General features: G+C 49.8%; 2 protein-coding genes across 2 annotated transcripts; one reads left to right on the top strand and one right to left on the bottom strand.

Moving 5' to 3' along the window:
* Positions 1-1,028: 1,028 nt before the first annotated feature.
* LOC142906524 (uncharacterized) lies at positions 1,029-33,445 on the bottom strand. Its single transcript, XM_076054528.1, has 7 exons — positions 33,115-33,445; positions 23,539-23,646; positions 19,990-20,126; positions 19,072-19,129; positions 8,657-8,832; positions 7,266-7,449; positions 1,029-1,366 (listed from the first exon to the last, which is right to left on the bottom strand). The coding sequence occupies exons 1-7, from the start codon at positions 33,146-33,148 to the stop codon at positions 1,029-1,031; spliced, it is 1,035 nt and encodes a 344-aa protein (XP_075910643.1). The 5' UTR covers positions 33,149-33,445.
* A 7,260-nt stretch (positions 33,446-40,705) lies between these two features.
* LOC116957904 (sialate O-acetylesterase-like) lies at positions 40,706-109,609 on the top strand. Its single transcript, XM_076054428.1, has 11 exons — positions 40,706-40,803; positions 48,612-48,721; positions 52,030-52,215; positions 54,381-54,574; positions 56,482-56,620; positions 57,562-57,820; positions 64,733-64,851; positions 71,041-71,174; positions 72,087-72,241; positions 108,039-108,279; positions 109,260-109,609. Exons 2-11 carry the CDS (start codon positions 48,637-48,639, stop codon positions 109,554-109,556), a joined length of 1,809 nt encoding a protein of 602 aa, XP_075910543.1. The 5' UTR covers positions 40,706-40,803; positions 48,612-48,636; the 3' UTR covers positions 109,557-109,609.
* The last annotated feature ends 12,287 nt before the right edge of the window (positions 109,610-121,896 follow it).

Here is a 121,896-nt window from a genome sequence, read left to right as displayed (position 1 = left end):
TTTTATTGTTTTACAATAATTTTATTGTTTTATATTTTTATTATTTTATTGTTTCCCTTCTACGTGGTGACTTTACCGAAAGAACCAAGAATATGCATGAAGAACTTCAAGTGTTCTGGCCAATCAGCCTCCTCTCTCTCTCTCTCATCTCCTTCTGAAGGCTACTCGCAAACCTCTTGAGAACTGTATCTTGAGAACTACATCTTGAGAACTACGTCTTGAGAACTGCATCTATTGGGGCCTCGCGAGCCGTCACCTGGCCACGGTGTCTAGGGGATGTTAACTACCTCGCTTGGTACGCAGGAGGTCGACTGGAATGACGCGGTGTCTAGGGGATGTTAACTACCTCGTCTGGTACGCAGGTGGTCGACTGGAATGACGCGGTGTCTAGGGGATGTTAACCACCTCGCCTGGTACGCAGGAGGTCGACTGGAATGACGCGGTGTCTAGGGGTTGTTAACTACCTCGCCTGGTACGAAGGAGGTCGACTGGAATGACGCGGTGTCTAGGGGATATTAACCACCTCGCCTGGTACGCAGGAGGTCGACTGGAATGGCGCGGTGTCTAGGGGTTGTTAACTACCTCGCCTGGTACGCAGGAGGTCGACTGGAATGACGCGGTGTCTAGGGGATGTTAACCACCTCGCCTGGTACGCAGGAGGTCGACTGGAATGACGCGGTGTCTAGGGGTTGTTAACTACCTCGCCTGGTACGCAGGTGGTCGACTGGAATGACGCGGTGTCTAGGGGTTGTTAACTACCTCGCCTGGTACGCAGGTGGTCGACTGGAATGACGCGGTGTCTAGGGGATGTTAACTACCTCGCCTGGTACGCAGGTGGTCGACTGGAATGACGCGGTGTCTAGGGGATGTTAACTACCTCGCCTGGTACGCAGGAGGTCGACTGGAATGACGCGGTGTCTAGGGGTTGTTAACTACCTCGCCTGGTACGCAGGAGGTCGACTGGAATGACGCGGTGTCTAGGGGTTGTTAACTACCTCGCCTGGTACGCAGGAGGTCGTGGATTCGATTTATTCGTCTTTGCCTGCATGGATCTCTATGGAGGGGGGGGTCGAGAGGGGGGGGGCGGGGCTTGGGGGGGGGGCTTGGGGGGGGGGGGCTTGGGGGTCCTGCGCTAAGAGATATCCGCCGGTCCCATAACACAGCGCTGTGGGACCGCTGAATTCGTAGCCGGTCTCGCGGCGTCTAAGGCACGCGGCGCGAGCCGGTACGGCGGCAAACACGAGGATTACGACCGCGGCGATGGCGGCGATCCACCACGGGGGTGTGGAGGTCGTGGGCGGCCGGTCCGACGGGCGCGTGGCGGGAGGGAGAGACGCGGCGGCAGTCGTCGCGGGGACGGCCCCCACTGTCAACGGGGGAATCGCACGGCGGGGCGTCAACAACTTGACGGCGACGGGAAGACGGCCGACTTACGAGCACTCAAAAACAAAGACCCGCCACCCCGTACGACCTCAAGGAGGAGCTCAACGATGGGACTTTGTCCAAGGATTTGTGGTGATGTCACCACGGCAATTGTGCCAGGTTTGGTGCACGTTGAGGCCACGTGAAGTGTCGAACGCCCGCTGGCAGGAGGTCACGGCGTAGACCCGGCAGGTGCCACGGGTCGACTGACTGAGATGACTGGTTGATGCACCACCTGTGCCCCCTACTGTGCCAACCTGCTGTGCTTTAGCCACCCGGCGCTCCGCTCGTTGTTGTGAGCGTCGCTCCTCCGCCCTCCGTTGTTGTTGGAGGGCGACTGCCTCCAACTGCCCAGTAGCATCCTTCACGAGCCTCCTCCTCCACAGAGGCCGATCTTGACACCACTGGTACCGGTCATCGGCAAATCCACTCAGCTCCAGGTCCTCCTGTACCACGTCACTCCATCTCTTCTCTAGCCCGTGCCGCGCCCGTTTAGCCCCCTCGATCTGGCCGAACAAAAGCTGTTTAGGCATGCGGTGGCTGGGCATGCGGGCTACATGACCCAGCCAACGCAGCCTTGCCTGCCGGAGGAGCTCACCGATGGTACTTTGTCCACATCTTTCGAGGATTTGTGAGCTCCTCACACAATCCAGTCTGGTTAAACCCAGGATGGATCGTAGGCAGGCCAGCCTAAATGTTTCCAATTGGCGAAGATGTTCCATTAGCGGGGTCCACGTTTCGCAAGCGTAGAGAAGGGAGGGAGTGACCGTGGCCGAGAAGACTTGAAGCTTCGTGCGGAGCGACAGACCAGGTAGCTTCCACACAGCGTTACGCATCCGATGAAATAATGCCGCTCGACTGATTCTGAGTGAGACCTCTGCTGTCAAACCAGAGCCGGTCATGAGCACACTGCCCAGGTATGGGAAACTCTCCACTCTCCCCACAACTGCCCCATCACCGATTGGGAGTTGTGGGGGCGGAGTGCCCGATGGTACAAAATACCCAGCCAGGTGCTTCGTTTTGGTGGGGCTGATGGTAGGGCCCCACCTCTTAGTGGCACGCTCCAGTTTCAGCAGCAGCGCCTCCAACTCCTCCACTGAGTGAGCGGCAATTACCAAATAATCGGAATACATAATGTGGTTGACCAATAGGGAGCCATCCCTTGACCGCACCCGGGCATCGATCAGCCTCAAAGGCTTCACGATCTACGTGGTCGAAAAATATGTTAAATAATGTGGGAGCTAGAGGACATCCCTGTCGCACCCCAAGGTGAATAGGGAATGGCTCCGACTCCCGGCCACGTAGTTTTACCCGGTCCTTAATGATCGTGAGCCGTGGGTCAGGGACTCTGAAAGCACGAAGAACAACCCAGAGCCCAGGCCTACTGATGGTATCATAGCCCTTGACCAGGTCAATAAAGCAGAGATGTTGGAATTCCCTACACCTCTGCTATAGCAAACGGACAGAAAATATGGCGTCTGTGCAGGAAACCATATTGAGGCTCCGCAAGCGTCTCCTCAGCGTGCCTGGCAAGGCAATGTTGAATAATCCTTGCCAGGACCTTTCCCGGCACACTGAGGAGTGAGATGCCCCTGGAGTTGTTACAGTCTGTGCGGTCCCCCTTCTTAAAGAGGGGGACCACAAGGGCATCCTTCCAATCCTGCAGAACCTATCCATTGGTCCAGACTGTTGTCATGATGTCATGTAGGGCAGTCTGTGCACAAACGCCACCCTCCCTCAGCATTTCGCTTGGGAGATCATCTCTGCCCGGTGCCTTTCCTGGTCTCAGGCTCTGGATCGCCTTCAGTACTTCCTCAACAGATGGCACCACAGCCAGCCACTCACAGGGGGTGACTTCTTTTTACAATATTTGAGGCACCGCAGCCTCAGCAGGGTCATCTCCACTTTGTCCCACGATGTTTTTCATGTCGAGGGATTTCCCCTCCCCCAGGACTTCACAGAAATGCTTAGCAAATCTGCAAACCTGTTCCATGGGGTCGGAGATTGGATCACCGTTTTTTCCCCGAATTATGGTAATAGGTGTGGTGCTGCAGGTTACTGTTTTGATGGAGTTAAATAGGGATTTGTGATCGCGGGCCATTGAGGCAGACTCCATCTCCTCAGCAACCCGCGACCACTACCCACCATCCTTGCAGCGCCTCAGGGCTCTCCGAACCTCCGAGCGAAGGCTGCAGTAAGCCTCCTCATTCTCTGACGTGGGATTCTGTAGCCGATGAGAGTGGGCCTGTCGCTTTTTCTCAGCCATCCTCAACACCTCCTCTGCCAGTCAGGGTCTCTGGGGAGGTCTGGACCGCGTACCCAAAGCAGCCATTGCAACTGCATGAGCCACAGTCCTAAACCTCGCCCATTTACCCTCGACATCTGGAGGAGTGGGGGACGATGCCAACCCCAGCCGCAAGCGATGATGAAATTCTCACTTGCAACTTTCATCAGCTAGCTGAGACCAGGCCACCTTAGGTTTGGATGGGGTCCTGGGTGTACACCCACCACCGGAGTGGAAGAATGGCAGGCGCATCTTACAGATGACAAGTCGATGGTCAGAGGGCAGATCAGCTCCACAGTAGGTCCTGGTGTCAAGGACATGGGCTCGCATCCGCTGGTCCGTCACTACGTAGTCCAGCAGATGTTCTTGCTTGGACCCGGCATGCATCCATGATGTTGTGTGGATGCGCCGATGCCGGAACAGCGTGTTAGTAATTACAAGCCCATGGGCTGCACAAAAATCTAGCAGCCTCCTACCGTTGTTATTGAGCTGATCTGGCCCATGCCCTCCAATCACTCCAGACCAGGTGCCAGCATCATGACCAACTCGGGCATTGAAGTCACCCAACAAGATGACTCTATCCCGAGGGGCCACTTTAGCTAGCATCTGTGACAGGAGGTCATAGAAGGCATCTGACTCATCGGCCTTGCCTGCATCCCTCCACGGATGTTCGTCTTCGGTGGGGGCATAAGTAACCACGACCACCACTCCTCGCCTCTGATTGATGGGAAGGCGAGCCCAAAGTAGCCTGGGGCTTACAGCTTCCCACACCTCACCGCCACGCTACACCACACACACTACACCACACACACTACACCACACTACACCACACTACACCACACCACACCACACACACTACACCACACACACTACACCACACACACCACACACCCCACACACCACACCACACACACTACACTACACACCACACACTACACCACACACTACACCACACACACTACACCACACACACTACACCACACACACTACACCACACACACCACACACTACACCACACACACTACACCACACACACTACACCACACACCACACACACACCACACTACACACTACACCACACACACTACACCACACACACCACACACACTACACCACACACACTACACTACACCACACACACTACACCACACACACCACACACACTACACTACACACTACACCACACACACTACACCACACACACTACACTACACCACACACACTACACCACACACCACACCACCCCACACCACACACTACACCACACACACTACACCACACACCACACCACACACACTACACCACACACACTACACTACACACTACACCACACACACCACACTACACACACTACACCACACACTACAGCACACACACTACACCACACACCACACACACTACACCACACACACCACACTACACCACACACACTACACCACACACTACACCACACACCACACACACTACACCACACACACACTACACCACACACACTACACCACACACACTACACCACACACCACACCACACACACTACACCACACACACTACACCACACACACTACACCACACACACTACACCACACACACTACACCACACTACACCACACACACTACACCACACACACTACACACTACACACCACACACACTACACACTACACACCACACACACTACACCACACACACCACACACACTACACCACACACACACTACACCACACACACTACACCACACACTACACCACACACACTACACACTACACACACCACACACACTACACTACACCACACACCACACACACTACACCACACACACACTACACCACACACACTACACCACACACACTACACCACACACCACACCACACACACTACACCACACACACTACACCACACACACTACACCACACACACTACACCACACACACTACACCACACTACACCACACACACTACACCACACACACTACACACTACACACCACACACACTACACACTACACACCACACACACTACACCACACACACCACACACACTACACCACACACACACTACACCACACACACTACACCACACACTACACCACACACACTACACACTACACACACCACACACACTACACTACACCACACACACCACACACTACACTACACCACACACACTACACTACACCACACACTACACACCCCACACACACTACACTACACACCACACACTACACTACACCACACACACTACACCACACACACTACACTACACCACACACACTACACTACACCACACACTACACACCCCACACACACTACACCACACACTACACACCCCACACACACTACACACCACACACACTACACCACACACTACACCACACACACTACACCACACACACTACCCCACACACACTACACCACACACACTACCCCACACACACTACACCACACACACTACACCACACACACCACACTACACACTACACCACACACACCACACACACTACACCACACCACACCACACTACACACACCACACCACACACACTACACCACACACACTACACACTACACTACACCACACACACACTATACACACCACACCACACACACCACACACTACACCACACACACCACACACCCCACACACACCACACACACTACACTACACCACACACCACACACACTACACCACACACACTACACCACACCACACTACACCACACACACTACACTACACCACACACACTACACCACACACACTACACCACACACACCACACACACTACACCACACACACCACACACACACCACACCACACACACTACACACACTACACCACACACTACACCACACACACTACACCACACACACCACACACCCCACACACACCACACACACTACACTACACACACACTACACCACACACACCACACACCCCACACACACCACACACACTACACTACACCACACACCACACACACTACACCACACACACTACACCACACCACACTACACCACACACACTACACCACACACACACACTACACTACACACCACACACACACACTACACTACACACCACACCACACACACTACACCACACACACTACACCACACACACTACACACCACACACACCACACTACACCACACACCACACCACACCACCTACACCACACCACACACACCACACCACACACACCACACACTACACCACACACTACACCACACCACACACACCACACACACCACACACACTACACCACACACACACCACACCACACACACCACACACACTACACCACACACACTACACCACACACACCACACTACACCACACACACTACACCACACACCACACACACCACACACACCACACACACCACACACACACTACACCACACACTACACCACACACTACACCACACACACTACACCACACACTACACCACACACACCACACACACTACACCACACACTACACCACACACACCACACACTACACCACACACACTACACACCACACCACACCCCACACTACACCACACCACACACCACACCACGCACCGCTGAAGCGGTACTCTCCCTCGCAGTCCCCGTCGGCGTCACAGCACTGCAAGACGTACGTCCCGGCGCCCGCCTCCGGGAAGAACACCTCGCCGCACGGCGGGGACCAATCAGCGACGCGCAGGACGGGGAGGGCGCGAGCCTCGCCGTCGCACTCCGTCCGGCCCGTTGTGAAGCACTTCGCCTGCGGTGGGGCACAGCAGGCGGTGACTAAACGACGGCTAGAGGGCGACCGGAGGTCGACTGGAGGTCGACTAGAGGATGACTAAAGGATGGCTAGAGGACGGCTAAAGGATGACTAAAGGATGACTAAAGGACGGCTAGAGAATGACTAGAGGACGGCTAGAGGACGACTAGAGGACGGCTAGAGAATGACTAGAGGATGACTAGAGAATGACTAGAGGACGGCTAGAGAATGACTAAAGGACGGCTAGAGGACGGCTAGAGGATGACTAAAGGACGGCTAAAGGATGACTAAAGGACGGCTAGAGGATGACGAAAGGACGGCTAAAGGATGACTAAAGGACGGCTAGAGGATGACGAAAGGACGGCTAAAGGATGACTAAAGGACGGCTAGAGAATGACTAAAGGACGGCTAGAGAATGACTAAAGGACGGCTAGAGAATGACTAAAGGACGGCTAGAGAATGACTAAAGGACGACTAGAGAATGACTAAAGGACGACTAGAGGATGACTAAAGGACGGCTAGAGAATGACTAAAGGACGGCTAGAGAATGACTAAAGGACGACTAAAGGACGGCTAGAGAATGACTAAAGGACGGCTAGAGAATGACTAAAGGACGACTAAAGGACGGCTAGAGAATGACTAAAGGACGACTAAAGGATGACTAAAGGATGACTAAAGGACGGCTAAAGGACGACTGGAGGTCGACTAGAGGACGACTAAAGGTCGACTAGAGAATGACTAAAGGACGGCTAGAGAATGACTAAAGGACGGCTAGAGAATGACTAAAGGACGGCTAGAGGACGACTAAAGGACGGCTAGAGAATGACTAAAGGACGACTAAAGGACGACTAAAGGACGGCTAGAGGACGGCTAAAGGACGGCTAGAGGACGGCTAGAGGACGACTAAAGGACGACTAAAGGACGGTGTTGTAGGAGTAAACATTTATTACAAAGTCTATCTAATTAACTAGAAACGTGTTGTCTATATTTATTGTAGTGCTTATTCAATGTGGCACTGTACTCTGATGTTGTAGGAGTAAACATTTATTACAAAGTCTATCTAATTAACTAGAAACGTGTCGCCCGTATTGTAGTGCGTATTTAATGTGGCACTGCATTTCTGATGTTGTAGGAGTAAACATTTATCACAAAGTCTATCTAATTAACTAGAAACGTGTCGCCCGTATTCACTCATTCCACTTGCCAGGAGCGAGCCGTTCCTGAGCAGGCGAACTTCCACGGTGCCGCTGGTGCCGCCGATTCTGAACGGCACGGTGACGTTCACACCTCCCAGGATCACCGGGGCGGTGTTGTCGTTGTTGGTGTCGTTGTTGTTATCGTTGTTGTTGTCGTTGGCAGCGGCAGAAGCCGGAGCCACGACTGGGAAATTACCGGAAGGTTTTAGCATCAGCAGCGTTATCATCATCATCATCAGCAGCAGCAGCAGGGTTATTACCATCATCAGCAGCATCATCATCATCAGCAACAGGATTATTACCGTCATCATCAGCATCATCATCATCAGCAGCAGCAGCAGGATTATTACCATCATCAGCAGCATCATCATCATCAGCAGCAGGATTATTACCATCATCAGCAGCATCAGCAGCAGCAGGATTATTACCATCATCAGCAGCAGCATCATCATCAGCAGCAGGATTATTACCATCATCATCAGCATCATCAGCAGCAGCAGGATTATTACCATCATCATCATCAGCAGCAGCAGCAGGATTATTACCATCATCAGCATCATCAGCAGCGTTATCATCAGCATCATCATCAGCCATGATCGATGAGTGCCTATAAGTGAGTGATATTTTGTATGTGTCTCTGTGTCTCTGTGTGTGTCTCTGTGTGAGTCTCTGTGTGAGCCTCTGTGTGTCTGTGTGAGTCTCTGTGTCTCTGTGTGAGTTCTCTGTGTGTCTGTGTCTCTGTGTGTGTCTCTGTGTGAGTCTCTGTGTGAGTCTCTGTGTCTCTGTGTGAGTCTCTGTGTCTCTGTGTGAGTCTCTGTGTCTCTGTGTGAGTCTCCGTGTCTCTGTGCGTGTCTCTGTGTGTGTCTCTGTGTGAGTCTCTGTGTGAGTCTCTGTGTCTCTGTGTGTGTCTCTGTGTCTCTGTGTGTGTCTCTGTGTGAGTCTCTGTGTGAGTCTCTGTGTGAGTCTCTGTGTGAGTCTCTGTGTGTCTGTGTGAGCCTCTTTGTGTCTGTGTGAGTCTCTGTGTCTCTGTGTGAGTTATCTGTGTGTCTGTGTCTCTGTGTGTGTCTCTGTGTGAGTCTCTGTGTCTCTGTGTGAGTCTCTGTGTCTCTGTGTGAGTCTCTGTGTGTCTCTGTGTGTGTCTCTGTGTCTCAGTGTGTGTCTCTGTGTCTCTGTGTGTGTCTCTGTGTGAGTCTCTGTGTGTCTGTGTGAGTCTCTGTGTCTCTGTGTGTCTCTGTGCGAGTCTCTGTGTGAGTTTGTGTCTCTGTGTGTGTCTCTGTGTGAGTCTCTGTGTGTCTCTGTGTGTGTCTCTGTGTGAGTCTCTGTGTGTCTCTGTGTGAGTCTCTGTGTCTCTGTGCGAGTCTCTGTGTCTCTGTGTGTGTCTCTGTGTCTCTGTGTGAGTCTCTGTGTCTCTGTGTGAGTCTCTGTGTGTCTGTGTGAGTCTCTGTGTGTCTGTGTGTGTCTCTGTGTGTGTCTCTGTGTGACTCTCTGTGTATCTGTGTGACTATCTGTGTATCTGTGTGAGTCTCTGTGTCTCTGTGTGAGTCTCTGTATCTCTGTGTGAGTCTCTGTGTCTCTGTGTGTGTCTCTGTGTGAGTCTCTGTGTCTCTGTGTGAGTCTCTGTGTCTCTGTGTGAGTCTCTGTGTGTCTCTGTGTGAGTCTCTGTGCGAGTCTCTGTGTGAGTCTCTGTGTGTGTCTCTGTGTGAGTCTCTGTGTGAGTCTCTGTGTGAGTCTCTGTGTGAGTCTCTGTGTCTCTGTGTGAGTCTCTGTGTGTCTGTGTGAGCCTCTGTGTGTCTGTGTGAGTCTCTGTGTCTCTGTGTGAGTTATCTGTGTGTCTGTGTCTCTGTGTGTGTCTCTGTGTGAGTCTCTGTGTCTCTGTGTGAGTCTCTGTGTCTCTGTGTGAGTCTCTGTGTGTGTCTCTGTGTCTCAGTGTGTGTCTCTGTGTCTCTGTGTGTGTCTCTGTGTGAGTCTCTGTGTGTCTGTGTGAGTCTCTGTGTGTCTGTGTGAGTCTCTGTGTGAGTTTGTGTCTCTGTGTGTGTCTCTGTGTGAGTCTCTGTGTGAGTCTCTGTGTGTGTCTCTGTGTGAGTCTCTGTGTGTCTCTGTGTGAGTCTCTGTGTCTCTGTGCGAGTCTCTGTGTCTCTGTGTGTGTCTCTGTGTCTCTGTGTGAGTCTCTGTGTCTCTGTGTGAGTCTCTGTGTGTCTGTGTGAGTCTCTGTGTGTCTGTGTGTGTGTCTCTGTGTGACTCTGTGTATCTGTGTGACTATCTGTGTATCTGTGTGAGTCTCTGTGTCTCTGTGTGAGTCTCTGTATCTCTGTGTGAGTCTCTGTGTCTCTGTGTGTGTCTCTGTGTGAGTCTGTGTCTCTGTGTGAGTCTCTGTGTCTCTGTGTGAGTCTCTGTGTGTCTCTGTGTGAGTCTCTGTGCGAGTCTCTGTGCAAGCCTCTGTGCAAGCCTCTGTGCGAGTCTCTGTGTGAGTCTCTGTGTGAGTCTCTGTGTGTGTCTCTGTGTGAGTCTCTGTGTGAGTCTCTGTGTGAGTCTCTGTGTCTCTGTGTGAGTCTCTGTGTGTCTCTGTGTGAGTCTCTGTGCGAGTCTCTGTGCGAGTCTCTGTGCGAGTCTCTGTGTGTGTCTCTGTGTGAGTCTCTGTGTGAGTCTCTGTGTGAGTCTCTGTGTGAGTCTCTGTGTCTCTGTGTGAGTCTCTGTGTGTCTGTGTGAGCCTCTGTGTGTCTGTGTGAGTCTCTGTGTCTCTGTGTGAGTTATCTGTGTGTCTGTGTCTCTGTGTGTGTCTCTGTGTGAGTCTCTGTGTCTCTGTGTGAGTCTCTGTGTCTCTGTGTGAGTCTCTGTGTGTGTCTCTGTGTCTCAGTGTGTGTCTCTGTGTCTCTGTGTGTGTCTCTGTGTGAGTCTCTGTGTGTCTGTGTGAGTCTCTGTGTGTCTGTGTGAGTCTCTGTGTGAGTTTGTGTCTCTGTGTGTGTCTCTGTGTGAGTCTCTGTGTGAGTCTCTGTGTGTGTCTCTGTGTGAGTCTCTGTGTGTCTCTGTGTGAGTCTCTGTGTCTCTGTGCGAGTCTCTGTGTCTCTGTGTGTGTCTCTGTGTCTCTGTGTGAGTCTCTGTGTCTCTGTGTGAGTCTCTGTGTGTCTGTGTGAGTCTCTGTGTGTCTGTGTGTGTGTCTCTGTGTGACTCTGTGTATCTGTGTGACTATCTGTGTATCTGTGTGAGTCTCTGTGTCTCTGTGTGAGTCTCTGTATCTCTGTGTGAGTCTCTGTGTCTCTGTGTGTGTCTCTGTGTGAGTCTGTGTCTCTGTGTGAGTCTCTGTGTCTCTGTGTGAGTCTCTGTGTGTCTCTGTGTGAGTCTCTGTGCGAGTCTCTGTGCAAGCCTCTGTGCGAGTCTCTGTGTGAGTCTCTGTGTGAGTCTCTGTGTGTGTCTCTGTGTGAGTCTCTGTGTGAGTCTCTGTGTGAGTCTCTGTGTCTCTGTGTGAGTCTCTGTGTGTCTGTGTGAGCCTCTGTGTGTCTGTGTGAGTCTCTGTGTCTCTGTGTGAGTTATCTGTGTGTCTGTGTCTCTGTGTGTGTCTCTGTGTGAGTCTCTGTGTCTCTGTGTGAGTCTCTGTGTCTCTGTGTGAGTCTCTGTGTGTGTCTCTGTGTCTCAGTGTGTGTCTCTGTGTCTCTGTGTGTGTCTCTGTGTGAGTCTCTGTGTGTCTGTGTGAGTCTCTGTGTGTCTGTGTGAGTCTCTGTGTCTCTGTGTGAGTCTCTGTATCTCTGTGTGAGTCTCTGTGTCTCTGTGTGTGTCTCTGTGTGAGTCTGTGTCTCTGTGCGAGTCTCTGTGTCTCTGTGTGAGTCTCTGTGTGTCTCTGTGCGAGTCTCTGTGTGAGTTTGTGTCTCTGTGTGTGTCTCTGTGTGAGTCTCTGTGTGAGTCTCTGTGTGTGTCTCTGTGTGAGTCTCTGTGTGTCTCTGTGTGAGTCTCTGTGTCTCTGTGCGAGTCTCTGTGTCTCTGTGTGAGTCTCTGTGTGTCTGTGTGAGTCTCTGTGTGTCTGTGTGTGTGTCTCTGTGTGACTCTGTGTATCTGTGTGACTATCTGTGTATCTGTGTGAGTCTCTGTGTCTCTGTGTGAGTCTCTGTATCTCTGTGTGAGTCTCTGTGTCTCTGTGTGTGTCTCTGTGTGAGTCTCTGTGTCTCTGTGTGAGTCTCTGTGTCTCTGTGTGAGTCTCTGTGTGTCTCTGTGCGAGTCTCTGTGCAAGTCTCTGTGCGAGTCTCTGTGTGAGTCTCTGTGTGCGTCTCTGTGTGTGTCTCTGTGTGAGTCTCTGTGTGAGACTCTGTGTGAGTCTCTGTGTATCTGTGTGTGTCTGTGTGAGTCTCTGTGTCTCTGTGTGGTGAGTCTGTGGGTCTCTGTGTGTCTCTCTGTGTGAGTCTCTGTGTGTCTCTGTGTGTCTCTGTGTGTCTCTGTGTGTGTCTGTGTGTGTCTCTGTGTCTCTCTGTGTGTCTCTATGTGTGTCTCTGTGTGTCTCTGTGTGAGTCTCTGTGTCTCTGTGTGAGTCTCTGTGTGACTCTCTGTGTCTCTGTGTGACTCTCTGTGTCTCTGTGAGTCTCTGTGTCTCTGTGTGAGTCTCTGTGTGAGTCTCTGTATGTGTCTCTGTATGCGTCTCTGTATGCATCTCTGTGTGTGTCTCTGTGTGTGTCTCTGTGTGTGTCTCTGTCTCTCTGTGTGTGTCTCTGTGTGTCTCTCTGTGTGAGTCTCTGTGTGTCTCTGTGTGTCTCTGTGTGTCTCTGTGTGAGTCTCTGTGTCAGTCTCTGTGTGGCTCTCTGTGTCTCTGTGTGACTCTCTGTGTCTCTGTGTGAGTCTCTGTGTCTCTGTGTGAGTCTCTGTGTCTCTGTGTGAGTCTATGTGTCTCTGTGTGTGTCTCTGTGTGTGTCTCTGTGTGAGTCTCTGTGTGAGTCTCTGTGTGTCTCTGTGTGAGTCTCTGTGTGTCTCTGTGTGAGTCTCTGTGTGAGTCTCTGTGTGAGTCTCTGTGTGAGTCTCTGTGTGAGTCTCTGTGTCTCTGTGTGAGTCTCTGTGTGAGTCTCTGTGTGAGTCTCTGTGTCTCTGTGTGAGTCTCTGTGTGAGTCTGTGTGTCTCTGTGTGTGTCTCTGTGTGTCTCTGTGTGAGTCTCTGTGTGCGTCTCTGTGTGCGTCTCTGTGTGCGTCTCTGTGTAAGTCTCTGTGTGAGTCTCTGTGTGTCTCTCTGTGTGTGTCTCTGTGTGTCTCTGTGTGTCTCTCTGTGTGTCTCTCTGTGTGTCTCTCTGTGTGAGTCTCTGTGTGTCTCTGTGTCTCTCTGTGTCTCTGTGAGTCTATGTGTGTCTCTGTGTGAGTCTCTGTGTGTCTCTCTGTGTCTCTGTGTGTCTCTGTGTGTCTCTCTGTGTGTCTCTGTGTGTCTCTCTGTGTCTCTGTGTCTGTCTCTATGTGTCTCTGTGTGAGTCTCTGTGTGTGTCTCTGTTTGAGTCTCTGTGTGTCTCTGTGTCTCTGTGTGAGTCTCTGTGTCTCTGTGTGAGTCTCTGTGTCTCTGTGTGAGTCTCTGTGTCTCTGTGTGTCTCTGTGTGAGTCTGTGTGTCTCTGTGTAAGTCTCTGTGTGAGTCTCTGTGTGTCTCTCTGTGTGTCTCTCTGTGTGTCTGTGTGTCTCTCTGTGTGAGTCTCTGTGTGTCTGTGCGTGTCTCTGTGTCTCTCTGTGTGTCTCTGTGAGTCTCTGTGTGTCTCTGTGTGAGTCTCTGTGTGTGTCTCTCTGTGTCTCTGTGTGTCTCTGTGTGTCTCTTTGTGTGTCTCTCTGTGTCTGTGTCTCTGTGTGTCTCTGTGTGTCTCTGTGTCTGTCTCTGTATGTCTCTGTGTGAGTCTCTGTGTCTCTGTGTGTGTCTCTGTTTGAGTCTCCGTGTGTCTCTGTGTCTCTCTGTGTGAGTCTCTGTGTGTCTGTGCGTGTCTCTGTGTCTCTCTGTGTGTCTCTGTGAGTCTCTGTGTGTCTCTGTGTGAGTCTCTGTGTGTGTCTCTCTGTGTCTCTGTGTGTCTCTTTGTGTGTCTCTCTGTGTCTGTGTCTCTGTGTGTCTCTGTGTGTCTCTGTGTCTGTCTCTGTGTGTCTCTGTGTGAGTCTCTGTGTCTCTGTGTGAGTCTCTGTGTCTCTGTGTGTGTCTCTGTTTGAGTCTCCGTGTGTCTCTGTGTCTCTGTGTGAGTCTCTGTGTGTGTCTCTGTGTGTGTCTCTGTCTCTGTGTGTCTCTGTGTGTCTCTGTGTGTCTCTGTGAGTCTCTGTGTCTCTGTGTGAGTCTCTGTGTGTCTTTGTGTGAGTCTCTGTGTCTCTGTGAGTCACTCTGTGTCTCTGTGTGAGTCTCTGTGTGTCTCTTTGTGTGACTCTCTGTGTCTCTGTGTGTCTCTGTGTGTCTCTCTGTGTCTCTGTGTGTCTCTGTGTGTCTCTGTGTGTCTCTGTGTGTCTCTGTGTCTGTCTCTGTGTGTCTCTGTGCGAGTCTCTGTGTCTCTGTGTGTGTCTCTGTTTGAGTCTCTGTATGTCTCTGTGTCTCTGTGTGAGTCTCTGTGTGTGTCTCTGTGTGTGTCTCTGTTTGAGTCTCCGTGTGTCTCTGTGTCTCTGTGTGAGTCTCTGTGTGTGTCTCTGTGTGTGTCTCTGTCTCTGTGTGTCTCTGTGTGTCTCTGTGTGTCTCTGTGAGTCTCTGTGTCTCTGTGTGAGTCTCTGTGTGTCTTTGTGTGAGTCTCTGTGTCTCTGTGAGTCACTCTGTGTCTCTGTGTGAGTCTCTGTGTGTCTCTTTGTGTGACTCTCTGTGTCTCTGTGTGTCTCTGTGTGTCTCTGTGTGTCTCTGTGTGTCTCTGTGTCTGTCTCTGTGTGTCTCTGTGCGAGTCTCTGTGTCTCTGTGTGTGTCTCTGTTTGAGTCTCTGTATGTCTCTGTGTCTCTGTGTGAGTCTCTGTGTGTGTCTCTGTGTGTGTCTCTGTGTGTGTCTCTGTTTGAGTCTCCGTGTGTCTCTGTGTCTCTGTGTGAGTCTCTGTGTGTGTCTCTGTGTGTGTCTCTGTCTCTGTGTGTCTCTGTGTGTCTCTGTGTGTCTCTGTGAGTCTCTGTGTCTCTGTGTGAGTCTCTGTGTGTCTTTGTGTGAGTCTCTGTGTCTCTGTGAGTCACTCTGTGTCTCTGTGTGAGTCTCTGTGTGTCTCTTTGTGTGACTCTCTGTGTCTCTGTGTGTCTCTGTGTGTCTCTGTGTGTCTCTGTGTGTCTCTGTGTCTGTCTCTGTGTGTCTCTGTGCGAGTCTCTGTGTCTCTGTGTGTGTCTCTGTTTGAGTCTCTGTATGTCTCTGTGTCTCTGTGTGAGTCTCTGTGTGTGTCTCTGTGTGTGTCTCTGTGTGTGTCTGTGTGTGTGTCTCTGTGTCTCTGTGTGTCTCTGTGTGTCTCTGTGTGTCTCTGTGTGAGTCTCTGTGTGAGTCTCTGTGTGAGTCTCTGTGTCTCTGTGTGTGTCTCTGTTTGAGTCTCTGTGTGTCTCTGTGTCTCTGTGTGAGTCTCTGTGTGTGTCTCTGTGTGTGTATCTGTGTCTGTGTGTGTCTCTGTGTGTCTCTGTGTGTGTCTGTGTCTCAGTGTGTGTCTCTGTGTCTCTGTGTGTGTCTCTGTGGGAGTCTCTGTGTCTCTGTGTGAGTCTCTGAGTCTCTGTGTCTCTGTGTGAGTCTCTGTGTCTCTGTGTGAGTCTCTGTGTGTCTCTGTGTGTGTCTCTGTGTCTCAGTGTGTGTCTCTGTGTCTCTGTGTGTGTCTCTGTGTGAGTCTCTGTGTCTCTGTGTGAGTCTCTGTGTCTCTGTGTGAGTCTCTGTGTGTCTCTGTGTGTGTCTCTGTGTCTCAGTGTGTCTCTGTGTCTCTGTGTGTGTCTCTGTGTGAGTCTCTGTGTGTCTGTGTGAGTCTCTGTGTCTCTGTGTGTCTCTGTGCGAGTCTCTGTGTGAGTTTGTGTCTCTGTGTGTGTCTCTGTGTGAGTCTCTGTGTGAGTCTCTGTGTGTGTCTCTGTGTGAGTCTCTGTGTGAGTCTCTGTGTGAGTCTCTGTGTGAGTCTCTGTGTGAGTCTCTGTGTCTCTGTGCGAGTCTCTGTGTCTCTGTGTGTGTCTCTGTGTCTCTGTGTGAGTTTCTGTGTCTCTGTGTGAGTCTCTGTGTGTCTGTGTGAGTCTCTGTGTGTCTGTGTGTGTCTCTGTGTGTGTCTCTGTGTGACTCTCTGTGTATCTGTGTGACTATCTGTGTATCTGTGTGAGTCTCTGTGTCTCTTTGTGAGTCTCTGTATCTCTGTGTGAGTCTCTGTGTGTGTCTCTGTGTGAGTCTCTGTGTCTCTGTGTGAGTCTCTGTGTCTCTGTGTGAGTCTCTGTGTCTCTGTGTGAGTCTCTGTGTGTCTCTGTGTGAGTCTCTGTGTCTCTGTGTGTGTCTCTGTGTGAGTCTCTGTGTCTCTGTGTAAGTCTCTGTGTGAGTCTCTGTGCGAGTCTCTGTGTGAGCCTCTGTGTGAGTCTCTGTGTGAGTCTCTGTGTCTCTGTGTGTCTCTGTGTGTGTCTCTGTGTGAGTCTCTGTGTGAGTCTCTGTGTGTCTCTCTGTGTGTGTCTCTGTGTGTCTCTCTGTGTGTCTCTCTGTGTGTCTGTGTCTCTCTGTGTGAGTCTCTGTGTGTCTGTGCGTGTCTCTGTGTCTCTCTGTGAGTCTCTGTGTGTCTCTATGTGAGTCTCTGTGTGTCTCTGTGTGTCTCTTTGTGTCTCTCTGTGTCTCTTTGTGTGTCTCTCTGTGTCTCTGTGTGTCTCTGTGTGTCTCTGGGTGTCTCTGTGTGTCTCTGTGTCTGTCTCTGTGTGTCTCTGTGTGAGTCTCTGTGTCTCTGTGTGTGTCTCTGTTTGAGTCTCTGTGTCTGTGTGTGTCTCTGTGTGTCTCTGTGAGTCTCTGTGTCTCTGTGTCTCTATGTGTGAGTCTCTGTGTGTCTCTGTGTGTGTCTCTGTGAGTCACTCTGTGTCTCTGTGTGAGTCTCTGTGTGTCTCTTTGTGTGTCTCTCTGTGTCTCTGTGTGTCTCTTTGTGTGTCTCTGTGTGTCTCTGTGTGTCTCTGTGTGTCTCTGTGTGTCTCTGTGTGTCTCTCTGTGTCTCTCTGTGTCTCTCTGTGTCTCTGTGTCTGTCTCTGTGTGTCTCTGTGCGAGTCTCTGTGTCTCTGTGTGTGTCTCTGTTTGAGTCTCTGTGTGTCTCTGTGTCTCTGTATGAGTCTCTGTGTGTCTCTGTGTGTGTCTCTGTGTCTGTGTGTGTCTCTGTGTGTCTCTCTGTGTCTCTCTGTGTCTCTGTGTGTCTCTTTGTGTGTCTCTGTGTGTCTCTCTGTGTCTGTCTCTGTGTGTCTCTGTGTGTCTCTGTGTGAGTCTCTGTGTGTGTCTCTGTGTGTGTCTCTGTGTGTGTCTCTGTGTGTCTCTGTGTGTCTCTGTGTGTGTCGCTGTGTGTCTCTGTGAGTCTCTGTGTCTCTGTGTCTCTATGTGTGAGTCTCTGTGTGTCTCTGTGTGAGTCTCTGTGTCTCTGTGAGTCACTCTGTGTCTCTGTGTGAGTCTCTGTGTCTCTGTGAGTCACTCTGTGTCTCTCTGTGTGAGTCTCTGTGTCTCTCTGTGTGTCTCTGTGTGAGTCTCTGTGTATCTCTGTGTCTCTGTGTGAGTCTCTGTGTCTCTGTCTCTCTGTGTGAGTCTCTGTGTGTCTCTCTGTCTCTCTGTGTGAGTCTCTGTGTCTCTGTGAGTCACTCTGTGTCTCTGTGTGAGTCTCTGTGTCTCTGTGAGTCACTCTGTGTCTCTCTGTGTGTGTCTCTGTGTCTCTCTGTGTGAGTCTCTGTGTGTGTCTCTGTGTGTGTCTCTATGTGTCTCTGTGTGTGTCTCTGTGTGTCTCTCTGTGTCTCTGTGTCTCTATGTGTGAGTCTCTGTGTGTCTCTGTGTGAGTCTCTTGTGTCTCTGTGAGTCACTCTGTGTCTCTCTGTGTGAGTCTCTGTGTCTCTCTGTGTGAGTCTCTGTGTGTCTCTGTGTGTATCTCTGTGTCTCTCTGTGTGAGTCTGTGTGTGTCTCTGTGTGTCTCTGTGTGTGTCTGTGTCTCTGTGTGTCTCTCTGTGTGTGTCTCTGTGTGTGTGTCTTTGTGTGTCTCTCTGTGTGAGTCTCTGTGTCTCTTTGTGTGTCTCTGTGTGTCTCTCTGTGTCTCTCTCTCTGTGTCTCTCTGTGTCTCTGTGTGTCTCTGTGTGTGTCTGTGTGTGTCTCTCTGTGTGTGTCTGTGTGTGTCTCTGTGTGTCTCTCTGTGTGTGTCTCTGTGTCTCTCTCTCTGTGTCTGTGTGTGTCTCTGTGTGTCTGTGTGTGTCTGTGTGTGTCTCTGTGTGTGTGTCTCTGTGTGTGTGTCTCTGTGTGTGTCTCTGTGTGAGTCTCTGTGTGAGTCTCTGTGTGAGTCTCTGTGTGTGTCTCTGTGCAGGTGTTGGACCGACTCATGAGGAAGACGATGGCCGTGACGATGCAGGCGACTGCTCCTCTCTTGTTGGTGATCTGAAACGCGAAGATGGCGAGAGGCATGAAGGGAATCACCCTCACCCGTGTGTGGACTAATCTCCATCTGTTCCATCTCACTCCCTGCTACACCGTGTGTGGACTAATCTCCATCTGTTCCTTCTCACTCCCTGCTACACCGTGTGTGGACTAATCTCCATCTGTTCCATCTCACTCCCTTCTAGACCCGTGGGTGGACTAATATCCATCTGTTCCATCTCACTCCCTTCTACACCCGTGTGTGGACTAATCTCCATCTGTTCCTTTTCACTCCCTTCTAGACCCGTGTGTGGACTAATCTCCATCTGTTCCATCTCGCTCCCTTCTAGAGACCCGTGTGTGGACTAATCTCCATCTGTTCCATCTCACTCCCTTCTATACCCGTGTGTGGACTAATCTCCATCTGTTCCATCTCGCTCCCTTCTAGACCGTGTGTGCACTAATCTCCATCTGTTCCATCTCGCTCCCTTCTAGACCCGTGTGTGGACTAATCTCCATCTGTTCCATCTCGCTCCCTTCTAGACCGTGTGTGCACTAATCTCCATCTGTTCCATCTCGCTCCCTTCTAGACCCGTGTGTGCACTAATCTCCATCTGTTCCATCTCGCTCCCTTCTAGACCCGTGTGTGGACTAATCTCCATCTGTTCCATCTCGCTCCCTTCTAGACCCGTGTGTGGACTAATCTCCATCTGTTCCATCTCGCTCCCTTCTACCCCGTGTGTGGACTAATCTCCATCTGTTCCATCTCGCTCCCTGCTACACCGTGTGTGGACTAATCTCCATCTGTTCCATCTCGCTCCCTTCTACCACGTGTGTGGACTGAGCGATCGCTTTCAAACAACAAACACCACCACGGTCACCTTGTGCCGACGTCTGGCGGTGGGACTGGCGGTGGGTCTGGCGGTGGGACTGGCGGTGGGACTGGCGCCTGGTGCGGAGAGCTCCCTGGCACGGTGCCAGTCGCTGTGCGCGGCGACGGCGTAGAGCGGCTTGGGAGCTTGCGGGGTGAGTGGGGGCGGGGGTGGGTGGGTGAGTGGGTGGATGAGTGGTTGGATGGGTGAGTGGGTGGATGGGTGAGTGGGTGGATGGGTGAGTGGGTGGATGGGTGAGTGGGTGGATGGGTGAGTGGGTGGGTGAGTGGGTAGGTGAGTGGATGGGTTAGTGGATGGGTGAGTGGGTGGGTGAGTGGGTGGGTGAGTGGGTGGGTGAGTGGGTGAGTGGGTGGGTGGGTGGATGGGTGAGTGGGTGGATGGGTGAGTGAGTGGGTGGGTGAGTGGGTGGGTGGGTGGATGGGTGAGTGGGTGGGTGTATGGGTGAGTGGGTGGGTGTATGGGTGAGTGGGTGGATGGGTGAGTGGGTGGATGGGTGAGTGGGTGGGTGAGTGAGTGGGTGAGTGGGTGGATGGGTGGATGGGTGAGTGGGTGGGTGGGTGTATGGGTGAGTGGGTGGATGGGTGAGTGGGTGGATGGGTGAGTGGGTGGATGGGTGAGTGGGTGGATGGGTGAGTGGGTGGATGGGTGAGTGGGTGGATGGGTGAGTGGGTGGGTGAGTGGGTAGGTGGGTGGGTGGATGGGTTAGTGGATGGGTGAGTGGGTGGGTGAGTGGGTGGGTGAATGAGTGGGTGAGTGGGTGGGTGGATGGGTGAGTGGGTGGGTGGGTGAGTGGGTGGGTGGGTGAGTGGGTGGGTGGGTGGATGGGTGAGTGGGTGGATGGGTGAGTGAGTGGGTGGGTGGGTGGATGGGTGAGTGGGTGGATGGGTGAGTGGGTGGGTGAGTGGGTGAGTGAGTGAGTGAGTGGGTGAGTGGGTAGGTGGGAGGGGAGATGATGGAGAGACACGACAAGATACGATGGAGCGAGTTTGTAACACGTGTGTAACACGTGTGTAACGCGTGTGTAACACGTGTGTGTAACATGTGTGTAACGTGTGTAACACGTGTGTAACGCGTGTGTAACACGTGTGTGTAACATGTGTGTAACGTGTGTAACGTGTGTAACACGTGTGTAACGTGGTGGGTAATTGTGGTGCGTGATAATCCGCCACCACTGCGGTTGAACGTGAAACCTCCAGTCAGTGGCACAACAGCGGCACAACAGCGGGTCGCGTTTCTGCATGGGGGATTGCGCAACAACCTCGGTCCCTCCGGAAGGTTCCAGAGAGTGGGCGTGCCCAGGGGCGGGGCGACGCCCCCACAGCGGCCAGGGCACGCTGTCATCCCCGGAGGCCGAGCCCCCTAAGGTTGTGTTGCCCCCTTTTCGTGTTGGGGACGAAGCGTTTGAACAAACACGCACAGGAGACTCCGCCACCGCACAACCCACTGCACGTGTTTGTGTGCGTGAGCGCCATCAGGTGGGGAGGGGTAGTGGAGCGGTGGTTAGCGCCGAGGTTCCATTCCCGACCAACAGCGGTGACGATTCAATGGGCCGGGCCCTTGGTCCGCCTCCCCTAGGTCGACTCGGCCTCAAACGAGTGGCTGCTGTAGCAGTGCGTAGTGAACGTCGCCACTGGGGGGGAGACAAAGGCGGGCGGGAGTGGTGCTGGTAACCACCCACCCCCTCGTGTGCCACAGTGCCGGTAGCCTTCATAGCTGCTGCTGCTGCTCGCTAACAGCACTTGCCCCTACAGTCTGCTAGAGGCTACCTGGGGGATCTTTGTCTTTGTGTGTTCATAGCTGCTGATGCTCGCTAACAGCACTTGCCCCTACAGCCTGCTAGAGGCTACCTGGGGGATCTTTGTCTTTGTGTGTTCATAGCTGCTGCTGCTCGCTAACAGCACTTGCCCCTACAGTCTGCTAGAGGCTACCTGGGGGATCTTTGTGTGTTCATAGCTGCTACTCGCTAACAGCACTTGCCCCTACAATCTGTTAGAGGCTACCTGGGGGATTTTTGCCTTTGTGTGTTCATAGCTGCTACTCGCTAACAGCACTTGCCCCTACAGCCTGCTAGAGGCTACCTGGGGGATCTTTGTCTTTGTGTGTTCATAGCTGCTACTCGCTAACAGCACTTGCCCCTACAGCCTGCTAGAGGCTACCTGGGGGATCTTTGTCTTTGTGTGTTCATAGCTGCTACTCGCTAACAGCACTTGCCCCTACAGCCTGCTAGAGGCTACCTGGGGGATCTTTGTCTTTGTGTGTTCATAGCTCCTGCTACTCGCTAACAGCACTTGCCCCTACAGCATGTTAGAGGCTACCTGGGGGATCTTTGTCTTTGTGTGTTCATAGCTGCTGCTACTCGCTAACAGCACTTGCCCCTACAGCATGTTAGAGGCTACCTGGGGGATCTTTGTCTTTGTGTTCATAGCTGCTGCTCGCTAACAGCACTTGCCCCTACAGCCTGCTAGAGGCTACCTGGGGGATCTTTGTCTTTTTGCGTCATCAGCCACGCGACGCTGCTGTGCATGCGTTGGGGAACTTCTTTCGCACCGTGCACATAGCCAACCGTGCTGATCAGAGGTGCGGGGGAAGGACCAAAAACTAAACACAACTAACGGATCAGTCGAGCGGCAATATCTTTTCATCGGCTGCGTAACGCTGTCTGGAAGCTACCTGGTCTGTCGCTCCGCACTAAGCTTCGGGTCTTCTCGGCCACGGTCATTCCCTCCCTTCTCTTTTCATCGGTTGCGTAACGCTGTCTGGAAGCTACCTGGTCTGTCGCTCCGCACTAAGTTTCAGGTCTTCTCGGCCACGGTCATTCCCTCCCTTCTCTACGCTTGCGAAACGTGGACCCCCCTAATGGAACATCTTCGCCGGTTAGAAACATTTAGGCTGGCCTGTCTACGATCCATCCTGGGTTTAACCAGACTGGATTGTGTGAGGAGCTCACAAATCCTTGAAAGATCTGGGCAAGGTCCCATCGGTGAGCTCCTCCGGCAGGCAAGGCTGCGATGGCTGGGTCATGTAGCCCGCATGCCCAGCCACCGCATGCCGGAACAGCTTTTGTTCGGCCGGATAGAGGGAGCTAAACGGGCGCAGCACGGGCTAGAGAAGAGATGGAGTGATGTGGTACAGGAGGACGTGGAGCTGAGTGGACTTGCCGATGACTGGTACCAGCGGTGTCAAGATCGGCCTCTGTGGAGGGCGGAGGAGCGACGCTCACAACAACGAGCGGAGCGCCGGGTGGCTAAAGCACAGCAGGTTGGCACAGTAGGGGGCACAGGTGGTGCATCAGCCAGTCATCTCAGTCAGTCGACCCGTGGCACCTGCTGGGTCTGCCCCGTCACCTCCTGCCAGCGGGCATCCGACACTTCACGTGGCCTCAAGGTGCACATAGCCTGGCACAAGCGTCGTGGTGACGTCACCGCCACTTAGTGGCGAATGGCGGTTGTTTTTGTTGTTGTTGTTGCTGTTGTGCGTTAGCGTGCGTGTGTGTGCGCAGAATGAATCTGCAGGCAGTCAAGCGGCTGGGGCTCGTACCGAAAACACAGCAATCATCTCCAGAAACGATGGTTATCAGACATTGCCTCTGCTGCGCTGCATCCTGGACCCACGATCCAGCGTCGTTCTGGGACTTCCTCGCCGGTTCTGCAACCCCCACACGCACGTGGATAAAGGTCCCCCACCGTTAAGCCTTTAAAGCGGCTCTGTGATATCTGCTTCTGTGGAACGTTCTGAGTGGACCACAACACACACACACACCACATACACACACCACACACACAACGACAACACACACACAACGACAACACACACACACAACGACAACACTGAACACACACACAACACACACACAACACACACACAACACCACACACCACACCACCACACACACAACACACACACAACGACAACACTGAACACAACACACACAAACAACACACACACACACAACACACACACAACACACACACAAACAACACACACACAACACACACACAACACACACACAACACCACACACCACACCACACACACCACACACACACCACCACACACACAACACACACACAACGACAACACTGAACACAACACACACAAACAACACACACACACAACACACACACAACACACACACAAACAACACACACACAACACACACACAACGACAACACTGAACACAACACACACAAACAACACACACACAACACACACACAAACAACACACACACACAACACACACACCACACACACATACAACACACACACACAACACACACACCACACACACCACACACAACACACACACAACACCACACACCACACCACACACACCACACACACACCACCACACACACAACACACACACAACGACAACACTGAACACAACACACACAAACAACACACACACACAACACACACACAACACACACACAAACAACACACACACACAACACACACACAACGACAACACTGAACACAACACACACAAACAACACACACACAACACACACACAAACAACACACACAACACACACACCACACACACATACAACACACACACACAACACACACACCACACACACCACACACAACACACACACACCACACGACACACACACACCACACACACCACACACCACACACACAACACACACACAACACACCCCAACACACACACACAAGGAACACAACGACAACACTGAACACAACACACACACACACACCACACACACACCACACACACACAACACACACACAACGACAACAGTGAACACAACACACACACCACACACACCACACACAACTCACACACACCACACACACACAACACACACACAACGACAACAGTGAACACAACACACACAACACACACAACACACACCCACCACACACACAACACACACACCACACGCACACAACACACACAACACTGAACACAACACTGAACACCACACACAACACACACTCAACACTGAACACAACACACACTCAACACTGAACACAACACACACACACACCACACAACACACACACAACGACAACAGTGAACACAACACACACCACACACACACCACACACACAACACACACACAACACACACCACACACACAACACACACACAACACACACCACACACACAACACACACACCACACACACACACAACGACAACACTGAACACCACACACACAACACACACTCAACACTGAACACAACACACACACAACACACACACACCACACACACAGCACTGAACACAACACACACACACACCACACACACAACACACACACAACACACACAACACACACAACACACACACCACACACACACAATACACACACAACACACACACACACCACACATACACAACACACACAAAACACACACAACACACACAAAACACACACAACACACACAACACACACAACACACACACAAACACCACACACACAAAACACACACAACACACAAAACACACAAAACACACACACACACCACACACAACACACACACAACACTAAACACAACACTTGAACCGATGAAACGGGCAAGTTCCAAAGGGGGGCAGGGGAGGGGGGCACAATCCATGACACCGATCCACGTGAACTTGATGCTCACCGGAACCGGCCGTCTGCACCACGCCCCACCGTTAGCTTGTAAAGGAATCAGACAGAGCGTGCCGCTGGGTTAAAGTTGCTTTGTTTGACCGGGTCAAGGATGAGAACTCGCCCTGAGGCACAGGGCGAGTGCCCCGGTAGACCCGCACATAGACTCACACACAGAGACCCATAGACTCACCACACAGAGACCCACATAGACTCACACAGAGACCCACAGAGAGACACACAGAGACCCATAGACTCACACAGAGCCTCATAGACTCACCACACAGAGACCCACAGACTCACCACACAGAGACCCATAGACTCACCACACAGAGACCCATAGACTCACACAGAGACCCATAGACTCACACAGAGACTCATAGACTCACACAGAGACCCATAGACTCACACACAGAGACCCATAGACTCACACAGAGACCCATAGACAGACACACAGAGACACACCTAGACTCACACAGAGACTCATAGACTCACACAGAGACCCATAGACTCACACAGAGACTAATAGACTCGCACAGAGACTCATGGACTCACACAGAGACCCACAGACTCACCACACAGAGACCCATAGACTCACACAGAGACCCATAGACTCACACAGAGACCCATAGACTCACCACACAGAGACCCATAGACTCACACAGAGACCCACAGAGAGACACACAGAGACACACAGACTCACACAGAGACCCATAGACTCATAAAGACGCATAGACTCACACAGAGACCCATAGACTCACACAAAGACACACATAGACTCACACAGAGACCCACAGAGACACACACAGAGACCCACAGAGAGACACACAAAGACACACATAGACTCACGCAGAGACCCACAGAGACACACACAGAGACCCACAGAGAGACACACAAAGACACACATAGACTCACCACACAGAGACCCATAGACTCACACAGAGACCCATTGACACACACAGAGACACACATAGACTCACACAGAGACCCATAGACACACACAGAGACCCATAGACTCACACAGAGACCCAGAGACTCACAGAGAGACCCATAGACTCACACAGAGACCCACAGACTCACACAGAGACCCACAGACTCACACAGAAACCCATAGACTCACACAGAGACCCACAGGCTCACACAGAGACCCATAGACACACACAGAGACCCATAGACTCACACAGAGACCCAGAGACTCACACAGAGACCCAGAGACTCACACAGAGACCCACAGACTCACACAGAGACCCACAGACTCACACAGAAACCCATAGACTCACACAGAGACCCATAGACTCACACAGAGACCCATAGACTCACACAGAGACCCATAGACTCACACAGAGACCCATAGACTCACCACACAGAGACCCATAGACTCACACAGAGACCCACAGAGAGACACACAGAGACACACAGACTCACACAGAGACCCATAGACTCACACAGAGACCCATAGGCTCACACAGAGACCCATAGACTCACACAGAGACCCATAGACTCACACAGAGACCCATAGACTCACACAGAGACCCACAGACTCACACAGAGACCCACAGACTCACACAGAAACCCACAGACTCACACAGAGTCCAATAGACTCACAAAGAGACCCATAGACTCACACAGAGACTCAGACTCACACAGAGACCCATAGACTCACACAGAGACCCACAGACTCACACAGAGACCCATAGACACACATAGAGACCCATAGACTCACACAGAGACCCACAGACTCACACAGTGACCCACAGACTCACACAGAGACCCATAGACTCACACAGAGACCCATAGACTCACACAGAGACCCATAGGCTCACACAGAGACCCATAGACTCACACAGAGACCCATAGACTCACACAGAGATCCATAGACTCACACAGAGACCCACAGACACACACAGAGACCCATAGACTCACACAGAGACCCACAGACTCACACAGAGACCCATAGACACACACAGAGACCCATAGACTCACACAGAGGCCTACAGACTCACACAGAGACCCATAGACCCACACAGAGACCCACAGACTCACACAGAGACCCATAGACTCACACAGAGACCCATAGGCTCACACAGAGACCCACAGACTCACACAGAGACCCATAGACTCACAGAGACCCATAGACTCACACAGAGACCCATAGACTCACACAGAGACCCACACTCACACAGAGACCCACAGACTCACACAGAAACCCACAGACTCACACAGAGACCCATAGACTCACACAGAGACCCATAGACTCACACAGAGACTCATAGACTCACACAGAGACCCATAGACTCACACAGAGACCCATAGACTCACACAGAGACCCATAGACTCACACAGAGACCCACAGACTCACACAGAGACCCATAGACACACACAGAGACCCACAGACTCACACAGAGACCCACAGACTCACACAGAGACCCACAGACTCACACAGAGACCCACAGACTCACGCAGAGACCCACAGACTCACACAGAGACCCACAGACTCACACAGAGACCCACAGACTCACACAGAGACCCCACAGACTCACACAGAGACCCATAGACTCACACAGAGACCCATAGACTCACACAGAGACCCATAGACTCACACAGAGACCCACAGACTCACACAGAGACCCACAGACTCACACAGAAACCCACAGACTCACACAGAGACCCATAGACTCACACAGAGACCCATAGACTCACACAGAGACTCATAGACTCACACAGAGACCCATAGACTCACACAGAGACCCATAGACTCACACAGAGACCCATAGACTCACACAGAGACCCACAGACTCACAAAGAGACCCATAGACACACACAGAGACCCACAGACTCACACAGAGACCCACAGACTCACACAGAGACCCATAGACTCACACAGAGGCCTACAGACTCACACAGAGACCCATAGACCCACACAGAGACCCATAGACTCACACAGAGACCCATAGGCTCACACAGAGACCCACAGACTCACACAGAGACCCATAGACTCACACAGAGACCCATAGACTCACACAGAGACCCATAGACTCACACAGAGACCCACACTCACACAGAGACCCACAGACTCACACAGAAACCCACAGACTCACACAGAGACCCATAGACTCACACAGAGACCCATAGACTCACACAGAGACTCATAGACTCACACAGAGACCCATAGACTCACACAGAGACCCATAGACTCACACAGAGACCCATAGACTCACACAGAGACCCACAGACTCACACAGAGACCCATAGACACACACAGAGACCCACAGACTCACACAGAGACCCATAGGCTCACACAGAGACCCACAGACTCACACAGAGACCCATAGACTCACAGAGACCCATAGACTCACACAGAGACCCATAGACTCACACAGAGACCCACACTCACACAGAGACCCACAGACTCACACAGAAACCCACAGACTCACACAGAGACCCATAGACTCACACAGAGACCCATAGACTCACACAGAGACTCATAGACTCACACAGAGACCCATAGACTCACACAGAGACCCATAGACTCACACAGAGACCCATAGACTCACACAGAGACCCACAGACTCACACAGAGACCCATAGACACACACAGAGACCCACAGACTCACACAGAGACCCACAGACTCACACAGAGACCCACAGACTCACACAGAGACCCACAGACTCACACAGAGACCCACAGACTCACACAGAGACCCACAGACTCACGCAGAGACCCACAGACTCACACAGAGACCCACAGACTCACACAGAGACCCACAGACTCACACAGAGACCCCACAGACTCACACAGAGACCCATAGACTCATAAAGACGCATAGACTCACACAGAGACCCATAGACTCACACAAAGACACACATAGACTCACACAGAGACCCACAGAGACACACACCGAGACCCACAGAGAGACACACAAAGACACACATAGACTCACGCAGAGACCCACAGAGACACACACAGAGACCCACAGAGAGACACACAAAGACACACATAGACTCACCACACAGAGACCCATAGACTCACACAGAGACCCATTGACACACACAGAGACACACATAGACTCACACAGAGACCCATAGACACACACAGAGACCCATAGACTCACACAGAGACCCAGAGACTCACAGAGAGACCCATTGACTCACACAGAGACCCACAGACTCACACAGAGACCCACAGACTCACACAGAAACCCATAGACTCACACAGAGACCCACAGGCTCACACAGAGACCCATAGACACACACAGAGACCCATAGACTCACACAGAGACCCACAGACTCACACAGAGACCCACAGACTCACACAGAAACCCATAGACTCACACAGAGACCCATAGACTCACACAGAGACCCATAGACTCACACAGAGACTCATAGACTCACACAGAGACCCATAGACTCACACAGAGACTCAGACTCACACAGAGACCCATAGACTCACACAGAGACCCATAGACACACACAGAGACCCATAGACTCACACAGAGACCCATAGACTCACACAGAGACCCAGAGACTAACACAGAGACCCACAGACTCACACAGAGACCCACAGACTCACACAGAAACCCATAGACTCACACAGAGACCCATAGACTAACACAGAGACCCATAGACTCACACAGAGACTCATAGACTCACACAGAGACCCATAGACTCACACAGAGACTCAGACTCACACAGAGACCCATAGACTCACACAGAGACCCATAGACACACACAGAGACCCATAGACTCACACAGAGACCCATAGACTCACACAGAGACCCATAGACTCACACAGAGACTCATAGACTCACACAGAGACCCATAGACTCACACAGAGACCCATAGACACACACAGAGACCCATAGACTCACACAGAGACCCATAGGCTCACACAGAGACCCATAGACTCACACAGAGACCCATAGACTCACACAGAGACCCATAGACTCACACAGAGACCCACAGACTCACACAGAGACCCACAGACTCACACAGAAACCCACAGACTCACACAGAGACCCATAGACTCACAAAGAGACCCATAGACTCACACAGAGACTCAGACTCACACAGAGACCCATAGACTCACACAGAGACCCACAGACTCACACAGAGACCCACAGACTCACACAGAGACCCATAGACTCACACAGAGACCCACAGACTCACACAGAGACCCATAGACACACACAGAGACCCATAGACTCACACAGAGACCCACAGACTCACACAGTGACCCACAGACTCACACAGAGACCCATAGACTCACACAGAGACCCATAGACTCACACAGAGACCCATAGGCTCACACAGAGACCCATAGACTCACACAGAGACCCATAGACTCACACAGAGATCCATAGACTCACACAGAGACCCACAGACACACACAGAGACCCATAGACTCACACAGAGACCCACAGACTCACACAGAGACCCATAGACACACACAGAGACCCATAGACTCGCACAGAGGCCTACAGACTCACACAGAGACCCATAGGCTCACACAGAGACCCACAGACTCACACAGAGACCCATAGACTCACACAGAGACCCATAGACTCACACAGAGACCCATAGACTCACACAGAGACCCACAGACTCACACAGAGACCCACAGACTCACACAGAAACCCACAGACTCACACAGAGACCCATAGACTCACACAGAGACCCATAGGCTCACACAGAGACTCATAGACTCACACAGAGACCCATAGACTCACACAGAGACCCATAGACTCACACAGAGACCCATAGACTCACACAGAGACCCACAGACTCACACAGAGACCCATAGACACACACAGAGACCCACAGACTCACACAGAGACCCATAGACTCACACAGAGACCCATAGACACACACAGAGACCCATAGACTCACACAGAGACCCACAGACTCACACAGAGACCCACAGACTCACACAGAGACCCACAGACTCACACAGAGACCCACAGACTCACACAGAGACCCACAGACTCACGCAGAGACCCACAGACTCACACAGAGACCCACAGACTCACACAGAGACCCACAGACTCACACAGAGACCCCACAGACTCACACAGAGACCCACAGACTCACACAGAGACCCCACAGACTCACACAGAGACCCACAGACTCACACAGAGACCCCACAGACTCACACAGAGACCCACAGACTCACACAGAGACCCACAGACTCACCACACAGAGACCCACAGACTCACACAGAGACCCATAGACTCACACAGAGACCCATAGACTCACACAGAGAGACCCATAGACTCATATAGAGACCCATAGACTCGCACAGAGACTCATAGACTCACACAGAGACCTACAGACTCACACAGAGACCCACAGACTCACCACACAGAGCCTGGATCAACGATTGTGCGATTGCGTGCCATGATGCAATAAAAATAGCCGGTACGGAAAGTAAATAATAAAATAAATATTAAGATTTCATTTTCTCTCTCTCTCACTATTCTGCGCCACAAATGTCATTTCTGTACGATTCCAATCATTTGTTTTTTTATAAATATAAATCGCCAAATTTGCGGAGCGCCGCTGCAAACGCGGGAAGAGACGAGAGGTGAGGCAGCGACGAGCTCTGCCTCCCCTGTGATTGCGCAACCCCTCAGTAACCGGGTGGAGCGCGGGCAATAAGCGCGTGCCTGTTACTATCTCAGTACGTCACCAATGTAATGTTTGTAGACGCCTTCATTTCATGTCCTCGCCTTCCATACTCCCGGTAACTTATTTCACGCACGTGTATAAAGATAGTTAGGCTCGCTGGTCTCGTCATAAAACTGCAATGAAGAAGCACCAGGGGAGGCAGCTATCACGTCTGCCTCACTGAGGGGGGGCGTGTCAGACACGCCTCCCTCAGTGAAGACACGCCCCCTCAGTGAAAACACGCCCCCCCTCAGTGAAGACACGCCCCCTTTAGTGAGGCAGCTATCACGTCTGCCTCACTGAGGGGGGCGTGTCAGACACGCCTCCCTCAGTGAAGACACGCCTCTCTCAGTTTTTGCCTGTGTGTGTGTCTGTGTGTGACTGTATGTGTGACTGTGTGTGTGTGTCTGGGTGTGTGTATGTGACTGTGTCTGTGTGTGTGTCTGTGTGTGTGTCTGTGTGTGTGAGTGTGTCTGTGTGTGTGTGTCTGTGTGTGTCTATGTGTCTCCGTGTGTGTGTGTCACTGTGTGTGTGTGTGTGACTGTGTGTGTGTGACTGTGTATGTCTGTGTGTGTGACTGTGTGTGTGTGTCACTGTGTGTGTGTGTGACTGTGTGTGTGTGTCACTGTGTGTGTCTGTGTGTGTGACTGTGTGTGTCTGTGTGTGTGACTGTGTGTGTCTGTGTGACTGTGTGTGTGTGTGACTGTGTGTGTGTGAGTGTGACTGTGTGTGTGTGAGTGTGACTGTGTGTGTGTGACTGTGTGTGTGACTGTGTGTGTGTGAGTGTGACTGTGTGTGTGTGAGTGTGACTGTGTGTGTGTGTGACTGTGTGTGGAGGTTCACCCTCGAGAAGGCCGCAGAGTTCCGTCCTCGCCATTGCGAACCCGGCCCCTTCCGCTCTGACGCCCAATGCAAAAAATGGCGCCTCGATCGACTCAGATTAATACTTACTTATTATTATATATTTATTATTTACTTATTATATACTTATTATTAATATTTACTTAGTACTTACCGATTGTAAATATTAACTTATTATTTAATTATTATCTCTCTAACCTCCACCCCCGGCGGCGACTTTTATTTATTTGATTTTGTTGTCTACAGGCGTAAAAAAACAAAAGCGATGGAGGAACTTCCTGGCCGAGAGGTCACGTGGGGCAGAAGTGCCGGGTTGAGGCTCCTCCCTCTTTCACTACGTCACAGCCGGGATTTCGGGGGTGGGGGGTGGGGTGACATCGCGTGAATGTGCGAATGTTGTGTCGTCGTTATAATGCGCCACCACCCGACACGGCCAACCAGTAAGGGTTGTCACGTGAACAGAACGTGGCCAATTCGTCACTAGTACAGCACGAGTGTGTAGTGTATAGTGTAGTGTATAGTGTAGTGTATAGTGTAGTGTATAGTGTAGTAGTAGTGTATAGTAGTGTATAGTGTAGTGTATAGTGTAATGTAGTGTATAGTGTAGTGTAGTATGTAGCGTAGTGTATAGTGTAGTGTATAGTGTAGTATATAGTAGTGTATAGTGTAGTGTATAGTGTAGTGTATAGTGTAGTGTATAGTGTAGTGTAGTATGTAGCGTAGTGTATAGTGTAGTTTATAGTGTAGTATATAGTAGTGTATAGTGTAGTGTATAGTAGTGTATAGTGTAGTGTATAGTAGTGTATAGTATAGTGTAGTGTATAGTGTAGTGTAGTATGTAGCGTAGTGTATAGTGTAGTTTATAGTGTAGTATATAGTAGTGTATAGTGTAGTGTATAGTGTAGTGTATAGTGTAGTGTATAGTATAGTGTAGTGTATAGTGTAGTAGTAGTGTATAGTAGTGTATAGTGTAGTGTATAGTGTAATGTAGTGTATAGTGTAGTGTAGTATGTAGCGTAGTGTATAGTGTAGTGTATAGTGTAGTATATAGTAGTGTATAGTGTAGTGTATAGTAGTGTATAGTAGTGTATAGTGTAGTGTATAGTGTAGTGTAGTATGTAGCGTAGTGTATAGTGTAGTTTATAGTGTAGTATATAGTAGTGTATAGTGTAGTGTATAGTGTAGTGTATAGTGTAGTGTATAGTATAGTGTATAGTATAGTGTAGTGTATAGTGTAGTGTATAGTGTAGTGTATAGTGTAGTGTATTCTGTAGTGTAGTGTATTGTGTAGTGTATAGTGTAGTGTATAGTAGTTTATAGTGTAGTGTGTAGTGTAGTGTGTAGTGTATAGTGTAGTGTATAGTGAAGTGTATTAGTGTAATAAACGCTTTCAAACGTCGTTCTTGACTGGCGTCTTTTATTGCACCAGATCTTATTTATTCACGATGTACTTACAAAAAAATCCGCAGACTACCTGCTGGATCTCCTCTTTGTTTCAAAGAACAAATTTGACCTCAGGTCTTCGCTCATTTACCAGCTTCACATTCCCTATTGCCGTACAAAAACTGGAGGAAGGGCCTTTGCTATGGGATGCTTTTGCCAATAAACTGCAACTTGAATCGCTACCAATGAGATCTTCTCTCAAAACTGCTCTAGAGGAGTTGTAGATCCCTAGCTGTCACTGCTATTCATTGGCGTAAAATAAAATAAAATGTTTCGCTCCGGATGACGCTGCAAAGTATTATCTGTATTTTGATTTAGCGTGCTGATCTTAAAGGTGCATTGAACAATGTGATACTCCGACCGATGCTTCTGTTGTTGTGGAGTAACTCATGCAGCCAGCTGTGGCTCTAGGGCAGTGGTTCTTAACCTGGGTTCGATCGAACCCCAGGGGTTCGGTGAGTCGATCTCAGGGGTTCGGCAGAGCCCCCGCCACGGAGGTCCGGACACACTTGAATTATTGTGTAAATTTGTGATGACACACACGGCCCGCTTGGCCATCACTGGCTGCAGATGATCATGCTACACTGCTTGGCCAATCAGCGCTGCGGGGAATTTAGTGCGTACTCAGTAGTCAACGTGTGACTGTTGTTGTCGTACGTCGTGTGATTTCTTTAATATTTTATCCATACTAACTATGTCGGGCAAAAGAAGAAAGTGGTCGGACGAATATGTACAACATGGATTCTCATGTATCACGGAACGTGATGGGAGTGAGCGTCCTATCTGCATGATTTGCAACGCCAAGTTGAGCAACTCTAGTCTTGCACCGGCAAAACTAAAGGAACACTTCTTGAAGCTGCATGGAGATGGGGAATACAAGAACACAACACTTGCTGAATTCAGGGTGAAGAGAGCCAGATTCGATGAAAGGGCCACTCTGCCTGCTCTTGGATTTGTACCTGTTAACAAACCGATCCTGACAGCATCGTACGAAGTTGCTTACCTGATCGCAAAGCAGGGCAAGCCACACACCATTGGTGAAACACTTGTGAAACCAGCTGCATTAAAGATGGCGAATCTGATACTCGGAACAGCGGCCGAAGGTAAATTATCCCAAATTCCCCTTTCAAATGACACCGTCAGTGACAGAATAGAAGACATGAGTAAAGACATCTTGGCTCAAGTAGTCGCGGATCTGATTTCAAGCCCGGCAAAATTCAGCCTTCAACTCGACGAAACCACAGACGTTTCTGATCTAAGCCAGCTTGCTGTTTTTGTACGCTATGTGAAAGACGACATGATAAAAGAAGAGTTTTTATTTTGTAAGCCTCTTACAACAACAACGAAGGCAGCCGATGTGAAGAAGCTTGTGGATGACTTCTTCAGAGACAACAATCTTTCATGGGATATGGTTTCTGCAGTTTGTACGGACGGAGCTCCAGTCATGCTGGGAAGAAAGTCTGGTTTTGGTGCGCTAGTAAAGGCCGATGCACCACACATCATTGTGACGCATTGTATTCTGCACAGGCATGCGTTGGCAACAAAAACCTTACCTCCAAAAATGGCAGAAGTATTAAAAACTGTGGTGGAATGTGTGAACTATGTGCGAAAAAGTGCTCTGAGGCACCGCATCTTCAGTGAGCTGTGTAAAGAAATGGGCTCAATTTGAGGTACTTCTGCTCCATTCTAATATTCGGTGGTTATCCCGGGGACAGGTGCTGAATCGTGTTTTTGCCATGCGTGTGGAATTAGCCCTGTTTTTGCAAGAGCACCAACACTGCCATGCAGATTGCTTCAAAAATCCTGAGTTCATTCTCATTTTAGCGTACATGGCCGATATATTCGCAGCTCTCAATCATCTCAATCAGCAGATGCAGGGTGGTGGAGTCAATATCATGGAAGCGGAAGAACACCTGAAGGCTTTTCAAAAAAAGCTACCGTTATGGAAACGACGAACAGAGAACAATAACTTCGCAAACTTCCCGCTTCTGGACGACTGTGCAAGTAAGATCGAAGATGTGTCTGGAATCGGAGATATTTCTGTATCCACGGAACTGAAGCAAACAATTGCCACGCACTTAGATGAGCTTGCAAAGTCTCTCGACGGATATTTCCCTACAAGAGAGTCATATCCAGCATGGGTGAGACAGCCGTTCACGTTTGCTGTTGAAACAGCAGATGTCAATGATGAATTCCTCGACGAAATCATTGCAATTCAGCAGAGCCAGGTTCAACAGCAACTCTTCAGAACAACAACGCTCTCAACGTGTTGGTGTCGACAAATGAACAAGTATCCAGTTATTGCTAAGAAAGCCCTGGATTTTTTTATACCATTTGTTACAACATATCTTTGTGAGCAATCCTTTTCGAGGATGCTGGACATAAAAACGAAGAAAAGGAACAGACTTTGCTGTGAAAATGACATGAGAGTGGCACTTGCCAAGGTGAAGCCACGCATATCTGAACTGATCTCTCAAAGGCAACAGCAGAAGCCACATTGATTTCCAGGTATGTAATTTGTTGTGAGTTTATGCATTGTGTTGGTTTTATTCTTTGAACAAGGTAATGTTCATGCACGGCTCATTTTGTGTACCAGTAAAAAACATATCTATGTCTTGAATTTGAAAAAAATCACATTTTATTTTTCACTAAAGAGGGGTTCGGTGAATGCGCATATGAAACTGGTGGGGTTCGGTACCTCCAACAAGGTTAAGAACCACTGCTCTAGGGTTTGGTGTTACATGTTATTATTTATGTAGTTTATTGTAAAAATTCGGTCACAGCCCCTGTTAGACTGATGGCCTTCATCTAAGTTTTCTTGTGGTTGTTGTTGTTGTTGTTTGACTTGCATCCCACTGGGATTTTTTGCACACAGCGTTGGTGTACGGTGCCTTTTCAGGAATATTTTGCTGTTTTTTTTAGGGATTTTCTGTTTTGCACAGTCAACACATAGTCACTTTAAGATGTTTTTCTTGACTCCGGATCGCCTTCAGTACTTCCTCAACAGATGGCACCTCAGGCAGCCACTCACAGGGGGTGACTTCTTCCAATATTTGAGGCACCGCAGCCTCAGCAGGGTCATCCTCACTTTGTGCCACGATGTTTTCCTGGCTGAGGGATTTCCCCTCCCCCAGGAGCTCACAGAAATGCTCAGCAAATCTGCAATCCTGTTCCTGGGGGTCGGAGATTGGATCACCGTTTTTTCCCCTAATGATGGTAATAGGTGTGGCGCTGCAGGTTACTTTTTCGATGGAGTTAAATAGAGATTTGTGATCACGGGCCACTGAGGCAGACTCCGTGCTGAGGCAGACTCCGTCTGCCTCAACAACCCGCGACCACCACCCATCCTTGCAGCGCCTCACGGCTCTCCAAACCTCCAAGCGAAGGCTGCGGTAAGCCTCCTCATTCTGACGTCGGATTCTGTAGCCGATGACAGTGGGCCTGTCGCTTTTTCGCAACTATCCTGAACACCTCCTCTGTCAGCCAGGGTCTCTGGGGAGGTCTGGACCGCGTACCCAAAGCAGCCAATGCAGCTGCATGAGTCACAGTCCTAAACCTCGCCCATTTACCCTCGACATCAGGAGGAGTGGGGGACGATGCCAACCCCAGCCGCAAGCGATGATGAAATTCTCGCTTGCAACTTTCATGAGATAATTGAGACCAGGCCACTTTAGGTTGGAATGGGGTCCTGGGTGTACACCCACCACCGGAGCGGAAGGATGGGCGGCGCATCTTACAGATGACTAGTCGATGGTCAGAGGGCAGATCAGCTCCACGGTAGGTCCTGGTGTCAAGGAATGGGCTCGCATCAGCTGGTCCGTCACTATGTAGGCCAGCAGATGTTCTTGCTTGGACCCTGCATGCATCCATGATGTTGTGTGGATGCGCCGATGCCGGAACAGCGTGTTGGCAATTACAAGCCCATGGGCTGCACAAAAATCTAGCAGCCTCCTACCGTTGTTATTGAGCTGATCTGGCCCATGCCCTCCAATCACTCCAGACCAGGTGCCAGCATCATGACCAACTCGGGCATTGAAGTCACCCAACAAGATGACTTTCTCGAGGGGCCACTTTAGCCAGCACCTGTGACAGGAGGTCATAGAAGGCATCTGACTCATCGGCTTTGCCTGCATCCCTCTACGGATGTTTGTCTTCGGTGGGGGAAAAGTAACCACGACCACCACTCCTCGCCTCCGGTTGATGGGAAGGCGAGCCCAAAGTAGCCTGGGGCTTACAGCTTCCCACACCTCACCGCCACGCTCCCACGCCCCCTTCATTCTTTTGTTCAGAAGAGCCACTCCCTGGTGTTTGGCAGTCTGCTGCCCCGAGTAGAGGACTGTCCACCCCTCATGGTGGCAGGAGCCAGAGCCGGTCCACCGGACCTCCTGAATGCCACAGAGATCCAGGCGGTACCGGTCCAGCTCCCGACAGAGGAGTGGCAGCCTCTCCTTCGCAGTGAGCATTCGAACATTCCACGTGGCCACACGAAGTGGCTTTTTGTTGTTTCTGGAGGAGCCCCGAGGGTAGATATTCAATCTCCTGGCTCCGCCAATTGGGGTTTGGCCAGGAGACGTCATAGACGCCTGGCCCCTCGGGGTCTCCGGCACAAGCTTATTAGTTATATACTTAAAGCACGGTTTAGTGGTAATTTATTGAAGGTGGAGGGGTTACCAGCCCCTCGCACCCGTCCAGAGCCCCCGTTTAGCCATTGTGGTGGTCACAGACGCCATGAGGGGAGGAGCCAATCGGAATTGGCCCTCCCCCCACAGCACTGTCCACGACAGAGTTGCCCGTCCGGCACCGCGAGGAGGTAGGGGGTTGCTTTTCCGGACACACACACAGACACACACACAGATACACACACAGACACACACAACAACAACAACCGCCATTCACCACTAAGTGGCGGTGACGTCACCACGACGCTTGTGCCAGGCTATGTGCACCCTGAGGCCACGTGAAGTGTCGAACGCCCGCTGGCAGGAGGTCACGGGGCAGACCCAGCAGGTGCCACGGGTCGACTGACTGAGATGACTGGCTGATGCACCACCTGTGCCCCCTACTGTGCCAACCTGCTGTGCTTTAGCCACCCGGCGCTCCGCTCGTTGTTGTGAGCGTCGCTCCTCCGCCCTCCGTTGTTGTTGGAGGGCGACTGCCTCCAACTGCCCAGTAGCATCCTTCACGAGCCTCCTCCACAGAGGCCGATCTTGACACCGCTGGTACCAGTCATCGACAAGTCCACTCAGCTCCACGTCCTCCTGTACCACATCACTCCATCTCTTCTCTAGCCCGTGCCGCGCCCGCTTAGCCCCCTCAATCCGGCCGAACAAAAGTTGTTTCGGCATGCGGGCTACATGACCCAGCCATCGCAGCCTTGCCCGCCGGAGGAGCTCACCGATGGGACCTTGCCCAGATCTTTCAATGATTTGTGAGCTCCTCACACAATCCAGCCTGGTTAAACCCAGGATGGATCGTAGGCAGGCCAGCCTAAATGTTTCTAACCGGCGAAGATGTTCCATTAGGGGGGTCCACGTTTCGCAAGCATAGAGAAGGGAGGGAATGACCGTGGCCGAGAAGACCTGAAGCTTAGTGCGGAGCGACAGACCAGGTAGCTTCCACACAGCGTTACGCAACCGATGAAAAGATATTGCCGCTCGACTGATTCGGAGTGAGACCTCTGCTGTTAAACTGGAGCCGGTCATAAGCACACTGCCCAGGTATGGGAAACTCCCCACTCACACACAGACACAGACACACACACACAGAGACACACACACCAGCACACACAGACACACACACAGAGACACACACTAGCACACACAGATACACACACTAGCACACACAGATACACAGACACACACACAGACACACACACTAGCACACACAGACACACACACACAGACACACACACTAGCACACACAGACACACACAGAGACATACACACCAGCACACACAGACACACACAGCCACACACACCAGCACACACAGACACTCACACAGAGACACACACCAGCACACACAGACACACACACTAGCACACACAGACACATACACACACAGACACATACACACACACAGACACACACACAGACACATACACACACACAGACACATACACACACAGACACACACATACACACACACAGACATACACACACGCACTCTCAGACGCTCCACCCATCACGTGCCTCTCCCGGTCTCGTGACCAGAACCCGGACGCAGCGACGGTGAGCGGCAGCACGCGCACAGAGACACAGAGAGAGAGTTACACACACATACACACAGTGAGTTACACACAGAGACACACACAGAGAGAGTTACACACAGAGACACACACAGACACATACACACACACAGAGACACACACACAGAGAGTTACACACAGAGACACACATACATACACACACACAGAGTTACACATACATACACACACATACATACACACACATACATACACACACAGTGAGTTACACACAGAGACACACACACAGACACACACAGAGACACACACACAGACACACATACATACACACAGAGACACACACACAGAGAGTTACACACAGAGACACACACACATACATACACACAGAGACACACACAGAGAGAGTTACACACAGAGACACACTCACATACACACACAGAGACACAGAGACACACACAGAGAGAGTTACACACAGAGACACATACACACACACACAGACACACACACAGAGAGTTACACACAGAGACACACACATACATACACACACACACAGAGAGACACAGAGAGAGTTACACACAGAGACACACATACATACACACACACAGAGACACACACAGAGAGAGTTACACACAGAGACACACACACATACATACACACACAGAGACACACACAGAGAGAGTTACACACAGAGACACACACACATACATTCACACACACAGAGACACAGAGACACACACAGACACACAGAGAGAGTTACACACACACACTGAGACACACAGAGACACACAGAGAGAGAGTTACACACAGACACACACAGAGAGAGTTACACACAGAGAGAGTTACACACACAGACACACACACACAGAGACACAGAGACACACACAGAGACACACACAGACACACACAGAGACACACACAGAGACACACAGAGGGAGTTACACACAGACACACACAGAGAGAGTTAGACACAGAGACACACATACATACACACATAGAGACACAGAGAGAGTTACACACAGAGAGAGTTACACACAGAGAGAGTTACACACACAGACACACACACAGACACAGAGAGAGTTACACATACACAGAGACACACACAGAGAGAATTACACACCGAGACACACACAGACACACACAGAGAGTTACACACACATACACAGAGACACACACAGACACACACACAGAGACACACATACAGACACACACAGAGAGACACACAGAGACACACATACAGATACACACAGAGAGACACACAGAGACACACAGAGAGAGTTACACACAGAGATACACAGAGAGAGATACACACAGAGACACACACAGACACACAGAGAGAGTTACACACACACAGAGACACACACAGAGATAATTACACACACAGACACACAGAGAGTTACACACACATACACAGAGACACACAGACACACACACACAGACACACATACATACACACACAGAGAGACACACAGAGAAACACATACAGACACACACAGAGAGACACACAGAGACACACAGAGACACACAGAGAGACACACAGAGAGACACACAGAGAGAGTTACACACACAGACACAGAGATACACAGAGAGATATACACAGAGATACACACACACACAGATACACACGGAGATACACACACAGACACACACAGACACATACACAGAGAGAGTTACACACAGACACACACAGAGAGACATACACAGAGACACACACAGAGACACACACAGAGAGAGTTACACACAGACACACACAGATGCATACAGATACAGAGATACACACAGACACACACAGAGATACACACACACAGACAGATACACACAGACACACACACAGACACACACACAGAGTTACACACAGACACATACAGACACACACAGAGTTACACACACACAGACACACACACAGAGTTACACACAGACACATACAGACACACAGAGTTACAGACACAGACACACACAGGCACAGAGATACACACAGACACACACACAGAGATACACAGAGATACACACAGACAGAGATACACACACAGAGATACACACACAGAGATACGCACAGAGACACATAGACACACACACAGAGATACACACACAGAGACACACACACAGAGATACACACACAGAGATACACACACAGAGACACACACAGATATACTGTATTTAGATATACCGAGATAGAATGTACACACTGTACAGAGATACACTTAGAGTAATATCTCTACTGTATAGTGATATATACAGTGCACAGATGTAGACTATTTACACACTCAGATTTATACTTTGTAGATATACATAGAGAGAGTTACAGAGATTTATAATGACATACTTAGAGATACACACAGCATAGAGATACACTTAGAGAGATACACTTAGAGAGATACACTTAGAGATATACACACAGCATAGAGATACACTTAGAGAGATACACACAGCATAGAGATACACTTAGAGAGATACACACAGCAGAGAGATACACTTAGAGAGATAGACACAGCATAGAGATACACTTAGAGAGATACACACAGCAGAGAGATACACTTAGAGAGATACACAGCATAGAGATAGACACAGCATAGAGATACACTTAGAGAGATAGACACAGCATAGAGATACACTTAGAGAGATACACACAGCATAGAGGTACACTTAGAGAGATACACTTAGAGAGATACACTTAGAGAGATACACACAGCATAGAGATACACTTAGAGAGATACACACAGCATAGAGATACACTTAGAGAGATACACACAGCATAGAGATACATTTAGAGAGATACACACAGCATAGAGGTACACTTAGAGAGATACACACAGCATAGAGATACACTTAGAGAGATACACACAGCATAGAGATACACTTAGAGAGATACACACAGCATAGAGGTACACTTAGAGAGATACACTTAGAGAGATACACTTAGAGAGATACACACAGCATAGAGATACACTTAGAGAGATACACACAGCATAGAGATACACTTAGAGAGATACACACAGCATAGAGATACATTTAGAGAGATACACACAGCATAGAGGTACACTTAGAGAGATACACACAGCATAGAGATACACTTAGAGAGATACACACAGCATAGAGATACACTTAGAGAGATACACACAGCATAGAGATACACACAGCATAGAGATACACTTAGAGAGATACACACAGCATAGAGATACACTTAGAGAGATACACTTATAGAGATACACACAGCATAGAGATACACACAGCATAGAGATAGACACAGCATAGAGATACACTTAGAGAGATACACACAGCATAGAGATACACTTAGAAAGATACACACAGCATAGAGATACACTTAGAGAGATAGACACAGCATAGAGATACACTTAGAGAGATAGACACAGCATAGAGATACACTTAGAGAGATACACTTAGAGAGATAGACACAGCATAGAGATACACTTAGAGAGATACACTTAGAGAGATACACTTAGAGAGATACACTTAGAGAGATAGACACAGCATAGAGATACACTTAGAGAGATACACACAGCATAGAGATACACTTAGAGAGATACACACAGCATAGAGGTACACTTAGAGAGATAGACACAGCATAGAGATACACTTAGAGAGATACACACAGCATAGAGATACACTTAGAGAGATAGACACAGCAGAGAGATACACTTAGAGAGATACACACAGCATAGAGATACACACATTATAGATATACACACAGCAGAGAGATACACACAGCATAGAGATACACTTAGAGAGATAGACACAGCAGAGAGATACACTTAGAGAGATACACACAGCATAGAGATACACTTAGAGAGATACACACAGCATAGAGATACACTTAGAGAGATACACACAGCATAGAGATACACACAGCATAGAGATACACTTAGAGAGATACACACAGCATAGAGATACACTTAGAGAGATACACACAGCATAGAGATACACACAGCATAGAGATACACTTAGAGAGATACACACAGCATAGAGATACACTTAGAGAGATAGACACAGCATAGAGATACACTTAGAGAGATACACACAGCATAGAGATACACTTAGAGAGATACACACAGCATAGAGGTACACTTAGAGAGATACACACAGCATAGAGATACACACAGCTTAGAGATACACTTAGAGAGATACACTTAGAGAGATACACACAGCATAGAGATACACTTAGAGAGATACACACAGCATAGAGATACACTTAGAGAGATACACACAGCATAGAGATACACTTAGAGAGATACACACAGCATAGAGGTACACTTAGAGAGATACACACAGCATAGAGATACACACAGCATAGAGATACACACAAGTAAAACCTTGGATTGCGAGTAACTTTGACTGCGAGTGTCTTGCAACAACACGGAGCAGCGCACGTGTAGACACGCTTTGCACTGGCCGTGCGTCACGTGATCACGACTGATGACCGCGTGCTTTGGATTACAATCACGTTTCCGGAACGAATCAGTATACTAGTAAAAACCTTGGGTTGCGGGCAATGATTCTTTCCGGAAACGGATTTGTAATCCAAAGCACTCGTACATCAGTCGTGATCACGTGACGCACGGCAGTACAAAGCGTGTCTACGCTCGCAGACCAAGTTACTCGCAATCCAAGGTGTTCACTCTGTGTGTGTACTGTGTGTATATATATAGATACACGTAGATATATAGACGTATCCATAGAGGTTAAATGCTATGTACATGGATACATATGTACATGGATACAACAACAACCGCCATTCGCCACTAAGTGGCGGTGATGTCACCACGGCAATTGTGCCAGGCTAGGTGCACGTTGAGGCCACGAGAAGTGTCGAACGGCCGTTGGCAGGAGGTCACGGCGTAGACCCAGCAGGTTGCCGTGAGTGGCCGATGCACCACCTGTGCCCCCTGCTGTGCCAACCTGCTGTGTTTTAGCCGCCCGGCGCTCCGCTCGTTGTTGTGAGCGTTGCTCCTCTGCCCTCCGTTGTTGTTGGAGGGCGACTGCCTCCAACTGCCCAGTAGCAGCGTCCTTCACGAGCCTCCTCCACAGAGGCCGATCTTGACACCGCTGGTACTGGTCATCGGCAAGTCCACTCAGCTCCACGTCCTCCTGTACCACATCACTCCATCTCTTCTCCAACCTGTGCCATGCCCGTTTAGCCCTCTCTATCCGGGTGAACAAAAGCTGTTTCGGCATGCGGTGGCTGGGCATGCGGGCTACATGACCCAGCCAACGCAGCTTTGCCTGTCGGAGGAGCTCACCGATGGGACTATGCCCAGATCTTACAAGGATTTGTGAGCTCCTCACAATCCAGCCTGGTTAAACCCAGGATGGATCGTAGGCAGGCCAGCCTAAATGTTTCTAACCGGCGAAGATGTTCCATTAGGGGGGTCCACGTTTCGCAAGCATAGAGAAGGGAGGGAATAACTGTGGCCGAGAAGACCTGAAGCTTAGTGCGGAGCGACGGACCAGGTAGCTTCCACACAGCATTACGTAACTGATGAAAAAATAATTCCGCTCGACTGATTCGGAGTGAGACCTCTGCTGTTAAACTGGAGCCGGTCATAAGCACACTGCCCAGGTATGGGAAACTCGCGACAATGTCCACAACTGCCCAATCACCAATTTGGAGTTGTGGGGTGGAGTGTCCGATGGTACAAAATATCCAGGCAGGTGCTTAGTTTTGGTGAGCAGCAATCACCAGATCATCGGCATTCATAAGATGGCTGACCAATAGGGAGCCATCCCTTGACCGCACCCGGGCATCGATCAGCCTCCCATTGTATCTGTACCAGATGGAAATTCTTCCGGTACAGCTATTGAAGGCTTCACGAACTACGCGGTCGAAATAGATGTGAAATAATGTGGGAGCCAAAGGACATCCCTGTCGCACCCCAAGGTGAACAGGGAATGACTCCGACTCCCAGCCACGTAGTTTTACCCGGGTCCGCTCACCATCATGAAGGTCCTTAATGATCGTAAGCAGAGAGTCATTGACTCAGAAAGCACGAAGAACAACCCAGAGCCCAGGCCTAGTGATGGTATCATAGGCCTTGACCAGGTCAATAAAGCAGAGATGTAGGTCTTGTAGGAATTCCCTACACCTCTGCTGTTGCAGACAGAAAATATTGCATCTGTTCAGGACCACTCTTTCCTGAAACCGCATTGGGGCTCCGCAAGCCTCGCCTCAGCGTGCCTGGCAAGGCGATGTTGAATAATCCTTGCCAGGACCTTTCCCGGCACACTGAGGAGTGAGATGCCCCTGTAGTTGTTACAGTGTGTGCGGTCCCCCTTCTTAAAGAGGGGGACCACCAGGGCATCCTTCCAATCCTGCAGAACCCGTCCAGTGGTCCAGACTGTTGTTATGATGTCATGTAGGGCAGTCTGCACACAAACGCCACCCTCCCCTCAGTATTTCGCTTGGGAGATCATCTCTGCCCGGTGCTTTTCCTGGTCTCAGACTCTGGATCGCCTTCAGTACTTCCTCAACAGATGGCACCTCAGCCAGCCACTCACAGGGGGCGACTTTTTCTTCTAATATTTGAGGCACCCCAGCGTCTGCAGGGTCATCCCCATTTGTTCTAGCAGATGTTCTTGCTTGGACCCGGCGTGCATCCACGATGCCAAAGCCGGTCATTAGCACGCTGCCCAGGTATGGAAAACTCGCTATCCTGCCCACAATTACCCCATTACCAATTGGGAGTTGTGGGGGTGGAGTGTCTGATGGTACAAAATACACATGATGCACGCCGGATCCTGAAGAGTGGCAGCCTCTCATCCCCAGTGAGCGTTCGAACATTCCACCCACAGTGGCTTTTTTGCTGTTTCTGGAGGAGCCCCGAGGGTAAGGATTCAGTCTCCCGGCTCCGCCAAATGGGGTTTAACCATGAGACGTCATGGACGCCTGTCCCCACGGGGCCTCCGGCGAAAGCCTAATTGGATCTTTATTCCGTGGTTTAGTGGGAATTTATTCGAAGTTGGAGGGGGTTACACCAGCCCATCGCACCCGTCCAGAGCCCCCTTTGGCGGCTGTGGTGGCGACAAACGCCATGAGGGGAATGGCCACTCTAAGTTGGCCCTCCCCCCTCCACGGCACCGCTCACCCACAGCGTTGCCGTATGGCACCAACGAGGAGGCACACACCCCGACAGCACGCTGGTGGGGCGAGCGTTGGGAGGTGTTGAGTGGCCAGCACCTCAACCACCACCAGCACCACTACCTCCAGTACCAGCACCACCACCACCAGCACTACCACCACCAGCACTACCACCTCCAGTACCAGCACCGCTACATCCACCAGCGCCACCACCAACACCACCACCTTCAGCACCGCTACAACCACCAGCACCTCAACCACCAGCACCACCACCTCCAGTACCAGCACCACCAACACCAGCACTACCACCACCAGCACCTCAACCACCACTAGCACTGCCACTACCACCACCACCTCTACCACCACCAGCACCACCACTACCACCACCACTATCTCTACCATCACCACTACCACCACCACCTCTACCACCTCTACCACCACCACCTCTACCACCACCAGCACCACCAGCACCACCAGGACCACCACTACCACCACCACTACCTCTACCACCACCACCTCTACCTCCACCAGCACCACCAGCACCACCACTACCACCACCACTACCTCTACCACCACGAGCACCACCACTACCACCACCACTACCTCTACCAGCTCTACCACCATCAGCACCACCACTACCACCACCACTACCTCTACCACCTCTACCACCACCACCAGCTCATCCACAACCAGCACCAGAACCACCACCACGCCCGGCCACCTTTGTCTCCCCGTGGTGGATGCAGGACAGACGTGGCGATAGCTGCGACGATGACGCCGCTGGTGCTGGTGGTGGTGGTCATTGCCATGGTGACCGCAGTGAGCGTGGAGGCAGCGCCAAGCATGGAGACCACGAGTGAGGACTGGGGGTGTGGTAGTGGTGGTGACTCAACACCGCCCATAGACTCAACACTGCACCATAGACTCAACACTGCCCATAGACTCAACACTGCACCATAGACTCAACACTGCACCATAGACTCAACACTGCCCATAGACTCAACACTGCACCATAGACTCAACACTGCACCATAGACTCAACACTGCAACAAAGACTCAACACTGCACCATAGATTCAACACTGCACCTTAGACTCAACACTGCACCATAGACTCAACACTGCACCATAGACTCAACACTGCCCCATAGACTCAACACTGCACCATAGACTCAACACTGCCATAGACTCAACACTGCCATAGACTCAACACTGCACCATAGACTCAACACTGCCCATAGACTCAACACTGCACCATAGACTCAACACTTCCCATAGACTCAACACTGCACCACAGACTCAACACTGCACCACAGACTCAACACTGCACCACAGACTCAGCACTGCACCACAGACTCAACACTGCACCATAGACTCAACACTGCACCATAGACTCAACACTGCACCACAGACTCAACACTGCACCATAGACTCAACACTGCACCATAGACTCAACACTGCACCATAGACTCAACACTGCACCATAGACTCAACACTGCACCGTAGACTTAACACTGCACCGTAGACTCAACACTGCACCATAGACTCCACCATAGACTCAACATTGCCCATAGACTCAACACTGCCATAGACTCAACACTGCATCATAGACTCAACACTGCACCGTAGACTCAACACTGCACCATAGACTCAACACTGCCCACAGACTCAACACTGCACCACAGACTCAACACTGCCCATAGACTCAACACTGCACCACAGACTCAACACTGCACCACAGACTCAACACTGCACCATAGACTCAACACTGCACCATAGACTCAACACTGCACCGTAGACTCAACACTGCACCATAGACTCAACCCTGCACCATAGACTCAACATTGCCCATAGACTCAGCACTGCACCATGGACTCAACACTGCCCATAGACTCAACACTGCATCATAGACTCAACACTGCACCGTAGACTCAACACTGCACCATAGACTCAACCCTGCACCATAGACTCAACATTGTCCATAGACTCAGCACTGCACCATGGACTCAACACTGCCCATAGACTCAACACTGCATCATAGACTCAACACTGCACAATAGACTCAACACTGCACCATAGACTCAACACTGCACAGTAAACTCAACACTGCACCATAGACTCAACCCTGCACCATAGACTCAACATTGCCCTTAGACTCAGCACTGCACCATGGACTCAACACTGCCCATAGACTCAACACTGCATCATAGACTCAACACTGCACAATAGACTCAACACTGCACCATAGACTCAACACTGCACCATAGACTCAACACTGCATCATAAACTCAACACTGCACCATAGACTCAGCACTGCCCATAGACTCAACACTGCACCGTAGACTCAACGCTGCACAATAGACTCAACACTGCACCATAGACTCAACACTGCCCCATAGACTCAACACTGCACCATAGACTCAGCACTGCCCATAGACTCAACACTGCACCGTAGACTCAACACTGCCATAGACTCAACACTGCCATAGACTCAACACTGCACCATAGACTCAACACTGCCATAGACTCAACACTGCACCATAGACTCAACACTGCACCATAGACTCAACACTGCACCATAGACTCAACACTTCCCATAGACTCAACACTGCACCACAGACTCAACACTGCACCACAGACTCAACACTGCACCACAGACTCAGCACTGCACCACAGACTCAACACTGCACCATAGACTCAACACTGCACCATAGACTCAACACTGCACCACAGACTCAACACTGCACCATAGACTCAACACTGCACCATAGACTCAACACTGCACCATAGACTCAACACTGCACCATAGACTCAACACTGCACCGTAGACTTAACACTGCACCGTAGACTCAACACTGCACCATAGACTCCACCATAGACTCAACATTGCCCATAGACTCAACACTGCCATAGACTCAACACTGCATCATAGACTCAACACTGCACCGTAGACTCAACACTGCACCATAGACTCAACACTGCCCACAGACTCAACACTGCACCACAGACTCAACACTGCCCATAGACTCAACACTGCACCACAGACTCAACACTGCACCACAGACTCAACACTGCACCATAGACTCAACACTGCACCATAGACTCAACACTGCACCGTAGACTCAACACTGCACCATAGACTCAACCCTGCACCATAGACTCAACATTGCCCATAGACTCAGCACTGCACCATGGACTCAACACTGCCCATAGACTCAACACTGCATCATAGACTCAACACTGCACAATAGACTCAACACTGCACCATAGACTCAACACTGCACAGTAAACTCAACACTGCACCATAGACTCAACCCTGCACCATAGACTCAACATTGCCCTTAGACTCAGCACTGCACCATGGACTCAACACTGCCCATAGACTCAACACTGCATCATAGACTCAACACTGCACAATAGACTCAACACTGCATCATAAACTCAACACTGCACCATAGACTCAGCACTGCCCATAGACTCAACACTGCACCGTAGACTCAACGCTGCACAATAGACTCAACACTGCACCATAGACTCAACACTGCACCATAGACTCAGCACTGCCCATAGACTCAACACTGCACCGTAGACTCAACACTGCCATAGACTCAACACTGCCATAGACTCAACACTGCACCATAGACTCAACACTGCCATAGACTCAACACTGCACCATAGACTCAACACTGCACCATAGACTCAACACTGCACCATAAACTCAACACTGCACCATAGACTCAACACTGCACTAAGACTCAACACTGCCCCATAGACTCATCACTGCCCATAGACTCAACACTGCAACAAAGACTCAACCCTGCACCATAGACTCAACATTGCACCATAGACTCAACACTGCACCATAGACTCAACACTGCACCATAGACTCAACACTGCACCATAGACTCAACACTGCCATAGACTCAACACTGCACAATAGACTCAGCACTGCACCATAGACTCAACACTGCACCATAGACTCAACACTGCCATAGACTCAACACTGCCATAGACTCAACACTGCACCATAGACTCAACACTGCCATAGACTCAACACTGTACCATAGACTCAACACTGCAACAAAAACTATTTTGGGGACTGCAGGGGTACTGTAACCCCCTCCCTCCCGTGGACTCTCCCCCCCCCCCCCGCGTCTCCGTGCCAGATGGAACATTCCGCTTCGCCTCCTACTACGGGGACCACATGGTCCTGCAGAGGGAACCAAGCGGCGCCCCCGTGTGGGGGTTTGGCAGCCCCGGCGCCCGCGTGGTGGTGGTGCTCTACCGGGGCGGCGCCGAGGGGGAGGGACCGAGGATGCTGGTGCAGAGGCACGAGGCCAACGTGTCGACAGGTCCACACGCCCCTCACTCACGACTCTAGACTCTAGACTCACAGACTCACTCACGACTCTAGACTCTAGACTCACTCTAGACTCTAGACTCACTCTAGACTATAGACTCACTCACAGACTCACTCTAGACTCCAGACTCACTCACAGACTCACTCTAGACTCAGAGACTCAGAGACTCACTCTAGATTCACTCAGAGACTCACTCAGAGACTCACTCACAGACTCACTCTAGACTCAGAGACTCAGAGACTCACTCTAGATTCACTCAGAGACTCACTCAGAGACTCACTCAGAGACTCAGAGACTCACTCTAGACTCACTCTAGACTCTAGACTCATTCACAGACTCACTCAGAGACTCAGAGACTCACTCTAGACTCACTCAGAGACTCACTCAGAGACTCACTCAGAGACTCAGAGACTCACTCTAGACTCACTCAGAGACTCACTCAGAGACTCACTCAGAGACTCAGAGACTCACACAGAGACTCACTCTAGACTCACTCTAGACTCTAGACTCACTCACAGACTCACTCAGAGACTCACTCTAGACTCACTCAGATACTCACTCAGAGACTCAGAGACTCACACAGAGACTCAGAGACTCACTCTAGACTCACTCACAGACTCAGAGACTCACTCACAGACTCACTCACAGACTCACTCAGAGACTCACTCAGAGACTCACTCATAGACTCACTCACAGACTCACTCTAGACTCTAGACTCACACACAGACTCACTCAAAGACTCACTCAGAGACTCACTCAGAGACTTACTCAGAGACTCACACAGAGACTCACTCAGAGACTCACACACAGACTCACTCACAGACTCACTCAGAGACTCATTCACAGACTCACACACAGACTCACTCAGAGACTCACACACAGACTCACTGAGAGACTCACTCACAGACTCACACAGAGACTCACTCTAGACTCTCACTCTAGACTCTCTTTCGCTCTAGACTCACAACAGGCATCGTCAGGGGTTGGGATCGAACCCACGACCTCCTGTAGACCAGGCGAGATAGTTAACATCTCAACGGGTAGGGAGACACTCAAACTACAAAGTACAGATAGTCCCAGACTAACGCTGGTCCGACTTACGACATTTCGATCTCACGATGGCGATTAGCGACACGACAAAATTGTAAGCTACTTTTAATTTCGAGCGGCAGGCAAACGCGGCAGCAGCGTTGCTACCAGGTAACGACACTGTAACTTTATCGTCGCCATCCCCCTCTTCCGACAACTAAGCTAATGTAGCCGTTGACAACCTAAACATCGTTCAAGTTTGCAGACGACGGACCGGATCTTGTGGTGAGTACAGTGGAACGTGACTGCAGGAATTACACTTTGGTTTTTTCGGTAAAGTCACGTAGAAATAATAATAAAATTAATTATATAATAGCACACGACGTTTCGATTGCAACACAGGCAATCATCATCAGGTACAGAATTAACACAGGCACATCAGGGGACATAGAGAGAGGCGGAGGAGCACACTAAATCAAACAGGGTTTAGCAAAAATTATGAAACTATATAAAGCAACACACACGGTCGGTTAAAACACAATTAACGCATGGTCTGGTTGATTACGCTATTTCGAAGATTGCTAAATTGTAAGTTAAGTGTGAAATTTAAGAGAAGTGATAGAACACAGATCGCAAAGAGACATATGGTGAGAGACGCGCACACAGAGAGACACGCGTCACGATACGTTGAATGCGTGTGTGATACGCAGCTTTAGCGATTTCATTTTAGCGTTACCCTGTACGACCTCCGTGACCTCCTCCGTGACCTCCTGCATGACCTCCTTGGCCTCTGTGACCTCCTCTGTTACCTCTTCGGTGACCTCCTGCATGACCTCCTTGGCCTCTGTGACCTCTGTTACCTCCTCGGTGACCTCCTGCATGACCTCGACCTCCGTGACCTCCGTGACCTCAGTGACCTCTGTGACATCCATGACCTCCTGCATGACCTGCATGACCTCTTCGACCTCCGTGACCTCCTCTTTGACCTCTGTGACCTCCCGCATGACCTCCTGCATGACCTCTTCGACCTCCGTGACCTCCTCTGTGACCTCCGTGACCTCCTGCATGACCTCCGTGACCTCCTCCGTGACCTCCTCCGTGACCTCCTCTGTGACCTCCGTCCCCAGGGCTGGGCACGTGGTTCGTGACCCTGAAACCCATGGCGGCGGGCGGCCCTTACTCTCTGGAGGCCACGGAGCTGGAGACGTCGTGGGGGGCCACCCCGCGGGGCCGGGGTCTCCGCGTCACGCTGAGCGACGTGCTCTTTGGCGACGTGTGGCTCTGCGGGGGGCAGAGCAACATGGAGATGACCGTGAAGCAGGTGGGGGTGGGGTGGGTGGGGTGCGGTGGGTGGGGTGCGGTGGGTGGGGTGGAGTGGGTGGGGTGTGGTGGGGTGGGGTGGGTGGTTGAGTGGGGTGGAGTGGGTGGGGTGGGGTGGGTGGGGTGGGGTGGAGTGGGTGGGGTGGGGTGCGTGGGGTGGGGTGGGTGGTTGAGTGGGGTGGAGTGGGTGGGTGGGGTGGGGTGGGTGGGGTGAGTGGGGTGAGTGGGGTGGGTGGGGTGGGGTGGGTGGGGTGGGTGGGGTGGGGTGAGTGGGGTGGGTGGGGGGGGTGAGTGGGTGGGGGGGTGCCCTGCCTCACCCCTAGTCACTACCCCACACTATATGTTCCCCCAGGCCCAGGTAAAACTACGTGGCCGGGAGTCGGAGCCATTCCCTGTACACCTTGGGGTGCGTGGTTCGTGAAGCCTTCAATAGCTGTACCGGGGGAATCTCCATTTGGTACAGATATAATGGGAGGCTGATCGATGCCCGGGTGCGGTCAAGGGATGGCTCCCTATTGGTCAACCATGTTATGTATGCGCTGCTGCTGAACATGGAGCTTGCCACCAAGAGGTGGGGCCCTACCATCAGCCCCACCAAAACAAAGCACCTGCCTGGGTATTTTGTACGAACTCCCAATCGGTGATGGGGCAGTTGTGGAGAGAGTGGAGAGTTTCCCATACCTGAGCAGTGTGCTCATGACCGGCTCTGGTTTAACAGCAGAGGTCTCACTCCGAATCAGTCGAGCGGCAATATCTTTTCATCGGTTGCGTAACGCTGTGTGGAAGCTACCTGGTCTGTCGCTCCGCACTAAGCATCAGGTCTTCTCGGCCACGGTCATTCCCTCCCTTCTCTACGCTTGCGAAACGTGGACCCCCGTAATGGAACATCTTCGCCGGTTAGAATCATTTAGGCTGGCCTGCCTACGATCCATCCTGGTTTTAACCAGGCTGGATTGTGTGAGGAGCTCACACATCCTCGAAAGATCTGGGCAAGGTCCCATCGGTGAGCTCCTACGGTGGGGAAGGCTGCGTTGGCTGGGCCATGTAGCCCGCATACCCAATCACCGCATGCCCAAACGGGGCTAAACGGGCGCGGCACGGGCTAGAGAAGAGATGGAGTGATGTGGTACAAGAGGATGTGGAGCTGAGTGGATTTGCCGATGACTGGTACCAGCGGTGTCAAGATTGGCCTCTGGAGGAGGCTCGTGAAGGACGCTACTGGGCAGTTGGAGGCAGTCGCTCTCCAACAACAACGGAGGGCAGAGGAGCGACGCTCACAACAACGAGTGGAGCGCCGGGTGGCTAAAGCACAGCAGGTTGGCACAGTAGGGGGCACAGGTGGTGCATCAGTCAGTCGACCCGTGGCACCTGGGTCTGCCCTGTGACCTCCTGCCAGCGATCGTTCGACACTTCACGTGGTCTCAAGGTGCACATAGCCTGGCACAAGTGTCGTGGTGACATCACCGACACTTAGTGACGATTGGCAGTTGTTGTTGTTGTGTGTGTGTGAGTCTGTCTATGCGTCTGTGTGTCTGTGTGTGTCTGTGTGTGTCTGTGTGTCTGTGTGTGTGTGTGTTCTGTGTGTGTGTCTGTGTGTCAATGTGTGTGTGTGTCTGTGTGTGTGTCTGTGTGTGTCTATGTCTGTGTGTGTCTGTGTGTGTGTGTCTGTGTCTGTGTGTGTCTGTGTGTGTGTGTCTGTGTGTGTGTGTGTTCTGTGTGTGTGTCTGTGTGTGTCTGTGTGTCAATGTGTGTGTGTGTCTGTGTGTGTGTTTGTGTGTGTGTCTATGTGTGTGTGTGTGTGTCTGTCTGTGTGTGTCTGTGTGTGGCCTGGCGTCGTGGTGACGTCACCGCCACTTAGTGGCGAATGGCGGTTGTTGTTTGTTGTTGTTGTTGTTGTGTGCACCACAGGTAATGAACGCCAGCTGGGAGCTGGCTCAAGCCTGGCGCTATCCCCGCATCCGTCTCTTCGCCGTGGCGCTGGAGCAGTCGACGCGGCCGCTGACCGACCTCTCGCGAGTCGACCTCCCCTGGAGCATCCCCACGGCCGGTGGGGGGGGGCTTGGGGGGTGGGGGGCGGGGGCGTGGGGGGGTTAAAGATGGGGGGGGGGGTGGAGGTCACGAGGTGGGGGGGTCACGGAGGGGTCACAGAATAGTGGGTGGGAGTTCACAGATATCTCTCTCTGTCTCTGTCTCTCTGTCTCTGTATCTGTATCTCTCTCTGTCTCTCTCTCTGTATCTGTATCTCTCTCTGTCTCTGTATCTCTCTCTCTGTATCTCTGTCTCTCTCTCTCTGTGTCTCTGTCTCTGTCTCTCTCTCTGTCTCTGTCTCTCTGTCTCTGTATCTGTCTCTGTATCTGTATCTCTCTCTGTCTCTCTCTCTGTATCTGTATCTCTCTCTGTCTCTGTATCTCTCTCTCTCTGTATCTCTGTCTCTCTCTCTCTGTGTCTCTGTCTCTGTCTCTCTCTCTGTCTCTGTCTCTCTCTCTCTGTATCTCTCTCTGTCGCTGTATCTCTGTCTCTGTATCTCTCTCTGTCTCTGTATCTCTCTCTGTCTCTGTATCTCTCTCTGTCTCTGTATCTCTCTCTGTCTCTCTATCTGTCTCTCTGTCTCTATTTCTGTCTCTCTCTGTCTCTGTATCTCTGTTTGTCTCTGTCTCTCTCTGTCTCTGTATCTCTCGCTGTCTCTGTCTCTCTCTCTATCTCTGTATCTCTCTCTGTATCTCTCTCTGTCTCTGTATCTTTGTCTCTGTCTCTCTCTCTCTCTGTCTCTCTCTCTGTCTCTGTCTCTCTGTTTGTCTCTGTCTCTCTCTGTCTCTGTATCTCTCTCTGTCTCTGTCTCTCTCTCTGTCTCTGTATCTCTCTCTCTGTCTCTGTATCTCTCTGTCTCTGTATCTGTCTCTGTATCTCTCTGTCTCTGTATCTCTCTCTGTATCTCTATCTATGTATCTCTGTCTCTGTGTCTCTGTCTCTCCCTGCCGCCGTGCGTAGAGAACCTGGGCGAGGGAGACTTCTCCGTCTTCTCCGCCGTCTGCTGGCTGTTCGGCCGCGACCTCCAGCGCGCCCTGACGAGCCGCGGGGCGGCCGCCACGGTGCCCGTGGGCCTCGTGCAGTCCTGTTGGGGCGGCACCCCTGTGGAGGCCTGGTCGTCACCGCAGGCCCTTGCACGTTGTGGCCTGCACGCCCGGCACGCCCCGCACGCCCGGCACGCGCCCGGAGGCTACGGCGACGCCGACGCCGCCGCCGCCAGGTTCAGATCATCGAAGGGCGTTTTGGCTGCTGCTGGAATTGTCCATACGAGTAGCCGGTGTGGCGGTGTAGTATCGTGAACGTCGCCACTGGGGAGACAAAGGCGGCCGGGCGTAGTGGTGCTGGCCACCCACCCCCCTCCGTGTGCCGTTACGGCCTTCATAGGTGCTGCTCGCTAACAGCACTTGCCCCGACGGTGTGTTACAGGCTACACGGGGGATTTTTGTCTTGTGTGTACGTACGCATGTATCTGTGTCCGTGGATGTTTCTAACTAAACTTGTGCCGGAGGCTCCGGGGGGGACAGGCGTCTGTGACGTCTCCTGGCCAAACCCCATTTGGCGGAGCCAGGAGACTGAATCCTTACCCTCGGGGCTCCTCCAGAAGCAGCGAAAAGCCGCTGCGGGTGGCCACGTGGAATGTTCGAATGCTCACTGCAGAGGAGAGGCTGCCACTCCTCTGTCGGGAGCTTGTCCGGTACCGCCTAGATCTCCGCGGTATTCAGGAGGTCCGGTGGACCGGTTCTGGCTCCTGCCACCATGAGGGGTGGACAGTCCTCTACTCGGGGCAGGAGACTGCCAAACAACAGGGTGTGGCTCTTCTTCTGAACAAAAGAATGAAGGGGGCGTGGGAGCGTGGCGGTGAGGTGTGGGAAGCTGTAAGCCCCAGGATACTTTGGGCTCGCCTTCCCATCAACCAGAGGCGAGGAGTGGTGGTCGTGGTTACTTATTCCCCCACCGAAGACGAACATCCGTGGAGGGATGCAGGCAAGGCCGATGAGCCAGATGCCTTCTATGACCTCCTGTCACAGGTGCTGGCTAAAGTGGCCCCTCGGGATAGAGTCATCTTCTTGGGTGACTTCAATGCCCGAGTTGGTCATGATGTTGGCACCTGGTCTGGAGTGATTGGAAGGCATGGGCCAGATCAGCTCAATAACAACGGCAGGAGGCTGCTAGATTGTTGTGCAGCCCATGGGCTTGTAATTACCAACACGCTGTTCCGGCATCGGCACATCCACACAACATCATGGATGCACACCGGGTCCAAGCAAGAACATCTGCTGGACTACATAGTGACGGACCAGCGGATGCGAGCCCATGTCCTTGACACCAGGACCTACCGTGGAGCTGATCTGCCCGCTGACCATCGACTTGTCATCTGTAAGATGCTCCTGCCACTCTTCTACTCTGGTGGTGGGTGTACACCCAGGACCCCATTCAAACTCATAGTGGCATGGTCTCAGCTAGCTGATGAAAGTTGCAAGCGAGAATTTCATAATCGCTTGCGGCTGGGATTGGCATCGTCCCCGACTCCTCCTGATGTCGAGGGTAAATGGGCGAGGTTTAGGACTGTGACTGATGCAGCTGCAATGGCTGCTTTGGGTACGCGGTCCAGACCTCCCCAGAGACCCTGGCTGACAGAGGAGGTGTTCAGGATGGTTGAGAAAAAGCGACAGGCCCACTGTCATCGGCTACAGAATCCCACGTCAGAGAATGAGGAGGCTTACCGCAGCCTTCGCTCGGAGGTTCGGAGAGCCGTGAGGCGCTGCAAGGATGGGTGGTGGTCGCGGGTTGCTGAGGAGATGGAGTCTGCCTCAGTGGCCCGTGATCACAAATCTCTATTTAACTCCATCAAAAAAGTAACCTGCAGCGCCACACCTATTACCATCATTAGGGGAAAAAACGGTGATCCAATCTCCGACCCCCAGGAACAGGTTCGCAGATTTGCTGGGCATTTCTGTGAGGTCCTGGGGGAGGGAAAATCCCACAGCCAGGAAAACATCGTGGCACAAGGTGAGGATGACCCTGCTGAGGCTGCGGTGCCTCAAATATTGGAATGTCACCCCCTGTGAGTGGCTGGCTGAGGTGCCATCTGCTGAGGAAGTATTGAAGGCGATCCGGAGTCTGAGACCAGGAAAGGCAGCGGGCAGAGATGATCTCCCAAGCGAAATGCTGAGGGAGGGTGGCGTTTGTGCACAGACTGCCCTATATGACATCATAACAACAGTCTGGACCACTGGACGGGTTCCGCAGGATTGGAAGGATGCCCTGGTGGTCAATGGCGGAGCCAGGATTTTCAGGTAGGGGGGGCAACCCCTCCAGCAATGAATAATGATAGCGGAGTTGTTAGTAAGTAAGGAGTTGTCAGTAAGTAAGGAGTTAGTAAGTAAGGAGTTGTTAGTAAGGAGTTGTTAGTAAGTAAAGACTTGTTAGTGAGTACGGAGTTGTTAGTAAGGAGTTGTTAGTAAGGACTTGTTAGTGAGTTAGGAGTCAGTAAGTACAGAGCTGTTAGTAAGGAGTTGTAACTAAGTAAAGACTTGTTAGTGAGTAAGGAGTTGTTAGTAAGTACGGAGTTGTTAGTAAAGAGTTGTTAGTAAGTAAAGACTTGTTAGTGAGTAAGGAGTTGTTAGTAAGTAAGGAGTTGTCAGTAAGTAAGGAGTTGTTAGTAAGTAAGGAGTTGTTAGTAAGGAGTTGTTAGTAAGTAAAGACTTGTTAGTGAGTAAGGAGTTGTTAGTAAGTACGGAGTTGTTAGTAAAGAGTTGTTAGTAAGTAAAGACTTGTTAGTGAGTAAGGAGTTGTTAGTAAGTAAGGAGTTGTCAGTAAGTAAAAACTTTAACGTAGCTATTTCTGTGAGCAGTTACAAGCTAATCACTCAGCTATTTCAATGCTTAATTCTATGCTAATTCCATTGTCAAGGGGTGCCTCTGCGGATGTGTATGCCTTAACTTAGCTATTTCAATGCTAAATTCTATGCTAATTCATTTAACAATGGGTGCCTCTGCGGATGTGTATGCTTTAACTTTTAACATAGCTATTTCTGTGACCAGTCACAAGCTAATCATTCAGCCATTTCAATGCTAAATTATATGCTAATTCCTTTGTCAAGGCGCTTTGTTCCTCTCACACAGCTTAAAGGCCGTGATCTGAACGTGGCTGTTTCACTCCAGCGCTGTCCTACCAGACAGTCTCGTCCCTTCACCTGATGAAGGCCGCTTGTGTTGTGGCCGAAACGTCATGAGAATATTGTGTTATTTTATTTTATCAATTTATTATTTTATTCTCATTCTACGTGACTTTACCGAAAGAACCAAAGAAGATGAGTTGTTAGTAAGTAAGTTGTTAGTGAGTGATGAGTTGTTAGTGAGTAATGAGTTAGTGAGTAAGGAGTTGTTAGTAAGTAAGGAGTTGTTAATAAGGACTTGTCCCTTGCTTTTTATTCGACGTGTGTGCGGCGATGACGCAGCCATCGATCGAGGGTCAAGTTCGCACCGCGTTGTTAGTGATCGGCATCGCGCTCGCTGAAGGTGTTGATGCCTTCAGGGAAGTCGTGGACTCTGTAGACGCAACTGCGCACAATTCTGAGAGTCCCTTATAACCGCTTTGCCGTTACTTGTTGCCAATCGTGGACTCAGACTGTCGTCCTGTCATCTCACAGAGTCCCTGGCACGTAATAATACGCTGCACGGTGGCAGTGGGGGTCGCAAAATGCCGATTTATTACCAATAAACCCCAGTGATCCGATGGAAATCAGGGATTTCGATCGGGTCATTGGGGGGGCACGTGCCACCCCACCCCCCCCCCCCCCCCCCCACTGGCTCCGCCAGTGCAGGTGGTCCCCCGCTTTAAGAAGGGGGGCCGCACAGACTGTAACAGCTACAGGGGCATCTCACTCCTCAGTGTGCCGGGAAAGGTCCTGGCAAGGTTTATTCAACATCGCCTTGCCAGGCACGCTGAGGAGAGGCTTGCGGAGCCCCAATGCGGTTTCAGGAAAAGGCGGTCCTGCACAGATGCCATATTTTCTGTCGGTCTGCTACAGCAGAGGTGTAGCGAATTCCAACAAGACCTACATCTCTGCTTTATTGACCTGGTCAAGGCCTATAATACCATCAGTAGGCCTGGGTTCTGGATTGTTCTTTGTGCTTTTGGAGTACCTAACCCTCTGCTCACGATCATTAAGGACCTTCATGATGGTGAGCGGGCCCGGGTAAAACTACGTGGCCGGGAGTCAGAGCCATTCCCTGTACACCTTGGGGTGCGACAGGGATGTCCTCTGGCTCCCACATTATTTAACATCTATTTTGACCATGTAGTTCGTGAAGCTTTCAATAGCTGTACCGGGGGAATCTCCATATGGTACAGATACAATGGGAGGCTGATCGATGCCCGGGTGCGGTCAAGGGATGGCTCCCTATTGCTCAACCACGTTATGTATGCCGATGATTTGGTAATAGCTGCTCATTCAGAGGAGGAGTTGGAGACGCTGCTGTTGAGACTGGAGCGTGCTACTAAGAGATGGGGCCTTACCATCAGCCCCACCAAAACTAAGCACCTGCCTGGGTATTTTGTACCATCGGACACTCCACCCCCACAACTCCCAATCGGTGATGGAGCAATTGTGGAGAGAGTGGAGAGTTTCCCATACCTGGGCAGTGTGCTCATGACCGGCTCCAGTTTAACAGCAGAGGTCTTACTCCGAATCAGTCGAGCGGCAATATCTTTTCATTGGTTGCGTAACGCTGCGTGGAAGCTACCTGGTCTGTCGCTCCGCACTAAGCTTCAGGTCTTCTTGGCCACGGTCATTCCCTGCCTTCTCTACGCTTGCGAAACGTGGACCCCCCTAATGGAACATCTTCGCCGGTTAGAAACATTTAGGCTGCCCTGCCTACGATCCATCCTGGGTTTGACCAGGCTGGATTGTGTGAGGAGCTCACAAATCCTTGAAAGATCTGGGCACGGTCCCATCGGTGAGCTCCTCCGGCAGGCAAGGCTGCGTTGGCTGGGTCATGTAGCCCGCATGCCCAGCCACCGCATGCCGAAACAGCTTTTGTTCGGCCGGATCCAGGGGGCTAAACGGGCGCGGCACGGGCTAGAGAAGAGATGGAGTGACGTGGTACAGGAGGACGTGGAGCTGAGTGGACTTGCCGATGACTGGTACCAGTGGTGTCAAGATCGGCCTCTGTGGAGGAGGCTCGTGAAGGACGCTACTGGGCAGTTGGAGGCAGTCGCCCTCCAAAAACAACGGAGGGCGGAGGAGCGACACTCACAACAACGAGCGGAGCGCCGGGTGGCTAAAGCACAGCGGGTTGGCACAGTAGGGGGCACAGGTGGTGCATCAGCCAGTCATCTCAGTCATCTCAGTCAGTCGACCCGTGGCACCTGGGTCTGCCCCGTGACCTCCTGCCAGCGGGCGTTCGACACTTCACGTGGCCTCAGGGTGCACATAACCTGGCACAAGCGTCGTGGTGACGTCACCGCCACTTAGTGGCGAATGGCGGTTGTTGTTGTTGTTGTGTATGTATCTATGTGTGTGTATGTATCTACGTGTGTGTATGTATGTATCTGTGTATGTGTATCTATGTGTGTGTGTATGTATCTGTGTATGTGTATCTATGTGTGTGTATGTATCTATGTGTGTGTGTGTATCTGTGTGTGTATGTATCTATGTGTGTGTGTATCTGTGTGTGTATGTATCTATGTGTGTGTGTGTATCTGTGTGTGTGTGTATGTATCTATGTGTGTATCTGTGTGTGTATGTATCTATGTGTGTGTGTAAATCTGTGTGTGTATGTCTCTGTGTGTATGTATCTATGTGTGTGTATGTATCTGTGTATCTGTGTGTGTGTATCTGTGTGTGTATGTATCTATGTGTGTGTGTATGTATATGTGCGTGTATGTATCTGTGTGTGTATGTATCTGTGTGTGTATGTATCTGTGTGTATATGTATCTGTGTGTGTATGTACCTATGTGTGTGTGTATCTGTGTGTGTGTGTGTGTATCTGTGTGTGTGTGTATCTGTGTGTGTGTGTATGCATGTGTGTGTGTCTATGTGTGTGTATCTATGTGTGTGTATCTGTGTGTGTATGTATTTATGTGTGTGTGTATGTATCTATGTGTGCATGTGTATGTATCTATGTGTGTGTGTATGTATCTGTGTGTGTATCTATGTATGTGTATGTATCTATGTGTGTGTGTATCTGTGTGTGTATGTATCTATGGTGTATCTGTGTGTGTATCTGTGTGTGTGTATCTGTGTGTGTATCTATGTGTGTGTATCTATGTGTATGTATCATGTGTATCTGTGTGTGTATGTATCTGTGTGTGTGTATCTGTGTGTGTGTATCTGTGTGTGTGTATCTGTGTGTGTATGTATCTGTGTGTGTGTGTATCTGTGTGTATGTATCTGTGTGTGTGTATGTATCTGTGTGTGTGTATCTGTGTGTGTGTATCTGTGTGTGTGTATCTGTGTGTGTGTGTATGTATCTGTGTGTGTATCTGTGTGTGTGTATCTGTGTGTGTATCTGTGTGTGTGTATCTGTGTGTATGTATCTGTGTGTGTATGTATCTGTGTGTATGTGTGTGTGTATGTATCTGTGTGTGTATGTATCTGTGTGTCTGTGTGTGTGTATCTGTGTGTATGTGTGTGTGTATCTGTGTGTGTGTATGTATGTGTGTGTATGTGTGTGTGTATCTATGTGTGTGTATCTATGTATGTATGTATCTGTGTATCTACGTGTGTGTGTGTGTATCTGTGTGTGTGTATCTGTGTGTGTGTATCTGTGTGTGTGTGTATCTATGTGTGTGTGTATGTGTGTGTGTGTATGTGTGTGTATGTATCTATGTGTGTGTATCTATGTATGTATGTATCTGTGTATCTACGTGTGTGTGTGTGTATCTGTGTGTGTGTATCTATGTATGTATGTATCTGTGTATCTACGTGTGTGTGTATCTGTGTGTGTGTGTCTGTGTATGTATGTATGTATCTATGTGTGTGTGTATGTATCTGTGTGTGTGTATCTGTGTATGTATGTATCTATGTGTGTGTATGTATGTGTGTGTATGTATCTATGTGTGTGTGTATCTATGTGTGTGTGTATCTGTGCGTGTATCTATGTGTGTGTGTCTGGGCGTGTGCAGTGCTGGGAGGGGCGCGCTGGCCTCGTTTGCGGGGTCTCCCAAGGCTCACTCCGTGCTGTGGAATGCCATGATCCACCCCCTGCTCAACATGAGCCTGTGGGGGGTCGTGTGGTACCAGGGTGAGACACACGGGGAGAGAGAGAGACACGGGGAGAGAGAGACACGGAGAGAGACACGGGGAGAGAGAGACTTGGGGAGAGAGAGACACGGGGAGAGAGAGACACGGGGAGAGAGAGACACGGGGAGAGACACGGGGAGAGAGAGACACGGGGAGAGAGACATGGGGAGAGACACGGGGAGAGACACGGGGAGAGAGAGAGACACGGGGAGAGAGAGACACGGGGAGAGAGAGACACGGGGAGAGAGAGACACGGGGAGAGAGACACGGGGAGAGAGAGACACGGGGAGAGAGACACGGGGAGAGAGAGACACGGGGAGAGAGAGAGACACGGGGAGAGACACGGGGAGAAACACGGGGAGAGAGACACGGGGAGAGAGACACGGGGAGGGAGAGACACGGGGAGAGAGACACGGGGAGAGAGACACGGGGAGGGAGAGACACGGGGAGAGAGACACGGGAGAGAGACACGGGGAGAGAGAGACACGGGGAGAGAGAGACACGGGGAGAGAGAGACACGGGGAGAGAGAGACACGGGGAGAGACACAGGGAGAGAGAGACACGGGGAGAGAGACACAGGGAGGGAGAGACACGGGGAGAGAGACACGGGGAGAGAGACACGGGGAGAGAGAGACACGGGGAGAGAGAGAGACACGGGGAGAGAGACACGGGGAGAGACACGGGGAGAGACACGGGGAGAGAGAGACACGGGGAGAGAGAGACACGGAGAGAGAGACACGGGGAGAGAGAGAGACACGGGGAGAGAGAGAGACACGGGGAGAGAGAGACACGGGGAGAGAGAGAGACACGGGGAGAGAGAGAGACACGGGGAGAGAGACACGGGGAGAGACACGGGGAGAGACACGGGGAGAGACACGGGGAGAGAGAGACACGGGGAGAGAGAGAGACACGGGGAGAGAGAGAGACACGGGGAGAGAGAGACACGGGGAGAGACACGGGGAGAGAGACACGGGGAGAGACACGGGGAGAGAGAGACACGGGTAGAGAGACACGGGGAGAGAGAGAAATGGGGAGAGAGAGACACGGGGAGAGACACGAGGAGAGACACGGGGAGAGAGAGACACGGGGAGAGAGAGAGACATGGGGAGAGAGAGACACACGGAGAGAGACACGGGGAGAGAGAGAGACACGGGGAGGGAGAGACACGGGGAGAGAGAGAGACACGGGGAGAGACACGGGGAGAGACACGGGGAGAGAGAGACACGGGGAGAGAGACACGGAGAGAGAGAGACACGGGGAGAGAGAGACACGGGGAGAGAGAGAGACACGGGGAGGGAGAGACACGGGGAGAGAGAGAGACACGGGGAGAGACATGGGGAGAGACACGGGGAGAGAGAGACACGGGGAGAGAGACACGGGGAGGGAGAGACACGGGGAGAGAGACACGGGGAGAGAGACACGGGGAGAGAGAGACACGGGGAGAGAGAGACACGGGTAGAGAGACACGGGGAGAGAGAGACACGGGGAGAGAGACACGGGGAGAGAGAGACACGGCGAGAGAGACATGGGGAGAGAGACATGGGGAGGGAGAGACACGGGCAGAGAGAGACACGGGGGGAGAGACACGGGGGGAGAGACACGGGGAGAGAGAGACACGGAGAGAGGGACACGGGGAGAGAGAGACACGGGGAGAGACACGGGGAGAGAGAGACACGGGAAGAGAGACACGGGGAGGGAGGGACACGGGGAGAGAGACACGGGGAGAGAGAGACACGGGGAGAGAGAGACACGGGGAGAGAGAGTCACGGGGAGAGAGACACGGGGAGAGAGAGACACGGTGAGAGAGACATGGGGAGAGAGACATGGGGAGCGAGAGACACGGGGAGATAGAGACATGGGGAGAGAGAGACACGGGGAGAGAAACACGGGGAGAGAAACACGGGGAGAGAGATACGGGGAGAGAGACACGGGGAGAGAGACACGGGGAGAGAGACACGGGGAGGGAGAGACACGGGGAGAGAGACATGGGGGACAGAGAGAAAGAGACACGGGGAGAGAGACACGGAGAGAGAGACACGGGGAGAGAGACACGGGGGGAGAGACACGGGGGGAGACAGAAACAGGGAGAGAGAGACACGGGGAGAGAGACACGGGGAGAGAAAGACATGGAGAGAGGGACACGGGGAGAGAGAGACACGGGGAGAGAGAGACATGGAGAGAGGGACACGGGGAGAGAGAGACACGGGGAGAGAGAGACACGGGGAGAGAGACACGGTCAGAGAGACACGGGGAGAGAGACATGGGGAGAGAGACACGGGGAGAGAGAGACACGGGGAGAGAGAGACACGGGGAGAGAGAGACACGGGGAGAGAGAGACACGGGGAGAGAGAGACACGGGGAGAGAGACACGGTCAGAGAGACACGGGGAGAGAGACACGGGGAGAGAGAGACACGGGGAGAGAGAGACACGGGGAGAGAGAGACACGGGGAGAGAGAGACACGGGGAGAGAGACACGGTCAGAGAGACACGGGGAGAGAGACACGGGGAGAGAGACACGGGGAGAGAGAGACACGGGGAGAGAGAGACACGGGGAGAGAGACACGGGGAGAGAGACACGGGGAGAGAGACACGGGGAGAGAGAGACACGGGGAGAGAGAGACACGGAGAGAGAGACACGGGGAGAGAGAGACGCGGTGAGAGAGAGACACGGGGAGAGAGAGACACGGGGAGAGAGAGACACGGGGAGATAGAGACACGGGGAGGGAGAGACACGGGGAGAGAGACACGGGGGATAGAGAGAGAGAGACACGGGGAGAGAGACACGGAGAGAGAGACACGGGAAGAGAGAGACACGGGGAGAGAGATACGGGGGGAGAGACACGGGGGGAGACAGAAACAGGGAGAGAGAGACACGGGGAGAGAGACACGGGGAGAGAGAGACATGGAGAGGAGGGACACGGGGAGAGAGAGACACGGGAAGAGAGAGACATGGGGAGAGAGAGACACGGGGAGAGAGAGACACAGGGAGATAGAGACACGGGGAGAGAGAGACACGGGGAGAGAGAGACACGGGGAGAGAGAGACTTGGAGAGGAGGGACACGGGGAGAGAGAGACACGGGAAGAGAGAGACACGGGGAGAGAGAGACACGGGGAGAGAGATACGGGGAGAGAGACACGGAGAGAGAGACACGGGGAGAGAGAGACATGGGGAGCGAGAGACACGGGGAGATAGAGACATGGGGAGAGAGAGGCACGGGGAGAGAAACACGGGGAGAGAGATACGGGGAGAGAGACACGGGGAGAGAGACACGGGGAGAGAGACACGGGGAGGGAGAGACGCGGGGAGAGAGACATGGGGGACAGAGAGAGAGAGACACGGGAAGAGAGACACGGAGAGAGAGACACGGGGAGAGAGACACGGGGGGAGAGACACGGGGGGAGACTGAAACAGGGAGAGAGAGACACGGGGAGAGAGACACGTGGAGAGAAAGACATGGAGAGAGGGACACGGGGAGAGAGAGACACGGGGAGAGAGAGACATGGAGAGAGGGACACGGGGAGAGAGAGACACGGGGAGAGAGACACGGTCAGAGAGACACGGGGAGAGAGACACGGGGAGAGAGACACGGGGAGAGAGAGACACGGGGAGAGAGAGACACGGGGAGAGAGAGACACGGGGAGAGAGACACGGGAAGAGAGAGACACGGGGAGAGAGATACGGGGGGAGAGACACGGGGGGAGACAGAAACAGGGAGAGAGAGACACGGGGAGAGAAACACGGGGAGAGAGAGACATGGAGAGGAGGGACACGGGGAGAGAGAGACACGGGAAGAGAGAGACATGGGGAGAGAGAGACACGGGGAGAGAGAGACACAGGGAGATAGAGACACGGGGAGAGAGAGACACGGGGAGAGAGAGACACGGGGAGAGAGAGACTTGGAGAGGAGGGACACGGGGAGAGAGAGACACGGGAAGAGAGAGACACGGGGAGAGAGAGACACGGGGAGAGAGATACGGGGAGAGAGACACGGAGAGAGAGACACGGGGAGAGAGAGACATGGGGAGCGAGAGACACGGGGAGATAGAGACATGGGGAGAGAGAGGCACGGGGAGAGAAACACGGGGAGAGAGATACGGGGAGAGAGACACGGGGAGAGAGACACGGGGAGAGAGACACGGGGAGGGAGAGACACGGGGAGAGAGACATGGGGGACAGAGAGAGAGAGACACGGGAAGAGAGACACGGAGAGAGAGACACGGGGAGAGAGACACGGGGGGAGAGACACGGGGGGAGACTGAAACAGGGAGAGAGAGACACGGGGAGAGAGACACGTGGAGAGAAAGACATGGAGAGAGGGACACGGGGAGAGAGAGACACGGGGAGAGAGAGACATGGAGAGAGGGACACGGGGAGAGAGAGACACGGGGAGAGAGACACGGTCAGAGAGACACGGGGAGAGAGACACGGGGAGAGAGACACGGGGAGAGAGAGACACGGGGAGAGAGAGACACGGGGAGAGAGAGACACGGGGAGAGAGAGACACGGGGAGAGAGACACGGGGAGAGAGACACGGGGAGAGAGAGACACGGGGAGAGAGACACGGGGAGAGAGAGACACGGGGAGAGAGAGACACGGGGAGAGAGAGACACGGGGAGAGAGAGACACGGGGAGAGAGACACGGGGAGAGAGACACGGGGAGAGAGAGACACGGGGAGAGAGAGACACGGGGAGAGAGACACGGGGAGAGAAGCAGGGAGATGGACAGAGAAACTCACTCACTCACCCACCCCACCCACCCACTCACCCACCCACCCACTCACCTACGCACCCACTCACTCACCCACCCCACCCACTCACTCACTCACCCACCCCACCCACCCCACCCACCCACTCACCCACCCACCCACTCACCTACCCACCCACTCACTCACCCACCCCACCCACTCACTCACTCACCCACCCCACCCACCCACTCACCCACCCACCCACTCACCTACCCACCCACTCACTCACCCACCCCACTCACCCACTCACCCACCCACCCACTCACCTACCCACCCACTCACTCACCCACCCCACCCACTCACTCACTCACCCACCCCACCCACCCACCCACTCACCCACCCACCCACTCACCTACCCACCCACTCACTCACCCACCCCACCCACTCACTCACTCACCCACCCCACCCACCCACTCACCCACCCACCCACTCACCTACCCACCCACTCACTCACCCACCCCACCCACCCACTCACCCACCCACCCACCCACTCACCTACCCACCCACTCACTCACCCACCCCACCACTCACTCACTCACCCACCCCACCCACCCACTCACCCACCCACCCACTCACCCACCCACTCACTCACCCACCCCACCCACCCACTCACCCACCCACCCACTCACCTACCCACCCACTCACTCACCCACCCCACCCACTCACTCACCCACCCCACCCACCCACTCACCCACCCACCCACTCACCTACCCACCCACTCACTCACCCACCCCACCCACTCACTCACTCACCCACTCACTCACCCACTCACTCACCCACTCACTCACCCACTCACCCACCCACCCACTCACTCACCCACTCACTCACCCACTCACCCACCCACTCACCCACTCACTCACTCACCCACCCACCCACCCACTCACCCACCCACTCACTCACCCACCCCACCCACTCACTCACTCACCCACCCCACCCACCCACTCACCCACCCACCCACCCACTCACCCACCCACTCACTCACCCACCCCACTCACCCACTCACCCACCCACCCACTCACCTACCCACCCACTCACTCACCCACCCCACCCACTCACTCACTCACCCACCCACCCACTCACCCACCCACCCACTCAGCTACCCACCCACTCACCCACCCACTCAATCACCCCCCCACCACCCCCCACCACCCCCCCCACCACCCCCCCACCAGGGGAGGAGAACACCCAGGTGAACCCTGACCTCTACAACTCACTCACCCCCCCACCACCCCCCCACCACCCCCCCACCATCCCCCCACCAGGGGAGGAGAACACCCAGGTGAACCCTGACCTCTACAACTCACTCACCCCCCCACCACCCCCCCACCACCCCCCCACCACCCCCCCACCAGGGGAGGAGAACACCCAGGTGAACCCTGACCTCTACAACTCACTCACCCCCCCACCACCCCCCCACCACCCCCCCACCACCCCCCCACCAGGGGAGGAGAACACCCAGGTGAACCCTGACCTCTACAACTGCACCTTCCCCGCCATGGTGGACGACTGGCGGAGCGCCTTCCACGCCGCCACTCACGGTGCCACCAACCCCATCCTGCCCTTCGGCTTCGCACAGGTGGGGGGGGGGGGGGGGGTGGGGGTGGTGGGGGGGTGGTGGGGGGGTGGTGTGGGTGGGGGGGTGTTGTGGGTGGGGGTGGTGATAGTAGTGATGGTGGTGATGATGAAGATGGTGGTGGTGGTGATGATGGTGATGATGACGATGGTGATGCTGGTGATGGTGATGATGGTGATGATGGTAGTGATGACGATGATGGTGGTGATGTTGATGGTGATGATGATGATGCTGGTGATGCTGATGATGCTGGTGATGATGGTGATGATGACGATGATGCTGGTGATGATGATGACGATGATGCTGGTGGTGATGGTGATGCTGGTGGTGATGGCGGTGATGGTGGTGATGATGATGCTGGTGATGATGCTGGTGGTGATGATGATGGTGATGATGATGATGGTGGTGATGATGATGGTGATGATGATGATGGTGGTGATGATGATGATGCTGATGATGATGGTGATGATGATGGTGGTGGTGATGGTGTTGATAGTGGTGATGGTGGTGACGACGATGATGCTGCTGATGGTGGTGGTGATGACGATGATGGTGGTGGTGGTGATGATGGTGATGCTGGTGATGACGATGTTGATGACGATGATGCTGGTGATGACGATGATGGTAGTGGTGATGGTGGTGATGACGATGATGGTAGTGGTGATGGTGGTGATGAGGATGATAGTAGTGGTGATGGTGGTGATGGTGATGATGATGCTGATGATGATGGTGGTGGTGATGACGATGATGATGACGATGATGATGACGATGATGATGACGATGATGGTAGTGGTGATGGTGGTGGTGATGATGATGATGCTGCTGATGATGACGATCATGGTGGTGGTGACAGTGGTGATGGTGGTGATGGTGGTGATGACGATGATGACGATGCTGCCGCTGGTGCGTGCGTAGATCTCGTCCAGCGACCCGCGCTCCGTGCGTGAGGAGTATCCGCGCGTCCGCTGGCACCAGAGCGCCGACCGCGGCTACTGCCCCAACGGGAGAATGCCGGGAACCTTCATGGCCGTCACCCTGGACCTGTGCGACCGCGAGTCGCCCTACGGCATGTGGGGACTCGCTCGCTCTAATACACGCTAACACACGCTAACACACGCTAACACACGCTAACACACGCTAACACACGCTAACACACACTAACACACACTAACACACGCTAACACACGCTAACACACACTAACACACGCTAACACACGCTAACACACGCTAACACACGCTAACACACGCTAACACACGCTAACACACACTAACACACGCTAACACACACACACACAAACACACGCTAACACACTCTAACACACGCTAACACACGCTAACACACACACACATACACACACACGCTAACACACGCTAACACACGCTAACACACACTAACACATGCTAACACACACACACTAACACACGCTAACACACGCGCTAATGCACACGCTAACACACGCGCTAATACACGCTAATACACACTAATACACACGCTAACACACACACGCTAACACACGCTAATACACACGCTAACACATGCGCTAATACACGCTAATACACACTAATACACACGCTACCACACACGCTAATACACGCTAATACACACTAATACACACGCTAACACACGCGCTAATACACGCTAATACACACTAATACACACGCTAACACACACGCTAACACACACGCACACACGCTAATACACATGCTAACGCACGCTAACACACACGCTAACGCACGCTAACACACACGCTAAAGCACGCTAACACACACGCTAAAGCACACTAACACACGCGCTAAAGCACACTAACACACACGCTAACGCACGCTAACACACACGCTAACGCACGCTAACACACACGCTAAAGCACACGCTAACGCACACTAACACACACGCTAACACACACACACGCTAATACACACGCTAACACACGCTCACACTAACACACGCTCACACTAACACACACGCTAACACACACGCTAACACACACACACACACACGCTAATACACGCTCACGCTAACACACACGCTAACACACACGCTAACACACGCTAACGCACACGTTAACACACACACACGCTAATACACGCTAACACACACGCTAACACACACGCTAATACACACGCTAACACACACGCTAATACACACGCTAACATACACGCTAATACACATGCTAACACACACACACATGCTAATTCACACGCTAACACACACACTAATACACACGCTAACACACACACTAATACACACTAACACACACGCTAATACACATGCTAACACACACGCTAATACACACGCTAATACACATGCTAACACACACGCTAATACACACGCTAACACACACGCTAATACACACGCTAACACACTCACTAATACGCACGCTAATACACACGCTAACACACACGCTAATACACACGCTAACACACACGCTAACACACACGCTAACACACACGCTAATACACACGCTAACACACACTAACACACACGCTAACACACACGCTAACACACACGCTAATACACACGCTAATACACACGCTAACACACACGCACACGCTAATACACACGCTAACACACACGCTAATACACGCTAACGCACACGCTAATACACATGCTAACACACACGCTAATACACACACTAACACACACGCTAATACACACGCTAATACACACGCTAACACACACGCTAATACACACGCTAACACACACGCTAATACACATGCTAACACACACGCTAACACACACGCTAATACACACGCTAATACACACGCTAACACACGCTAATACGCACGCTAATACACACGCTAACACACACGCTAACACACGCTAATACACACGATAACACATTGTTAACACACATTGTTAACACACGCTATCACACATTGTTAACGCACACTAACACACATTGTTAACACACACTAACACACATTGTTAACGCACACTAACACACATTGTTAACACACACTAACACACATTGTTAACGCACGCTAACACATTCTTAACACACACTAACACACATTGTTAACACACACTAACACACATTGTTAACACACACTAACACACATTGTTAACACACACTAACACATTGTTAACACACGCTAACAGACATTGTTAACGCACGCTAACACACATTGTTAACGCACACTAACACACATTGTTAACGCACGCTAACACACATTGTTAACACACGCTAACACACATTGTTAACACACGCTAACACACATTGTTAACGCACACTAACACACATTGTTAACGCACGCTAACACACATTGTTAACGCACGCTAACACACATTGTTAACGCACGCTAACACACATTGTTAACACACACTAACACACATTGTTAACACACGCTAACACATTGTTAACACACACTAACACACATTGTTAACACACACTAACACACATTGTTAACGCACACTAACACACATTGTAAACGCACACTAACACACATTGTTAACGCACGCTAACACATTCTTAACACACACTAACACACATTGTAAACGCACACTAACACATTGTTAACACACACTAACACACATTGTTAACACACGCTAACACACATTGTTAACACACACTAACATGCATTGTTAACGCACGCTAACACATTGTTAACACACACTAACACATTGTTAACACTAACACACATTGTTAACACACACTAACACACATTGTTAACACACACTAACATACATTGTTAACGCACGCTAACACATTGTTAACACACACTAACACATTGTTAACACTAACACACATTGTTAACACACACTAACACACATTGTTAACACACACTAACACACATTATTAACGCACGCTAACACACATTGTTAACACACACTAACACATTGTTAACACACACTAACACACAATGTTACCACACACTAACACACATTGTTAACACACACTAACACATTGTTAACACACACTAACACATTGTTAACACACACTAACACACATTGTTAACACACACTAACACATTGTTAACACACACTAACACACATTGTTAACACACACTAACACATTGTTAACACACACTATCACACATTGTTAACACACACTAACACACATTGTTAACACACTAACACACATTGTTAACGCACACTAACACACATTGTTAACACACACTAACACACATTGTTAACACACACTAACTCACATTGTTAACGCACGCTAACACATTGTTAACACACGCTAACACACATTGTTAACACACACTAACACATTGTTAACGCACACTAACACACATTGTTAACGCACGCTAACACACATTGTTAATGCACACTAACACACATTGTTAACACACACTAACACACATTGTTAACACACACTAACACACATTGTTAACGCACACTAACACACATTGTTAACGCACGCTAACACACATTGTTAATGCACACTAACACACATTGTTAACACACACTAACACACATTGTTAACACACACTAACACACATTGTTAACGCACACTAACACACATTGTTAACACACACTAACACACATTGTTAACACACACTAACACACATTGTTAACACACACTAACACACATTGTTAACGCACACTAACACACATTGTTAACACACGCTAACACACATTGTTAACACGCGCTAACACACATTGTTAACACACACTAACACACATTGTTAACACACACTAACACACATTGTTAACACACACTAACACACATTGTTAACACACACTAACACACATTGTTAACACACACTAACACATTGTTAACACATGCTAACACACATTGTTAACGCACACTAACACACATTGTTAACACACACTAACACACATTGTTAACACACGCTATCACACATTGTTAACACACACTAACACACATTGTTAACACACACTAACACATTGTTAACACACACTAACACACATTGTTAACACACACTAACACACATTGTTAACGCACACTAACACACATTGTTAACACACACTAACACATTGTTAACACACACTAACACACGTTGTAAATGCACACTAACACACATTGTCAACGCACGCTAACACACATTGTTAACACACGCTAACACACATTGTTAACACACACTAACACACATTGTTAACACTAACACACATTGTTAACACACACTAACACACATTGTTAACACACGCTAACACATTGTTAACACACACTAACACACATTGTTAACGCACGCTAACACATTGTTAACACACACTAACACACATTGTTAACACACACTAACACACATTGTTAACGCACGCTAACACACATTGTTAACACACACTAACACGCATTGTTAACACACACTAACATACATTGTTAACACACGCTAACACATTGTTAACACACACTAACACACATTGTTAACACACGCTAACACACATTGTTAACACACACTAACACGCATTGTTAACACACACTAACATACATTGTTAACACACGCTAACACATTGTTAACACACACTAACACACATTGTTAGCACACGCTAACACACATTGTTAACACACACTAACACACATTGTTAACACACACTAACACACATTGTTAACACACGCTAACACATTGTTAACACACACTAACACACATTGTTAGCACACGCTAACACACATTGTTAACACACACTAACACACATTGTTAACACACACTAACACACATTGTTAACACACGCTAACACATTGTTAACACACACTAACACACATTGTTAGCACACGCTAACACACATTGTTAACACACACTAACACGCATTGTTAACACATTCTAACACACATTGTTAACGCACGCTAACACATTGTTAACGCACGCTAACACATTGTTAACACACACTAACACACATTGTTAACGCACACTAACACACATTGTTAACACACACTAACACACATTGTTAACACACGCTAACACATTGTTAACACACACTAACACACATTGTTAACGCACACTAACACACATTGTTAACACACACTAACACACATTGTTAACACACGCTAACACACATTGTTAACACACACTAACACATTGTTAACACACACTAACACACATTGTTAACGCACACTAACACACATTGTTAACACACACTAACACACATTGTTAACACACAATAACACACATTGTTAACACACACTAACACACATTGTTAACACACCCTAACACACATTGTTAACACACACTAACACACATTGTTAACACACGCTATCACACATTGTTAACACACACTAACACACATTGTTAACACATACTAACACACATTGTTAACAAACACTAACACACATTGTAAATGCACACTAACACACATTGTTAACACACGCTAACACACATTGTTAACGCACACTAACACACATTGTTAACCCACACACACATTGTTAACGCACATTAACACACATTGTTAACACTAACACACATTGTTAACACACACTAACACATTGTTAACACACACTAACACACATTGTTAACACACACTAACACACATTGTTAACGCACACTAACACACATTGTTAACACACACTAACACACATTGTTAACACACGCTATCACACATTGTTAACACACACTAACACACATTGTTAACACACACTAACACATTGTTAACACACACTAACACACATTGTTAACACACACTAACACACATTGTTAACGCACGCTAACACATTGTTAACACACACTAACACATTGTTAACACATGCTAACACACATTGTTAACACACACTAACACACATTGTTAACACACACTAACACACATTGTTAACACACACTAACACATTGTTAACACATGCTAACACACATTGTTAACGCACACTAACACACATTGTTAACACACACTAACACACATTGTTAACACACGCTATCACACATTGTTAACACACACTAACACACATTGTTAAGACACACTAACACATTGTTAACACACACTAACACACATTGTTAACACACACTAACACACATTGTTAACGCACACTAACACACATTGTTAACACACACTAACACATTGTTAACACACACTAACACACGTTGTAAATGCACACTAACACACATTGTCAACGCACGCTAACACACATTGTTAACACACGCTAACACACATTGTTAACACACACTAACACACATTGTTAACACTAACACACATTGTTAACACACACTAACACACATTGTTAACACACGCTAACACATTGTTAACACACACTAACACACATTGTTAACGCACGCTAACACATTGTTAACACACACTAACACACATTGTTAACACACACTAACACACATTGTTAACGCACGCTAACACACATTGTTAACACACACTAACACGCATTGTTAACACACACTAACATACATTGTTAACACACGCTAACACATTGTTAACACACACTAACACACATTGTTAACACACGCTAACACACATTGTTAACACACACTAACACGCATTGTTAACACACACTAACATACATTGTTAACACACGCTAACACATTGTTAACACACACTAACACACATTGTTAGCACACGCTAACACACATTGTTAACACACACTAACACACATTGTTAACACACACTAACACACATTGTTAACACACGCTAACACATTGTTAACACACACTAACACACATTGTTAGCACACGCTAACACACATTGTTAACACACACTAACACACATTGTTAACACACACTAACACACATTGTTAACACACGCTAACACATTGTTAACACACACTAACACACATTGTTAGCACACGCTAACACACATTGTTAACACACACTAACACGCATTGTTAACACACTCTAACACACATTGTTAACGCACGCTAACACATTGTTAACGCACGCTAACACATTGTTAACACACACTAACACACATTGTTAACGCACACTAACACACATTGTTAACACACACTAACACACATTGTTAACACACGCTAACACATTGTTAACACACACTAACACACATTGTTAACGCACACTAACACACATTGTTAACACACACTAACACACATTGTTAACACACGCTAACACACATTGTTAACACACACTAACACATTGTTAACACACACTAACACACATTGTTAACGCACACTAACACACATTGTTAACACACACTAACACACATTGTTAACACACAATAACACACATTGTTAACACACACTAACACACATTGTTAACACACCCTAACACACATTGTTAACACACACTAACACACATTGTTAACACACGCTATCACACATTGTTAACACACACTAACACACATTGTTAACACATACTAACACACATTGTTAACAAACACTAACACACATTGTAAATGCACACTAACACACATTGTTAACACACGCTAACACACATTGTTAACGCACACTAACACACATTGTTAACCCACACACACATTGTTAACGCACATTAACACACATTGTTAACACTAACACACATTGTTAACACACACTAACACATTGTTAACACACACTAACACACATTGTTAACACACACTAACACACATTGTTAACGCACACTAACACACATTGTTAACACACACTAACACACATTGTTAACACACGCTATCACACATTGTTAACACACACTAACACACATTGTTAACACACACTAACACATTGTTAACACACACTAACACACATTGTTAACACACACTAACACACATTGTTAACGCACACTAACACACATTGTTAACACACACTAACACATTGTTAACACACACTAACACACGTTGTAAATGCACACTAACACACATTGTCAACGCACGCTAACACACATTGTTAACACACGCTAACACACATTGTTAACACACACTAACACACATTGTTAACACTAACACACATTGTTAACACACACTAACACACATTGTTAACACACGCTAACACATTGTTAACACACACTAACACACATTGTTAACGCACGCTAACACATTGTTAACACACACTAACACACATTGTTAACACACACTAACACACATTGTTAACGCACGCTAACACACATTGTTAACACACACTAACACGCATTGTTAACACACACTAACATACATTGTTAACACACGCTAACACATTGTTAACACACACTAACACACATTGTTAACACACGCTAACACACATTGTTAACACACACTAACACGCATTGTTAACACACACTAACATACATTGTTAACACACGCTAACACATTGTTAACACACACTAACACACATTGTTAGCACACGCTAACACACATTGTTAACACACACTAACACACATTGTTAACACACACTAACACACATTGTTAACACACGCTAACACATTGTTAACACACACTAACACACATTGTTAGCACACGCTAACACACATTGTTAACACACACTAACACACATTGTTAACACACACTAACACACATTGTTAACACACGCTAACACATTGTTAACACACACTAACACACATTGTTAGCACACGCTAACACACATTGTTAACACACACTAACACGCATTGTTAACACACTCTAACACACATTGTTAACGCACGCTAACACATTGTTAACGCACGCTAACACATTGTTAACACACACTAACACACATTGTTAACGCACACTAACACACATTGTTAACACACACTAACACACATTGTTAACACACGCTAACACTTTTGTTAACACACACTAACACACATTGTTAACGCACACTAACACACATTGTTAACACACACTAACACACATTGTTAACACACGCTAACACACATTGTTAACACACACTAACACATTGTTAACACACACTAACACACATTGTTAACGCACACTAACACACATTGTTAACACACACTAACACACATTGTTAACACACAATAACACACATTGTTAACACACACTAACACACATTGTTAACACACCCTAACACACATTGTTAACACACACTAACACACATTGTTAACACACGCTATCACACATTGTTAACACACACTAACACACATTGTTAACACATACTAACACACATTGTTAACAAACACTAACACACATTGTAAATGCACGCTAACACACATTGTTAACGCACACTAACACACATTGTTAACCCACACACACATTGTTAACGCACATTAACACACATTGTTAACACTAACACACATTGTTAACACACACTAACACATTGTTAACACACACTAACACACATTGTTAACACACACTAACACACATTGTTAACACACACTAACACACATTGTTAACACACACTAACATACATTGTTAACACACACTAACACACATTGTTAACACACACTAACACACATTGTTAACACACACTAACACACATTGTTAACACACACTAACACACATTGTTAACACACACTAACACACATTGTTAACACACACTAACACACATTGTTAACACACACTAACACACATTGTTAACACACACTAACACACATTGTTAACACACACTAACACACATTGTTAACAAACACTAACACACATTGTTAACACACACTAACACACATTGTTAACACACACTAACACACATTGTAAACGCACGCTAACACATTGTTAACACACACTAACACACATTATTAACGCACGCTAACACATTGTTAACACACACTAACACACATTGTAAACGCACACTGACACATTGTTAACGCACACTAACACACATTGTTAACACACACTAACACACATTGTTAATGCACATTAACACATTGTTAACACACGCTATCACACATTGTTAACACACACTAACACACATTGTTAACACACACTAACACATTGTTAACACACACTAACACACATTGTTAACACACACTAACACACATTGTTAACGCACACTAACACACATTGTTAACACACACTAACACATTGTTAACACACACTAACACACGTTGTAAATGCACACTAACACACATTGTCAATGCACGCTAACACACATTGTTAACACACGCTAACACACATTGTTAACACACACTAACACACATTGTTAACACTAACACACATTGTTAACACACACTAACACACATTGTTAACACACGCTAACACATTGTTAACACACACTAACACACATTGTTAACGCACGCTAACACATTGTTAACACACACTAACACACATTGTTAACACACACTAACACACATTGTTAACTCACGCTAACACACATTGTTAACACACACTAACACACATTGTTAACACACGCTAACACACATTGTTAACACACACTAACACGCATTGTTAACACACACTAACATACATTGTTAACACACGCTAACACATTGTTAACACACACTAACACACATTGTTAGCACACGCTAACACACATTGTTAACACACACTAACACACATTGTTAACACACACTAACACACATTGTTAACACACGCTAACACATTGTTAACACACACTAACACACATTGTTAGCACACGCTAACACACATTGTTAACACACACTAACACACATTGTTAACACACACTAACACACATTGTTAACACACGCTAACACATTGTTAACACACACTAACACACATTGTTAGCACACGCTAACACACATTGTTAACACACACTAACACGCATTGTTAACACACTCTAACACACATTGTTAACGCACGCTAACACATTGTTAACGCACGCTAACACATTGTTAACACACACTAACACACATTGTTAACGCACACTAACACACATTGTTAACACACACTAACACACATTGTTAACACACGCTAACACATTGTTAACACACACTAACACACATTGTTAACGCACACTAACACACATTGTTAACACACACTAACACACATTGTTAACACACGCTAACACACATTGTTAACACACACTAACACATTGTTAACACACACTAACACACATTGTTAACGCACACTAACACACATTGTTAACACACACTAACACACATTGTTAACACACAATAACACACATTGTTAACACACACTAACACACATTGTTAACACACCCTAACACACATTGTTAACACACACTAACACACATTGTTAACACACGCTATCACACATTGTTAACACACACTAACACACATTGTTAACACATACTAACACACATTGTTAACAAACACTAACACACATTGTAAATGCACGCTAACACACATTGTTAACGCACACTAACACACATTGTTAACCCACACACACATTGTTAACGCACATTAACACACATTGTTAACACTAACACACATTGTTAACACACACTAACACATTGTTAACACACACTAACACACATTGTTAACACACACTAACACACATTGTTAACACACACTAACACACATTGTTAACACACACTAACATACATTGTTAACACACACTAACACACATTGTTAACACACACTAACACACATTGTTAACACACACTAACACACATTGTTAACACACACTAACACACATTGTTAACACACACTAACACACATTGTTAACACACACTAACACACATTGTTAACACACACTAACACACATTGTTAACACACACTAACACACATTGTTAACACACACTAACACACATTGTTAACAAACACTAACACACATTGTTAACACACACTAACACACATTGTTAACACACACTAACACACATTGTAAACGCACGCTAACACATTGTTAACACACACTAACACACATTATTAACGCACGCTAACACATTGTTAACACACACTAACACACATTGTAAACGCACACTGACACATTGTTAACGCACACTAACACACATTGTTAACACACACTAACACACATTGTTAATGCACATTAACACATTGTTAACACACACTAACACGCATTGTTAACACACACTAACACACATTGTTAACACACACTAACACACATTGTTAACACACACTAACACACATTGTTAACACACACTAACACACATTGTTAACACACACTAACACACATTGTTAACACACACTAACACACATTGTTAACACACACTAACACACATTGTTAACACACACTAACACACATTGTTAACACACACTAACACACATTGTTAACACACACTAACACACATTGTTAACACACACTAACACACATTGTTAACACACACTAACACACATTGTTAACACACACTAACACACATTGTTAACACACACTAACACACATTGTTAATGCACGCTAACACATTGTTAACACACACTAACACACATTGTTAACGCACGCTAACACACATTGTTAACACACGCTAACACACATTGTTAACACACACTAACACACATTGTTAACGCACGCTAACACATTGTTAACACACACTAACACACATTGTTAACACACACTAACACACATTATTAACGCACACTAACACACATTGTTAACACACGCTAACACATTGTTAACACACACTAACACACATTGTTAACGCACACTAACATACATTGTTAACACACGCTAACACACATTGTTAACACACACTAACACACATTGTTAACACACGCTAACACACATTGTTAACACACGCTAACACACATTGTTAACACACGCTAACACACATTGTTAACACACACTAACACACATTGTTAACACACACTAACACACATTGTTAACACACACTAACACACATTGTTAACACACACTAACACATTGTTAACACACACTAACACACATTGTTAACACACACTAACACACATTGTTAACACACACTAACACACATTGTTAATGCACACTAACATACATTGTTAACGCACCCTAACACACATTGTTAACACACACTAACACATTGTTAACACACACTAACACACATTGTTAACACACGCTAACACACGTTGTTAACACACACTAACACACATTGTTAACGCACGCTAACACATTGTTAACGCACGCTAACACACATTGTTAACGCACATTTTAACACAAGTTAACACGCGCGTTCACACATGCACGCACAAAGACAAAGATCCCCCAGGTAGCCTCTAGCAGACTGTAGGGGCAAGTGCTGTTAGCGAGCAGGACCTATGAATACACAAAGACAAAGATCCCCCAGGTAGCCTCTAACAGACTCTAGGGGCAAGTGCTGTTAGCGAGTAGTAGCAGCTATGAAGGCTACCGGCACTGTGGCACACGAGAGGGTGGGTGGCCAGCACCACGCCCGGCCGCCTTTGTCTCCCCAGTGGCGATGTTCACTACACACCGCTACACCAGCTACTCGTTTGAGGCTGAGTCGACCTAGGGGATGGCCCAGGACCGGTTCAGATAATCGTCAGTTTAACACGTAGGCTTTCGCGACCAATATTATTCATAATAAAAGTTTTTGGGTTAGATCGCGTTTATTTATAAATGTGTCGTAACCCTCCACCACCCGACACGGCCAATCAGCAAAGAAAAGTGTCACGTTGACAAAAGACAAATAATTCTGAAGTAGTGAATTATTTGTCTTTTGTCAACGTGACACTTTTCTTTGCTGATTGGCCGTGTCGGGTGGTGGAGGGTTACGACACATTTATAAATAAACGCGATCTAACCCAAAAACTTTTATTATGAATCAGATAATCGTGTTGCTGGCCGAGAGCCGGAATTGAAGTTCAGTCGCCAGGTTCGTAGCGCTGACCACTGCTACATTACCGCTCCCCGTAACACGACAGGATTCACCCTCACACAGTCGCGGTGTACCGTAGCGCTGTACTGTAGCGCTCTACCGTAGTGTTGTACCGTAGCGCTGCACTGTATCGCTCTACCATAGTGTTGTACCGTAGCGTTGTACCGTAGTGTTGTACCGTAGCGTTGTACCGTAGTGTTGTACCATAGCGCTGTACTGTAGCGCTCTACCGTAGTGTTGTACCGTAGCGTTGTACCGTAGTGTTGTACCGTAGCGTTGTACCGTAGTGTTGTACCGTAGCGATGTACCGTAGCGTTGTACCGTAGTGTTGTACCGTAGTGTTGTACTGTACCGTAGTGTTGTACTGTACTGTAGCGTTGTACTGTAGTGTTGTACCGTAGCGCTTTACCGTAGTGCTGTACCGTAGTGTTGTACTGTAGTGTTGTACCGTAGTGTTGTACCGTAGTGTTGTACCGTAGTGTTGTACCGTAGTGTTGTACCGTAGTGTTGTACCATAGTGTTGTACCGTAGCGTTGTACCGTAGTCGTAGCGTTGTACCGTAGTGTTGTACCGTAGTGTTGTACCATAGTGTTGTACCGTAGTGTTGTACCGTAGTGTTGTACCGTAGCTTTGTACCGTAGTCTTGTACCGTAGTGTTGTACTGTAGCGTTGTACCGTAGTGTTGTACCGTAGTGTTGTACTGTAGTGTTGTACCGTAGTGTTGTACCGTAGTGTTGTACCGTAGTGTTGTACCGTACTGTTGTACCGTAGTGTTGTACCGTGGCGTTGTACCATAGTGTTGTACCGTAGTGTTGTACCGTAGTGTTGTACCGTAGTGTTGTACCGTAGCATTGTACCGTAGTGTTGTACCGTAGCGTTGTACCGTAGCGTTGTACCGTAGCGTTGTACCGTAGTGTTGTACTGTAGTAAGTGTTGTACCGTGGTGTTGTACCGTAGCGTTGTACCATAGTGTTGTACCATGGTGTTGTACCGTAGTGTTGTACTGTAGTGAGTGTTGTACCGTGGTGTTGTACTGTAGTGCTGTACTGTGGTGTTGTACCTTAGCGTTGTACCGTAGCGTTGTACCGTAGTGTTGTACTGTAGTGTTGTACCATAGTGTTGTACCGTAGTGTTGTACCGTAGTGTTGTACTGTAGTGTTGTACCATAGTGTTGTACTGTGGTGTTGTACCGTAGTGTTGTACCGTAGTGTTGTACCGTAGCGTTGTACCGTAGCGTTGTACCATAGTGTTGTACCGTAGTGTTGTACCGTAGCGTTGTACCGTAGTGTTGTACCGTACTGTAGTGTTGTACCATAGTGTTGTACCGTAGTGTTGTACCATAGTGTTGTCCCATAGTGTTGTACCGTAGCGTTGTACTGTAGTGTTGTACCGTAGTGTTGTACTGTAGTGTTGTACCGTAGTGTTGTACCGTAGTGTTGTACTGTAGTGAGTGTACCGTAGTGTTGTACTGTAGCGCTGTACCGTAGCGTTGTACCATAGTGTTGTACCGTAGTGTTGTACTGTAGTGTTGTACTGTAGTGCTGTACTGTGGCGTTGTACCGTAGTGTTGTACCGTAGCGTTGTACTGTAGTGCAGTACTGTGGCGTTGTACTGTAGTGTTGTACTGTACTGTAGTGTTGTACCGTAGTGTTTTACCGTAGTGTTGTACCGTAGTGTTGTACTGTACCGTAGTGTTGTACCGTAGTGTTGTACCGTAGCGCTGTACCGTAGTGTTGTACTGTAGCGCTGTACCGTAGTGTTGTACCGTAGTGTTGTACCGTGGTGTTGTACCGTGGTGTTGTACCGTGGTGTTGTACCGTAGTGTTGTACCGTAGCGTTGTACCGTAGCGTTGTACCGTAGTGTTGTACTATAGCGTTGTACCGTAGTGTTGTACCGTAGTGTTGTCCCGTAGTGTTGTACCGTAGCACTGTACTGTAGTGCTGTACCGTAGTGTTGTACTGTAGTGTTGTACCGTAGTGTTGTACCGTAGTGTTGTACCGTAGCGTTGTATCGTAGTGTTGTACTGTAATGTTGTACCATAGTGTTGTACCGTGGTGTTGTACCGTAGTGTTGTACCGTAGTGTTGTACCGTAGTGTTGTACCGTAGCATTGTATCGTAGCGTTGTACCATAGTGTTTTACCGTAGTGTTGTACCGTAGCGTTGTACCGTAGGGTTGTACCGTAGTGTTGTACCATAGTGTTGTGCTGTAGTGTTGTACCGTACTGTAGTGTTGTACCATAGTGTTGTACCGTAGTGTTATACCGTAGTGTTGTCCCGTAGTGTTGTACCGTAGTGTTGTACTGTAGTGTTGTACCATAGTGTTGTACTGTAGTGTTGTACCATAGTGTTGTCCCGTAGTGTTGTACCGTAGTGTTGTACCGTAGTGTTGTACCGTGGTATTGTACCGTAGTGTTATACCGTAGTGTTGTCCCGTAGTGTTGTACCGTAGCGTTGTACCGTAGTGTTGTACTGTAGTGTTGTACCGTAGTGTTGTACTGTGGTGTTGTACCGTAGTATTGTACCGTAGTGTTGTACCGTAGTGTTGTACCGTAGCGTTGTACCGTAGTGTTGTACCGTAGTGTTGTACCGTAGTGTTGTACCGTAGCGTTGTACCGTAGCGTTGTACCGTAGTGTTGTACCGTACTGTAGTGTTGTACCATAGTGTTGTACCGTAGTGTTGTACCGTAGTGTTGTCCCGTAGTGTTGTACCGTAGCGTTGTACTGTAGTGTTGTACCGTAGTGTTGTACTGTAGTGTTGTACCGTAGTGTTGTACCGTAGTGTTGTATCGTAGTGAGTGTACCGTAGTGCTGTACTGTGGTGTTGTACCGTAGTGTTTGTACCGTAGCGTTGTACTGTAGTGCTGTACTGTGGCGTTGTACCTTAGCGTTGTACCGTAGTGTTGTACCGTAGTGTTGTACTGTAGCGCTGTACCATAGCGCTGTACCGTAGTGTTGTACCGTAGCGCTGTACCGTAGTGTTGTACCGTAGTGTTGTACCATAGTGTTGTCCCGTAGTGTTGTACCGTGGTGTTGTACCATGGTGTTGTACCGTAGCGTTGTAGCGTTGTACCGTAGCGTTGTACCATAGCGTTGTACCGTAGCGTTGTACCGTAGCGTTGTACTGTAGTGTTGTACTGTAGTGTTGTACTGTAGTGTTGTACCGTAGTGTTGTACCGTGGTGTTGTACCGTGGCGTTGTACCGTAGCGTTGTACCGTAGCGTTGTACCGTAGTGTTGTACCATAGTGTTGTACTGTAGTGTTGTACCATAGTGTTGTACTGTAGTGTTGTACCGTAGTGTTGTACTGTAGTGTTGTACCGTAGTGTTTTACCGTAGTGTTGTACCGTAGTGTTGTACTGTACCGTAGTGTTGTACCGTAGTGTTGTACCGTAGCGCTGTACCGTAGCGCTGTACCGTAGTGTTGTACCATAGCGCTGTACCGTAGTGTTGTACCGTAGTGTTGTACCATAGTGTTGTCCCGTAGTGTTGTACCGTGGTGTTGTACCATGGTGTTGTACCGTAGCGTTGTACCGTAGCGTTGTACCGTAGCGTTGTACCGTAGCGTTGTACCGTAGCATTGTACTGTAGCGTTGTACTGTAGTGTTGTACTGTAGTGTTGTACTGTAGTGTTGTACCGTGGTGTTGTACCGTGGTGTTGTACCGTAGCGTTGTACCGTAGCGTTGTACCGTAGCGTTGTACCGTAGCATTGTACTGTAGCGTTGTACTGTAGTGTTGTACTGTAGTGTTGTACTGTAGTGTTGTACCGTGGTGTTGTACCGTGGTGTTGTACCGTAGCGTTGTACCGTAGCGTTGTACCGTAGCGTTGTACCGTAGTGTTGTACCGTAGTGTTGTACCGTAGTGTTGTACTGTAGTGTTGTACCGTACTGTAGTGTTGTACCATAGTGTTGTACCGTAGTGTTGTACCATAGTGTTGTCCCATAGTGTTGTACCGTAGCGTTGTACTGTAGTGTTGTACCGTAGTGTTGTACTGTAGTGTTGTACCGTAGTGTTGTACCGTAGTGTTGTACTGTAGTGAGTGTACCGTAGTGTTGTACTGTAGCGCTGTACCGTAGCGTTGTACCATAGTGTTGTACCGTAGTGTTGTACTGTAGTGTTGTACCGTAGTGTTGTACCGTAGTGTTGTACCGTAGTGTTGTACCGTACTGTTGTACCGTAGTGTTGTACCGTGGCGTTGTACCATAGTGTTGTACCGTAGTGTTGTACCGTAGTGTTGTACCGTAGTGTTGTACCGTAGCGTTGTACCGTAGTGTTGTACCGTAGCGTTGTACCGTAGCGTTGTACCGTAGCGTTGTACCGTAGTGTTGTACTGTAGTAAGTGTTGTACCGTGGTGTTGTACCGTAGCGTTGTACCATAGTGTTGTACCATGGTGTTGTACCGTAGTGTTGTACTGTAGTGAGTGTTGTACCGTGGTGTTGTACTGTAGTGCTGTACTGTGGTGTTGTACCTTAGCGTTGTACCGTAGCGTTGTACCGTAGTGTTGTACTGTAGTGTTGTACCATAGTGTTGTACCGTAGTGTTGTACCGTAGTGTTGTACTGTAGTGTTGTACCATAGTGTTGTACTGTGGTGTTGTACCGTAGTGTTGTACCGTAGTGTTGTACCGTAGCGTTGTACCGTAGCGTTGTACCGTAGTGTTGTACCGTAGTGTTGTACCGTAGCGTTGTACCGTAGTGTTGTACCGTACTGTAGTGTTGTACCATAGTGTTGTACCGTAGTGTTGTACCATAGTGTTGTCCCATAGTGTTGTACCGTAGCGTTGTACTGTAGTGTTGTACCGTAGTGTTGTACTGTAGTGTTGTACCGTAGTGTTGTACCGTAGTGTTGTACTGTAGTGAGTGTACCGTAGTGTTGTACTGTAGCGCTGTACCGTAGCGTTGTACCATAGTGTTGTACCGTAGTGTTGTACTGTAGTGTTGTACTGTAGTGCTGTACTGTGGCGTTGTACCGTAGTGTTGTACCGTAGCGTTGTACTGTAGTGCAGTACTGTGGCGTTGTACTGTAGTGTTGTACTGTACTGTAGTGTTGTACCGTAGTGTTTTACCGTAGTGTTGTACCGTAGTGTTGTACTGTACCGTAGTGTTGTACCGTAGTGTTGTACCGTAGCGCTGTACCGTAGTGTTGTACTGTAGCGCTGTACCGTAGTGTTGTACCGTAGTGTTGTACCGTGGTGTTGTACCGTGGTGTTGTACCGTGGTGTTGTACCGTAGTGTTGTACCGTAGCGTTGTACCGTAGCGTTGTACCGTAGTGTTGTACTATAGCGTTGTACCGTAGTGTTGTACCGTAGTGTTGTCCCGTAGTGTTGTACCGTAGCACTGTACTGTAGTGCTGTACCGTAGTGTTGTACTGTAGTGTTGTACCGTAGTGTTGTACCGTAGTGTTGTACCGTAGCGTTGTATCGTAGTGTTGTACTGTAATGTTGTACCATAGTGTTGTACCGTGGTGTTGTACCGTAGTGTTGTACCGTAGTGTTGTACCGTAGTGTTGTACCGTAGCATTGTATCGTAGCGTTGTACCATAGTGTTTTACCGTAGTGTTGTACCGTAGCGTTGTACCGTAGGGTTGTACCGTAGTGTTGTACCATAGTGTTGTGCTGTAGTGTTGTACCGTACTGTAGTGTTGTACCATAGTGTTGTACCGTAGTGTTATACCGTAGTGTTGTCCCGTAGTGTTGTACCGTAGTGTTGTACTGTAGTGTTGTACCATAGTGTTGTACTGTAGTGTTGTACCATAGTGTTGTCCCGTAGTGTTGTACCGTAGTGTTGTACCGTAGTGTTGTACCGTGGTATTGTACCGTAGTGTTATACCGTAGTGTTGTCCCGTAGTGTTGTACCGTAGCGTTGTACCGTAGTGTTGTACTGTAGTGTTGTACCGTAGTGTTGTACTGTGGTGTTGTACCGTAGTATTGTACCGTAGTGTTGTACCGTAGTGTTGTACCGTAGCGTTGTACCGTAGTGTTGTACCGTAGTGTTGTACCGTAGTGTTGTACCGTAGCGTTGTACCGTAGCGTTGTACCGTAGTGTTGTACCGTACTGTAGTGTTGTACCATAGTGTTGTACCGTAGTGTTGTACCGTAGTGTTGTCCCGTAGTGTTGTACCGTAGCGTTGTACTGTAGTGTTGTACCGTAGTGTTGTACTGTAGTGTTGTACCGTAGTGTTGTACCGTAGTGTTGTATCGTAGTGAGTGTACCGTAGTGCTGTACTGTGGTGTTGTACCGTAGTGTTTGTACCGTAGCGTTGTACTGTAGTGCTGTACTGTGGCGTTGTACCTTAGCGTTGTACCGTAGTGTTGTACCGTAGTGTTGTACCGTAGCGCTGTACCATAGCGCTGTACCGTAGTGTTGTACCGTAGCGCTGTACCGTAGTGTTGTACCGTAGTGTTGTACCATAGTGTTGTCCCGTAGTGTTGTACCGTGGTGTTGTACCATGGTGTTGTACCGTAGCGTTGTACCGTAGCGTTGTACCGTAGCGTTGTACCATAGCGTTGTACCGTAGCGTTGTACCGTAGCGTTGTACTGTAGTGTTGTACTGTAGTGTTGTACTGTAGTGTTGTACCGTAGTGTTGTACCGTGGTGTTGTACCGTGGCGTTGTACCGTAGCGTTGTACCGTAGCGTTGTACCGTAGTGTTGTACCATAGTGTTGTACTGTAGTGTTGTACCATAGTGTTGTACTGTAGTGTTGTACCGTAGTGTTGTACTGTAGTGTTGTACCGTAGTGTTTTACCGTAGTGTTGTACCGTAGTGTTGTACTGTACCGTAGTGTTGTACCGTAGTGTTGTACCGTAGCGCTGTACCGTAGCGCTGTACCGTAGTGTTGTACCATAGCGCTGTACCGTAGTGTTGTACCGTAGTGTTGTACCATAGTGTTGTCCCGTAGTGTTGTACCGTGGTGTTGTACCATGGTGTTGTACCGTAGCGTTGTACCGTAGCGTTGTACCGTAGCGTTGTACCGTAGCATTGTACCGTAGCGTTGTACTGTAGCGTTGTACTGTAGTGTTGTACTGTAGTGTTGTACCGTGGTGTTGTACCGTGGTGTTGTACCGTAGCGTTGTACCGTAGCGTTGTACCGTAGCGTTGTACCGTAGCGTTGTACCGTAGCATTGTACTGTAGCGTTGTACTGTAGTGTTGTACTGTAGTGTTGTACTGTAGTGTTGTACCGTGGTGTTGTACCGTGGTGTTGTACCGTAGCGTTGTACCGTAGCGTTGTACCGTAGCGTTGTACCGTAGTGTTGTACCGTAGTGTTGTACTGTAGTGTTGTACCGTACTGTAGTGTTGTACCATAGTGTTGTACCGTAGTGTTGTAGTGTTGTACCATAGTGAGACATTGCTTAACCAACACATACTTCACCTGGAATGGAACTTTCTACAAACAAACTGAGGGCACCCCAATGGGCTCCCCCCTATCTCCGGTTGTAGCCAACGTATTCATGGAAAAATTTGAAACTGACGCCATCCAGACTGCCACTCTACGCCCGACCTTATGGAAGAGGTACGTTGATGACACCTTTGTCATCTGGCCACATGGCCAGCCTGCTCTAGACCAATTCCGCGACCACATCAATTCCATACACCCAGCCATCAGATTTACCATGGAGGTCGAAAAAGATGGCAAACTACCCTTTCTGGATGTCTTAATTAAAAGGAGACATGATGGTTCAATGAGCCACTCTGTCTACAGGAAAGCTACCCATACAGATGCTTACTTGAAACCGGATTCCCACCACCATCCATCCCAGAAGAACTGCCTCATCAAGACTCTATACCATAGAGCCCAATGCATTTCCGACCAGGAACACATTACCAGTGAACTCAAGCACGTACACCAGGCTCTCAGGGCTAATGGCTACTCCGACTACACAATCCGCAAAGCCATCACTCCAGTCATGAAGAAGGATCCTCTTGTGGAGCCACTCAAAACCATCACCTTACCCTACATTGCAGGGGTCACTAAAAAGATCTCCAAAATCCTGAATAAACACAAGATCCAGGTCCGATTCAACACAGTACACAAAATCCGTGATTTAGTTCCATCTGTAAAAGATGCTCTTCCAGACATACAGTACCCGGGCGTTTACAAACTAAAGTGCATCTGTGGTAGTAGCTACATTGGAGAAACCAAAAGACATATCTCGGACCGCATCCGCGAACATAAAGCAGACTTGAAACACGGTAAGACGAACTCCTCTGCCGTGGCAGATCACTGTTACAATTCAGTGGGCTCACATGACATTGACTTCTCCAAGACGGAGGTTCTTTGCAAACCAACTGGCTACCATGAGAGATTCGTTCATGAGGCCATTCACATATACAAGCACAGAGACAATTTCAACCGAGAAGATGGATTCAGGCTTAGTAACCACTGGAAAGATGTGTTAAATCATTTCTGTTCTTAATTAATTGTAATTTTACGATGACCTTCAGACCGCAGCTCTTTCGCCAGCATTGCCTCTTAATACCTCTCACACCACGGTTAATGGTATGGTTTACAACATGGAGTATACTAGGGCTTCGCAGCTGTCTCTCTCCCCCTCCTCTGTTCCGACCATGGATGAACTCGTCCGTCTGAACGGGGCCCGTAGCTATCCGTGGTACGGAAATTTGAGGGTAAGAATCCACCCATTTTTTCGCCATATAGCATTGTGATATATAACGACTTATGGTTGGTAGCTTAGCTGATTGGAGAATATAGAGTTTATTGATAACATGAAGGTAATTTATATTTTAGTTTTTATTGGTTCACTATATAGTACTGTGAATAGCTCAGATGTGTAGTCATTTCTGTGACCAGTCACTAGCAAATCACCCAGTTATTTCAATGCTAAATTCGCCTAGTTATTTCAATGCTAAATTCTCCTGTTTGATTTGTACTAAGTGCCTCGGTGAATGTGTATGCTCTGACTTCAACGTAACTATTTCTGTAGCAGTTACAAGCGAATCACTCAGCCATTTCAATGCTAAATTCTATGCTAATCCCATTATCAAGGGGTGCCTCTGCGGATGTGTATGCCTTAATTTAGCTATTTCAATGCTAAATTCTATGCTAATTCCTTTTAACAATGGGTGCCTCTGCGGATGTGTATGCTTTAACTTTTAACATAGCTATTTCTGTGACCAGTCACAAGCTAATCATTCAGCCATTTCAATGCTAAATTTTATGCTAATTCCTTCGTCAAGGCTCTTTGTTCCTCTCACACAGCTTAAAAAGCCGTGATCTGAACGTGGCTCTCTCACTCCAGCGCTGTCCTACCAGACAGTCTCGCTCCCTTCACCTGATGAAGGCCGCTTGTGTTGTGGCCGAAACGTCGTGAGAATATTATTGTGTTATTTTATTTTATCAATTTATTATTTTATTCTCATTCTACGTGACTTTACCGAAAGAACCAAAGAAGATGAATCATTGCAGTCACGAAAGCTTTAAATCGAAATTTAACCGCCTCTACGGGGAGGGATTCCACACATCCTTAAGATCATTCAACAGACTTCGGGATAAGAAGGCTCAACTAATCGAGTCTCTCACCTTTCTGAAGAGATGCCGCGACTCTAAGGTAATACCAACCGCATTTACACTAACCTCTGCTGTTGCAACTTCTCTCAATGCAAAACGAATTCTAGCTAGAACTAGCTTCGCTCTTATCTCGGAAAAAATCAGACTTACACGCACCGAACTCGATCAGTTAGACAAGACACTCTACAAATCACACTTAAAATTGACAGCAACAATGTCTACATCGGATTGGGAACATGTAGACAATATGACTACCTCTTCGGCTGCCACTATGTCGAACAAATGTAGGGACAATTTGATTTCCAAATTCAATCACCTCTCCAGCAAAAAATCGGATCCACACACCGAAAAGATAGACGTCAACAAAGTCGTAATTAATCGCAGTAACAGTTCCATTTCTGATGGTCTGAAATCCGTTTTAGCTAAAGGTCTAAACTTTGCTGTCACACCGAGACACTTACCGGTTAATGATATCATTGCCAATGTCGACGTTGCACTCAAGGGCTTGAGTCACATCTCTGCAGACGTAGCAAGATCTGAAATCGCTGCAACCCTCAAAAACGCTAAGTTGCCACCTAGCAACATCAGCAAAGACGAACGTTTTGAATTATCTCAATTAAAAAAGAGGGATGATATTGTCGTTCTCTCAGCCGACAAAGGCAATGCCACTGTCATCATGGACAAAACAGAATATAACAACAAAATTCAAGAACTACTCAACGATGGCAGCTATACAAAAATAAAAAGAGACCCCACCAACAGCCTGGTCACCAAAACGAACAAAATTATCTCTGATTCAACAGCATTAATTGATGAGAACAAACAGTTCTTGTTGAAACCCTCTGCTGCCAGACCACCAAGATTATATGGCCTTCCAAAGATACACAAAGAAGATACACCCCTTCGTCCCATCGTCTCTACTATCAGCTCCCCCACCTACAAACTGGCACGTTTTCTGGCTGATATACTGCGACCTTTCACTGGAAAAACCACCTCTGCGGTACTAAATTCTACTCACCTGGTATCGACAATCAAAGACATTTCCCTGTCCCCAAACGACCTGCTTGTCAGTTTTGATGTGGTGTCCTTGTTCACCAAAGTCCCGGTACCTGACACCATCGCTATCATTGAAGACCTGGTTCATCAAGGACTGCATACTGATGTACCCCCCCTGGTGAGACATTGCTTAACCAACACATACTTCACCTGGAATGGAACTTTCTACAAACAAACTGAGGGCACCCCAATGGGCTCCCCCCTATCTCCGGTTGTAGCCAACGTATTCATGGAAAAATTTGAAACTGACGCCATCCAGACTGCCACTCTACGCCCGACCTTATGGAAGAGGTACGTTGATGACACCTTTGTCATCTGGCCACATGGCCAGCCTGCTCTAGACCAATTCCGCGACCACATCAATTCCATACACCCAGCCATCAGATTTACCATGGAGGTCGAAAAAGATGGCAAACTACCCTTTCTGGATGTCTTAATTAAAAGGAGACATGATGGTTCAATGAGCCACTCTGTCTACAGGAAAGCTACCCATACAGATGCTTACTTGAAACCGGATTCCCACCACCATCCATCCCAGAAGAACTGCCTCATCAAGACTCTATACCATAGAGCCCAATGCATTTCCGACCAGGAACACATTACCAGTGAACTCAAGCACGTACACCAGGCTCTCAGGGCTAATGGCTACTCCGACTACACAATCCGCAAAGCCATCACTCCAGTCATGAAGAAGGATCCTCTTGTGGAGCCACTCAAAACCATCACCTTACCCTACATTGCAGGGGTCACTAAAAAGATCTCCAAAATCCTGAATAAACACAAGATCCAGGTCCGATTCAACACAGTACACAAAATCCGTGATTTAGTTCCATCTGTAAAAGATGCTCTTCCAGACATACAGTACCCGGGCGTTTACAAACTAAAGTGCATCTGTGGTAGTAGCTACATTGGAGAAACCAAAAGACATATCTCGGACCGCATCCGCGAACATAAAGCAGACTTGAAACACGGTAAGACGAACTCCTCTGCCGTGGCAGATCACTGTTACAATTCAGTGGGCTCACATGACATTGACTTCTCCAAGACGGAGGTTCTTTGCAAACCAACTGGCTACCATGAGAGATTCGTTCATGAGGCCATTCACATATACAAGCACAGAGACAATTTCAACCGAGAAGATGGATTCAGGCTTAGTAACCACTGGAAAGATGTGTTAAATCATTTCTGTTCTTAATTAATTGTAATTTTACGATGACCTTCAGACCGCAGCTCTTTCGCCAGCATTGCCTCTTAATACCTCTCACACCACGGTTAATGGTATGGTTTACAACATGGAGTATACTAGGGCTTCGCAGCTGTCTCTCTCCCCCTCCTCTGTTCCGACCATGGACGAACTCGTCCGTCTGAACGGGGCCCGTAGCTATCCGTGGTACGGAAATTTGAGGGTAAGAATCCACCCATTTTTTCGCCATATAGCATTGTGATATATAACGACTTATGGTTGGTAGCTTAGCTGATTGGAGAATATAGAGTTTATTGATAACATGAAGGTAATTTATATTTTAGTTTTTATTGGTTCACTATATAGTACTGTGAATAGCTCAGATGTGTAGTCATTTCTGTGACCAGTCACTAGCAAATCACCCAGTTATTTCAATGCTAAATTCGCCTAGTTATTTCAATGCTAAATTCTCCTGTTTGATTTGTACTAAGTGCCTCGGTGAATGTGTATGCTCTGACTTCAACGTAACTATTTCTGTAGCAGTTACAAGCGAATCACTCAGCCATTTCAATGCTAAATTCTATGCTAATCCCATTATCAAGGGGTGCCTCTGCGGATGTGTATGCCTTAATTTAGCTATTTCAATGCTAAATTCTATGCTAATTCCTTTTAACAATGGGTGCCTCTGCGGATGTGTATGCTTTAACTTTTAACATAGCTATTTCTGTGACCAGTCACAAGCTAATCATTCAGCCATTTCAATGCTAAATTTTATGCTAATTCCTTCGTCAAGGCTCTTTGTTCCTCTCACACAGCTTAAAAAGCCGTGATCTGAACGTGGCTCTCTCACTCCAGCGCTGTCCTACCAGACAGTCTCGCTCCCTTCACCTGATGAAGGCCGCTTGTGTTGTGGCCGAAACGTCGTGAGAATATTATTGTGTTATTTTATTTTATCAATTTATTATTTTATTCTCATTCTACGTGACTTTACCGAAAGAACCAAAGAAGATGAATCATTGCAGTCACGAAAGCTTTAAATCGAAATTTAACCGCCTCTACGGGGAGGGATTCCACACATCCTTAAGATCATTCAACAGACTTCGGGATAAGAAGGCTCAACTAATCGAGTCTCTCACCTTTCTGAAGAGATGCCGCGACTCTAAGGTAATACCAACCGCATTTACACTAACCTCTGCTGTTGCAACTTCTCTCAATGCAAAACGAATTCTAGCTAGAACTAGCTTCGCTCTTATCTCGGAAAAAATCAGACTTACACGCACCGAACTCGATCAGTTAGACAAGACACTCTACAAATCACACTTAAAATTGACAGCAACAATGTCTACATCGGATTGGGAACATGTAGACAATATGACTACCTCTTCGGCTGCCACTATGTCGAACAAATGTAGGGACAATTTGATTTCCAAATTCAATCACCTCTCCAGCAAAAAATCGGATCCACACACCGAAAAGATAGACGTCAACAAAGTCGTAATTAATCGCAGTAACAGTTCCATTTCTGATGGTCTGAAATCCGTTTTAGCTAAAGGTCTAAACTTTGCTGTCACACCGAGACACTTACCGGTTAATGATATCATTGCCAATGTCGACGTTGCACTCAAGGGCTTGAGTCACATCTCTGCAGACGTAGCAAGATCTGAAATCGCTGCAACCCTCAAAAACGCTAAGTTGCCACCTAGCAACATCAGCAAAGACGAACGTTTTGAATTATCTCAATTAAAAAAGAGGGATGATATTGTCGTTCTCTCAGCCGACAAAGGCAATGCCACTGTCATCATGGACAAAACAGAATATAACAACAAAATTCAAGAACTACTCAACGATGGCAGCTATACAAAAATAAAAAGAGACCCCACCAACAGCCTGGTCACCAAAACGAACAAAATTATCTCTGATTCAACAGCATTAATTGATGAGAACAAACAGTTCTTGTTGAAACCCTCTGCTGCCAGACCACCAAGATTATATGGCCTTCCAAAGATACACAAAGAAGATACACCCCTTCGTCCCATCGTCTCTACTATCAGCTCCCCCACCTACAAACTGGCACGTTTTCTGGCTGATATACTGCGACCTTTCACTGGAAAAACCACCTCTGCGGTACTAAATTCTACTCACCTGGTATCGACAATCAAAGACATTTCCCTGTCCCCAAACGACCTGCTTGTCAGTTTTGATGTGGTGTCCTTGTTCACCAAAGTCCCGGTACCTGACACCATCGCTATCATTGAAGACCTGGTTCATCAAGGACTGCATACTGATGTACCCCCCCTGGTGAGACATTGCTTAACCAACACATACTTCACCTGGAATGGAACTTTCTACAAACAAACTGAGGGCACCCCAATGGGCTCCCCCCTATCTCCGGTTGTAGCCAACGTATTCATGGAAAAATTTGAAACTGACGCCATCCAGACTGCCACTCTACGCCCGACCTTATGGAAGAGGTACGTTGATGACACCTTTGTCATCTGGCCACATGGCCAGCCTGCTCTAGACCAATTCCGCGACCACATCAATTCCATACACCCAGCCATCAGATTTACCATGGAGGTCGAAAAAGATGGCAAACTACCCTTTCTGGATGTCTTAATTAAAAGGAGACATGATGGTTCAATGAGCCACTCTGTCTACAGGAAAGCTACCCATACAGATGCTTACTTGAAACCGGATTCCCACCACCATCCATCCCAGAAGAACTGCCTCATCAAGACTCTATACCATAGAGCCCAATGCATTTCCGACCAGGAACACATTACCAGTGAACTCAAGCACGTACACCAGGCTCTCAGGGCTAATGGCTACTCCGACTACACAATCCGCAAAGCCATCACTCCAGTCATGAAGAAGGATCCTCTTGTGGAGCCACTCAAAACCATCACCTTACCCTACATTGCAGGGGTCACTAAAAAGATCTCCAAAATCCTGAATAAACACAAGATCCAGGTCCGATTCAACACAGTACACAAAATCCGTGATTTAGTTCCATCTGTAAAAGATGCTCTTCCAGACATACAGTACCCGGGCGTTTACAAACTAAAGTGCATCTGTGGTAGTAGCTACATTGGAGAAACCAAAAGACATATCTCGGACCGCATCCGCGAACATAAAGCAGACTTGAAACACGGTAAGACGAACTCCTCTGCCGTGGCAGATCACTGTTACAATTCAGTGGGCTCACATGACATTGACTTCTCCAAGACGGAGGTTCTTTGCAAACCAACTGGCTACCATGAGAGATTCGTTCATGAGGCCATTCACATATACAAGCACAGAGACAATTTCAACCGAGAAGATGGATTCAGGCTTAGTAACCACTGGAAAGATGTGTTAAATCATTTCTGTTCTTAATTAATTGTAATTTTACGATGACCTTCAGACCGCAGCTCTTTCGCCAGCATTGCCTCTTAATACCTCTCACACCACGGTTAATGGTATGGTTTACAACATGGAGTATACTAGGGCTTCGCAGCTGTCTCTCTCCCCCTCCTCTGTTCCGACCATGGACGAACTCGTCCGTCTGAACGGGGCCCGTAGCTATCCGTGGTACGGAAATTTGAGGGTAAGAATCCACCCATTTTTTCGCCATATAGCATTGTGATATATAACGACTTATGGTTGGTAGCTTAGCTGATTGGAGAATATAGAGTTTATTGATAACATGAAGGTAATTTATATTTTAGTTTTTATTGGTTCACTATATAGTACTGTGAATAGCTCAGATGTGTAGTCATTTCTGTGACCAGTCACTAGCAAATCACCCAGTTATTTCAATGCTAAATTCGCCTAGTTATTTCAATGCTAAATTCTCCTGTTTGATTTGTACTAAGTGCCTCGGTGAATGTGTATGCTCTGACTTCAACGTAACTATTTCTGTAGCAGTTACAAGCGAATCACTCAGCCATTTCAATGCTAAATTCTATGCTAATCCCATTATCAAGGGGTGCCTCTGCGGATGTGTATGCCTTAATTTAGCTATTTCAATGCTAAATTCTATGCTAATTCCTTTTAACAATGGGTGCCTCTGCGGATGTGTATGCTTTAACTTTTAACATAGCTATTTCTGTGACCAGTCACAAGCTAATCATTCAGCCATTTCAATGCTAAATTTTATGCTAATTCCTTCGTCAAGGCTCTTTGTTCCTCTCACACAGCTTAAAAAGCCGTGATCTGAACGTGGCTCTCTCACTCCAGCGCTGTCCTACCAGACAGTCTCGCTCCCTTCACCTGATGAAGGCCGCTTGTGTTGTGGCCGAAACGTCGTGAGAATATTATTGTGTTATTTTATTTTATCAATTTATTATTTTATTCTCATTCTACGTGACTTTACCGAAAGAACCAAAGAAGATGAATCATTGCAGTCACGAAAGCTTTAAATCGAAATTTAACCGCCTCTACGGGGAGGGATTCCACACATCCTTAAGATCATTCAACAGACTTCGGGATAAGAAGGCTCAACTAATCGAGTCTCTCACCTTTCTGAAGAGATGCCGCGACTCTAAGGTAATACCAACCGCATTTACACTAACCTCTGCTGTTGCAACTTCTCTCAATGCAAAACGAATTCTAGCTAGAACTAGCTTCGCTCTTATCTCGGAAAAAATCAGACTTACACGCACCGAACTCGATCAGTTAGACAAGACACTCTACAAATCACACTTAAAATTGACAGCAACAATGTCTACATCGGATTGGGAACATGTAGACAATATGACTACCTCTTCGGCTGCCACTATGTCGAACAAATGTAGGGACAATTTGATTTCCAAATTCAATCACCTCTCCAGCAAAAAATCGGATCCACACACCGAAAAGATAGACGTCAACAAAGTCGTAATTAATCGCAGTAACAGTTCCATTTCTGATGGTCTGAAATCCGTTTTAGCTAAAGGTCTAAACTTTGCTGTCACACCGAGACACTTACCGGTTAATGATATCATTGCCAATGTCGACGTTGCACTCAAGGGCTTGAGTCACATCTCTGCAGACGTAGCAAGATCTGAAATCGCTGCAACCCTCAAAAACGCTAAGTTGCCACCTAGCAACATCAGCAAAGACGAACGTTTTGAATTATCTCAATTAAAAAAGAGGGATGATATTGTCGTTCTCTCAGCCGACAAAGGCAATGCCACTGTCATCATGGACAAAACAGAATATAACAACAAAATTCAAGAACTACTCAACGATGGCAGCTATACAAAAATAAAAAGAGACCCCACCAACAGCCTGGTCACCAAAACGAACAAAATTATCTCTGATTCAACAGCATTAATTGATGAGAACAAACAGTTCTTGTTGAAACCCTCTGCTGCCAGACCACCAAGATTATATGGCCTTCCAAAGATACACAAAGAAGATACACCCCTTCGTCCCATCGTCTCTACTATCAGCTCCCCCACCTACAAACTGGCACGTTTTCTGGCTGATATACTGCGACCTTTCACTGGAAAAACCACCTCTGCGGTACTAAATTCTACTCACCTGGTATCGACAATCAAAGACATTTCCCTGTCCCCAAACGACCTGCTTGTCAGTTTTGATGTGGTGTCCTTGTTCACCAAAGTCCCGGTACCTGACACCATCGCTATCATTGAAGACCTGGTTCATCAAGGACTGCATACTGATGTACCCCCCCTGGTGAGACATTGCTTAACCAACACATACTTCACCTGGAATGGAACTTTCTACAAACAAACTGAGGGCACCCCAATGGGCTCCCCCCTATCTCCGGTTGTAGCCAACGTATTCATGGAAAAATTTGAAACTGACGCCATCCAGACTGCCACTCTACGCCCGACCTTATGGAAGAGGTACGTTGATGACACCTTTGTCATCTGGCCACATGGCCAGCCTGCTCTAGACCAATTCCGCGACCACATCAATTCCATACACCCAGCCATCAGATTTACCATGGAGGTCGAAAAAGATGGCAAACTACCCTTTCTGGATGTCTTAATTAAAAGGAGACATGATGGTTCAATGAGCCACTCTGTCTACAGGAAAGCTACCCATACAGATGCTTACTTGAAACCGGATTCCCACCACCATCCATCCCAGAAGAACTGCCTCATCAAGACTCTATACCATAGAGCCCAATGCATTTCCGACCAGGAACACATTACCAGTGAACTCAAGCACGTACACCAGGCTCTCAGGGCTAATGGCTACTCCGACTACACAATCCGCAAAGCCATCACTCCAGTCATGAAGAAGGATCCTCTTGTGGAGCCACTCAAAACCATCACCTTACCCTACATTGCAGGGGTCACTAAAAAGATCTCCAAAATCCTGAATAAACACAAGATCCAGGTCCGATTCAACACAGTACACAAAATCCGTGATTTAGTTCCATCTGTAAAAGATGCTCTTCCAGACATACAGTACCCGGGCGTTTACAAACTAAAGTGCATCTGTGGTAGTAGCTACATTGGAGAAACCAAAAGACATATCTCGGACCGCATCCGCGAACATAAAGCAGACTTGAAACACGGTAAGACGAACTCCTCTGCCGTGGCAGATCACTGTTACAATTCAGTGGGCTCACATGACATTGACTTCTCCAAGACGGAGGTTCTTTGCAAACCAACTGGCTACCATGAGAGATTCGTTCATGAGGCCATTCACATATACAAGCACAGAGACAATTTCAACCGAGAAGATGGATTCAGGCTTAGTAACCACTGGAAAGATGTGTTAAATCATTTCTGTTCTTAATTAATTGTAATTTTACGATGACCCTCAGACCGCAGCTCTTTCGCCAGCATTGCCTCTTAATACCTCTCACACCACGGTTAATGGTATGGTTTACAACATGGAGTATACTAGGGCTTCGCAGCTGTCTCTCTCCCCCTCCTCTGTTCCGACCATGGACGAACTCGTCCGTCTGAACGGGGCCCGTAGCTATCCGTGGTACGGAAATTTGAGGGTAAGAATCCACCCATTTTTTCGCCATATAGCATTGTGATATATAACGACTTATGGTTGGTAGCTTAGCTGATTGGAGAATATAGAGTTTATTGATAACATGAAGGTAATTTATATTTTAGTTTTTATTGGTTCACTATATAGTACTGTGAATAGCTCAGATGTGTAGTCATTTCTGTGACCAGTCACTAGCAAATCACCCAGTTATTTCAATGCTAAATTCGCCTAGTTATTTCAATGCTAAATTCTCCTGTTTGATTTGTACTAAGTGCCTCGGTGAATGTGTATGCTCTGACTTCAACGTAACTATTTCTGTAGCAGTTACAAGCGAATCACTCAGCCATTTCAATGCTAAATTCTATGCTAATCCCATTATCAAGGGGTGCCTCTGCGGATGTGTATGCCTTAATTTAGCTATTTCAATGCTAAATTCTATGCTAATTCCTTTTAACAATGGGTGCCTCTGCGGATGTGTATGCTTTAACTTTTAACATAGCTATTTCTGTGACCAGTCACAAGCTAATCATTCAGCCATTTCAATGCTAAATTTTATGCTAATTCCTTCGTCAAGGCTCTTTGTTCCTCTCACACAGCTTAAAAAGCCGTGATCTGAACGTGGCTCTCTCACTCCAGCGCTGTCCTACCAGACAGTCTCGCTCCCTTCACCTGATGAAGGCCGCTTGTGTTGTGGCCGAAACGTCGTGAGAATATTATTGTGTTATTTTATTTTATCAATTTATTATTTTATTCTCATTCTACGTGACTTTACCGAAAGAACCAAAGAAGTTGTCCCATAGTGTTGTACCGTAGCGTTGTACTGTAGTGTTGTACCGTAGTGTTGTACTGTAGTGTTGTACCGTAGTGTTGTACCGTAGTGTTGTACTGTAGTGAGTGTACCGTAGTGTTGTACTGTAGCGCTGTACCGTAGCGTTGTACCATAGTGTTGTACCGTAGTGTTGTACTGTAGTGTTGTACTGTAGTGCTGTACTGTGGCGTTGTACCGTAGTGTTGTACCGTAGCGTTGTACTGTAGTGCAGTACTGTGGCGTTGTACTGTAGTGTTGTACTGTACTGTAGTGTTGTACCGTAGTGTTTTACCGTAGTGTTGTACCGTAGTGTTGTACTGTACCGTAGTGTTGTACCGTAGTGTTGTACCGTAGCGCTGTACCGTAGTGTTGTACTGTAGCGCTGTACCGTAGTGTTGTACCGTAGTGTTGTACCGTGGTGTTGTACCGTGGTGTTGTACCGTGGTGTTGTACCGTAGTGTTGTACCGTAGCGTTGTACCGTAGCGTTGTACCGTAGTGTTGTACTATAGCGTTGTACCGTAGTGTTGTACCGTAGTGTTGTCCCGTAGTGTTGTACCGTAGCACTGTACTGTAGTGCTGTACCGTAGTGTTGTACTGTAGTGTTGTACCGTAGTGTTGTACCGTAGTGTTGTACCGTAGCGTTGTACTGTAATGTTGTACCATAGTGTTGTACCGTGGTGTTGTACCGTAGTGTTGTACCGTAGTGTTGTACCGTAGCATTGTATCGTAGCGTTGTACCATAGTGTTTTACCGTAGTGTTGTACCGTAGCGTTGTACCGTAGGGTTGTACCGTAGTGTTGTACCATAGTGTTGTGCTGTAGTGTTGTACCGTACTGTAGTGTTGTACCATAGTGTTGTACCGTAGTGTTATACCGTAGTGTTGTCCCGTAGTGTTGTACCGTAGTGTTGTACTGTAGTGTTGTACCATAGTGTTGTACTGTAGTGTTGTACCATAGTGTTGTCCCGTAGTGTTGTACCGTAGTGTTGTACCGTAGTGTTGTACCGTGGTATTGTACCGTAGTGTTGTACCATAGTGTTGTACTGTAGTGTTGTACCGTACTGTAGTGTTGTACCATAGTGTTGTACCGTAGTGTTATACCGTAGTGTTGTCCCGTAGTGTTGTACCGTAGCGTTGTACCGTAGTGTTGTACTGTAGTGTTGTACCGTAGTGTTGTACTGTGGTGTTGTACCGTAGTATTGTACCGTAGTGTTGTACCGTAGTGTTGTACCGTAGCGTTGTACCGTAGTGTTGTACCGTAGTGTTGTACCGTAGTGTTGTACCGTAGCGTTGTACCGTAGCGTTGTACCGTAGTGTTGTACCGTACTGTAGTGTTGTACCATAGTGTTGTACCGTAGTGTTGTACCGTAGTGTTGTCCCGTAGTGTTGTACCGTAGCGTTGTACTGTAGTGTTGTACCGTAGTGTTGTACTGTAGTGTTGTACCGTAGTGTTGTACCGTAGTGTTGTATCGTAGTGAGTGTACCGTAGTGCTGTACTGTGGTGTTGTACCGTAGTGTTTGTACCGTAGCGTTGTACTGTAGTGCTGTACTGTGGCGTTGTACCTTAGCGTTGTACCGTAGTGTTGTACCGTAGTGTTGTACCGTAGCGCTGTACCATAGCGCTGTACCGTAGTGTTGTACCGTAGCGCTGTACCGTAGTGTTGTCCCGTAGTGTTGTACCATAGTGTTGTCCCGTAGTGTTGTACCGTGGTGTTGTACCATGGTGTTGTACCGTAGCGTTGTACCGTAGCGTTGTACCGTAGCGTTGTACCATAGCGTTGTACCGTAGCGTTGTACCGTAGCGTTGTACTGTAGTGTTGTACTGTAGTGTTGTACTGTAGTGTTGTACCGTAGTGTTGTACCGTGGTGTTGTACCGTGGCGTTGTACCGTAGCGTTGTACCGTAGCGTTGTACCGTAGTGTTGTACCATAGTGTTGTACTGTAGTGTTGTACCATAGTGTTGTACTGTAGTGTTGTACCGTAGTGTTGTACTGTAGTGTTGTACCGTAGTGTTTTACCGTAGTGTTGTACCGTAGTGTTGTACTGTACCGTAGTGTTGTACCGTAGTGTTGTACCGTAGCGCTGTACCGTAGCGCTGTACCGTAGTGTTGTACCGTAGCGCTGTACCGTAGTGTTGTACCGTAGTGTTGTACCATAGTGTTGTCCCGTAGTGTTGTACCGTGGTGTTGTACCATGGTGTTGTACCGTAGCGTTGTACCGTAGCGTTGTACCGTAGCGTTGTACCGTAGCATTGTACTGTAGCGTTGTACTGTAGTGTTGTACTGTAGTGTTGTACTGTAGTGTTGTACCGTGGTGTTGTACCGTGGTGTTGTACCGTAGCGTTGTACCGTAGCGTTGTACCGTAGCGTTGTACCGTAGCGTTGTACTGTAGCGTTGTACTGTAGTGTTGTACTGTAGTGTTGTACCGTGGTGTTGTACCGTGGTGTTGTACCGTAGCGTTGTACCGTAGCGTTGTACTGTAGCGTTGTACCGTAGTGTTGTACCGTAGTGTTGTACTGTAGTGTTGTACCGTACTGTAGTGTTGTACCATAGTGTTGTACTGTAGTGTTGTACCGTAGTGTTGTCCCGTAGTGTTGTACCGTAGTGTTGTACCGTGGTGTTGTACCGTGGTGTTGTACCGTGGTGTTGTACCGTGGTGTTGTACCGTGGTGTTGTACCGTAGTGTTGTACCGTAGTGTTGTACCGTGGTGTTGTACCGTGGTGTTGTACCGTGGTGTTGTACCGTGGTGTTGTACCGTAGTGTTGTACCGTAGTGCTGTACCGTAGTGTTGTACTGTACCGTAGTACTGTACAGTAGTGTTGTACCGTAGTGCTGTACTCTACCGTAGTGCTGTAGTGTTGTACTGTAGTGTTGTACTGTACTGTACTGTAGTGTTGTACTGTACCGCGGCGCCCGCTTGCCCGTGCCGCAGGATCCACCCTCGCTACAAGCAGGCGGTGGCGTCCCGCTTGGTGCGCGGGGCCCTCGCCGTGGCCTACGGTGACACCGGCGGCACCGGCGGCACCGGCGGCACCGGTGGGGGCGTCGTCTTCCAGGGCCCCTTCCCGGAGGCGGCGGCGCCGGAGCTGCTCCACGGCGGCCGCCGCCCGGCCCTGGGGCTGCTCTACTCACAGCGCCTCGTCAGGCGCAGCGGGGGGCGGGGGGACTTCCAGGTCAGAGGTCGCGGGGGTGGGGCGGGGGGACTTCCAGGTCAGAGGTCGCGGGGGTGGGGCGGGGGGACTTCCAGGTCAGAGGTCGCGGGGGTGGGGGGCGAGGGGACTTCCAGGTCAGAGGTCGCAGGGGGGGAGGGACTTCCAGGTCAGAGGTCGCGGGGGGGAGGGGACTTCCAGGTCAGAGGTCGCGGGGGTGGGGGGGGTGAGGGGGCGAGGGGACTTCCAGGTCAGAGGTCGCAGGGGGGGAGGGACTTCCAGGTCAGAGGTCGCGGGGGGCGAGGGGACTTCTAGGTCAGAGGTCGTGGGGGGGAGGGGACTTCCAGGTCAGAGGTCGCAGGGGTGGGAGGGAGGGGACTTCCAGGTCAGAGGTCGCAGGGGTGGGGGGGAGATGGGACTTCCAGGTCAGAGGTCGCGGGGGTGGGGGAGGGACTTCCAGGTCAGAGGTCGCGGGGGGAGGGGGCGAGGGGACTTCCAGGTCAGAGGTCGCGGGGGGGGAGGGACTTCCAGGTCAGAGGTCGCGGGGGGCGAGGGGACTTCTAGGTCAGAGGTCGCGGGGGTGGGGGGGAGGGGACTTCTAGGTCAGAGGTCGCGGGGGGGGCGAGGGGACTTCCAGGTCAGAGGTCGCGGGGGTGGCGGGCGAGGGAACTTCCAGGTCAGAGGTCGCGGGGGGGAGGGACTTCCAGGTCAGAGGTCACGGGGGGGGACTTCCAGGTCAGAGGTCGCGGGGGTGGGGGGAGGGGACTTCCCGGTCAGAGGTCGCGGGGGTAGAGGGGCGAGGGGACTTCCAGGTCAGAGGTCGCGGGTGGGGGAGGGGACTTCCAGGTCAGAGGTCGCGGGGGTGGGGGCGAGGGGACTTCCAGGTCAGAGGTCACGGGGGTAGGGTTGGGGGGTGGGGGCGCGAAGACTTCCAGGTCAGAGGTCGCGCCATGACCACTCTCCCCCTCCCTCTCCCCCCACCCACCCCCCCCCCCCCCCCCCAGATCTACTGCACCCACTCCGATGTCGGCGACCTCCTGGACCCCAGCACCAACTCCACCGCCGGCAAATGGCTCCCGGCCCCGGTGCTGCTGGTGAGGGACTACCGCCTCTCCCTGGACGTCGGCGCCTGCGTCGGCGCTGGGGCCGTGAGGGCGGTCCGCTACGCGTGGGCAGACTGGCCCTGCGAGCTCCACGCCTGCGCCCTCTACGGCGAGGCGCCGGCCTCCCTGCCCGCGCCGCCGTTCCTGCTGCCGCTCGGCAACGACGGCACCGGGAAGTACGGCGAGCCGGGCCGGTGACGCCGGGCGTGACGCGGCGGCGGTGGTGGTGGTGGTGGAGGTGGAGGTGGTGGTGGTGGTGGAGGTGGTGGAGGTGGTGGTGGTGGTGGTGGAGGTGGTGGTGGTGGTGGTGGAGGGGGTGGTGGTGGAGGTGATAGAGGTGGTGGTTTAGGTGGTGATGGTGTTGGTGGTGGAGGTGGTGGTGGTTGTGGTGGAGGTGGAGGTGGTGGAGGTGGTGGTGGTGGAGGTGGTGGTGGTGGAGGTGGTGGTGGTGGTGGTGGTGGAGGAGGTGGTGGTGGTGGTGGAGGTGGTGGTGGTGGTGGAGGTGGTGGTGGTGGTGGTGGTGGAGGAGGTGGTGGTGGTGGTGGAGGTGGTGGTGGTGGTGGAGGTGGTGGTGGTGGTGGTGGTGGAGGTGGTGGTGGTGGTGGCGGCGGTGGCGGCGGTGGTGGCGGTGTTGAAGGTGGTGGAGGTGGTGGTGGTGGAGGTGGTGTTGGTGGTGTAGGTGACGGTGGTGGAGGAGGTGGTGGAGGTGACGGTGGTGGAGGAGGTGGTGGAGGAGGTGGTGGTGGAGGAGGAGGTGGTGGTGGAGGTGGTGGTGGTGTTGGTGGTGGAGGTGACGGTGGTGGAGGAGGTGGTGGAGGTGACGATGGTGGAGGAGGTGGTGTTGGAGGTGGTGATGGTGGAGGTGGTGGAGGTGGTGGAGAAGGTGACGGTGGTGGAGGTGGTGTTGGAGGTGGTGGTGGTGGTGGTGGAGGTGGTGGTGGTGTTGGTGGTGGAGGTGACGGTGGTGGAGGAGGTGGTGGAGGTGACAATGGTGGAGGAGGTGGTGTTGGAGGTGGTGATGGTGGAGGTGGTGGTGTTGGAGGTGGTGGAGAAGGTGACGGTGGTGGAGGTGGTGTTGGAGGTGGTGATGGTGGCGGTGGTGGTGTTGGAGGTGGTGATGGTGGAGGTGGTGGAGGTGGTGGTGTTGGAGGTGGTGATGGTGGAGGTGGTGGAGGTGGTGGAGAAGGTGACGGTGGTGGAGGTGGTGTTGGAGGTGGTGATGGTGGCGGTGGTGGTGTTGGAGGTGTTGGAGGTGGTGGAGGTGGTGGAGGTGGAGGAGGTGACTTGAGAGATATATTTTTTTGTCACAATGATTTTTCAACGATTTGCACTCAATAATAAAATCCGTGTCGGTATGGATTCAACGCCCGGTGTGTCTGAGCGGCCTTATTGCTGTTGTTGTGTTCTCGTTTGTTTGTTGTTATTGTTGTGTTCTCGTTGTTGTTGTGTTCGTTGTTGTTGTGTTCTCGTTGTTATTGTGTTCGTGTTTGTTGTTGTTGTGTTCTCGTTGTTATCATTGTTGTTATCGTTGTTGTGTTCTCGTTTGTTGTTGTTATTGTTGTGTTGTTGTTGTGTTCTCTGTTGTTGTGTTCGTGTTTGTTGTTGTTGTGTTCTCGTTTGTTGTTATTTGTGTGTTCTCGTTGTTGTTGTTGTTGTTGTTGTTGTGTTCTCTGTTGTTGTTGTGTTCGTGTTGTTGTTATTGTTGTGTTCTCTGTTGTTGTTGTTGTGTTCTCTGTTGTTGTGTTCGTGTTTGTTGTTGTTGTGTTCTCGTTTGTTGTTGTTATTTGTGTGTTCTCGTTGTTGTTGTTGTGTTCTCTGTTGTTGTGTTCTCGTTTGTTGTTATTTGTGTGTTCTCTGTTGTTGTTGTGTTCTCTGTTGTTGTTGTGTTCTCGTTTGTTTGTTATCGTTGTTGTGTTCTCGTTGTTATCGTTGTTGTTGTTGTTGTGTTCGTGTCGCTTGCACAACGAGTCGCCTCTACCGCGGTCTCTCCAAATTATCATCCTGGCCGCACAACCAACTTGAAGCTCATTCATTCCATCACTCATTCATACATCCACTCGTTGACTTATTCACTCACTCATTCATACATCCACTCGTTGACTTATTCACTCATTCATACATCCACTCGTTGACTTATTCACTCATTCATACATCCACTCGTTGACTTATTCACTCATTCATACATCCACTCACTGACTTATTCACTCACTCACTCATTCATACATCCACTCGTTGACTTATTCACTCATTCATACATCCACTCGTTGACTTATTCACTCAATCACTCATTCATACATCCACTCGTTGACTTATTCACTCACTCATTCACCCACCCACGCCTTCATCCACTCACCCATTCATCCACCCACTCGTTATCTTATTGATTCACCCACCCACTTACCCATTCACTCATTCATCCACTCCTTCACCCACCCATTCACTCATTCAACAACAACAAAAACCGCCATTCGCCACTAAGTGGCGGTGATGTCACCACGGTGCCTGTGCCAGGCTAGGTGCACCAGGAGGTCACGTGACAGACCCAGCAGGTGCCACGGGTCGACTGAGATGTGTGGTAGAGGCACCACCATCAGCTGTGACCCCCCCCCCCTGCTGTGCCAGGCTAGGTGCACCTGGAGGTCACGTGACAGACCCAGCAGGTGCCACGGGTCGACTGAGATGCGTGGTAGAGACACCACCACCATCTTTGACCAGTCCCTGCTGTGCCAGGCTAGGTGCACAGGAGGTCACGTGACAGACCCAGCAGGTGCCACGGTTCGCTCCTCTGCCCTCCGTTGTTGCTGCTGAAGGGCGACTGCCTCCAGCTGCCCGGTAGCCTCGAGGTGCACGTAGCCTGGCACTGCCCAGCAGCAGCAGCAGCGTCCTTCACGAGCCTCCTGTCCAACCCACACACGGGCGCAGTCTCTCTCGCCAGTGCAGTGACACAGCGCCGACTGCTGTGCAGCAGCTGCAGGTGGGCGCTGGGCGTGAGAACCCCGCTGGGAGTGAGCCCCGCTGGGAGTGTGAGCGCCGCTGGGAGTGTGAGCCCCGCTGGGAGTGTGAGCGCCGCTGGGAGTGTGAGCCCCGCTGGGAGTGTGAACCCCGCTGGGAGTGTGAACCCCGCTGGGAGTGTGAGCGCCGCTGGGAGTGTGAGCGCCGCTGGGAGTGTGAGCCCCGCTGGGAGTGTGAGCGCCGCTGGGAGTGAGAACCCCGCTGGGAGTGTGAGCGCCGCTGGGAGTGTGAGCCCCGCTGGGAGTGTGAACCCCGCTGGGAGTGAGAACCCCGCTGGGAGTGTGAGCGCCACTGGGAGTGTGAGCCCCGCTGGGAGTGTGAACCCCGCTGGGAGTGTGAGCGCCGCTGGGAGTGAGAACCCCGCTGGGAGTGTGAACCCCGCTGGGAGTGAGAACCCCGCTGGGAGTGTGAACCCCGCTGGGAGTGTGAACCCCGCTGGGAGTGTGAGCGCCGCTGGGAGTGTGAGCCCCGCTGGGAGTGTGAGCGCCGCTGGGAGTGTGAGCCCCGCTGGGAGTGTGAGCGCCGCTGGGAGTGTGAGCGCCGCTGGGAGTGTGAGCGCCGCTGGGAGTGTGAGCGCCGCTGGGAGTGAGAACCCCGCTGGGAGTGTGAGCGCCGCTGGGAGTGAGAACCCCGCTGGGAGTGTGAGCGCCGCTGGGAGTGTGAGCGCCGCTGGGAGTGTGAACCCCGCTGGGAGTGTGAGCGCCGCTGGGAGTGAGAACCCCGCTGGGAGTGTGAGCGCCGCTGGGAGTGAGAACCCCGCTGGGAGTGTGAGCGCCGCTGGGAGTGTGAGCGCCGCTGGGAGTGAGAACCCCGCTGGGAGTGAGAGCCCCGCTGGGAGTGAGAACCCCGCTGGGAGTGTGAGCGCCGCTGGGAGTGAGAACCCCGCTGGGAGTGTGAGCGCCGCTGGGAGTGTGAGCCCCGCTGGGAGTGTGAGCGCCGCTGGGAGTGTGAGCGCCGCTGGGCGTGCGGTCGCCGCTGCTGCCGCTGGGCGGAGGAACCGGGGCCAAGGGTCACGAAGGACCCCCTGGAACCCTCCGGAGGGTTCGGGAAGGGAGGCGGGGCCAGGAAGTGGCCAGGGAGGGGCCAGGGCGGGGCGGGGCCAAGGTGGGGTGGGGCCAGGGTGGGGCAGGACCAGGGTGGGGCGTGGCCAGGGCGGGGCCAGGGCGGGGCCAGGGTGGGGCGTGGCCAGGGTGGGGCGGGGCCAGGGTGGGGCGTGGCCATGGCGTGGCCAGGGTGGGGCCAGGGTGGGGCCAGGGCGGGGCGTGGCCGGGGTGGGGCGTGGCCAGGGTGGGGCGTGGCCAGGGTGGGGCGTGCCCAGGGTGGGGCGTGGCCAGGGTGGGGCGTGGCCAGGGTGGGGCGTGGCCAGGGTGGGGCGTGGCCAGGGCGGGGGCCAGGGTGGGGCGTGGCCAGGGTGGGGCGTGGCCAGGGTGGGGCGTGGCCAGGGCGTGGCCAGGGCGTGGCCAGGGCGGGCCAGGGCGTGGCCAGGGCGGGGCGGGGCGTGGCCAGGGCGGGGCGTGGCCAGGGTGGGGCGTGGCCAGGGTGGGGCGTGGCCAGGGTGGGGAATAAAAGTGACGGGGAGCTCCGGGCTGCCGGGGGGTTCTGGGAGTGGACTCGCCTTGAAACGTCCGCGGCTGCGGGAATTCCGATTCTCTTGGCGTCTTTCGGCGAAGTTGGCGCAGATGGGAAATGATCAAATTAAAGTAGCCAAAAACATTAACGGAAAACCAAAAAGAGCTGGCGACGTGTTGCGGTCGAAACCTCGTGAGCGCTTTCTAGGTTTTTACGAGTCTCTTGTTATTTTTATTTTATCTTTTCCCACCTAACCGGCTCCACCCAAAGAGCCAAAAGCGTTCCGCGGACTGGTCTCGTCGTCGTCGCCGCCGCCGCCGCCTTGGCCCGAGGGTCGGGCGGCCGGGACAGCCGTCGGAGCAACACGGGCACGGGGGACGTGTCCGGGCCGGGCCGTGCGGCAGCGTCGTCACCAGAGTCGGTGACGTGAACGCAAGGGAGGAAGGACGCTGCCTCCTCTGACTTCCTCCTCTCTGACTGAGTGTGTGTGAGTGTGACTACCTCGTCTCTGTGTGTGACTACCTCGTTTCTGACTGTATGACTACCTCGTCTCTTGTGTGTGTGTGACTACCTCGTCTCTGACTGTGTGTGACTATCTCGTCTCTGACTGAGTGTGTGTGACTACCTCGTCTCTGACTGAGTGTGTGTGACTACCTCGTCTCTGACTGTGTGTGTGTGACTACCTCGTCTCTGACTGAGTGTGACTACCTCGTTTCTGACTGAGTGTGTGTGACTACCTCGTCTCTGACTAGGTGTGAGTGTGACTACCTCATCTCTGACTGAGTAACTACCTCGTCTCTGACTGAGTGTGTGTGACTACTCTGACTGGGTGTGAGTGTGACTACCTCGTCTCTGACTGAGTGACTACCTCGTCTCTGACTGAGTGAGTGTGACTACCTCGTCTCGGACTGTGTGTGTGTGACTACCTCGTCTCTGACTGAGTGTGTGTGACTACCTCGTCTCTGACTGAGTGAGTGTGATTACCTCATCTCTGACTGAGTGTGTGTGACTACCTCGTCTCTGGCTGAGTGTGTGTGACTACCTCGTCTCTGACTGTGTGACTACCTCGTCTCTGACTGAGTGTGTGTGACTACCTCGTCTCTGACTGAGTGTGACTACCTCGTCTCTGGCTGAGTGTGTGTGACTACCTCATCTCTGACTAAGTGAGTGTGACTACCTCGTCTCTGACTGTGTGACTACCTCGTCTCTGACTGAGTGTGTGTGACTACCTCGTCTCTGACTGAGTGTGTGTGACTACCTCGTCTCTGACTGAGTGTGTGTGACTACCTCGTCTCTGACTGAGTGTCTGTGACTACCTCGTCTCTGACTGTGAGTGTGACTACCTCGTCTGTGTGTGTGACTACCTCGTCTCTGAGTGAGTGTGACTACCTCGTCTCTGACTGAGTGTGTGTGACTACCTCGTCTCTGACTGTGTGTGTGTGACTACCTCGTCTCTGACTGAGTGTCTGTGACTACCTCGTCTCTGACTGTGAGTGTGTGACTACCTCGTCTCTGAGTGAGTGTGACTACCTCGTCTCTGACTGTGTGTGTGACTACCTCGTCTCTGACTGTGAGTGTGTGTGACTACCTCGTCTCTGACTGTGAGTGTGTGTGACTACCTCGTCTCTGACTCTGAGTGTGTGTGACTACCTCGTCTCTGAGTGAGTGTGACTACCTCGTCTCTGACTGTGAGTGTGTGTGACTACCTCGTCTCTGACTGTGAGTGTGTGTGACTACCTCGTCTCTGACTGTGAGTGTATGTGACTACCTCGTCTCTGACTGTGAGTGTGTGTGACTACCTCGTCTCTGACTGTGTGACTACCTCATCTCTGACTGTGTGAGTGTGACTACCTCGTCTCTGACTGTGTGACTACCTCGTCTCTGACTGAGTGAGTGTGACTACCTCGTCTCTGAGTGAGTGTGACTACCTCGTCTCTGACTGAGTGTGTGTGACTACCTCGTCTCTGACTGAGTGTGACTACCTCGTCTCTGAGTGTGAGTGACTACCTCGTCTCTGACTGTGTGTGTGTGACTACCTCGTCTCTGACTGAGTGTGTGTGTGACTACCTCGTCTCTGACTGTGTGTGTGTGACTACCTCGTCTCTGACTGTGAGTGTGTGTGACTACCTCGTCTCTGACTGAGAGAGTGTGACTACCTCGTCTCTGACTGTGTGTGTGTGACTACCTCGTCTCTGACTGAGTGAGTGTGACTACCTCGTCTCTGACTGAGTGACTACCTCGTCTCTGACTGAGTGTGTGTGACTACCTCGTCTCTGACTGGGTGTGAGTGTGACTACCTCGTCTCTGACTGAGTGTGACTACCTCGTCTCTGACTGAGTGTGTGTGACTACCTCGTCTCTGACTGAGTGTGTGTGACTACCTCGTCTCTGACTGGGTGTGAGTGTGACTACCTCGTCTCTGACTGAGTGTGACTACCTCGTCTCTGACTGAGTGTGTGTGACTACCTCGTCTCTGACTAAGTGAGTGTGACTACCTCGTCTCTGACTGTGTGACTACCTCGTCTCTGACTGAGTGTGTGTGACTACCTCGTCTCTGACTGAGTGTGTGTGACTACCTCGTCTCTGACTGAGTGTGTGTGACTACCTCGTCTCTGACTGAGTGTCTGTGACTACCTCGTCTCTGACTGTGAGTGTGACTACCTCGTCTGTGTGTGTGACTACCTCGTCTCTGACTGTGTGTGTGTGACTACCTCGTCTCTGACTGTGAGTGTGTGTGACTACCTCGTCTCTGACTGAGTGTGACTACCTCGTCTCTGACTGAGTGTGTGTGACTACCTCGTCTCTGACTAAGTGAGTGTGACTACCTCGTCTCTGACTGTGTGACTACCTCGTCTCTGACTGAGTGTGTGTGACTACCTCGTCTCTGACTGAGTGTGTGTGTGACTACCTCGTCTCTGACTGAGTGTGACTACCTCGTCTCTGACTGAGTGTGTGTGACTACCTCGTCTCTGACTAAGTGAGTGTGACTACCTCGTCTCTGACTGTGTGACTACCTCGTCTCTGACTGAGTGTGTGTGACTACCTCGTCTCTGACTGAGTGTGTGTGACTACCTCGTCTCTGACTGACTGAGTGTGACTACCTCGTCTCTGACTGAGTGTGTGTGACTACCTCCTCTCTGACTAAGTGAGTGTGACTACCTCGTCTCTGACTGTGTGACTACCTCGTCTCTGAGTGAGTGTGACTACCTCGTCTCTGACTGGGTGTGAGTGTGACTACCTCGTCTCTGACTGAGTGTGACTACCTCGTCTCTGACTGAGTGTGTGTGACTACCTCGTCTCTGACTAAGTGAGTGTGACTACCTCGTCTCTGACTGTGTGACTACCTCGTCTCTGACTGAGTGTGTGTGACTACCTCGTCTCTGACTGAGTGTGTGTGACTACCTCGTCTCTGACTGAGTGTGTGTGACTACCTCGTCTCTGACTGAGTGTCTGTGACTACCTCGTCTCTGACTGTGAGTGTGACTACCTCGTCTCTGACTGAGTGTGTGTGACTACCTCGTCTCTGACTGTGTGTGTGTGACTACCTCGTCTCTGACTGTGAGTGTGTGTGACTACCTCGTCTCTGAGTGAGTGTGACTACCTCGTCTCTGACTGTGAGTGTGTGTGACTACCTCGTCTCTGACTGTGAGTGTGTGTGACTACCTCGTCTCTGACTGTGAGTGTGTGTGACTACCTCGTCTTTGACTGTGAGTGTGTGTGACTACCTCGTCTCTGACTGTGTGACTACCTCATCTCTGACTGTGTGAGTGTGACTACCTCGTCTCTGACTGTGTGACTACCTCGTCTCTGACTGAGTGAGTGTGACTACCTCGTCTCTGAGTGAGTGTGACTACCTCGTCTCTGACTGAGTGTGTGTGACTACCTCGTCTCTGACTGAGTGTGACTACCTCGTCTTTGACTGTGAGTGACTACCTCGTCTCTGACTGTGTGTGTGTGACTACCTCGTCTCTGACTGAGTGAGTGTGACTACCTCGTCTCTGACTGAGTGTGTGTGTGACTACCTCGTCTCTGACTGTGTGTGTGTGACTACCTCGTCTCTGACTGTGAGTGTGTGTGACTACCTCGTCTCTGACTGAGTGAGTGTGACTACCTCGTCTCTGACTGTGTGTGTGACTACCTCGTCTCTGACTGAGTGAGTGTGACTACCTCGTCTCTGACTGAGTGACTACCTCGTCTCTGACTGAGTGTGTGTGACTACCTCGTCTCTGACTGGGTGTGAGTGTGACTACCTCGTCTCTGACTGAGTGTGACTACCTCGTCTCTGACTCAGTGTGTGTGACTACCTCGTCTCTGACTGAGTGTGTGTGACTACCTCGTCTCTGACTGTGAGTGTGTGTGACTACCTCGTCTCTGACTGAGTGAGTGTGACTACCTCGTCTCTGACTGTGTGTGTGTGACTACCTCGTCTCTGACTGAGTGAGTGTGACTACCTCGTCTCTGACTGAGTGACTACCTCGTCTCTGACTGAGTGACTACCTCGTCTCTGACTGGGTGTGAGTGTGACTACCTCGTCTCTGACTGAGTGAGTGTGACGACCTCGTCTCTGACTGAGTGACTACCTCGTCTCTGACTGAGTGTGTGTGACTACCTCGTCTCTGACTGGGTGTGAGTGTGACTACCTCGTCTCTGACTGAGTGTGACTACCTCGTCTCTGACTGAGTGTGTGTGACTACCTCGTCTCTGACTGAGTGTGTGTGACTACCTCGTCTCTGACTGGGTGTGAGTGTGACTACCTCGTCTCTGACTGAGTGTGACTACCTCGTCTCTGACTGAGTGTGTGTGACTACCTCGTCTCTGACTAAGTGAGTGTGACTACCTCGTCTCTGACTGTGTGACTACCTCGTCTCTGACTGAGTGTGTGTGACTACCTCGTCTCTGACTGAGTGTGTGTGACTACCTCGTCTCTGACTGAGTGTGTGTGACTACCTCGTCTCTGACTGAGTGTCTGTGACTACCTCGTCTCTGACTGTGAGTGTGACTACCTCGTCTGTGTGTGTGACTACCTCGTCTCTGACTGTGTGTGTGTGACTACCTCGTCTCTGACTGTGAGTGTGTGTGACTACCTCGTCTCTGAGTGAGTGTGACTACCTCGTCTCTGGCTGAGTGTGTGTGACTACCTCATCTCTGACTAAGTGAGTGTGACTACCTCGTCTCTGACTGTGTGACTACCTCGTCTCTGACTGAGTGTGTGTGACTACCTCGTCTCTGACTGAGTGTGTGTGACTACCTCGTCTCTGACTGAGTGTGTGTGACTACCTCGTCTCTGACTGAGTGTCTGTGACTACCTCGTCTCTGACTGTGAGTGTGACTACCTCGTCTGTGTGTGTGACTACCTCGTCTCTGAGTGAGTGTGACTACCTCGTCTCTGACTGAGTGTGTGTGACTACCTCGTCTCTGACTGTGTGTGTGTGACTACCTCGTCTCTGACTGAGTGTCTGTGACTACCTCGTCTCTGACTGTGAGTGTGTGACTACCTCGTCTCTGAGTGAGTGTGACTACCTCGTCTCTGACTGTGTGTGTGACTACCTCGTCTCTGACTGTGAGTGTGTGTGACTACCTCGTCTCTGACTGTGAGTGTGTGTGACTACCTCGTCTCTGACTCTGAGTGTGTGTGACTACCTCGTCTCTGAGTGAGTGTGACTACCTCGTCTCTGACTGTGAGTGTGTGTGACTACCTCGTCTCTGACTGTGAGTGTGTGTGACTACCTCGTCTCTGACTGTGAGTGTATGTGACTACCTCGTCTCTGACTGTGAGTGTGTGTGACTACCTCGTCTCTGACTGTGTGACTACCTCATCTCTGACTGTGTGAGTGTGACTACCTCGTCTCTGACTGTGTGACTACCTCGTCTCTGACTGAGTGAGTGTGACTACCTCGTCTCTGAGTGAGTGTGACTACCTCGTCTCTGACTGAGTGTGTGTGACTACCTCGTCTCTGACTGAGTGTGACTACCTCGTCTCTGAGTGTGAGTGACTACCTCGTCTCTGACTGTGTGTGTGTGACTACCTCGTCTCTGACTGAGTGTGTGTGTGACTACCTCGTCTCTGACTGTGTGTGTGTGACTACCTCGTCTCTGACTGTGAGTGTGTGTGACTACCTCGTCTCTGACTGAGAGAGTGTGACTACCTCGTCTCTGACTGTGTGTGTGTGACTACCTCGTCTCTGACTGAGTGAGTGTGACTACCTCGTCTCTGACTGAGTGACTACCTCGTCTCTGACTGAGTGTGTGTGACTACCTCGTCTCTGACTGGGTGTGAGTGTGACTACCTCGTCTCTGACTGTGAGTGTGTGTGACTACCTCGTCTCTGACTGAGTGTGTGTGACTACCTCGTCTCTGACTGAGTGTGTGTGACTACCTCGTCTCTGACTGGGTGTGAGTGTGACTACCTCGTCTCTGACTGAGTGTGACTACCTCGTCTCTGACTGAGTGTGTGTGACTACCTCGTCTCTGACTAAGTGAGTGTGACTACCTCGTCTCTGACTGTGTGACTACCTCGTCTCTGACTGAGTGTGTGTGACTACCTCGTCTCTGACTGAGTGTGTGTGACTACCTCGTCTCTGACTGAGTGTGTGTGACTACCTCGTCTCTGACTGAGTGTCTGTGACTACCTCGTCTCTGACTGTGAGTGTGACTACCTCGTCTGTGTGTGTGACTACCTCGTCTCTGACTGTGTGTGTGTGACTACCTCGTCTCTGACTGTGAGTGTGTGTGACTACCTCGTCTCTGACTGAGTGTGACTACCTCGTCTCTGACTGAGTGTGTGTGACTACCTCGTCTCTGACTAAGTGAGTGTGACTACCTCGTCTCTGACTGTGTGACTACCTCGTCTCTGACTGAGTGTGTGTGACTACCTCGTCTCTGACTGAGTGTGTGTGTGACTACCTCGTCTCTGACTGAGTGTGACTACCTCGTCTCTGACTGAGTGTGTGTGACTACCTCGTCTCTGACTAAGTGAGTGTGACTACCTCGTCTCTGACTGTGTGACTACCTCGTCTCTGACTGAGTGTGTGTGACTACCTCGTCTCTGACTGAGTGTGTGTGACTACCTCGTCTCTGACTGACTGAGTGTGACTACCTCGTCTCTGACTGAGTGTGTGTGACTACCTCGTCTCTGACTAAGTGAGTGTGACTACCTCGTCTCTGACTGTGTGACTACCTCGTCTCTGAGTGAGTGTGACTACCTCGTCTCTGACTGGGTGTGAGTGTGACTACCTCGTCTCTGACTGAGTGTGACTACCTCGTCTCTGACTGAGTGTGTGTGACTACCTCGTCTCTGACTAAGTGAGTGTGACTACCTCGTCTCTGACTGTGTGACTACCTCGTCTCTGACTGAGTGTGTGTGACTACCTCGTCTCTGACTGAGTGTGTGTGACTACCTCGTCTCTGACTGAGTGTGTGTGACTACCTCGTCTCTGACTGAGTGTCTGTGACTACCTCGTCTCTGACTGTGAGTGTGACTACCTCGTCTCTGACTGAGTGTGTGTGACTACCTCGTCTCTGACTGTGTGTGTGTGACTACCTCGTCTCTGACTGTGAGTGTGTGTGACTACCTCGTCTCTGAGTGAGTGTGACTACCTCGTCTCTGACTGTGAGTGTGTGTGACTACCTCGTCTCTGACTGTGAGTGTGTGTGACTACCTCGTCTCTGACTGTGAGTGTGTGTGACTACCTCGTCTTTGACTGTGAGTGTGTGTGACTACCTCGTCTCTGACTGTGTGACTACCTCATCTCTGACTGTGTGAGTGTGACTACCTCGTCTCTGACTGTGTGACTACCTCGTCTCTGACTGAGTGAGTGTGACTACCTCGTCTCTGAGTGAGTGTGACTACCTCGTCTCTGACTGAGTGTGTGTGACTACCTCGTCTCTGACTGAGTGTGACTACCTCGTCTTTGACTGTGAGTGACTACCTCGTCTCTGACTGTGTGTGTGTGACTACC

This window comes from Petromyzon marinus, chromosome 66 (assembly GCF_048934315.1).
Source record: "Petromyzon marinus isolate PM22_M1 ecotype Great Lakes invasive population chromosome 66, UKy_Petmar_22M1.pri1.0, whole genome shotgun sequence".
NCBI lineage: Eukaryota > Metazoa > Chordata > Hyperoartia > Petromyzontiformes > Petromyzontidae > Petromyzon > Petromyzon marinus.
Note: the sequence above shows the minus strand (reverse complement) of the source record. Positions and strands in the feature narration are given on the sequence as shown.

Excerpts from the sequence above, each read along its gene's own strand:
- LOC142906524 (XM_076054528.1), bottom strand. The coding sequence starts at position 33,148 with ATGGCGAGGACGGAACTCTGCGGCCTTCTCGAGG. Across the intron at positions 23,647-33,114 it reads ACTCTGCGGCCTTCTCGAGG|AACCGGCGAGGAAGTCCCAG; the intron begins GTGAACCTCCAC and ends TGGGGGTTGCAG. Across the intron at positions 8,833-19,071 it reads GGCCATCGTCTTCCTCATGA|TCGTGGCTCCGGCTTCTGCC; the intron begins GTCGGTCCAACA and ends GTAATTTCCCAG.
- LOC116957904 (XM_076054428.1), top strand. The coding sequence starts at position 48,637 with ATGACGCCGCTGGTGCTGGTGGTGGTGGTCATTGCCATGGTGACCGCA. Across the intron at positions 52,216-54,380 it reads CGAGGCCAACGTGTCGACAG|GGCTGGGCACGTGGTTCGTG; the intron begins GTCCACACGCCC and ends CTCCGTCCCCAG. Across the intron at positions 56,621-57,561 it reads CTGGAGCATCCCCACGGCCG|AGAACCTGGGCGAGGGAGAC; the intron begins GTGGGGGGGGGC and ends CGCCGTGCGTAG.